This window comes from Culex quinquefasciatus, chromosome 2 (assembly GCF_015732765.1).
Source record: "Culex quinquefasciatus strain JHB chromosome 2, VPISU_Cqui_1.0_pri_paternal, whole genome shotgun sequence".
In the NCBI taxonomy this organism is placed as follows: domain Eukaryota; kingdom Metazoa; phylum Arthropoda; class Insecta; order Diptera; family Culicidae; genus Culex; species Culex quinquefasciatus.
In genome coordinates this window covers 25,818,722-25,940,826 of record NC_051862.1, presented here as the reverse complement: position 1 = coordinate 25,940,826, position 122,105 = coordinate 25,818,722, and the positions used below count along the sequence as shown (strand labels likewise).

General features: G+C 34.4%; 2 protein-coding genes across 5 annotated transcripts; one reads left to right on the top strand and one right to left on the bottom strand.

The window, feature by feature from the left end:
- Window positions 1–15,628: 15,628 nt before the first annotated feature.
- LOC6031710 lies at window positions 15,629–104,498 on the top strand. Of its 4 annotated transcripts, none has more exons than XM_038255151.1 (5): window positions 15,629–15,760; window positions 16,501–16,647; window positions 53,345–53,870; window positions 54,216–54,544; window positions 103,509–104,498. In XM_038255151.1, the coding sequence occupies exons 3-5, from the start codon at window positions 53,629–53,631 to the stop codon at window positions 104,144–104,146; spliced, it is 1,209 nt and encodes a 402-aa protein (XP_038111079.1). In that variant the 5' UTR covers window positions 15,629–15,760; window positions 16,501–16,647; window positions 53,345–53,628; the 3' UTR covers window positions 104,147–104,498. The 4 variants fall into 4 exon arrangements, with proteins under 4 accessions (XP_038111079.1, XP_038111078.1, XP_038111077.1 ...); XM_038255150.1 differs by having other exon boundaries at window positions 16,435–16,647; XM_038255149.1 differs by having other exon boundaries at window positions 16,428–16,647.
- Window positions 104,499–104,575: 77 nt separating this feature from the next.
- LOC6031712 (spindle assembly checkpoint component MAD1) lies at window positions 104,576–105,639 on the bottom strand. Its single transcript, XM_001842390.2, has 2 exons — window positions 105,565–105,639; window positions 104,576–105,509 (listed from the first exon to the last, which is right to left on the bottom strand). The coding sequence occupies exons 1-2, from the start codon at window positions 105,637–105,639 to the stop codon at window positions 104,598–104,600; spliced, it is 987 nt and encodes a 328-aa protein (XP_001842442.2). The 3' UTR covers window positions 104,576–104,597.
- Window positions 105,640–122,105: the final 16,466 nt, after the last annotated feature.

The following is a 122,105-nucleotide window of genomic DNA, read 5'->3' as shown; positions in this document are numbered from 1 at the left end:
TCTTTACTTTCATTCTTTTAACATCAAATTCGAGTTCTGCGACCCAAAATTTGAAAAAAAAAAATCAAACCATCCACATTAACGACCCCCGGGTCTTTTGTGGTCTCTATTGCAAGTTTCTGCTCGAACCTAGGAGTCCGAAGGCTTGAATGGGGAGAACACCCAAACCTCTTTTTACTCCAAGGAACCTTCCACCCCAGTGTTTGAACTGACGACATTTGGATTGCGAGTCCAACCGCCGCCAGCGATTCCACCGGAGTAGGCTTGGTTTGGTGTGTTGTTTGTACTTATGGCATGGAGACAACTCCTACACCTGGAATGACTTAACGGCCTAACAACCAAGGCCGGGACCGACATTTTACTTCCTCATCCGATGGAAGGTTGCAGCAGATGGGAATCGAACCCAGAATCATCCGCTTACAAAGCGGACAGCGTAACCATTCGGCCACGCACTGCCAAATTTGAATGCCTTTTAAATAACCACATGAGTTTTTATAACATTTCTAGATTACTTTTTCAAAACAATCAATGAGCCACGGGGTTTCCTATGTACATCAGGGTAGATTAATTAGCACGGTGCAGTGCAAAAAACTAAGGGGTCGTGCTTTATTTAAATCATAGCACCCACATTTTTTAGTGTCCACGATAAAACACAGCATGCGATTCGTTTGGGGTGCTTGACAATTTCTTAAGCACGTCACATTACAAGCACTTCACTGCACGTGTGCTTATTTCCTTCCGGCCAAAACTCCAAGTTTGTTTTAATTGAACCAACAAGCAAAGCGAATCGAACCTTTTTTTATCACTTCAACACTGCCCTTGGGTAACAACCAACGGTTATCATACACATAAATTTCTAAAAAGGGATTGGGAACTCAGGTTGACTTTTTTTTATTGGGAACAACCGCAACGGACGGACGGACGGATTGGTGGATGAAAAAACATTCTTTTCAAATCCAGCTTTACTTTACGATCTATGTAAATTCTCCATTTCACAATAACATTTTTTTCGCATAACACCACCAGCTCTGCTTCCTTCACGAACCATTTTCTGCGTTCTGGAACTAGAATCAAACCACAACCAATTGCCGAATTTCTTGACGCATTTGGGGTCTTCTCCAGGAAAAACTTGGCGGTGACCCTTTTGAACTTACACCGCTGCCCCAGGGAGAACCGCAAGGCGGGACTTGGCCACAATCTAATCCGGTGTGAAGATTTACATCTTGAAATGTGACGGGATCGGATCATTTTCCTCAGACGTAAATTTCCATTTTTGTTTTTTTTTCAAACGAGAAAACAGGTCAAATCAACACCGGTTGCTATAAGCACTCAAAATCAAGGGCACTGTTCTATCAAATATCGAGCAGTCCCATTCAGTGATAGATCCCTTTTCAAGCATTGCTCAGAATATGTAATTTTTTGTGTATAATTTCACATCACTGCCTTTCTCTGCCAGTCTCTCGCACAACTCTTTAGACACACCATTCCAGTACGCAAGCTGGCCTGCTTGATGGGTTGGGTGCCATAATTGACAAGGAAACAATAAATTTCAAACTACCACGTCGTCGACATCGTCATCTTGCCGTTTATTCTGATTCTGAATCTCATTGCTTGTTCGCATTATGGCCTATCTACAATCACTTAGCTTAGAACATCTAAGTAAAGTAGTTACTTAGGAAAGTCTGCAACTTACGTTCGTCATCCACAATCAACTTAAAAAACTTGCTGGGCTGATATACGTTGCTATGCAGTTGTTTGTTTACCTTTGATATGGAAACGTCAACTTACCGTAGATTTTGAAATTTTCCAAACCAAACGTCAGTTTCTAATTTGATTACTTTTCCATTGTAGAAACTCAGATTCATTTCCATTGATTCAAATTCCTAAGCTAAGTGAAATTTTCTAAGCTAAGTGATTGTAGATAGGCCATAACTGACAAGCACTTGCACTGCACGCGAATTTTTCGCGTGCAGTACAGTGTCAAAGAGCTCCCTAAATTTTTGGCTGTGCCTACTTGTCAACCCTGATGTACATAGGACCTTTTTGATTAAATTTTTAGAAATTTGGAGTATCATGTGCAGTATTTTTGAAATTTTGGGATCCTAATAATTTTTTGGAATTTAGATTTCTTGAGTTTTATTTAATGAAAATGTTTTGGAATTTAGCTTTTTAAAGATTTTAGATTTTATTTTAGAATAAATATTTTTCTTTATATTAAGATTTTTTTTCAGAATTTACATTTTTCAGAATATAGATTTTTTGTTTTAAATTTAGATTTCTTCAGAATAAAGATTTTATTTTTAGAAATTTGGAATTTCAATTGCAGTATTTTTGAAAGTTTAAATTTTTAGAATTTTTAGTATATTATAATTTTCGAGTTTTTAAATGAGCATGAGCATGAGCATGGTTGACTGCCAATGAGCTGCTACTCCGTTATTGACAGATCAGTTCAAGTTAAACAATGAATCAAAAATGATCAGTGGGAGCCAACCATCCGTTCACTGTTTAACCTCTGAAGATCTCTACTTTATTAGTCAATACCGGCGCCCTCCCAAGAAGCCTGCAGTTCAACGAAAGGGAGGAATGTTAGTCCGATAGTTAAAGTTGCAGACTCATCAAGCACATAGTTTTTCGCTACACAGAAAAAAATAATGTAAATTTGGAAGCTGTAATTTTGGAAGGTTGAATATTACCTCTTTTATGATGTAATTTTACCTCAATTTAGATTGAAAAAGTGACATTACATCAGAAAAGTGGTAAAATTACACATTTCCAGAGGTAAAATTACACCTTTTTTCTGACATAATAGATGTACCCCTTCCCAGATGTAATATTACCATGATTTTTTTTCTGTGTATATACTTGTTGATACCGCTTGAGACCGTTGAATCCACAGCATCTCCTTCAAGCATCACGTAATTATTTTTTTTTGGGTTAGTAGGATAAGGTATTGGCTTTTCGATGCCTCCCGAGCTACGACGCTATGGGGAGGACTTTCATAACAGACCCGTCGGCGAGCCTTCTGAGCAACGATGCTATGGGAAGGTCTTTCTGGTTAACACACAAAGTCACTCACACACAGTTATTTTGCTCCACTATTATCGTAACGATCCAAATTGTCAGTGCGTCTTTCGTTCATTATATAGAAATGGCTTTTTCACCGTAAAAAAATAAAACCTTATTCGAAAAATTTAAACACAATCCACCCGACGCCGTGCCTTCCGATCAACGATGATATAGGAAGGGCTTTGAAAATCACAAAAGAAATCACTTTTCACTCCGAATATTTTTTACGACCACGCGATCCCTTTGTCAGTTATGCACTGATGACGCTGCATTTTCAGAGGGCAATTTTCTCCTCGCAGCACACAATAAACGACAAAAATGCGAAACAAAAGGCACACACACAAAAAAATCACTTTTCACTCCGAATATTTTTTACGACCACGCGCTCCCTTTGGCAACTATGCACTCATTATAATTTTCGAGTTTTTAAATATTAATTTAGTTATTTTTAAATTTTTGAGCTGTTGAATTTTCGTAATTTAGATTGCTAGAGTTTTTTTTTAATGAAAAGGTTTTAGAATTTAGTTTTTCAAAATTCAGATTTTAATAAAAAATATGGAATTTTTTTTATAATTCATTTTTGACATAGGACTATGTCTCTACTTACTATATTGGGGGGCCAGTTCAGAAATTCGATCCAAAGCGTCACTTTTAAGCGTTAAAAAAGGGGACATTTTGAACGCTTATATCTTTTTTCCCTGTGAATCAATACAGACGGTTGGACCACCAATCGAAAGAGGAAGACTTCAGCTATTGTTTAACTACATAGATAGTTTGACTAAACATAGTTAAAGCACTTAAAACATGCAATCAAAATGAGTAATTTTTCAGTACAAATCGGACAGATAACCAATCAGAGCGAGCGTATGCATTCGAGACCGCGCCCCTTTTGTTCCGTTCTCCGGCTGTGCCGCTATTTAAGCAGAACATTTAGCAAAAGCAAGTCACATTGGAACGAGCACTCGAACTGTGCACGTCGGGCCGGCGCGGAGCAGCAGCAGCGGCCAATAGAAGAAGAGGACCAGCAACCAGAAGGAAGAACCACCGGCAGCAGAAGGAGGAAATTCGAGCGAAGCGGACCGCGTTGAAGTCACTATGATGCGGCGGTTCTCATGAAAAATGTCGAATTGGTGGTGGAAAAAACCTGGAGTGGCCTCGAAGTAGGTTCCCCCGGGGCCTGGGGGGACATTTACAGAACCATACTAGTTGTGGCAATATGGGTATCAAAATTCATGGTTTTTTATACTGAACATAATAATTAGGGTTAGTGAAATTTCACGATTTCGCGGACAGCGTGAAATCCGCGAAATTTGGCTTTTTCCGCGAAATCCCGTGAAATTTTATGTTTGTGGGGATTTGTAACGATATTTCTTAAAATAATTTATCAGACTCAAATAGGAATGAAAATAATGTTATGAATTACTGTAGGAATAAGCAAATGAATACCCTGGTTCGATTACTAATACAGGGTTAGTGATTTTTGACGATTTCGTTGACGGCGAGATTTTCGTGAAATTTATCAATTTCCTCAAATATTTTTTTTAAATAGCAACATTATAAATATATCATCCATAAAGACTGTTTAAGTAAATTTTATTAGTTTACAATTGAAAAGCATGATATGTACCATTTGAAGAATTGTTCAGTTTCTTTTAGAAACTTACTAAATTTAGTAATATCTTCGTTCGTTGCAATAAAAACTTAACTGCTATTTTATTTGAAACAAAAAAAATAAAATAAATAAAAATGAAGAGTATTTCTTTAAAACTGTTAAAAACATTTCAGATTCTTTCTGAGTCCTAACGATATTTGCTTATTTGGGTGGATGATTCCCGTGAAAGTAAAAAAATACTACTTTTTATGTTTTCTATTCTCATTTTCAATAATAATGTTGAATTTGTTACAGATTACATTATTTTTGCCTTTTGATTTTAAATTTAGTTTATGATAAGTGAGATGAAAACCTTAAAAAATATTTTTTATGTGCTAAACTGCCGTTTTACGCATAATTGTCCCATGTAATTTTTGGACGCTTCTGACTTTTTATCATTTTTAAGCTTAATTTTACGTATATTTTCAGAAAAACACATAAAATCTAATAATTTGTTCAGAAAATCATTGAAAACAACACCAAGTCTGTTTGTCCCATCGTTGAACTTCTACGCATAAGTGTCCCATCAAATATTTTCTATCACGAAATCATGAGTTTTAAGAAGCATTTCATCTTGTGTACCTATTTAGCTGTAAGAGGATTACAAATAAGGGTGATCAAATGTTAACCGGGGTGATTAGGGACATACAGGGCGAATAGGGACCCACGGGACAATTATGCGTAGAAAGACAGAAATCGATCGAAAATTTTCAATCGCGTTTTTCTCAGTTGCCCTTTTTTGAACATGGGAAAATTATGCGTAGAATGACAGTAAATGTCGCAGAAAATTCAAATTATTTTACTCTTTTTGGCTGGACAAGATTGTTAAATCTTGCTTTGATATGAAATTTAATAAAATGTAAAATGATAAATAAAACAGAAGCAAATGTGCGAAAACTTTTTAGCAGTGAAGCAGTTCTGTAAATGAGAATACGCATGCCCTACATTTTGTTTCAAAAAATATATAGAGCTCATCCATAAAACAGGTTGAAACTTTTTTGAAAATTTGGAGGATTTTTTTGTCACGTTCAAATTTAGTGTACACAGAAAAAAATATTTCTGTAAATTTACATTATTTATCATGTACCAAAAGGTATCATGATAAATTATGTATATTTCCATTAGATTCATTGGAAATTTACATTAGATTCATTGGAAATTTACATTAGTTTTGAAAATTTACATTAGTTTTGAAATTTACATTAGTTTTGGAATTTACATTATTTCAAATCAACTAATTCTGATTGGCCAATGGGAATGAGAAGCTCGACTTGGATTGCAGTAGGAAAAGGGTGTGGCCTATGTTCTATTTTAAAATTATTGAAGCGGGCAGCAAAAGGAAATTCTGATTCTAAAAAGTTGTTTCACAGGTAGGGGACGCTTTCTCGTCGACGGCCAAGTGGAATGACGCTGGACTGGAATCGAACAGACGACGGGTAGGATGTTCGGTGTTACTGCTGCTACCCGCTGCCGACTGAGCCATCTTCGCATTTTATAATCGAGCCGCTAAAGCATCAACTTGTTCAGGTCGAGGCACAGGCAGTGAGCCAGCGAAGTATGAGAGCGATAGAAAGAGAACCAAACATAACTATTTTTAGTTCGGGTAGTTTTGAAGTCAACGTTTGGCAGAAATACATTGGATATATGATTTACATTAAATAGGAATTTACAGGAAGCCGAACGCGGGTAGAAATTCATCAGATTTGAGTTTCCATGCTCAACGTTTCCATTAGATTCATGATTTACATTAGATTTAGATTTACATCGGAGTAATTTCCATTACTTTTTGCTCATTACATCATATTTCAACATTACATTGAGTGAGTTTACATAAGAAACAGCAAATACGTGCTGTGTAAATTTACATATTTTTTTCTGTGTAGATTTTTTAGTTTATCGAAGAATAACATATAATTACGCAAAAAAGTAGTTTTCGTGATTTAAACATAAAATTTTCAGAGTTATTTTAACTTTTTTCACGCTCCGCGAAATTTGCGTGAAATTCGGTGTTTTGAAATTGAGGTCCCCGTGAAATTTGCAATTTTCGAACGTGAAAAATCACTAAGCCTAATAATAATGGTCATTTCGACAGTAGTGTCCACAACCTGGAGTGGCCGGTGATCTCAAAGCAGGTTCCCCCGGGGCCAGGGGGAACTTTTACAGAACCATAAGAAGAAACGAAGTTGACTTTATAGCTGTCGGCCACCATTGCTAGTACCAACCACTAGTGTCTTCCTTTTATCTACAAGGACTTCGCCGCCCTGGGCTCCTAAGTGTATGAAAGTATGACATGGAGCGACGGCGCCGAATACCCATATTTACACAAAGAATTTTTAGAGCGCCCGCCGCGGGATTCGAACCAGCGACCTCAGGATTGTGAATCCAGTGCGCGGTCCGATTGATCCACACGGGCGGGACATAGTAGTGGCCACAACATGGAGTGGCCGGTGATCTCAAAGCAGGTTCCACCGGGGCCAGGGGGAACTTTTACAGAACCATAAGAGTTGTGGCAATATGGGTATCAAAATTCATGCTTTTTTATACTGAACATGAAAATGGCCCTTTCGACAGTAGTGTCCACAACCTGGAGTGGCCGGTGATCTCAAAGCAGGTTCCACCGGGGCCAGGGGGAACTTTTACAGAACCATAAGAGTTGTGGCAATATGGATATCAAAATTCATGGTTTTTGATACTGAACATGAAAATTGACATTTCGACCGTAGTGGCCACAACCTGGAGTTGCCGGTGCCCTCATGGAAGGTTCACCTTGGGAGAACATTTATGACAATTTTGCCGACAAATCTATGAAACAAAATAAAATAATCTTATTCCAGATTTCACTAGCAATCCAACAACACATTCAAATTGTTTGGTCCTATGTCTTTCGGTTATGTCTCTGACATACCATCTTGAACTTTTTTTCATAATTTAGATTTTTTCATTTTAGATTTTTCTAGAATTGGTATTTAATTTTAGTTGTTAGAATGTTAGAATCGGGATTCGTAATGTTGAATTGTAGTTTATGAAAGGTTAGAAAAGTTATGAATTTCAGATTTTTTGTCAAAAAGTCGGGAAGAGTCGGGAATCGCAAACTCGCTAATATTTTTCACAATGCTCAAATCAATTTCACCAAATTTGTTTTTGTTTTATCACATTGCTTAAATATTTGCAAATATTTGAAACCATCCATCTTGACTTTGGCAACAGATATCTTTTGTAGTATTTTTTTAAAATGGTAATTTAAATTCATTAAGTGATTTCGGTTTTTTTTCGTCTTTTTGAAATTCATAATCTAATCTTAGATTTTCAACTATCGGAAAAACTTAATCATAAAATTTAAATGCAATTTAATCACATCGTCTTCTGGTGTTAAATGAGAAACAATAGAAAAACCAGAGAGATGAGAAAAAAAAAAACAAAAAAAAAATTAAGCTTTAAAAATGAAAAAAAAGAGAAGAAATTTTGAATCATAAATACGTTCGAAGAAAAAATATTGGCATAAAATAAAAGTTTAAGCATGATTTTTTATGTGTGTGAATTTTTCATTGAAATAAAATTGAAAAAGATCAAAATACTGGCAACTTGATCATTCAAAATTTATTTTTAAAATAAAATTTTCAAATTCGCAAAATCTAATTTTTGCATAAATTCCCAGATATTTTTTTTAAATACTACTGTCCTCGTGTTTTAGTTGTTTCTTAAATAAAAACCAAAAATAGAATTAAAAAAGTATTTTATTTTTGAACTTTTTTATACCATTTTTCCTTTGAAAACGAGGTTCAAGAACAATTTTCTAAATGAATTATAAAATTTCATGTTTTGCAAAGTTATAATTTATTTTTGAAGTTTTTGACTCTTTAATTTTTTTTTAAGATTCACAATTATGTGCTTCCATGTTGATATATTCTATATTAAATCGATTTCAAAATGACTGTAACTGTTGACCCGTGAGTCCAAAAAATAAAAAAGCCAAAAACATTCCGAAAAATATTCCTGAAAAGTTAGATTTTCAAAATCACCCTAATCGTGAAGCATTCTTATTTTCAACCAAACCAAAAGTTGTTCTTCTCCATTTGCAACAACTCTTCTGAAGACACCAAACTTCACAATTTTTCGAAAAATCAATTTTCCAATTTTTTTTGCGATCTGGACCACACGCCTACATTGGATTTTCACGAACATTCAAAATATTCTCAATTGAGCCCGAACATGCAAAATATGATTTCTGCTTTCAGTTGATATGACTTGTATTTCCATTAAAATTTAGAAGTTTTTTGAATATAAAAATTTGTCCTTAATTTCTTGCTCTTTTGGGCCCTCAGAAACATATTTAGACAGGGTCGAATGAATTTTCTCTAAAGTTTGTAAGGAGAATTTTCGTGGCTCGCTCCGTTTACATATTGCATGCAATTTCTGTGTTGCATGCAAAAGCAATCTGCCCGAATGCTTCATACAAACTTAGGAGAAAAACTATTCGGACCCGCCTTAATATTTTTGATTTGTAGTGCACGAAACATCGCCATATAAAGCTAGTGGAGTGAGATTTTGAACTAAAGTCCCATATTTTGGGCACTCAAATAGGCAGTAATTTTTTGTTGGTTAGTGCAATTTAAATGTTGTGTTTTAAGAAATTATTTATTTTTTGAAATGTCCATGCATTTAATGTACAAATGAATTATATCTCCACTTTCAATTTTCAATATCACCGCCAAACCAGCAAGTCATTCTTCAGCGCCATCGAGTTTATCACTGTTTCCGCTCAATCACGGCAATTGCGGTTTCTTTGTAACCGAAACCAATCACGCCCAAAAACCGGATTAGGTCAATCCACGAGTCGTCGTCTTCGCCGTCGTCGGTGGCGTCAATAAAGAAAATCACTTTGAAGTTTTTACTTTTTATAAATCTTTGTTTGACCAAAGTGTGCTCCACAACAATAAAATACAGATGGTTACCGCCTAATATAAATGCAAAGTTTGATTTTTTTTGCGCTCTCGGCACGTTTCAGGGCGTCGCGACGCGTCAGTAGCCATGGCCGCAATTTTACCGATTCCGCCACCGGTTGGAGAGGTGACTTTGAGTGCATTTCAAAAGTTTTGTAAAAAAATCTAAACTCACCCCACCTCACAGTGCCCTTCTTAAAAATTCCGCAGTAAATGTTTGTCGAACCTTCTCCACAGCTGAAGGAAACAGTGAGCGAGCGAGACACCCGAATTTTGAAGACGCGTCGTCTGATTCCGTTTCGGGTATTGACGGCGGCACGTGCGTGCACTTGACTCACAAATAAGTCGAAAATAATGGATCTTAAATTTTAATAAGCTTTTTCATTGTTTTCGACAGCAGCGAGGGATCAGCCACAGCCAGCGTAACGGAATTCGGCGAGGTTGCGAGGTTGGACTGTTTCAAATGTGGTGCAATTAAATGATACAATCTCAATTGTTGAACTTTCAAGCTTATTAGAATGTTCAACTACGTACGTGTTATCGACTTCTTCAGAAACTTGTTATTTACTTCCAAAAACAGAACGTTCGTTTCCAATCGCTCCGAAAACCATTCTAAAAAAGACCGGTTTCAAGAATTTGATGTTTGATGAGTATCAAAAAGCCCTCTTCAAAATTGAGTGCACACGGCTGGAATTTCAAGGTCGGGTCGGCGCCCCCCCCACCAAGAGCTAGTTGATTCTACTGGAATTAGCATTTTAAATTACTAGTTGGTACAGGTACTTTTTCTACACGCGTTCACTGTCAGTTTTTTGTTGTTCAAGTCAGTCTAGTTAAGTTAATAGCGCGGGAAACCAGAAATGAAAACACAATCGCCAATTTATGAGCCTGCAAAGGTGGGAGGCTTTTTTTGAATAATTAGCGGAATTTTATTCGACTCATTGAGGCCATAACATTTCGAATTTTCACGTGTTTGAGGGCGAGAGACTTCGAGGCTGGAACAAGTGACGAACCTAGCTCTTGTTAAGGTTCATCTCATGCACCGTTTATCAAATTCTCTAAATTTTGGTAATAAACCAAAAAAGAAAGATGCACCCTTTTGACACAACGTCAAGTGTTATGTAAAAGTATCTTTATCTAGCTAAAACGAAATAAATTTGATTAGAGAGATAGGGGTAAAAGGTACCCCTGAAGCAAAAGACACACCAACAAAAACGATGAGGAAATAGCTATTATGGCCCCAACTCAACATCGACTGTGTCGGCGGTGTGAGGATGCAGTTCGATGGGCATCAGCCATCAGTCAACGGCAGCTGCCATCATCTTTTTCCGATGCGGGGACCCATAACAAGATGCAACCTTTTTTTCCGTGTGGAGAAATTTCTTTAAATAAAAACACCGCCAGGCGTCACGTGGGTCCACCTCGCGAGGGGTTTACTACTAGGCGTAAGTTGATTGTATCTTTCGAATTTTGTTTATTTTTATGATGGAGACAGAGCGCAGCGATTGAGAAATGGTTCGATATTAAGTCGGATCTTTGGAATACATTTTAGGTGCAGAGTTGCGATCGATCGATGGACAATTTTATGCTCGTGGGAGTTCCCGGAACTGGCGATGAAAAGTAAGCAATTTGTCGAAACTAATAAATCAATTCACTGGCCAAAAGAGCATAGACTTTTCAATTTTTAAAACGAAAACATGAGCATTTGGGACTGTCGACAAAGTGAATAATTGTATTAGTCTCATAATGTTTTATGTCATTATTCAGTATAGAATAAAACAAAATAAAAACGAGAAAATCTCTATTCATAGTAGGATGCAATAAACAACTCTTATATCTCGCTTACTTTTTCAAATGGTCCAATGTACATATGAAATCCATGGCGCATTGGTTGTTTTTTAAGTAATCTAGAAATACAACAAAACTTTTGAAAGAATGGAAAGCTACTTTCAACGATAGATTTTAAAAATCTTTTTTTAAATGAGAAAATTTCTCGAAGAAATTTTTCGTCTGTTGGACTTTTAAAAGTTTTGAGATTTTTGTTATTAAACACTCAAATTTCCACAAAATACAATATTTTATGAAAATAGCATAATTTTCATATGTTTCAATATGGGTATAAAAAAATGCAAAATCATGCGTGCATTTTCATCTTAATAGAAATTTTTATTAATATATTTTAAAAATAGAGATTTTCATTTAAAAAACACAAATTTCCATAACTTCAATTATGTAGATTTAAATTGTACACACACAAATTTTCAAAAATACTCAAATTTTCAAAATGTTTAAGATGGGTATAAAACAATGCGTTTTCACTGTTTTTGAGTTTTTGGAAAAAATATTATTATTTTTTACAAAATACAATTTTTATGAAAATCATACAAAAGTAACCTTAAAAGCATTAACAATGTTGCATCCTTGAAAAATAATTTAATAAAATTAAGTATTTTGTGAACATTTCAGTCTTTACAAATAAAGTCTAACAAAGTGAAAACCCAAACCAAGTGTTGCAACCTTTGATACGCATATTAAAAATCATGAAGATTGTAAATGTGTTTTCACATATATCCGGATCTCAATTAAATGTATGTAAACTATGTCCGGGTCCACCATCCGACCCATCATTGGTTATGTTATCAAAAGACCTTTCCAACGAGTCCAAAACATTGAAGATCTGGCAACCCTGTCTCGAGATATGGCCACTTAAGTGATATTTATGTACTTTTTGGAAGCCGGATCTCACTTAAATGTATGTAAACTATGTCCGGGTCCACCATCCGACCCATCGTTGGTTAGTTTATCAAAAGACCTTTCCAACTAGCCTAAAACATTGAAGATCTGGCAACCCTGTCTCGAGATATGGCCACTTAAGTGATATTGATGTACTTTTTGGAAGCCGGATCTCACTTAAATGTATGTAAACTATATCCGGATCCACCATCCGACCCATCGTTGGTTAGTTTATCAAAAGACCTTTCCAACTAGCCTAAAACATTGAAGATCTGGCAACCCTGTCTCGAGATATGGCCACTTAAGTGATATTGATGTACTTTTTGGAAGCCGGATCTCACTTAAATGTATGTAAACTATGTCCGGGTCCACCATCCGACCCATCGTTGGTTATGTTATCAAAAGACCTTTCCAACGAGTCCAAAACATTGAAGATCTGGAAACCCTGTCTCGAGATATGGCCACTTAAGTGATATGTATGTACTTTTTTGAAGCCGGATCTCACTTAAATGTATGTAAACGATGTCCGGAACCATCATCCGACTCATCGTTGGTTAGGTAATCAAGGGACCTTTCCAACGAGTCCACAACATCGAAGATCTGGCAACCCTGTCTCGAGTTATGACCACTTAAGTGATATTTATGTACTTTTTTGAAGCCGGATCTCACTTAAATGCATGTAAACGATGTCCGGATCAATCATCCGACGCATCATTGGTTAGGTAATCGAGAGACCTTTCCAACGAGTCCAAATAATTGAAGATCTGGCAACCATGTCTCGAGTTATGACCACTTAAGTGATATTTATGTACTTTTTTGAAGCCGGATCTCACTTAAATGTATGTAAACGATGTCCGGAACCATCATCCAACTCATCGTTGATTAGGTAATCAAGAGAGCTTTCCAACGAGTCCACAATATCGAAGATCTGGCATCCCTGTCTCGAGTTATGACCACTTAAGTGATATTTATGTACTTTTTTGAAGCCGGATCTCACTTAAATGTATGTAAACTATGTCCGGATCCATCATCCGACCCATCGTTGGTTAGGTAATCGAAAGAACTTTCCAACGAGTCCACATAATTGAAGATCTGGCAACCCTGTCTCGAGTTATGACAACTTAAGTTATATCTGTGTACTTATTTTTCTGGACCTAATAGCTGAAATATGTGTCCAAACCACTCATATTACATTTTTTTTAAATAAGTGCACATGTTTGCCCACTTAAAAAAAAAGTTTTTGAAAAGCTGAGAAAATCCTCTATTATTGCTTTTTTTAACTTTATTTATACGAACCTTAGTTTCTGAGATATTGCCATGCAAAGGTTTCAAAACAGGAAAATTGATGTTTTCTTAGTCTCACCCAATCAACCCACCATTTTCTAATGTCGATATCTCAGCAACTAATGGTCCGATTTTCAATGTAAAACTATGAAACATTCGTGAAATTTTCCGATCTTTTCGAAATAGTAGTTTATGCAACAAGTTGCAAAAAGAGGATTTTTTTGTTTCAGCACGAGTCGTACATTTATCCAACGAGGTTCACCGAGTTTGATAAATACGAAGAGTGCTGAAAAAATCAAGTTTTGCAACGAGTTCCATACAACATTTTTTGCAATTCCAAAAAACACACACTGAGTGAAATTTTAAGTCAAATTTTCATGTATTTTGTCAATAAATCATTTAAATCAAAAAAATGTTGAAAAGTGTAACTTTTCGAAATAAGTGCTGAAAAGTTCAACTTTTCAGCACCCATTTGAGTGCTGAAAAGTAGAACTTTTCAGCATTTATTTTGAAAAGTGTTGCTATTCGATTCTGTTATTTTTGGTACAGAAAAGTAGGCTATTTCGTCGTTCAAGAATGACAGGAAAAGTAAGTAGTTTCACGACGGAATTGCAAAATAGTAGTTTATGCAACAAGTTGCAAAAAGAGGATTTTTTTGTTTCAGCACGAGTCGTACATTTATCCAACGAGGTTCACCGAGTTTGATAAATACGAAGAGTGCTGAAAAAATCAAGTTTTGCAACGAGTTCCATACAACATTTTTTGCAATTCCAAAAAACACACACTGAGTGAAATTTTATGTCAAATTTTCATGTATTTTGTCAATAAATCGTTTAAATCAAAAAATGTTGAAAAGTGTTACTTTTCGAAACAAGTGCTGAAAAGTTCAACTTTTCAGCACCCATTTGAGTGCTGAAAAGTAGAACTTTTCAGCATTTATTTTGAAAAGTGTTGCTATTCGATTTTGTTATTTTTCGTACAGAAAAGTAGGCTATTTCGTCGTTCAAGAATGACAGGAAAAGTAAGTAGTTTCACGACGGAATTGCAAAAAAAATGTTTTCAAATTTGTTTAATCAAGACCAACATTTCAAAAGGACCAAACATTCAATTTTATGCAAATTTGATTTTACATAGAAAAATGAAGTTGAGAAATTTTTGCGTCCAATATTTCAATTTTTTTGAAAAAATCAGTATTGATTGAAAAATTCATAACTCGGTCAAAGATTTTTTGCACCGTGTATCATTTTTTCCAGTGTAGTCCGTATCCATACCTACAACTTTGCTCAAGACACCAAATCGATCATCATTTTTGCATGGACAGCTGCCAAATTTGTATGGAAAATTATATGGACACATTAATGATGCAAAATGGCGTGAATTCGAATTGAGATTAAAGCATCATTAAAATATATAATCTAAATTTTGTGGAAATTTTGATTGACTTCTGTTTTTCCAAAAAGTTTTTTTCTATTTTAAAAATCAATCCAATTCATGTGTATATGGTTACTTGTTAATGGATTGACGTAAAGATAAAAATGTACGACTGTTACATTTTACTGCGTCGAAAATTCGATGTTCCTCTAAAAATAGCTGCTCCAAAACAAAAATCACATTTCATGTTACAGCACTCCCCACATAACATTTAACCCGCCAATTCGCCCAACCATGCCGATACCCAGCTGTCAGGTTGACATTATTACCAAACAAAAAGAGAAAAAAGTAAAGAAAACACACCCCACGGGGTCGCAGCTCCATTATCACTGTTATCCGCTGCAATCGGCGCGCGACGCAAAACTTTTAATTTCCACGAATCTTTTTTCCACCTCAATTTCCTTTCCTCTCTCACCAACAACAACAAGTCTCTCTCGTCGGACCCTCGCGCGCCGTTTACAAACGAAGAGTGAAGTTCGTCGCTTGAGCTCGCTATCGCGCAAGTCTCTCCTCAGTTCGCGTTCAACCCTCGAACGGTGGAGGCGGATTTTTCTCTATGTGTGTGTTTTTTTTGTTGTGAGTCTGTTTAGATTTTTTGGAGCTGGTTCCCGAAGTTCCAGACGAGGTTCCTGCGGGCGGAATCTTCACTTCTAAAAACGTGGGTGATTTGCTGAAGCGTCAAGCGACGAACGCAACGATGTGTTGAAAAAAAGTTTTTGTGTGAAATTTTTTTTAGTGTGTTTGTGTGTGGGGTTGGGCTTGAGTGTGTTTGTGGTTGTGGAAAGCGGTTTTCCACCAGTTTTGTTGATGTTATTTTTTTTCCCTCTCGATATCATCTCTATTTACGGTGCTCATGTGCTTTTTTGTTGTTGTTATGTTTGGTTTTCCGTATCTCTTTGCTTCATTTTTTTCGTGGAAAGCTCGTGACTTGAAAAAACATTGTGTGTGAAGTTTGTTATTTCTTACATATTTTAAAGATTAAGAGCCTTTTGACTTTGTAAAAAAAAAAAACAAAAACGGCGAAATTTCAAGCAAAGCGAAATCGGCAGCTGAATTTATTGTCCAAAATCGGTGAAGCTTTTCTCCAATTTGGTGCGGTTCGTTTGATGAAAGTTTCGAACAACAAAGAGATGATACCAACTCTCGAATGAATGCAAATCTTTCGGCTTTCCTCTTAAAACGTGTGAGTGTGTGCAACTGTGTTTAGCCACAGTTTAGTCGAGAGAAGCAACAACAGAAAAAAGAGGAAGAAAATCGAAAGTTTAGGGCGCGCGCAAAAATCGTGAAGCGTGAAGACGAGCTTTTAAAAAAAAGCTGATTTCTAGGTTGCAGCGCTGAAAGCGTGTGAAAATTTGACCAACGTCGATTTCGTGGCACCTAATTTGGTTCGATTTCCAGCCAGCAAATTGACCACAACACACGGCCAGAACCGAGCGGATGTCAGCAGAAGCAGTAAAAAAGTGTATTTTGCAAATTGGGCATCGTGAAGAAACGTTGCGACGACGCCTGCGGAATTGAAAATTTCAAACTTTTTGGCGTGGAAAGGTGAGTAGAGGAGAATAATTTGGGTTTGGAAATTCTAGACCACGGCTTTTATATGTAGTAAGGAAATAACGGCCATTCATGCCATCACGCAAAAGAGTGCTGACTGATGGATGGATGGACGACGCAATTTCGATTCGGCCGAATTGGGACAGAATGGAAACGGTTTGTGAGCGGAATTTCGAATTTTGAGGGTAGTGATTTTATTGGCAAATTTGGAACGGTCCTTTGTGGCTGAAAATTTCATTTGAACTATTGTGATGGGCTGCAGATATAGTCACCATTTCATAAATGAGTCTTATTAGCAGACTGCTCAAATTTGATTGAAATACAGTTGAAAAGTTGATAGCTTTCAGGTCACTATCGAAAGAGCATTATAAGAACGAAATATTTTGTGGGAAACATGCAATCAAAACGCATTCTACTTTCTTAAATATTGCATGCTTTACAACGTTGTTGGACATTGAAAACTCTCTAAAAATGTTCCTGCAAATCAAATTTTACATGAAATTTTAAAAGAAGTATTGAGTTGAAATTATGAAAAATATCAAGCCTTTCATTTGAGAAAAGTTTATAAACTTATTCTAAACCCTTTTAAATATAAAGCTTGTTTCTATAATTTTGTAATTAATTAATTGTCAACAAGAATAAAAAAAATACAATAGCTTGATTTTCCAACATTTAAAATCGCATCAATAGTTTCCGAGTCACATTAAAAATTAGAGCTATTTAAGTGACAAAAATGTTCAAGATGGGTATAAAACGATGCGTTTTCACTATTTTTGAGTTTATGGAAAAAATATTATTATTTTTTACAAAATACCGTTTTTATGAAAATCATACAATAATAACTTAAAAAAGTCAAAAATATTAACTTAGCAATTAATTCATCAAAAACTAAGTATTTGTTGAACATTTCAGTGTTTACAAATAAAGTCTAACAAAGTGAAAATCCAAACAAAATTTTATAACGCTTGATACGCATATTAAAACTTATTTGTGTATTTTACAAAAAAAAAAACTCTAACAAATGTAAATGCAAACCAATTTGTATCGTTTAAAATTTAGAAAATTTGGGTATGACTATCAAACACGATATTTCATGAAAATTTTAGTATTTTGCAAAAAACACTAAAAAGTGAAAATGCTAACAAAATTTTGCATCGTTCAATACCCATATTGAATGTTATGAAAATTCGAGTACTTTTGTGAAAATTTTAGTATTCAAACATATTCAAACATATTTTGTATTGTTTGATTCTCTTCTTAAAAATTGTGAAAACTCTAAAAAGTAAAAAATGTTCAAAAAATCCTATCTTTAAAAACTCATATTAAAAATTATGAAACTTTTAGAATTGTCATAAAATACACTATTTTGTGAAATTTTGAGTATTTATAGAACAAATCTTATAAAGTTAAAAATGTATTTTGTATAGAAAATAAGTACATATTTTACAACTAAAACTCTAAAAAGTAAAAATTTAATCACAATTTTGCATGTTGGCAATTTGAATTTTTTCATGGAATATAGTATTTAAAAAAAATAGTATTTCTCACAAAAAAAACTCTGAAATGTGAAAATGCAATAGAAATTTCGCATCGTTTGGTACCCGTTAAACGTTATGAAAATAGTTTCCGTAGTTTCCGAGTCACATTAAAAATTAGAGCTATTTAAGTGACACTTTGAAAATCTAAATTTCACAGATTTCATACTAAAACACAAATAAAAAAAATTGAAAGATTGAAAAATAGGCAACAACTTTGTCTAAAAGTAAACTACATAACATTGGCTCTACGAAATCGGTATTTTTTTTAGAATTTTAATTTTTGTATTTATTAATTCGGCTGAAAATTTTGTGGTGCTTTTGGAATGCCCAAAGAAACCATTTGGCGTCATTAGTTTGTCCATATAATTTTCCATACAAATTTGTCAGCTGTCCATAGAAAAGTGATGTATGAAAATTTAAAAAAATCTGTATCTTTTGAAGGAATTTTTTGATCGGTAAAGTTGTAGGTATGAATAAGGACTATGATGCACGGTAAATTTTTTTTTGGTGATTTTTTATTTAGCTTTTGTCACTAAAACTTGATTGCAAAAAAAAAACTATTTTTGTTTTTTGATGTGTTCTAGGGGACATGAAATGTCAACTTTTCAGAAATATCCCGGTTGTGCAAAAAATCATTGACCGAGTTTTGAATTTTTGAATCAATTCTGATTTTTCAAAAAATCGAAATATTGGTCGCAAAATAATTTCAGCTTCATTTATCGATGTAAAATCAAATTTGCAATCAAAAAGTACCTCAGAGAAATTTTGATAAAGGGCACCGTTTTCAAGTTATAGCCATTTTTATGTAACTTTTTTGAAAAAAGTCGCAGTTTTTCATTTTTTAGATTAGTGCACATGTTTGCCAACTTTTGAAAAAAATATTTTTGAATAACTGAGAAAATTCTCAATATTTTGCTTTTTCGAACTTTGTTGATACGACTCATAGTTTCTGAGATATTTCCATGCAAGTGTTTAAAAACAGGAAAATTGATGTTTTCTAAGTCTCACCCAAACAACCTAACGTCGATATCTCAGCAACTAATGGTCTAATTTTCAATGTAAAAATATGAAACAGTTGTGAAGTTTTCCGATCTCTTCGAAAACAATATTTAAAAAAAAATAAATCAAGACTAACATTTCAAAAGGGCTAAACATTCAATATTGCGCCCTTTTAAAATGTTATTCTTGGTTTATAAAAAATTTAAAATATTTTTCTCGAAAAGATCGGAAAATTTCACGAATGTTTCATGTTTTAACATTGAAAATCGGACCTAGTTGCTGAGGTAACGACATTCGAAAATGATGGGTTGTTTGGGTGAGACTTAGAAAACATCAATTTTCCTGTTTTTTAATCTTTGCATGGCAATATTTCAAGAGTGGGCAAACATGGGCACTAAATTCTAAAAATAAATACCTACGACTTTTTCCGAAAAAGTTACCTAAAAATGGCTATAATTTGAAAACAGTGCACTTTATCAAAATTTCACTAAAGTACTTTTTGCAAATTCGATTTTACATCGAAAATTGAAGTTGAACAATTGGTGCGACCAGTATTTCGAGTTTTTGAAAAAATCGGTATTGATTCAAAAATTCATAACTCGGTCAATGATTTTTTGCCCATTTTGGAAATTTCAGAAAAGATGGCATTTGATGCCCCATAAAACATAAAATGAAAAAAATAAAAATAGTGTTTTTTTTTGCAAATCAAGTTTTAGTGACAAAAAGTTAAATTAAAAATCAACATTTTTTTACCGTGTATATTTTTTTCAGTGGTGTAGTCTTTTTCCATACATACAAATTTGCCGAAGACACCAAATCGATAAAAAAATTCATTTAAAAAAAGAATTTTGAATTTTCATACATCATTTTTTGTATGGACAGCTGCCAAATTTGTATGGAAAAGTATATGGACAAAATAATGATGCAAAATGGCTTCTTTGGGCATACCGAAGGCACCAAAAAAGTTTCAGTCGGATTAAAAAATACAAAAAATAAAATTGAAGAAAAAAGACCGATTTCGTAGAGAATTTCTCATAGTTTTCATGTTTGGTTGCTGGATGCTCTTGGAACCAGAACAGAGATATGAAAAAAACTAAAAAAAAAAAAAATTAATCAGCTTTTTCTTCTAACACTATCTATATTTAGATCTTACACTAGCTTAATATTTTATTACCAACTTTCTTCCGCATCTCATTATCACTAATTGCTCCAAATTGCAGTCGATTTATTTTAAAATCCGTCTTCTTCATTCCAATCATTCCGGCACCCATTCATCCCAGGAAGCTAGCCTAATTAGGTGCCTTTTCTCATGATTAACTAAAATGGTCAGCTTCCAAGCGTTTCCATTTCATCATCAATCTTAACGAGTTCACCGCGGTATCGGAACTTGACGCTGCTGGCACAGAAAGTCGATTATCAAACTGAAATACTAATCACGCTAATTATTCTTTCTTCTTTCCGATGCAGTTTCATTATTTTTTCTCAGCATGCTGTGATAATTTCCAAATCATGCATAATCGGCTCTTTTTCCTTTCTTTTTTTTTCCTTATCCGATTTGTTGCTCTTTGCATCTGGTTCGCGCCGCACCGGCTTTCTTCTCACAGATGCCATCTCATTCAGATGTGTTTTTTTTCTTTCTTTATTATCATTACCGCACCAGATACAATTTAATGGGGCAATCAGACAAAAAAACTTAACCCTTAAAGAGATCGATTTTTTTTCAAATTATTTTTAGGGAATTTAAATTTATCAATTTTAATCTTTGCTTTGACTAACAATTTTTCCTGGTGATTTAAGGGTTATCCACGGGACAAAAAAAAAAAACGCAAAATACCGGAGGATTGAAACAGCTTGAAATTTTATGACCACACACACGTCACTATCAGCTGGGTGTTGGAACCCGGCGGGCGCTACCGGCGAGATGGCCAACCAGAGGCTATGCAACATTTCCACAGACCAATCGGTTGAAGTCTCTCTCTCTGACGTAAATTCATTTCCTTCCTGTGTGCAGCAGCACAAAGATAGAGAGAGGAAAAACTGAGCCAGTTGGTTACCTCGGCGAGATGGCTTGTTATAACGGGGGTGGGTGGTTTAATTGGGTGAGGCCGTGATGCTGGTCAAGGTGGGTTGCAGTGTGATGTAACGAGTGATTGTGGAATTCCAGGATGTGTAGTGCCCGTCATGTTATTTTGTGTTGGATGAAATTATTGAAAAAATAATAGTTTATCATTAAACCCTAATACTCAAAATTTATATAAAATTTCCCGAAGCTTCTAAATTTGTTGGAATTGTGACTAAAAAATTACATTTTATACGCCTACATGGCAAACGTGAACTGTTTTAAAAGCCGTCTTATTATCAAAACACTTCCACAATACTTGCACAAAATTCCATAACTCTTGACCCAAGGGAGGATAGTTGATGGAGGCAATCATAGTTTGGTATTGATTCAGTAGGCCGAAACTCAAAAGGCAGATTCTTAAAAGGCCGATTTTTTTCTTTTGCTCAAAAGGCCGAATTTCTCAAAAGGCAGAATGATTATAAAATTTAGTTTTGTTTTTTTTTTCATATTTTCACTATTTTCATTGATTAATGACAGCTAGGAAGTTGAGCCTTTTTTATTTCAATAAAATTTTTGTTCCATAACTATGGAAGTTAAGAATGCGTTTTCGCTTATTAGGGCACCGTTTCCCTTATGATATTCGGCATCTTGGAATTTCAAGGAAAAATATTGTCAATTTTTTTAACTCAATACATACTAACATTTAAAAAAGCCTGATGTAAAATCTTAACTTAGTTTCAAATTTTAGTCTTGAATAAAAAATTTATCAGATTGCCCAAAAAAAATCTCCTATGTTTTATTTTCTGACATTGAAAATTGGAGCAATATTTCGTCGTTGTCATGCTATCTTGGCGCACGTGCATTTTGGATTAAATTAAGTTAAGAACCCCATTTTGTACCGCTCACAACACTTCACCTTTTGAACTTCGCAGATCCCTAAAATTCGATTTAAATCCTGAGATATTCAGTTAAAACCGAACAAAACTCTACACCCAAAACTGGCAGCGCTAGTCCGAGAGAATGATGGTCTCGAGTCGAGAGAATAGTAGTACCATTCACGGACGCAGAGAACACAGCTCGAGATGGGCGATAGAACTATTCTCTCGAGGTTCATTTGCAAAAAAAGTTCATCCGTCAAACAAAAAACCAAAAGTGTCGACAACGGGAATCGAACCAGAGACCTTTGACAAACCAATCCAATGACTTAGCTGCCTCGGCCACCACAGCTTGGTGACCAAGGAGAAGTCAGAAGTCGATGTATGACACTTGTTGGAGATTTATTGATTCAACTAACGAATGAACTCATTTGTTATGATGGTGTGAGTTGGTACCATTATTCTATCGATTTTGGCACTGAGCCCTCAATAAATTTTGAGAGAACGATTATCTCGGCTCTGAATTTTGGGTGTATGAATTGTTGTAACTTTATATATGCTATAAGTGCGACAACTGGGCAATGGGATTTTAGGTCAGAACGCGTTTGACTCACGTACATGCCCGACTACTGTGATCAATTTTAATTATAACTTGGGACTCCGGCAACCAAATACAAACAAATTTTGGGACAATGCACAGCATTGTCAACCAAGCAAAACGTGTTTGTTATTGTTAACATTGCGTGCTCTATTTTTTGCTTATTCAAGGTCAAACACTAAAGTGCGTTTTTTTCGGATTGTCAAAAGCGATGTGTGACAAGATAGCATGACAACGTTGATTTGCTGAGATATCGATTTTACCCCAGGGTAATTTCTCCGCCAACTCACACAGCAGTTGACCCGACCCCTCTTTGATTTGCGTGAAACTTTGTTCTAAGGGGTAACTTTTGTCCTTGATCACGAATCCGAGGTCCGTTTTTTATATCTCGTGACGGAGGGGCGGTACGACCCCTACCATTTTTGAACATGCGAAAAAAGAGGTGTTTTCAATAATTTGCAGCCTGAAACGGTGATGAGATAGAAATTTGGTGTCAAAGGGACTTTTATGTAAAATTAGACGCCCGATTTGATGGCGTACTCAGAATTAGCATAGCATAGCATAGCATTGGTGTCTACCCGTAGCTGCTACTTCGTTATTGACCAGGACCCCCAAACATTGCTCCGTGGACCACAGATGAAAAGTAGGAACCAATCATCACCCCTTCGCAATTTTCAAAGGTCCCTATCGTGCTGATCAATACCGACGCCGGCCACGACCAGTGGTAAGACACGGGGAAGTGGATGGGAATGTTGGCCGATACTTGAGTGATGGGACCGCCAAATCGACTGCGTCTCCGACAAAGTATCACATGAGTTTTGAGGGGTTAGTAAGATGGGTATGTGGTCAGGATTCACTGTGGTAGGTGATGCGACCATGAGCAATTTGTTTATCGGTTGAAATTTTAAAAATCTTAGGCAGCCGACTGCGGAAAGATACCTATCTAGGGATTTAAAAATAGTATTAATTCGACCGCGATTCTCCAGAAATTCTCCGTCGGCGTGCCTTCCGATCAACGGTGATGTACGAAGGGCTTCATTCATTAAAATTATTTTATATCATAAGCCTTAAAACATATCCGTCGACGTGCCTTCCGATCCTCGATGATATGGAAAGGACTTAATCCAGCAATACGACTTGCTTGTCTCAAAAAACAAAATCGGATCGTTTCTATCGAAAACTATATAAAGAGAACAAAAATAAAATTCATCGGCCAACGAACGCGCGAACAAAAAATAAATGAAAAAAAAAGAAGAAGAAGAAATCCAATCACCCCATGTACACAAATAGCGACACAAAAGAGACGGAAAATAGCACGAAAAAAAACAGGCCTGCGCGTCCACACAGGCACCGCACTACTGATGCCATTATTTAATTATAATGACCAATCACCCCATGCACTCGAACAGCAACACAAAAGAGACGGAAAATAACACGAAAAAACAGGGCTGAGCGTCCACACAGGCACCGCACTACTCCGATTTGATGGCGTACTCAGAATTCCGAAAAAACGTATTTTTCATCGAAAAAAACACTAAAAAAGTTTTAAAAATTCTCTCATTTTCCGTTACTCGACTGTAAAAAAATTTGGAACATGTCATTTTATGGGAAGTTTAATGTACTTTTCGAATCTAGATTGACCCAGAAGGGTTATTTTTTCATTTAGAACAAAATTTTTCATTTTAAAATTTCGTGTTTTTTCTAACTTTGCAGGATTATTTTTTAGAGTGTAACAATGTTCTACAAAATTGTAGAGCAGACAATTACAAAAATTTTGATATACAGGCATTAGGGGTTTGCTTATAAACATCACGAGTTATCGCGATTTTACGAAAAAAAGTTTTAAAAAAGTTGGTCGTCGTTGATCATGGCCGTTCATGGTCACCCGCGACAGACACGGACGACGAAACAAAGAGAAACGCAAAAAGTAACTTTTTCAAAACTTTTTTTTCGTAAAATCGCGATAACTTGTGATGTTTATAAGCAAACCCCTAATGCCTGTATATCAAAATTTTTGTAATTGTCTGCACTAAAATTTTGTAGAACATTGTTACACTCTAAAAAATAACCCTGCAAAGTAAGAAAAAACACGAAATTTTAAAATGAAAAATTTTGTTCTAAATGAAAAAATGACCCCAATGTAGATTCGAAAAGTACATTAAACTTCCCATAAAATGACATGTTCCAAAAAATTTTACAGTCGAGTAACGGAAAATGGGAGAATTTGTAAAACTTTTTTAGTGTTTTTTTCGATGAAAAATACGTTTTTTCGGAATTCTGAGTACGCCATCAAATCGGGCGTCTAATGTTACATAAAAGTCCCTTGGACACCAAATTTCTAGCTCATCACCGTTTCAGGCTGCAAATTATTGAAAACACCTCTTTTTTCGCAAGTTCAAAAATGGAAGAGGTCGTACCGCCCCTCCGTCACGAGATATCAAAAAACGGACCTCGGATTCGTGATCAGGGACAAAAGTTACCCCTTAGGACAAAGTTTCACGCACATCGAAGAGGGGTCGGGGAAACTTTTCCCGATTTCGTGTGAGTTGTTAGAGAATTACCCACATACAAAAAAGATAGTTTTGTGGACAATTTTCTATAATGGGGGAGGGAGGATCTGAAACTTCTAAAAAAGAGTCCACATTAGTTATGTTTTGCCCCTGGCTCTACATGTTTATTTAAAAAAAATCCGAGTTGAAAAATAGGCTTTCTCCAGTGCGGAAGACAAAAACCAAACAAAATCCCACGTTAGTCTTCCACCAAACTAGTCAAAGTGCAACTGCAGCGTTTATTTCCTGACAGCTCAGATGAATCTGTCAGTTCAATAAATCCGCCAGTTTTCGCATCCCGCGGGCTCAAATGGCAACGAACAACAACATCATCGACTTCCTTCCACGGAATTGGAAAGTTGCTACGAGTGCGCGCGCATCTTTTCCCAACCCAAGCAACATTTTCAAGAAGGATTAATTTTTATTTATTTTTTTCCCGAGCCGCACATGCGATTACAGGAAATTTGCCACTTAACCTTTCCGTGAGCTGCAGCAAATCTATTGGCGGTGCGTGCCGTGAGCTGGCTGTTTTTTTTTGCACTTGAAGTGAAGGTGAAAAGTAACTCTACCACTTTTCAAGCTCATGTGGTTCGGCGAGCATTGAACGATCAACATATGGGTTCCGTGAGGGTCGATGAAGGAGGCGCATTTCGTAACCGTAAGCGTCCTTTTGCAAATCGGGTTTTTTGGCGGGCTTGAGACGGATCTTTAGGCTAAGTCTCGTTTGCTTAGCTGGAAGAGATCCGGCTACACTAAAATCCCAATCGGGGTCCTTTTTATTTTAGATTTTTATAAAGGTGTCCACGTGGTTTATGGATGGTCCCAAAGGGGTGTATCTTGCTAACACTTATTTGATAATTACGATTTGTTAAGTTTGTTTTACTTCACAAATTCTCCTACGACTACCGAGCTTGTCCGCGCGCAGACAGTTGTTGCTCATAAACTTGAAATTTTCCTCGACCATTTCTCCGGCAAATTTGTGCTGTGTTCGTTCGTGTGCACCAGCCCACAATAACAACATCACAACTAGTCGTTCGACATAGTCAACTGACGGGTGCAGCAGCCTCGCAGATGTAATTTTCCTGTGTCGATTTACAACTTTTTCTCTCATCATTTTTTTTGCGCGATTTTTATTAGTTGGTAAGTTTTTTTTTCTTCTGCACACGACCAGCATGTTTCGTTTTATTACACCGAACTACCCAGGTCCGGTTTGGTGAGATAGTGGGTAACTTTTCTTGTTTTTTTTGTGTGAGGCAGCTGGAGGTCTGTTTTTGGGCCTCGCGTAACTTACTTTATCAGTTGCGCGTATCGGATCTCACGCGCGTAACGCAAACGCGCACGCGCAGCACCCAAATGGTTGTCAGATTAAGTTTCACCTCAATCATCAGTGCAGTGCAGTAGTGCGTGTGCGTGTGATAAACGAGGTGTGAGATAAACATGATAAACATGACAAACGCATGTAAGATATTTTATAATAGGCTATTGAGTGGAGATGTTTCTCGGGAAGTAAAGACGATACTAGTGAGTGAGCCTCTTAACATTCATCGTAAAGTAGCAGTTCTCTAGTTTTTCGCATTGCTTTCAGAATGTTTATTTTTATCCATTCATTCTTTATGCTCAAAAAAGATTAGAGTAAGGCAGTGTTGCGATCCTCACGCGCTCGTGAGCACTCATTTTTCGCTCATTCGTGAGGAGGAGCGCTGCGCGAGCTAGCTCACGTTTGCCCGCGCTCACGTTTGCTCCGATTTTTGCAGCTTGCGTTTGCCCCAAGCTCGCGCTCGTGCTCATTTTTCGATCACGGAGCGCTCACTTTGGAAGTATCGCGAAACGAATCGCGTTTTTTTCATTTTGCCTTCCTCACTGAGGTAAGGCTATAATCCTGCTCTAAAAATGAACTTCGTATAAAAACGTCGTAGACCCACCTTCATGTATACATATCGAATCAGAATCAAAAACTGAACAAATGTCTGTGTGTATGTGTGTGTGTATGTGTGTGTATGTGTGTATGTGTATGTGTGTGTGTATGTGTGTATGTATGTATGTATGTGACCAACAAACTAGCTCATGTTTCTCGGCACTGGCTGAACCGATTTGACCCGAACTTGTTGCATTCGACTTGGTTTAGAGTCCCATAGATCGAGTTTTATACAGATTGAAGTTTCGATAAGTAGTTCAAAACTTATGTATAAAAATGTGTTTTCACATATATCCGGATCTCACTAAAATGTATGTAAACTATGTCCGGATCCACCATCCGACCCATCGTTAGTTAGGTAATCAAAAGACCTTTCCATCGAGTCCAAAATATTGAATATCTGCCAACCCTGTCTCGAGAAATGGCCAATTAAGTGATATTGATGTACTTTTTAGAAGCCGGATCTCACTTAAATGTATGTAAACGATGTCCGGATCCATCATCCAATTCATCGTTGGTTAGGTAATCGAAAGACCTTTCCAACGAGTCCTCAACATTGAAGATCTGGCAACCCTGTCTCGAGTTATGATCAATTAAGTGATATTTATATACATTTTTGAAGCCGGATCTCAATTAAATGTATGTAAACGATGTCCGGATCGATCATCCAATTCATCGTTGGTTAGGTAATCGAAAGACCTTTCCAACGAGTCCTCAACATTGAAGATCTGGCAACCCTGTCTCGAGTTATGATCAATTAAGTGATATTTATATACATTTTTGAAGCCGGATCTCACTTAAATGTATGTAAACGATGTCCGGATCCATCATCCGACACATCGTTGGTTAGGTAATCGAGAGACCTTTCCAACGAGTCCAAAGATTGAAGATCTGGCAACCCTGTCTCGAGTTATGACCACTTAAGTGATGTTTATGTACTTTGTTGAAGCCGGATCTCAATTAAATGTATGTAAACGATGTTTAGATTCATCATCCGACACATAGTTGGTTAGGTAATCAAAAACCCTTTCCAACGAGTCCACAACATTGATGATTTGGCAACCCAGTCTCGAGTTATGACCACTTAAGTTATATCTGTGTACTTATTTTTCTGGATCTAAAAAAAATAGCTGGCAAACCACTTATATTAAAAATGAGGAAGGCATCAACCACATAGGTGGATTAAGTTAGTTTTTAAATATATATTAGGAGATTCGGAGATATCTCCGAATCTCCTAATATATATTTAAAAAAAATCAAAGAATATTAATAATATAATATTAAAAAGGTTTTTTTGGAACTAGAGGATAGGATGGTGAAAAATGTGTGGAAATTGGAAATTTTTAATCCATTTATGTAATTTTTGTAAAAATAATTGATCTCTGAAAATGAATGTTGTTGAACAAATTTGCACAAATATTTTTGGATGTGAAATAAAATTTGCAATTCAAAATTATTTTACACATTTTTTGATAAAATGCACCGTTTCCATTTTAAAACATTGAACATTGAAATTTTTCTAAAAATGTTCAGTTTTTGCAATTACAAAATGCTTCATTCAGAAAAAATACTTCTGCAAAATATGGTTCTATCACTATAAGTTGTACTCCCAATCTTTTTTTTAATTATTGACTTTTTTGGAAATGTTTCAAGGGATTAATAAAGGCATCTTTGGCGCTAGCGTTTTGGATGGTGCTAAATCTGGAATCAGAGACTAATTTTTAAAAAGAAAATTGTTAAATATCAATTTAAAGTAAAAAAAATCGTTTTTATATTTATTCTGAAAAGTCCTAATCACATAACAGCAAAAAAAAGTAGTAATGCAGCTGCGTGTTAAAGGCCTCGGTGTAAAATAATTTTTGCATTATTTTATTAAATTCTATGTAATATTACACCCTGAAATATGTAGCCTATCAGTATGGAAAACCTACTTGACCGAAATGTCAAGCTAATATATACACAGTAAAAAATAATGTAAATTTGGAAGCTGTAATTTTGGAAGGTTGAATATTACCTCTTTTATGATGTAATTTTACCTCAATTTAGACTGAAAAAGTGGCATTACACCAGAAAAGTGGTAAAATTACACATTTCCAGAGGTAAAATTGCTGTAATATTACCATGATTTTTTATCTGTGAACGTTTATCCTTTCCATTCTTCGTCGGTCTGATGGCCGAGCGGGCTAAGGCGCCAGTCCGTACTGTTGGTGCTAGGTTTGTATCCCGTCGGTTGCATCTTTTTTTTGTGTTTACAAAATTTGTACATCCGGTGTGTCTTTTTTGACGCAGGTGATGTGCAAGCTTTTGTATGCGATTTAACCATCGGATTTTTTGCTGTGTAGCCTTATACTTTGCCGAAGATATAGAATCGATTAGAAAATCCCTTATCAAAATATATATGTTCGAATATTTACTTTGACGTAGGGAATTCAAGGACAAAGTTTCATTCGAATATAATTTTAAAAGAAATTCAATTTACAAAAACTAAAAGAAATAATCAAGAGAAAAACGAGCGAAGAATTAAAAAAACTGAAAAATACTAAAGTGACTATCAGAAAAAAAACTCAATTTACCAAAATAAATGTACATAGAACAACAAAAAAATAAAGAAGAAAAAGACAAAAAGTGAACATAGTTTGAGGTAGAACAAAATGTGCTCAATAGAACTTCTGATTAAGGGGAAAACAAAAAATATTGAACAGTAGTGGGTTAACAAATGATTTCATAAGGTATCAGATTTCCTACTTTCATTTTTTGCATTCATCAATCAATAGGCTTCCTTATTGAAAATTCTCACCCAACAAATTTTCACCAAAATCAGCTACTGTTTTGTACTAATTACAATCAAAGACCAAAAATCTGAAACAATTTCGCCACCATACTGAAACTTACATTTCCCAACGATGACGATGACGATTTTTGGCTGATGAAAAGCTCTCATGCAGGCAAAATCAAAAGACGATTTAACGCTTACATGCATCCAACTGACTCTTAACGGTTTCTGGCCGCTCGAAAAAAGGGTAGCAAAAAAAAGTACCAAACCCATTGAAATCAAGCTCAAACAGATTTTTTATGTTTATATAAAATGAGAGTTGATGCTGGTTGGTGTGTGAGATCGTATTGCATAAACCGCGAAATTAATCACCAAAGGCTGTTTATTTTGAGTTTGTTTGTGTGCGAGTGCTCTTAACCATTTGTTATAAAATTCGTTGTTGTTGCTTACGGAGTTGGGGTTTAGCATTTTTACTTTTATTTTCCCACAACAGTATTGCCTGCCAGCTAAAGCGTGTTACCACGGCAAGAGCCATCAACGAAGAGCATCCAGCTCAAATAAATCAAACCGCTAAATGCAAGCAAAATCAGTTTGGGAAGCAAACAATAGGTGTGGCTGATGTTTTTGCAAAGTTTGCGTTTTTTTTTCTTCGCTTGTATTTGGGAGGTGGAAAACCACACAACAATGAATGTACTTTCTCTCCTCTCTCTATTTATTACCAATATGGCGTTTGTTTCGTTTGTATTTTCACTTGTTGTGAAAATCATTTGCGGAGAATTTTCGCGAACAAATCGTTTCTGTATCTTCTCCTCTTGTCGATGCACGTTTGTGTTGGGTTGAAACCTTCAAACGTGATTGTGATGCTCAACGGTGCGAAACGCGCTTTTCCTCTGGGTGGAAAACGCTACTGGAAAGTGAAACAGTATGCTACCAATACAAACTTTAAATAAAAACAAACACACTCATAGCAAAGTTGTCCAAAATGTTAAATGAAAAGGAAAATAATGGTTTGGGCGTGAGCATCATCGCATCATCATCGCCATGAGAAAGAGTGGAGAAATGAAAAACGGTGGCGATTGTTCACGGCACGGCAAAGCTACATCAGATTTGTACATGAGGCATATTATGTAAAAAGGTGAAATGGGTGTGATTTTGTTTGGATGCTTGATTGCGGACGACAAGCCATTGATTGCCGGCTTTATTTAAATTTCGATTTCGAGAGAAGAAAATCGTAAATTCTAAGTAAGTTTTTAATAAGACATAACATTGGCTTGGCAAGGTTATTTGAAAAATAACCTTACAAAATATTAATAAAAGATTCTAGCATAATACATTATTTGGATATGTTATGAAAAAAAAAATGACGCCGAAGCAAATGCCCTAATTTATCTATTAACGAAAATGTTATAAAAAATAATTTCTTGTATCTGTCTGGAATTCTTTTTTAGATACACAGTAAAAAAACATTGTAATATTACATTTGGGAATAAGTACATATGTAATGTCAGAAAAAAAGTGTAATTTAACCTCTAAAAATTTGTAAATTTATCTCTTCATAAGTGTTTTTCAAAATTTTCATTCTAAATTGGGGAAATATTACTTCATGAGAGAGGTAATAGAGCAATTCTGTACCAAAACCGGAAATGGATTTTATTTGTATTTTTTGATTTGGCTCAAACTTTGTGGGGGCCTTCCCTATGACCAAAGAAGCTATCTTCGGTAAAGTTGTAGGTATTGTTGAGTACTATTGAGAAAAAATAGGTACTCGAAAAAAAACGGATTTTTTTATCAACTTTTTTTTCACATAAACTCAATTTTCCAAAATACATATTTTTTGATTTTCGAGATTTTTGGATATGTTTTAGGAGACAAAAACCCGTAACTTTTGAGCCATAGAGAAAGATGGTTAAAAAATCTGCTTCCGAGTTATAATTTTTTGAAAAAAAAGTGATTTTTGGAAAAATTGAAATTTTATGCAAAAACAAATTTGACGTAATTTTTTAATGTAAAATTGAATTTCCAATCGAAAAGTACTATACATATTAGTAAAAATTTTCGATCTTTTCATTACGCCCATTTAAAATGCCAGTTTTGATTTAAAAATTTTCAAAATATTTTTTTCGGAAGGATCGGAAAATTTTACGAATGTTTCATATTTTAACATTGAAATTCGGACCATTAGTTGCGGAGATACCGACATTAGAAAATGGTTGGTTTTTTAGGTGAGACGTAGAAAACTTCAATTTTCATGTTTCTTTTTCTTTAAGCCGCTGTATTTCAGCAACCAGAGGTCCAATCTTCAATGTCTCTTAGAAAATTTCATAGAAAATTTTCTGAACTTAAAAAAAATAATTTAGAAATGGTTTCTCATGGTCACTATTTTTAAAAATAAAAAAACTGCAAATATTTCGCTGAAATCAAACTTTCGGTTACTATATCTTGAAAACAGAGCCCTTTATCAAAAAATCTGTGAAGCACTTTTCGATTGGAAATTCAATTTAACATTAAAAAATTACGTCAAATTTTTTTTGCATAAAATTTTGTTTTTTCCAAAAATCACTGTTTTTTCAAAAATTTATAACTCGGCGGCAGATTTTTTGACCATGTTTGTCTATGGCTCAAAAGTTGCGGGTTTTTGTCCCCTAAACAATATCAAAAAATCTCGAAAATTTTAAAAATACGTTTTTTGGGAAATTGAGTTTTTGTGAAAAAAAGTTGATAAAAAATCCGCTAATTTTTTTTCCGTGTACCTATTTTTTCTCAAAAGTCCTCAACAACCTACAACTTTGCTGAAGACACCAAATTGATCAGAAAATTCACGCAAAAATTACAGCTGGTTGAATATTTACGTACCATTTTTGTATGGACAGCAGCCAAAATGTATGGAGACTTGTATGCACGGAAAAAAAACAATTCTCGAAATCGTGAATGAAATTCACGAATGCAAGAACCACGTTGGAATATATGCACGTTTATAGTGCAAATGCACCATACTCATGAATAAATTCCTTCGTGGTTCTCACATTCGTGAACTTAATTCACGATTACGAGAATTGATTTTTTTTTTTGTGTGTGGGTGAACCAATGACACAAAATAGCTTCTTTGGTCATATGGAAGGTCCCCAAAAAGTTTGAGCCAAATAAAAAAATACAAATAAAATCCATTTCCGGTTTTGGTAGAGAATTGTTCAAGTTTGAAGATTAAACAAAATTGTGGAGCATACAAAATTGCAAAATACCTTCCAATATTAAACATTTTTTACTGTGCAGGTTCATGCGTTAAAAACTTGACCGTTCATGAAACGCGAGTTCAAGTGCAAATAACGAGCACTTTCATTCCGTTCACCTTCTTCAACGGTTTCGTGTTGTGTATGTAAACACCTCATCGGCACCGAGTAAAGTGGTAATCATAGCAGAGAGAAGAAAAAACAAAACACGCATCCGCGCGCCACCGCACCCTAATCAAAGCAAAACGGCGGCGGCGGCTAAAGGTGTAAACAAAACTCGTGCGCCCCTCTTCTATTTACGCGTAGCTCAGTTTAGACGTAGTCTTACGCAAGAAGATTCACCTCTGATGGTGCCAAGTGCTTTGACTTGGAACGTTCAACTGACAGATGAACTGTGTGAATTAAGGGGTTATGTCAGAGGGGTATTTTGTCATTTTGTTTTGAAGATTTGTTAGGTTAATAATGTTAATAAAACTTTCCAAAGGCATTTTTGAAACAATTGAGTTTCAAGAAACTTGAAGTCACGGAATATCCTCTGCGATGTTCACCTGTCTCACATCTATAGTCTATGATCGGGGGTTGATAGGTTTAAGGTCACCCTGCTGGTGCTTCTTGCAAGGGTACTTGGCAAAAAGATTAAAACACGACACAAGGTTGATTGACTGTGACCATAGCGGCTGTCAAAAGTAATAAAAAAGCGTTATTGAAGTTCCTTGGGCCGAAAATTGGCGGCCATCAACGATGCCGCGTGCCATCGCCGTTGAAGCCACATTGCCAGAGATGACCGTGGGAGCTACTTTTCATTAGGTTCTTCGACGTCAACGCGGATTAGTCTTGAACTTGTTGACCAACTCGTTGAGGGGAGGTTAGTTGCCGCCATGACCCCTTTGTCTTAGTTGACGTCTACTAACTAAGGTCCAACTGCAAGGTACCAAGCAACTGCAGTTCTAATCACGACCACCCTGGGAAGCCACGTGCTTGTCGATACGTGACCTTAGCCGCGTATTCGCACGCGATTGTGCGATCTCTTCTTCAAAGTCGGGCTCGGACGAAGAATTTTTATGTGGTTCGATGGATTTATGCTGCTGCGCGCGCTCATATAAAATTCTATCGCGATCGACGTGCGGCTGCGGCATCAATGCAATCGTAATGAGCAATTATTGTATAGCTCCGAGCAAGCTGGAACGGACTTTCGCGATTCTCGGCTGCTGCCTTAAGGTATACTTCTAATTAGCGATGGATGGTTTTCCAGTAGAAATTTAGGACGTAATAGAGAATTATGCCAAACTTGTCTGTGGGTGGAGGATTGATTCGGTAACTCGAATTTGTAGCTAGAAGAAGATTATTTATGAGCTCCAGTTATTAACTTGCAATCAAGTCACGTTGAATATGGATCATGCAACGTGATCATTAGCATTTATGATTGTAGTAACAATTGATATGGGTTTTGACTAATACTGTGGCATAGTGGGTTAAAATTGACTACAATCGTTACAATGAGTTGAAAGAAAAACTTGAATAACAAAATTACAATTGAATGCATTTATTAAGAGTGTTCTCGATTTGTCATAGATGCAATATCAAATTTTCATTCTAAATGTACTCTATCAATAAAAATAAGGTCTAAGTGTTATCAAAAATGAAGATATCTCTGCAAGTCAAGAAGGTAGGATTTTTTTATGGTGCTTATAACCGAAATGTGGTCATTCGTCGCACTCAGGAATGAGTTGACCAATCTTTAATGTTTCACAAACAAGTTAACACAATAAGTAAAAAACAGAAATGGGCAAATATGGGAAACACAAATTTGCTTATGTGACGAAAACTCGGTATCAAAATTTTGTAAAGTACTTTTCGATTATATTTCTTGAAAAATGTTTTTTATTTGATTTATGGTTTTTAATGTTAAAAAAAATCAAACAAAAGAAAACTGCCTAATATTTGTTTGAAAGTTATCTTGTTTACCTAATTGTTTTCTATGAATTTTGTATGACCTTATCTCACACCCCCAGATTTAATGTCACTCCTAATGGCATATAATATAATGACTAATGACGGTATTTCCAAAAACAAAATAGCAGTTTTCCTACAATTTTGATTTAAGGCTGTGTTGCTGAGTACATCCTTTTAGTTTTTAATTTTGTGAAAAATAATGTTTTCCCAGTGGCAAAATGGCAAAATTAAGTGGAATAATTGTAAATTCCTTTATTTAACGTCCTAGCCAAATGGCGTCTTCGGAAAAGTTGTTGTTTTGGCTATCTTTAGAAGTTATTGACATACAGGGTGACAACATTCCAGGGTGTCAACCAAAAACTAACTTTGTTGGATAACGTTGTAGGGCTTTGGTGACTTCGGCAAAGTTGTAGAGGGGAAAATTTCATGAAAGTTCCGGTAGGTGCCAAATTTTTAGCTCTTGATCTACTCAAGTTATACGCCATTTTCACAGAAATGGTAAAAAAGCACTTTTTTGGTAATAACTCAAAATGTTATCATTTAAGGGGTTACATACATGTAGAAAATCACATAATTTCATAATAGAGGAAAAATATTGATTCCACTAAAAAGATGATTTTCAATCACTCCTGATAGTTTCATGAAGATATTTCATGATTAAACTGAGTTAGAGACGATTTTAAGCTCAACATTTTGCCGTGCGCGTTTTCTGAGCGTTTTTCTCGAAACACCGAGTTGATTTACGGGTGCCACGATATCTTGAGTTGGGATGGACCAAATTGGCTGCAATTCGGGGTGATAACTCTCAAGACATATCCCGTGTGCATGACGAAGCCCGATTTTGAAATTTTGCTATTTAAAAAAATACAAAAATCAAAAACTGGCGATTTTTGATATGAAAAACACAAAAATATTTTTATCTTTTTGCCTTCCTCACTGAGGTAAGGCTATAATCCTGCTCTAAAAATGAACTTCGTATAAAAACGTCGTAGACCCACCTTCATGTATACATATCGACTCAGAATCAAAAACTGAACAAATGTCTGTGTGTATGTGTGTGTGTATGTGTGTGTGTATGTGTGTGTGTATGTGTGTGTGTATGTGTGTGTGTATGTATGTATGTGACCAACAAACTAGCTCATGTTTCTCAGCACTGGCTGAACCGATTTGACCCGAACCTGTTGCATTCGACTTGGTTTAGGGTCCCATAGATCGAGTTTTATACAGATTGAAGTTTCGATAAGTAGTTCAAAAGTTATGTATAAAAATGTGTTTTCACATATATCCGGATCTCACATAAATGTATGTAAACTATGTCCGGGTCCATCATCCGACCCATCGTTGGTTAGGTTATCAATAGACCTTTCCAACGAGTCTAAATTATTGAAGATCTGGCAACCCTGTCTCGAGATATGGCCACTTAAGTGATATTGATGTACTTTTTTGAAGCCGGATCTCTCTTAAATGTATGTAAACTATGTCCGGATCCACCATCCGACCCATCGTTGGATAGGTTATCAAAAGACCTTTCCAACGAGTCCAAAACATTGAAGATCTGGCAACCCTGTCTTGAGATATGGCCTTTTAAGTGATATTTATGTACTTTTTGGAAGCCGGATCTCACTTAAATGTATGTAAACTATGTCCGGATCCACTATCCGACCCATCGTTGGATAGGTTATCAAAAGACCTTTCCAACGAGCCCAAAACATTGAAGATCTGGCAACCCTGTCTCGAGATATGGCCATTTAAGTGGTATTTATGTACTTTTTGGAAGCCGGATCTCACTTAAATGTATGTAAACTATGTCCGGATCCACCATCCGACCCATCGTTGGATAGGTTATCAAAAGACCTTTCCAACGAGTCCAAAACATTGAAGATCTGGCAACCCTGTCTCGAGATATGGCCATTTAAGTGATATTTATGTACTTTTAGGAAGCCGGATCTCACTTAAATGTATGTAAACTATGTCCGGATCCACTATCCGACCCATCGTTGGATAGGTTATCAAAAGACCTTTCCAACGAGTCCAAAACATTGAAGATCTGGCAACCCTGTCTTGAGATATGGCCTTTTAAGTGATATTTATGTACTTTTTGGAAGCCGGACCTCACTTAAATGTATGTAAACTATGTCCGGATCCACTATCCGACCCATCGTTGGATAGGTTATCAAAAGACCTTTCCAACGAGCCCAAAACATTGAAGATCTGGCAACCCTGTCTCGAGATATGGCCATTTAAGTGGTATTTATGTACTTTTTGGAAGCCGGATCTCACTTAAATGTATGTAAACTATGTCCGGATCCACCATCCGACCCATTGTTGGATAGGTTATCAAAAGACCTTTCCAACGAGTCCAAAACATTGAAGATCTGGCAACCCTGTCTCGAGATATGGTCACTTAAGTGATATTTATGTACTTTTTTATTCCGGATCTAAAAAATAGATGAAATTTGTGTACAACCCCATCAAATCAGCCATTGTTGGTAATGAGTGAGGAAGGCTCCAACCACATAGGTGGATTAAGTTAGTTTTTTAAAATAAGTTTTTTGAAAATCGGCCTTCGTCATGCACACAGGACCGGTTTAACGAGTCTTCACCAACATTTTGAGCCGATTTGGTAAAGGGACTATCCATAAACCACGTGGACACTTTTTTGGGAATCTCAGCCCCCCTTCGTGGACAATTGCCCATACAAAAAAACTTTTTGTATGGAGCATGGACAATCGCTTACCCCCCCCCCCCTTTAAAGTGTCCACGTGGTTTATGGATGGTCCCAAAGGTAGTGTTGAGATATTGTGGCACCCGTTTTTTTAAAACTGCTAACTTCAAATAGCTATATCTCGGTAATGATAAAACCAAATGTTTTCAAAATTGTTTTGACAGTAGATGAAAGTGTATATGTTAATGCCCTGAAAACAGATTTTGAATAAAATTAAGAGTGTGCTCACACCAACCTCTGCCATTTTTGTCAATTTACATGTATGTAACCCCTTAAGCGGCCTACTATGTTCTGAAGAGTTGTTTATGATTATGATATAAAATTACGCAACTTTGATGAAGACAGCAAAAAGCCATTATTTAAGGAGTTATAACTGTTTTAATGTGATTTTGAGCCTATATTCAAGTTGCTATGTTTACAAAATGGCGCATTTCGGCACAAAACCGAACAATGCACCTCAAAGTACACACTTTCAATTACCTTTTTTGTAAATATCTCCGTGTCTATCGGTGTCTATTTTTTGAAATCTCATGTCTCATTTGTATTTGACGTTTTTTTTATCAATTTATATTTTTAACGCGGAATCTAACTGAAAACGTGTTACTAATCGGTAAATTGGAGGGGAAATTGATCAATTTTGATTGAAAAAAAATTTTTGATTTTAGAGCTTTAAAAGTGCCCGGATATCACTTTTCTCTGAAACTTAACACTACATTGCCACGTAAAAACCTGATTTTGAAAGGTTTGCTCAGATGATTTCTATAAATTTGGCCGTAAAAGGTGTAGATTACTAGATAAAATTTCGGTGTCTTCGACAAAGTTGCTTGGATTAGCAAGCCCAACAACTTTCTTGAAGACAAAAAAATATCCCAAAAATATTCCTGTTAGATTTTTTAAAATTACCCTAATTTTCAACCAAACCAAAATTTGCCCCTTTTCAGTTGCAAAAAACTGATCTGAAGGCACCAAAACTCCAACACTTCACCATTTTTCTGAAAATCCATTTTCACTTAATTTTGCGATCTGGACCACTGTGAAATGGCCACAGAACTAACTCCATATTTTCCCCCTAGTCTAGAGTTACCATGTGGATGAATTTTGTTCTAGTTTCAGATCTTTCAGATCTGGTAAATTTGAAAATATTTAAAGCTGTCGAAAAAAATAGTCAAAATTGCTCAAGCTTTGGAACATTATTGTCCATCAAGTAAATTCTCTAAATTTCATGACAAAAAACCAATACAAGCTAAAGTTAAAGTATTTTGTAATTTCAGGTAAGTCAGTCAATAACAAAAACAATGTTTATTTGGACGTTATATTATTTCAGTTATGCTACTCATTCCAGGAAACCAAAATAGAAACAAAAAGTCAGAGCATAATACATTACCCCTTTGACATGGGTTGTTACGTGCATCCTCGTTGTTGACCTGTTGATGATTTTGTTCGATTGTACACGATATTGACCTGCCACAGACCGAGAGACCGTGCAAAATCAAATGGGTTTCACGGTGCATTGGGAGTATTTATTATACGGTTGTACCCATACAATTCCCCACGTGATTATTATAATGGAAGGAAGAAAAGTGGTGGGTAGTGTCTGATCGCAAACATTTGCTGTAGAATTTAAATCAAATACATTGTTGATGGTTTCTGGTTGGTTACATAAATAGTTACTAATAATTGATGTAGATTTGTTTGGTTAAAAGTGAGTTTTACTGCAAAAGACTTGCTTCGATTCCAGCGACGAACCCCACTTGAACAGCGCTTTGCAGGAAAAAAAGCTAATATGCATAACATTGTTACAAAACAGCAAACAACACCTTCAAATGAATCATCTTTCGAAATTTCACAAAGCGCATCCGCTCCCTTCGACGGGAGGTCAACACCTTGGGCGTTCGACGCGTAGGTGAACCTCGAGACGCACCCTTTACAAAAACACGCCACCGCCTCAACCGTGTTCGTATCGGATGTCCCTCAATCGAGCACTTCTAATCAATTCCGACAGAGGAGGCACTGCCAGAAATGGCTGCACGGTGAGTCGGTCTTAGCGTCGCCTTAAAAATGTGCATCGCGCACCTTAATAAGCCAGTCTTGGAAACTCAGTTTATGCATCGACCATAAAAAAAAGAAACAAATATTGATTCATAAAGCGATTGTGTAACTTCTTTCGGATGCACAGCCGGCTTCCGAGGGGGCGTTTTGCCCCTAACTATTTGTTTGCCTTAAGCGTGATTAGTATGCAATGCAGGTGTGTACTTAGTTGGGCTTTGATGAAGGTGGTTGCTTCTTCGGTCAAAGTCAAGTGCTCAAGTCGCGTTTTTGGGCACACTTCAACTGCGCCATTGGCAGATAGGTATTGACGGGACGACCTACGTGACAGTCATGATCAGGGCTATTGAGGGTAATGAAGCCGAACAGCCGAATGATTAGCATATCTAGTGGACGGTGACTAATTGTTCAATGTCAATGTTTTCTAATGTTTGAGTTGTGCCCACTTACATGGTGGAATTGATTTACCGGTAAACTGGATAAAGGGGTTTCTAAAGGAAACGCATTGAAGTATATTACAAAATGTTAGACATTTTGAATATTGTTTGTGAAATATTAAATTTAAATTAAATTATTAATTGAAGATCGTAACTAAAGTTCCATACGGATTTCTGTACATTAGCAGGTTGAAACATTGTTGAGATTAAAAAAGGTGCAGGTGGTTATGTTCTACATGACCAATATGACAAAGAACTTTGTACAAAACTCTAAAAATCATGCTATTTTTATTTATATTTTTTAATTCTTTGCCTATTTATTTAATCCTGAATAATTAATTCTAATTAAATTTATTCAATCAATGGCACCGGTAGAATCTTCTCTCAGGGCCATGGCCACTCCGGGTGTGGCCAATCCTGTCAAAATGGCAATTTTAATCACCAGTATCAAAAACCATGAATTTTGATACCCATATTGCCCCAAGTCGAATGGTTCAAAAATGTCCCCCGGTAGAACCTTCCCTCAGGGCCATGGCCACTCTGAGTGTGGCCAATCCTGTCAAAATGGCCATTTTCATCACATTAAATCTGTCCTCATGCATTTTTTGCGATATAGGAGTATGACATTTTTGCCCGTAACCGACAATTATCGACATTACCGACGGCTTTTTGGTTGTATTTCACAAAAAAAAAACACTTAGCAGAACGAGGATTGAACCACCAACTTTTTGGTTATTGATCCGACACGCTACCACCGCGCCATGGACGCTAGATGAAAAGTGAGTGAAAGAGCACCAACATATGCTTCTCTTTGGAGTGTTGGACGGGGACGGGCCGTGGCATATGTTGGTGCTCTTTCACTCACTTTTCATCTAGCGTCCATGGCGCGGCCTTATATGTGTTGGTGAGAACTGCAGATCGCTGAAATTTTTACACGCGGGCAAAAATGATCTACGGGCTTGCTGCAAAAAATGTTATAAAATGTGACATTTTCTGCAGCAAATCCAATGTTGCAGATTTTGAGATATATTTTTCCTTTGGGTGCATATTGCCCCAAGTCGTACGGTTCGATAAATGTCCCCCCGGTAAAACCTTCCCTCAGGGCCATGGCCACTTCGGGTGTGGCCTATCCTGTCAAAATGGCCATTTTCATCACCAGTATCAAAAACCATGAATTTTGATACCCATATTGCCCCAAGTCGTATGGTTCGATAAATGTCCCCCGGTAGAACCTTCCCTCAGGGCCATGGCCATTTCGGGTGTGACCAATCCTGTCTAAATAGCCATTTTCATCACCAGTATCAAAAACCATGAATTTTGATACCCATATTGCCCCAAGTCGTATGGTTCAATAAATGTCCCCCGGTAGAACCTTCCCTCAGGGCCATGGCCACTCCGGGTGTGGCCAATATCCTACCAGTTTGGTCCCAACCCCGTTACCTTGAATCATTCTGGTTTCCGAGTGACCGTTCTAACAAAGTTCTTTAGAACAGAATTCCTCCCAAGATGGTGCACAACCTGTGTATTTCAATGTGTGTATGTGTGTGTGAGCAATAAAATTACCACCGTCGATCCGTCTCTGACGGATTTTCGGTCAAAACTATCAGAGGCTATCTGTTAGCTTATATAGCTCGCATGAAATGTGGCAACATGGTGCAAATTTTGCCTCGTCTCCTGCTTTCTTCCTTCCGCAGTACCAAGCATGCAACATTTTCGTAACGCGCTACATTTTTCGTTTTTCTGGATTGACACTGTCGTAGCTGACGTGGAAAGACGCCATTTTCTCAGGCTTTTCAAAACTTTTCAAACGCAGCGCGTGCTTAGTTCTCCAAAGTTCGCGAATAGACTGATTGTTCTCCAGAACTAAATTCTCACCGAAGCTTCTCAGACCGATGTCTTTGTAAATCAAATTCTCGTTTGTAGAGATTCTCTTTCTCTCATTTCGTTACGCTCATTGGTGTTGAGCCGAACCGGCAACGTTCGACTTTGGCTACGCTCACCATCTTCACCACACCATTGGTGGTGTAGTGTGTGTGTGAACGATATTTCTCTCTCGCATTATTTGAACTTTTCACAGATAAACAGACAAGCGCTAAATTAATTCATTTATTTAATCGATCGTAGTAACTATTTACGATACGAAACACAGTCAATCATGAAATATTATTATTAATATTTTCTACCAGGCTTATCTCCGACATTCACCCCCTCCTGTACTATTGTTGTTAAACATCATATAGGGGCTTGATTTCCGAACTCGTTCTTGATTTAAGTTTTCGCGGTAAAACAAAATCCATTATCCTCTCGATCACCACTAAATGCAAACCACATTTCTATACACTGCACTTTATTTCATCTGCTAAGAAAATATTTCATATCTCTCTCACCTGCTCGATTCTTGCTCTTTGAATTGTGCTGGTAATTCAAGCCCATCTTAACGTCAAATCAAATCAAATCAAATCAAATCAAATCAAATCAAATCAAATCAAATCAAATCAAATCAAATCAAATCAAATCAAATCAAATCAAATCAAATCAAATCAAATCAAATCAAATCAAATCAAATCAAATCAAATCAAATCAAATCAAATCAAATCAAATCAAATCAAATCAAATCAAATCAAATCAAATCAAATCAAATCAAATCAAATCAAATCAAATCAAATCAAATCAAATCAAATCAAATCAAATCAAATCAAATCAAATCAAATCAAATCAAATCAAATCAAATCAAATCAAATCAAATCAAATCAAATCAAATCAAATCAAATCAAATCAAATCAAATCAAATCAAATCAAATCAAATCAAATCAAATCAAATCAAATCAAATCAAATCAAATCAAATCAAATCAAATCAAATCAAATCAAATCAAATCAAATCAAATCAAATCAAATCAAATCAAATCAAATCAAATCAAATCAAATCAAATCAAATCAAATCAAATCAAATCAAATCAAATCAAATCAAATCAAATCAAATCAAATCAAATCAAATCAAATCAAATCAAATCAAATCAAATCAAATCAAATCAAATCAAATCAAATCAAATCAAATCAAATCAAATCAAATCAAATCAAATCAAATCAAATCAAATCAAATCAAATCAAATCAAATCAAATCAAATCAAATCAAATCAAATCAAATCAAATCAAATCAAATCAAATCAAATCAAATCAAATCAAATCAAATCAAATCAAATCAAATCAAATCAAATCAAATCAAATCAAATCAAATCAAATCAAATCAAATCAAATCAAATCAAATCAAATCAAATCAAATCAAATCAAATCAAATCAAATCAAATCAAATCAAATCAAATCAAATCAAATCAAATCAAATCAAATCAAATCAAATCAAATCAAATCAAATCAAATCAAATCAAATCAAATCAAATCAAATCAAATCAAATCAAATCAAATCAAATCAAATCAAATCAAATCAAATCAAATCAAATCAAATCAAATCAAATCAAATCAAATCAAATCAAATCAAATCAAATCAAATCAAATCAAATCAAATCAAATCAAATCAAATCAAATCAAATCAAATCAAATCAAATCAAATCAAATCAAATCAAATCAAATCAAATCAAATCAAATCAAATCAAATCAAATCAAATCAAATCAAATCAAATCAAATCAAATCAAATCAAATCAAATCAAATCAAATCAAATCAAATCAAATCAAATCAAATCAAATCAAATCAAATCAAATCAAATCAAATCAAATCAAATCAAATCAAATCAAATCAAATCAAATCAAATCAAATCAAATCAAATCAAATCAAATCAAATCAAATCAAATCAAATCAAATCAAATCAAATCAAATCAAATCAAATCAAATCAAATCAAATCAAATCAAATCAAATCAAATCAAATCAAATCAAATCAAATCAAATCAAATCAAATCAAATCAAATCAAATCAAATCAAATCAAATCAAATCAAATCAAATCAAATCAAATCAAATCAAATCAAATCAAATCAAATCAAATCAAATCAAATCAAATCAAATCAAATCAAATCAAATCAAATCAAATCAAATCAAATCAAATCAAATCAAATCAAATCAAATCAAATCAAATCAAATCAAATCAAATCAAATCAAATCAAATCAAATCAAATCAAATCAAATCAAATCAAATCAAATCAAATCAAATCAAATCAAATCAAATCAAATCAAATCAAATCAAATCAAATCAAATCAAATCAAATCAAATCAAATCAAATCAAATCAAATCAAATCAAATCAAATCAAATCAAATCAAATCAAATCAAATCAAATCAAATCAAATCAAATCAAATCAAATCAAATCAAATCAAATCAAATCAAATCAAATCAAATCAAATCAAATCAAATCAAATCAAATCAAATCAAATCAAATCAAATCAAATCAAATCAAATCAAATCAAATCAAATCAAATCAAATCAAATCAAATCAAATCAAATCAAATCAAATCAAATCAAATCAAATCAAATCAAATCAAATCAAATCAAATCAAATCAAATCAAATCAAATCAAATCAAATCAAATCAAATCAAATCAAATCAAATCAAATCAAATCAAATCAAATCAAATCAAATCAAATCAAATCAAATCAAATCAAATCAAATCAAATCAAATCAAATCAAATCAAATCAAATCAAATCAAATCAAATCAAATCAAATCAAATCAAATCAAATCAAATCAAATCAAATCAAATCAAATCAAATCAAATCAAATCAAATCAAATCAGCTCGGCACATTTCTTAACAATGAGCAACGCTTGACTCTCAAATTTCTAACCTACGCTCTTCTCCAAACTCGCAACTTATAAAACAGCGCAAAGCGGTTCTTTTGATTTTTAGTAAACGAGCAACGCTCATCTCATGGCTCGGCGCATTTGTTAGTCTCACTCACGTCTCACATACTTAAATCCTCGTGTCTATTCTCACAATTCTTTCCTTCGTCTCAAAAAATCCAGCTTATCTGACAACGAGCAACACTCGTCTAACGGTCCTGTTAATTTTGATCGTCACAAGACTCCCCATACTTCTTACCAACGAGCATCACTCGTCTCTCAAATTTCTCACTTACACTCATCCCCAAACTCCCAACTTATCAAGTGCGAAGTGCGAAGAGCTTGGCTGACGGTTCTTTACGTCTTTAGTTAACGTACAACGCTCATCTCACGACCTTGCGCATTTGCTACCAACAAGCAACACTCATCTCAAGGCTCTGCGCACTTGTTAGCAACGAGCAACGCTCGTCTGCAATCCTCGTGTCTAACGATCAACGCTATTCTCGCAGGTCTTAATTTGTGTAGCAAACGAGCAATTCTCGTCTCAGAAAATCCAACTTATCTGACAATGAGCAACACTCGTCTAACACATGTTTCGTTTCGTCACATGGCTCACCATACTTCTTACCTACGAGCAACGCTTGTCTGTTCTAACTTACGCTCTTCTTCAAACTCCAACTTATCGAAAAACGCGTAACGCTCGTCTACGATCCTTCACATTTAAAGTCAACGAACATCGCTCATCTCACTGCTCTACGGCATTGACAACGCTCGTCGCATGGTCATTCGTGTTCTTGCTAGCGCAATGTCTCATCTTTTCAGCTTATCGACCACGAACAATGCATATCTCCTAATCATCTATCTCAACGACCAACGAGAAACGTTTAATTCCAATGGATTTTTGAATCAGTGAACCACGAGTAACGCTCGTCTTATAAGTTTTCGTTCTCATGAATAACGAGCAGTACTCTTATTATAACCATCCAAACGCCTGGCCAACTAGGAACGCTTGTCCCATGATCCTGACCAACGAAGAGAATCCGTCTTAAAACATTCACAAAATTCGTTGACAACAAGCAACATATGGTCAATGAGCAACCAACGTCTTACAAACATTCATCCTCGTGACCTACATGTGTCCCACGGATCTTACCATTCATTGCCAACGAGAAACGTTCGTCTAACAGCATCCATCTTAGTGAGCAACAAGTTATGCTTGTCCAATATTGCATCCTCGTTGACAACGAGCAACGTTCAACCACCCTCTTGGCCAACGAGCAACACTCGTTCCACGACCTTCGCGTTATCAACCAACGAACTGCGGCCTCATCGTAAACATTTATCCTCATGGACAACGAGCAACGCTCGTCTCACAATCCTTGTGGCTAGTGAGCAACCATCACACAAGCATCCATCCTCTTGGCTTATGACTTATTTTTTTTTTTGTTGATCTACCTCTCAACTTCATATCTTTGTTTCCGTCTCTCTATGTCTCTATCTCACGCATATTTCTGTCACCGTATCTTCATGTCTCCTTCTCTCCATCTTCATCTCTTGAGTTTTTTTTGATAAGGTCCTATAAACAAATGTAAACATTGAGTGTATCCCGCTTACTCCGATGGACTTTGACATAAGGTGTGAAAGGGATACACTCAATGTTTACATTTGTTTATAGGACCTTATCAAAAAAAACTCAAGATCTCTTTGTTTCCGTCTCTCTAAGTCTATGTCGCTCAGAGGTGCATCGGCACGGCACGGGTGCTGCTCTTGTTCTTCTAAGACTTAAAAACACCGTGTTTTTAATCAAAGTACGCGCACGGGCACTGTGTCAGAACTTTGACTGTACGTGCAAATGTCAATTTTTTTCTGGTTTCAATTTTGTGTAGTGAAAAAATGTGGAAAATGAGGCTTAATTGAACCGTACAGTGGAAAATTCATCAGTTATCCGTGTGTGGAACATTTATAAAATATCCGAAATAGCTGCCAAGTGAGCTAAGTTAAGAAATTCGGATGTTTGAGGACCATTTTTATGGAAACCCGTTTTTTGCATAGTCTTTGGCCTTTTGAACCTGTGCTGTGGGATTTCCATATTAGGAAACAACCAATCGTGCGCTTTACTAGCAAATCTATCAATTTCATTGTTTTTTAAGGTGAGTTTTAATTTAATATTTTATTGTTTGTTGAAGATCTCAGATTGAGCTTCAGCGCTACACCAGTTCGTGAAAAGAACTGGCCTAGCTCAAAATATAAGTGAAGATCATTAAAAAAAAACATGTACAATTTTTCAAAGAGCCGCTAAGAGTTTGGCACGCGTTCTCGTAAGGTGGTAAAAACACCATGTTCTGTGCCTCCTAGATGTGCATATAAGAACGAGAAGTGCAAGTACAGTTCGTTCAAATGCATGTCTGATGTCGCTCTCTGTTTCCGTGTTTATTTGTCATTGTCTCTTTCTGTCTCCTTATTCTCTGTCATCGTCTCTGTCACCGTCTCTGTGTCACTTTGTATCGGTCTTTGGCTCTCTCTCTCTGCACCTTTCTCTTTCTCCGCTTCTCTAAACAAATACGCATCTTGCTTCTCATTTCAACAGTTCGTCTCATGCTTCTATAAGTGATTGTCAACTCAATCTATCTTCCACTTGTGGCCAACGAGAACAAATTCTCGTATTACTTCTCATCTCAACAGCTCGTCTCATGCTTTGTCTTTGTGGCACCAACACAGCATGTCCAACGTAATCTTTCACTTGTGGCCAACGAGAACAAATTCTCGTCTCACTTCACAGCTCGTCTCATGCTTCTATGTGTCTTTGTCACACCAACACATAGCATGTCCAACTTAATCTTTCACTTGTGGCCAACGAGAACAAATTCTCGTATCACTTCTCATCTCAACAGCTCGTCTCATGCTTCTATGTGTCTTTGTCGCACCAACACAGCATGTCCAACGTAATCTTTCACTTGTGGCCAACGAGAACAAATTCTCGTCTCACTTCACAGTTCGTCTCATGCTTCTATGTGTCTTTGTCACACCAACACATAGCATGTCCAACGCAATCTTTAACTTGTGGCCAACGAGAAAAAAATCTCGTCTCACGACTCATCACAACAAATTTCTAAATTTCTCCTCAGTCACACCAGAAATATTTAATTTCTTAGGCCACCAGTATTAAACTCACCACTTAGTTCGTACTCCTCCTTCTGCGCCATTGTCGTAGCTGACGTGGAAAGACGCCATTTTCTCAGGCTTTTCAAAACTTTTCAAACGCAGCGCGTGCTTAGTTCTCCAAAGTTCGCGAATAGACTGATTGTTCTCCAGAACTAAATTCTCACCGAAGCTTCTCAGACCGACGTCTTTGTAAATCACATTCTCGTTTGTAGAGATTCTCTTTCTCTCATTTCGTTACGCTCATTGGTGTTGAGCCGAACCGGCAACGTTCGACTTTGGCTACGCTCACCATCTTCACCACACCATTGGTGGTGTAGTGTGTGTGTGAACGATATTTCTCTCTCGCATTATTTGAACTTTTCACAGATAAACAGACAAGCGCTAAATTAATTCATTTATTTAGTCGTTCGTAGTAACTATTTACGATACGAAACACAGTCAATCATGAAATATTATTATTAATATTTTCTACCAGGCTTATCTCCGACAGACACCTCACCAGAATAGAGCCCTTAGGACAAAGTTCTTTGTCAAAATAAATATTTCCCTCAGAAATAAAAATTGTTATTTACCACATTAATTTAAAAAAAAATCATATATACATAATTCTTTGCGTTTTATGTAATACCAGTTAAAATACAAACATTTATTCTGCTTGGCTTCAAATTGAAGTATATTTACCAAAGATAAACACCTATTTAAACATCAAAACATTGAAATTTTCCTTTCAAATGTGCCGTTGCCTCTCCAAAAGCTCAGCGAACCAAAACGTAATTTCTCTCAACTATTGTCAATGACTCATAATCGTCCCCATTGTAACCACTCGGCTCCAATGAGGCGTGTCCAATCTAAAACGGTTTGCCAACCCGCCCCGACCAGCATCTCTCTCTATCACATTGAGACATCAAACAACAAATAATACATCCTCCGAGTCGATGTCACTTGAATGACACCCTCTTTGTGAAATACCGTACGAACGAACAACCGCGAGAAATTTTCACCGCCACCAGTCAGTGGAAACTTGGTGGAAACCAAAACTGGAGTCAGTCAGTCACTTCGCGGTGTATAACAGAGTGTATTGCATCGTTGTTGTGTTTGATGAATGAAGCAATAAAGCAGTCAAGTGGTTAATTATTTAATTTCTTCTTTTTTTTCTCGCTGTTGGCTTGTTTCATCGCTCTCTGTGTCGAGTACGATCAGTTGGCTTTTCTCTTTCTTTTTTTGTTAGTTTGTTGTTTGCTGAAAGTTCGAATGAGCCATGTTTAAATGTAAAGTGTCATTTTGTGTTGTTTGTTTAATAGTCAGGACCCGGTGCCTGCAATCCCCGTTACAGTTTATATGAAATTCCAATAAGAATGTAACGTTAAAAATTCTTGTTACGATTTATTCCCTTTTTTTGCTCCACTTAAATTGCACCACTTTGCTCCGATTACCTAGTATCACTGACTTAAATAAGTCACAATTTTACCAACAGAATAATATAAAACTACGCTTTTCTAGAGAGAACCAAACAATTGACAATTGAACCCAGAAGTGTGTTTTCATTCTCGAAAAGTTCAAAAGAAGTCTTTGAAACTTATTCTTGTAAGAATTGCTTTTCAATATTTGCTTTAGTTGCAAAACGATTATCATGCTTCAAATATTTTTGAGACTCTTTCCTCAATATTTTGGACATTAAGCACGATGTTTGAACTTTCCAAAACTCCCCAACATTCCCTATTTTGCGAACCCCGACCAGATGCTGTAACAAGAGAAGGCATCGGCGGTAAACACGATCGAAAGAAATTGTGATCCAATTAATTTAATTTCCCATCCACGAAACTACGAAACTACGAAACTACGATCTACTCTTTGTATCAACAAAGTCAGTGAGGGTTCGGGCCGAAGGCAAATATTGAAAAGCAATTCTTACAAGAATAAGTTTCAAAGACTTCTTTTGAACTTTTCGAGAATGAAAACACACTTCTGGGTTCAATTGTCAATTGTTTGGTTCTCTCTAGAAAAGCGTAGTTTTATATTATTCTGTTGGTAAAATTGTGACTTATTTAGGGTTCTGGTTTTCTTTTTTGCACAGTGAACAGTTTTCAAAATGTTATGAAAGGTTTATGAGTACGAGAAATTAAAAAAAATATTTTAGGTTTTTGTCCCTCTGCTTTAGTAAAGCTGGGCGTCAGGGAAAAACAAGGAAAAAAAATCAAGCTTGATTTTCGAAATTTCAAATTTCAAATCGTCTTAATTTGTTTGAAAATTCATAAACACAGTATATTCTGAACACATGTTTTTCAATCAGACATTTAATTTTAGTAATTTGTAAAAATTATTTGATGATTGTCAAAACAAAAAAAATAATTTTGAGAAAGTGTTTAACATTCTATAAAATCCTTTCAAAAAATAATGTAAGTAGGATTTACAGAAAACTTCAACATGAATTTCTTTTTTTAAATAAAATAATATAAAAAACTCACATTTTATTGCAACACAACAAAATTATTTTGAAAGAATATTAAAATGTTAAAGATATGTTTGCATTTACACTATTTGCACACACTCGAAATATTTTCAAATTTATTCTAACATGTTGAAATTGATATAAAACGCAATTAAAATTATATTAAAATTTTGAAGTTTCTTGAAACTATTTTTTTGTTCCCAGACTCATGTAATAGAAAAGCTATCAATTTATATGAAATAATATTCATTTACGAAACGATTGAATTAGGATTTTTTCTGAATTTTGAACGTTTGTGCTTTTTACTTTTTATGGTGCATGATTTTCCATGTATGGAAAATCATGCAAACATCAAAAAATTATAGCGTTTTGGAATTAGGATGATATCTGCTATCCATCGTACATATAAATACCTAAAAAATCACAAAAATAAGTATTTTTCCTGTATTTTGAAATTGCAATGTTTCTCGAAAAAATACCCAAAAAAATGTTATTTCAATATGGGTATTAAATGATCGGAATTTTTTCATACATTATGAGAGTAATACATTTTTTTAAATACTCAAAACTTTCACAAAACTACGTATTTTCGAAAAACAAACACAATGTTTCAGTTTTTTACAATATGGGTATCAACCGATCGGAACTTTTTCATACATTTCGAATGTTGCTTCAAGTTTCAGTTTTTTACAATCGAACAATCAAAACTACGTATTTTCGAAAAATACTAAAAATGTCAGTTTTTCACAATATGGGAATCGGATCTTTTCATACATTTCGAATGCAATACCATTTTTTTTAATACTCAAAATTTTCATAAAACTACGTGTTCTCAAAAAATACTTAAAATTTCAGTTTTTTACAAAATGGATATCAAACGCCCGTGTGGATCAATCGGATCGCGCTCTGGACTTTCAATCCAGAGGTTGCTGGTTCGAATCCCGCGGCGGGCGCTCTCAAAATTCTATGTGTAAATATGGGTATCCGGCGCTGTCGCTCCGTGCCGTACTCAAACACTTAGGAGCCCAGGGCGGCGAAGTCCTTGTAGTTAAAAGGAAGACACTAGTGGTTGGTACTAGCAATGGTGGCCGACAGCTATAAAGTCAACTTCGTTTCGGATATCAAACGATCGGGATTTTTTCATACATTTCAATAATTATAACACTTTTTTTTTAAATGCTCAAATGTTCACAAAACTACATATTTTTGAAAAAAAAATAATAATAAATTGTAGTATTTTCCCAAAATGTTGTTATTACATTCGAAATGTATAAAAATATTCCCATGTTGTGAAAAACTGACATTTTTTGTATTTTTTTTCGAAAATGCGTAGTTTTGTGAAAGTTATGAGTATTTTCGATAAAAATGGTGTTATACCTTTTGAATTATATGAAAAATTCCGGTCGTTTCAAACCCATATTGCAAAAACAGAAATTTTGAGTATTTTTTCGAAAATGCGTAGTTTTGTAAAAAATTGAGTATTTTCAAAAATGTGTGGTGTTACATTCGAAATGTATGAAAAAATCCCGATCGTTTGATACCCATATTGTAAAAAGAGAAATTTTGAGTATTTTTTTTCGAAAATGCGTAGTTTTGTAAAATGTTTGAGTATTTAAAAAAATTGTATTACATTCGAAATGCATAAAAAGAGGCGGTTATTTGATACCCATATTGCAATAACAAATATTTTGAGGTATTTTTTGAGAGAAAAACTGCACATTCAAAGTACAGGGGAAATACGTTTTTTGTACAAATTTTCATGTAATTATAAGTGCAATAGATAGCTGACATCATGACCGATTCCAAAACACAATAATTTTACAAAATTTGGATGATTTTTCATATGATTAAAGCCAATGTCTCCCATTTAGCTAAAATCTCATAAGCCTGTGCTTCAGTTATGCACGTCTCGGTTTTGCATCCCCCATATGCGGTGCTAAACCGAGGCATGACTGTATATTTTTTAAATCAAAATTATTGGAATATATGCACAAATTGCAATAAATTGTATAAGTTTTGGTATAAAAACATAAAATAATGTTCTTTGAAAAGTTTTATTCCTTTATAAAATTGAATAACTAGTATAATCATTCTTCACTTTTTTATATTTAGGTATATTTGATGCAAACACATTGTTTATTATGGTGGCAGTCTAATAAATTAATTGTATTCTATAATTTGTAGATTCATTGGCGATAGCCTGTTAGTTTTAACTGTGTGGATGAAAGATTGACTCCATCATTATTTCATGTTATTTAAACTTTATGTGTTATTTTGTAATATTATTTGGTTGTGGTTTCTTTGTTTTTATTTTGCAATGTCTTATTTTTATTGTCTGCATTTTTCTCCCAATTTGAGTATGCGTCCAAATTTGTTTGGATTTATATTCTAATTATTTTTCATGTAAAAATAACATTTTGTGAGCTATTTTTCTGCAATCAGTCCACACTATCTCCTATGTATAATAAATTGGTCAGCTCAACGGTGAATGTTACGACGAAAACCAACTGACCGATAACAATGAATAAAAACAAACAAACACAAAAACTGGCTTGACTTATCTAATTATTGTTTCTTTCTTGGCTTCTTCCCGTTTCAGCTGATCTAACCAACCCGACAACAAACTCGCACCAAAGACTCCAAAAGTTCACGGACTTTTGACCACGTTTTGGCCGTGCCAAAGTGCCAAAACCTGCAAAGCGGTTGAGTAAGCAGAAATATGTAAACATTCCATTGTCCGGCAAGACAAACGAGTTAGAGTCAACTGATATTTATTATCCGGACCGGTTAAGAAGCCAAAACAAGTGTGTGGAGAGACTTGTTGGACGCAAGCGACGAACCGGGCTTACGAACAAGGAAGTTGATCTTACAAAAAACGCAAACATGCCAGCTTACGCACCGTACGACAGTTTTGCGTCCTCGCGCAGAACCGCGGATTCGATCTACTACACGGCCAAGGAGTACGATTCGGCCGACGAGGCGGACCTGATGCGACACATGATGGTTCCAGCGCCGCACTCGCGTCGTCCCAGTGTCATCGATCCGATGGGGGGACCGGTCGATACGATCTTCAGCCGGCGTTACGTCGATCCGTGGGATTTGGAGAACTATGTCTACATCAGGAAGTGAGTATTTTTAATGCAATTAAGTAATCTTTGATCGGCATTCTCTCTGTTTTAAACTAGTTAGAACGATTCTCTTCTGAACTATGCTAATCTATGACGTAGACTTTAGTACCTGTTTTCCAAACGACCTTGACGTTCCTCACATTCTCCTAGCTTCGTTTTACGAGCAAGTACGTTAGAGATTCAATCTTGTCTAGTCGTCGTAGCTATTCAAATGAGAGCCTGACTTAACCTGTCGCCTCAAATAAGCCAACCTTACCCTAACGCATTCCTTCAAGCTCGTCTAGCTTCAATTAACCTTACATAACTAGAACAAATCACTAACTGCACCTCCTTCACTTTTAGGCAAGTGCTGGACCCAACCTCCGAATCCGAGGTGCCTCCGTCGCCCGCCGGTGTACCCATCCAGTCCAAGTTCTACTACGTGCCCGGTGATATGGAGAGTTGCCGCGAGTGCAGTGCGGAAATCATCAGTCCCGCGGCCAAGATGATGTGCGCCGACGACGACGAGCTGGTCGAGGAGGAGGACGACGGAATTGACGATGATCTGGAAGTGGACGAGCTGGACATGGTTGATGGACATGGAATGGATGGGTACTACACCGAGCGGTACGACACGGTGATGGAGGAGGACAGCATTGCAGGCGATGAGCTCGTCTACAGCTCATACACAGGTGAGTGGGGGTGAATAGGGGGAGAGAAAATATTAGTTTTAGTAAAGGTTTGTTTGAGATCTAGTTATTCTTTATCAATAACACTACTCGACAAAACAAAACTTGTGTCAAGGGATTGACGATATCTCATCCGTTCCTGAGAGAAAAGGCATCCCCGAATCCGATGCATTCGACAGAATTTGATTTTATGTCCACGCGGACTGATGCAAATCTGGTAAATTTTTTAACATAAAAAATCGAACAATTTAAAAAAAACCATGCGTCTCCTCCCAATTATATGAGCCATCTACAAGAATATGGAAGCGCCTGGTGCATAACCATTTCCTTTAAGCACAACGGAAACAACCAATACAAATGTATAAAAAAGTTGTCAAGTTCTCGGGGGGTCCACAGCTAGCATTTTTTGAACGATTATTAAAAATAAATATTAAAAGTTTAAAATTAATTTATTTAAAAAACATATTTTTTGATTTATTTGTTTACTAAAATTTTATGTATCTCAAAGGTCTATGGGTACTTCGGGATGTCCATGGTCATCCAAGGACTCCCTGGAGTTAAGATCTGAGTCTACCGCCGTAACAAGCAATAGGTCGTCTTATTTTGACCCCGGATCTTGTGCGTATAGCATCAGTGGATATGGTAGACTACTGTATGAATGTGTTGGGATGTTCATGGTCATCCAGGACTCCTGGTGTTAAGATCTACGAGTCTACCGCCGTAGCAAGCAAGAGGTCGTCTTATTTTGACCCCGGATCTTGTGTGTATAGCATCAGTGCATATGGTAGACTACTGTATGAATGTGTTGGGATGTTCATGGTCATCCAAGGACTCCCTGGAGTTAAGATCTACGAGTCTACCGCCGTAACAAGCAAGAGGTCGTCGGATTTTGACCCCGGATCATGTGCGTATATCATCAGTGGATATGGTAGACTACTATATGAATGTGTTTGGATGTTCATGGTCATCCAAGGACTCCCTGGAGTTAAGATCTACGAGTCTACCGCCGTAACAAGCAAAAGGTCGTGAGATTTTGACCCCGGATCATGTGCGTATAGCATCAGTGGATATGGTAGACTACTGTATGAATGTGTTGGGTTGTTCATGGTCATCCAAGGACTCCTGGAGTTAAGATCTACGAGTCTACCGCCGTAACAAGCAAGAGGTCGTCGGATTGACCCCGGATCATGTGCGTATAGCATCAGTGCATATGGTAGACTACTATATGAATGTGTTAGGATGTCCATGGTTATCCGAGGACTCCCTGGAGTTAAGATCTACGAGTCTACCGCCGTATCAAGCAAGAGGTCGTCTTATTTTGACCCCGGATCTTGTGCGTATATCGCTTCACTTAAGCCAAACGGCGACCTATTGTTTGTTACGGCGGTAGACTCGTAGACTCATGGGAGTCCTTGGATGACCATGAACATCCCAACACATTCATACAGTAGTCTACCATATGCACTGATGCTATACAAAGATCCGGGGTCAAAATAAGACGACCTTTGCTTGCTACGGCGGTAGACTCGTAGATCTTAACACCAGGGAGTCCTCGGATGACCATGGACATCCCAACATTCATACAGTAGTCTACCATATCCACTGATGCTATACGCACATGATCCGGGGTCAAATCCGACGACCTCTTGCTTGTTACGGTAGACTCGTAGATCTTAACTCCGGGATCCTGGATGACCATGGACATCAACACATTCATATAGTAGTCTACCATATGCACTGATGCTATACGCATAAGATCCGGGGTCAAAATCCGACGACCTCTTGCTTGTTACGGCGGTAGACTCGTAGATCTTAACTCAGGGAGTCCTTGGATGACCATGAACATCCCAACACATTCATATAGTAGTCTATATCCACTGATGCTATACGCACATGATCCGGGTCAAAATCCGACGACCTCTTGCTTGTTACGGCGGTAGACTCGTAGATCTTAACTCCAGGGAGTCCTCGGATGACCATGAACATCCCAACACATTCATACAGTAGTCTACCATATCCACTGATGCTATACGCATGATCCGGTCAAATCCGACGACCTCTTGCTTGTTACGGCGGTAGACTCGTAGATCTTAACTCCAGGAGTCCTTGGATGACCATGAACATCCCAACACATTCATATAGTAGTCTACCATATCCATTGATGCTATACGCACATGATCCGGGGTCAAAATCTCACGACCTTTTGCTTGTTACGGCGGTAGACTCGTAGATCTTAACTCCAGGAGTCCTTGGATGACCATGAACATCCCAACACATTCATATAGTAGTCTACCATATCCATTGATGCTATACGCACATGATCCGGGGTCAAAATCTCACGACCTTTTGCTTGTTACGGCGGTAGACTCGTAGATCTTAACTCCAGGAGTCCTTGGATGACCTTTAAGACCTTTAAGATACATAAAATTTTAGTAAACAAATAAATCAAAAAATATGTTTTTTAAATAAATTAATTTTAAACTTTTAATATTTATTTTTTATAATCGTACAAAAAATGCTAGCTGTGGACCCCCCGAGAACTTGACAACTTTTATACATTTGTATTGGTTGTTTCCGTTGTGCTTAAAGAAATGGCTATGCACCAGGCGCTTCCATATTCTTGTAGATGGCTCATATAATTGGGAGGAGACGCATGGTTTTTTAATGTTCGATTTTTATGTTAAAATTTACCAGATTTGCATCAGTCCGCGTGGACATAAAATCAAATTCTGTCGAATGCATCGGATTCAGGGATGCCTTTCTCTCAGGAACGGATGAGATATCGTCAATCCCTTGACACAAGTTTTGTTTTGTCGAGTAGTGAATTCGTAAAGGTACAACGCTCAGCTGTTTATAGTTTGTTTCTTTTTTGGATTATTTTCTTAAAAACCTTGTTATTAGAAATACAACAAATAAGTAAATAAATTAGATAAATTTATTTACTTTTCGATTCTCTTATTTTTGGTAGTGAAAAGTAGGCCGTTTCGTCGTTCGGGAATGACAGGAAATGTAAGTAGTTTTACGACGGAATTGCAAAAAGTACTTCCGTCTTGAAACTACGTACTTTAGCGCGGTTTAGTTACCCTCCAACTTCCTACCCTCCAGATATTTTAAACGGATCTTTACCCTCCACCCTCCAAGTTTCCAAGCAACTTTTTCAAAACGGCGTATGTTTTATTTGATTTAATAAACATACAACTTTTGAAAAAATACTCAACCATAGATTATATTTGAGAGCTCTCCGAAGAATTTGCTCGATCAATTGTAGAAAATCTCTTGCAACAACACCACCACCAACCGCCCTGTTCCGCTATCGATGGTTAAGTTATGTTTCAAGCAGCACCACTACCCACACTAGTAATGTTACATCAGCGATGTATAAATTAAAGTTTTTAATCAATGGGCTTTTGGGAGCGATTTAGATTAATAATTTGCATAATTTACCGTTTTTAATTTCAAACAAACAATTAATTAACAGATTAATCACATTTCGCTTTTCAACTAATGAATCATTCCTTTCTAAGATTTTATTCATTTCAATCATTTTGAGCATTTCAATAGTTTGAAGCATGTTAAGTTGATTTTAAATATTACGAGTAATTTTTATATTTAAGGTATTTCAGGTATACAAGTGTATCAAGTTTTGAAGGTTTTAAAGATTTCACGTAATTCAAGTTTTTGCAGTTTTCATGGATTTTAAGTATTATAAGTATTTCCAGCATTTCTAGTATTATAAGTACCGCAAACAGGGGTGAGATTGGTTCATACAAAATGCAGAAACTTGTATAACCAATCTCACCCTCACGGTGCATAAAGTAGTTCAAGGGTTTAAAGAATTTCAAGTATTAATTTTTTCGAGGCATTTCAAATAAATCAAGTTTTCAAGTATTTCTTGAACACAATCATTTCAACATTTGTAACTATTTCATGGATTTCAAGTATTTCAAATTGATTTTTAATATTTGTAGTATTTCAAGTGTTTCAAGTGTTTCAAAAAGTTGATTTTCAAACCTAAATTTTTGTTTCAAAAATCATAAAGTTAGTGGAAATACGGATTTTTCGCCGGTAAATCTGTTGGTGGCCAGTGATAGTCATAGCGGTGAAAGATATTCGTGGATGACGAACAGGAAATTGGGATTGCGGAAAATAAAGGCAGATTAACAGCAGCGGGTGAACACCACTAAGTTGCCATCGATTTCAACGTCCTGAGGTTCCAGTCCCGATGCTCAAGATTATCTTCCAGGATGGGTACAACTCACCAACTCCAGCATTCCTGAAGACTAAACTGAAAAACAGGAAGTTTTTGGCTGTTTTGGTGGTGTACCAGTTTTGTTTCTGGTTGTTCAGCAAATCAAGGCCAGAATTCCCTGAAGATTCAAATGACATGTCAAGATCGACGATGCCGGAGTCGGAGCTTCTCAATTTGGTGAGATCTTTCCTATATAAATATCAAAATTGACTTTCACTAACTCTAACATCCATTCATTTCAATAAAGACAACTACGCCATTTTACTATATACGCGGTAGGGTGTTCCCTTGGTCGTTCGCTGTGAGTTGTGGATTGCCTGCTTCTCTAATGAAGGTTCGACTGAGGGGGCATGCTTTATTTATTTCTCGTCGCTCCATACCCTCAGTGACGTGATGGGAGCAAGGGCGTCTATAGAAGTGTCCCTACACCGCTACAAATTTCCGGTGCTTGGGGAGGGAAGAGGGCAACCATTTTGTTTTTGTAGCACTAAAATTCGTGCAAAAAAAACTTATGCACGTGGGTGTACAGATTACGGAGTAAAAGATGATCGAATTGTTCACCTAGCGCTCACATGTGTTTCAGGACCAAGTTGCCTGCGGGTATGGGGATCATACATACATACATTAGGGTGGTCCAAATCCGGACTTTTTTGGGGCTACCCCCTGATATCAAAGATTGACCAATCACTAGGCTAAATTCCAAATTTGAGCTCATTCTGACCACGGGAACCCCTCCCTCCAATCGCTTAAAGTTTGTATGGGAAAAATCGTTAAAATGTATGGAGAAAGCAACTGTTTTTTTACCTGTGGAAGGCGCCATAATCATCCGATTCTTACCATTTCTCAAATGTAGAACCTTCATTAAATTTAGAACAACTTTCCCAAAGACACCATATTTTTAGGATTTTTTCCCGCGAAGTTATTAGCGCCCAAAGCTGACCATTTTTGCGCGGCCAGCTGTAAGGGGCTACCTAACAACGATGTTTATTTCCAATTCGTACACGCACGTGCTCTCTCTCAGATTCAAATTCTCTCACGAGCTTGCTCGCCTGCCTGCCTGCCTGCCTGTTTGCCTACAAGCGCGCGCTGTTTCTCTGCTTGGACTTTTGTCGTCGTCGTCGTTTTCGTTTGCCTCCGCTGTGCCGCGTTCCTGCATGTTTATTATAATTTTCAACTAAAATAGCAGGTTTGACTCGAGATATATTTACCATATAAATTCTTATATTATGTCAAAATAAAAAAACACTGAAAAAAATAATTTAAAGAAAATGCAGCTTAACAAATGTCAGGTGAACAGGGTTTGTTTGTTTCTTCAAGCATTACAAGCAGTTGTTCGTAAATGCTAAATAAACATAATAATAATTCAATTATTTAAAAATATCTTCAGGTAATACGAATTTGGTTACATTAGGTAGTTTGTTTTAACAAAAAAAAATTACTTTATTGCAAATCAATTCAAATTCAGGCAATTTTACAATTATTGCTGCAAATTTTTATTTATACTCTCTAAAATGATTATTTTTTGTGCTGTCTGGACATTTCTTTCTGTGGTCCTCTACCACCTGCAACAAATATTGTAACTTTTCTTCTTTTTTGTCAGATTACCTGTAATTTTTTTGAAGAAAGTTCAATTACAATATTTAAAAAAAACTACTCAATAACAGATGACGATTCATGAATGAACTAATTCATCGACATTTTTATTCTCTCTCACACGCTCTGATAATATGTTACCTATTGTTAATCACATATAACATTTAATTTTATATCTCGAATCAAACCTGCTAACGTCATGATTCTAAATCCGGACACTTAGTAGCATATCATTTTTGTTATAGCTGGCAAAAAATTATGTAATAAGTTGGAAATGTAGAAATATCATCAGGATGTAGTATGAACAGTCAGTTTCAAGAAAATGCATGCAAAATATGTCTTTTCTAACAATTTTTCATCAAAATTTTAAAATTAAAATGACTTGTTGTGCTTCGAATCCCGGACACTGATAAAAGCTGATTCGAAATCCGGATACTTTTGCTTCGAATTCCGGACACTCAATTTTCTTATGAATCGCACAAATTTGGACTGAAATGTTAGTGAATGGCATTCTTTAGGTCTCAAATAAGCTGTGAACATCAAAACAATCGATAGTTCATTTACAAATTTGCTAGAATTTAAGGAAATCGAAACCATAAATTTCTGCTTTGCCTTCCCGGTGCTTCGAACGCCTATGAAATGTTTCGCATTTTTGGTAAACATATAATTTTATTGTATTTAATTGTTTTGGCATTAACTACTGCGTTCAAACAAACTTTAAATGAAAGTTGATGCTGGAATTCATCAAATAACACAATTTTGACATTCATAATGCGAACTTATATCTAAATAATTGATAAAACAAGATGAAGTGTCCGGGTTTCGAAGCGTCCGGGAATTCGAATCATGACGTTATTTTAGATGAAAATTATAATAAACATGCAACGGAGCGGAGCGGACGGCAAACGAAAAACGACGACGACGACAAAAGTCAAGCAGAGAAACAGCGCGCGCTTGTAGGCAAACAGGCAGGCAGGCAGGCAGGCAGGCGAGCAAGCTCGTGAGAGAATTTGAATCTGAGAGAGAGCACGTGCGTGTACGAATTGGAAATAAACATCGTTGTTAGGTAGCCCCTTACAGCTGGCCGCGCAAAAATGGTCAGCTTTGGGCGCTAATAACTTCGCGGGAAAAAATCCTAAAAATATGGTGTCTTTGGGAAAGTTGTTCTAAATTTAATGAAGGTTCTACATTTGAGAAATGGTAAGAATCGGATGATTATGGCGCCTTCCACAGGTAAAAAAGTAAAACAGTTGCTTTTCTCCATACATTTTAACGATTTTTCCCATACAAACTTTAAGCGATTGGAGGGAGGGGTTCCCGTGGTCAGAATGAGCTCAAATTTGGAATTTAGCCTAGTGATGGGTCAATCTTTGATATCAGGGGGTAGCCCCAAAAAAGTCCGGATTTGGACCACCCTAACATACATACATACATATTTCAAGTGTTTCAAGCAGTTGAAGTAAATATTTCAAGTATCTTTTTCATTTATTTTAATTTCATAAAGAATTTAAAATATTTCCTGTACTTCAAGTATTTTGTGTTTTTCAAACATTTCAAGTAATACAAATAAGTGTAGCGACCCTCAGTTAATCAGAATATAAATTTAGATTTTTAGTTCGACCAACAGGGAAGAATTTGTCAGAAGTACATTGGTCTTTACAATCAGACGAAGTGCAACATCTTCAGATGCACTCATTAACACATGTTGACACGAGTCAAGTGTTATATTTCTAGGAGCACGTAGGTTAAGATATAAATAAACACAGTAGGAGGATGGAAGGAAAAGCACAAAGCGAAAACAGAAGGGTCATGAACTCTGCCAGGATCCCTGCTGATAATTTTCGAGCAGAAAGATTTCAAGATCAACGCGGTGTAGTCAAAACGCACGTGGCTGAGCTACTCCCGTAGAGATGAATATTGCGCATGCGTCTTGACTAAAAACGCTTCAGAGTATAAAAGCCTAAGTTAGATTTAGAATCAGGGGAGTTGAAATTAGGAAAGAGTTAAGAGTGGGAGTTGAGAGTTGCAGTTGGGAGTTGGAGTTGATTATTCGGTGTAAGTGCTACGATGCACAGATTCAACCAAAATGCCACGGGGCATAGTGAAAAATGTTAAAATAAGATTAAGAAAAATCTAAGAATACATATTTTGGAGTTAAAGTGAAAATGGTGTCGTTCTGTGCTAAAGGAATAAAAATGAAAGAAATCCCACTGATATTAGAGACTAAGCTTACACAAGCTTACACATAAGTCATGTATTTCAAGTAATTCAGTTAATGTTAATATTTTAATTTTTCTATAATTTCAATTCATTTTTTTTAGATTTAATCGTCTCTTACTAAGTTTAATCATGAAATATCTTTATAAACGTTTCAGGAGTGATTGAAAATCATTTTTTTTAGAGGATTTATTAAATTTTCAGTAATATGATTTTTTTTTTGGTTTTATACATGTATGTAACCCTCGATGTACACATCCAAATTTAAAATATTTCTAGTATTTCAAGTATTTCACGTAATTCTATTATATTAAGTTTTGAAAGTTATTCATTTTCAAGTGATTCCAGTTTTAAAAATATTTGGAGTGTATCAAATATTTTAATCATCTTAACACTTTTTAATTTTCAAGCCCTTAATTATGTTCTTGTTTTTATTTAAATTTTTTTAAGAATTTCAATAATTTAAGATTTTTAAGGTATTTCAAGTACCAAGTACATGAATTACTTTAATTATTTGAGCAAAAATTTGACAAAAATACCAGTTTTTTATGTGTTTCTGCATAAATAAAATAACTGATTTAAATTAATTTCCTTTTTTGAATAAAATTTTAAAAACCGTATGTTATTTTTATAAAAGCATCATATTTTAAGGAGTTTATGTAAACCGAAAAGTGATAATAATGATTGAAACTCATCTGAATATACAAAAGAAATCTTGGAACAATAGAAATTTGTCGATGTTTTCGATTCTTCAAACACTTTAATAACATAAAACAGTTAACAGTTTAAAATTTAAAAAATGTTCTTATTAAGTGAAATCATTCTAAAACCCGAATAAAATGGTACTTGAAATACATAAACTATTTATTGTACTTTCAATATTTACAATATTTTCAAAGATTACTTGAACAGTTGAAATATTTTTGTAGCTTGGAATACATGATAAAATATTTAAACAGGAAGTATTTAACGTGTCAACAATTCTTAAAATACTTCAACAACATTTAAAACATTCGAAATCACTAACATATTTTTAAAACACTGAAACACGTAAAAAATTCAAGCTTCATAAGATCAAAATACTCGACAAACCTAAAATGCTCAATATAATAACAAAAAAAAACAAAGCAGAAAGACTTTAAATAATAGAAACTTGAAAATTTAATATACTTGGAATATTTGAAATAATTGAAAAACATGAAAAATAAAAGTAATCGAAAAATGTTAAATCATTTCGAAATACTTAAAGTCCTTGAAAATAATTAAATGCTTGAATGACTTAAACAACTTGAATTAATTACATGAATCACATGAATTACTTAAAGTAATAGAAATACTTCAAGGTCTTGAAAAAACAAAATACTCGAATTAATTCAAAAAACAAAATACTCGAATTAATTGAATAACTTGAAATACATTTAATATTGGAAAAACTTGAAATTCCTGAAATACACGAAAACACGAAGTTTTTCAATTACAAGAAATTTGAAGTATTTGAATTACTAGAAATGTTTGATACTTGTTTTACTTCTATAGTTTTTAAAGGTCCAATTACCAAAATTTTGCTGTGTTTTTGAATACTACTAACTAAATGCGGTTCCAGAAACACAAAAAAAAACAAAAATGTGTTTTCTGGACTTGAAGAAACCCCAGACTTGAAGTACTTGAAATTCTTCATATACTTGAAACACTCGAAATACTCGAAATACTCGAAATACTTAAAATACTACAAGTTTTTGAAATATCTAAGATCAATCTAAAATACTATTGATTCTTGAAACACTTTAGGTTCTCGCAATACTTTAAATCCTTGAAATCCTACTTCGAAAACTTGGAAAAATTTAAAAACTTTAAGTACTTATGAGACTTAAAACCCAATACTCCAAAACTTGAAATGCTTGATGTACCGTCATCAGGGGTGACATTAGGTCAAACAAAAATTTCGAAATTTGTATGATGCAATCTCACCCCAGACCCAATGTCACCCCTGATGACGGTACTTATAACACTCTTGAAATATTTGAAATCGATTTGAAATATTTGAAGAATTTGAAAACATGAAGTATTTGAAATACTTAAAACATATTTATTTACTTCTATTGTTTCTTTAAAGGTCTAATTTTGCTACCTCTGACTCAATGCGGTTTCAGATACACCAAAAGACAAAATTTTGTTCATTTGACTGTAAAAAACTCCAAATATGAAGTACTTGATATCCTTCAAGTTCATGAAATCCTTGAAATTCTTCAAATACATGAAAATTGCTTAAAACACTCAAAATACATAAAAGACCGAATTCTTAAAATATTTAAAATCAATTTAGAAAACTTCAAATCATAGAAATTGAAATACATGAAATACTTGAAATACTTCAAAACTCGAAATTTATGAAATACATGAAATCCTTGAAATATCTGAAAACATGAAGTATATACAAGTATATACAAGAATTATTTAGTTTTTTTGAAGGTCCATACCAATATTTTGCCTGTGTTTTTGAATACCGCTAACTCATTGCAGTTTCAGAAACACAAAAAAAAACAACAACAACAACAAACTAAATTTTGCTTACTGGACTTGAAAAAAACCCCAGACCCCTTCAAGTACTTAAAACCCTTCAGATACTTGAAACTTGCTTAACACTCCAAATACTACGAAATATTAAATTACTACAAATTCTTGAAATATCTAAGATCTATCTGAAATACTATACATTCTTGAAATACATTCAGTTCTCGCAATACTTTAAATCCTTAAAATTATACAAACACTTGATATACTTGAATACCTACTTCAAAAACTTGGAAAAAATGAAATACTTCAATTACTTATAATGAAACCTTGAAATACTTGAAATTCTTGAAATGTTTGATGTACTTATAAAAATCTAAATTCTTAAAATATTTAAAATCAATTTGAAATATTTGAAGGAATTTAAAATAATTGAAAAAAATATATTATAAGTAATTAAATAACTTGAATTGCATGAAATACTAAGATACTAGTATACGAAGTATTTAATAAACATGAATTAATAGAAACATTTGATAATTTTATTTACTTCTATTGTTTTATAAAGGTCCAATTTTGATTGTTTGGCTTTAGAGTGTTTTTAACACAATGCGGTTTCAGAAACACAAAAAAAAATTAAATTTTGTTCATTGGACTTAAAAAAACTTCAAACATGAATCTTGTTTGAAACACTCAAAATACATAAAAAAAACTACAAATTCTCGAAATATTTAAGATCAATCTGAAATACTTTAAATTCTAGAAATTCTTGAAATACTTAAAATAGGTACTTAAATACATGAAATACTTTGAAAACTTGAAATACTTGCACTACTAAAAATCCACAAAATACTTTACATACTTGAAGCTCTAGAAAGACATGATGTTATTATTACACTTTAAATCCTTGAAATAATTAAAATCAATTTGAAATAATTGAAACAATTTAAAAAATAGAGTATTTGAATTATTCAAAAAAAAACTAAAAATAATTGGATAAACAATATTTGAATAACTTGGAATACATGATATACATACAATATTTGAAATACTTGAAGCACTTTAAATCCTTGAAAACTTTAAAAAACTTGATACACTCGTATACCTGAAATACCGTAAACTGGGGTGACTTTGATAGCCCGGGGTGACATTGATAGAAATTTGATCTGGCCACTAATTTTTATACATCCAATGGAACAGTAACATTTTTGCATATATGTTCGATAATAATTTATCCTTTAATGTTTACATACTCAAAATTTTCAAAAATGTTGAGATATTAATTTGACGGTCATTTGAAAAACCTTTCAAAGTCACCCCGGGCTATCAAAGTCACCCCAGTTTACGGTACCTTATATATAAAAAATACTCGTAATATTTAAAATCAACTTAACATACTTCAAACTATTGAAATGCTTAAAATGATTGAAATGAATAAAAATCTTAGAAAGGAATGATTCATTAGTTGAAAAGCGAAATGTGATTAATCTGTTAATTAATTGTTTGTCTGAAAGTAAAAACGGTAAATTATTTTTTTTTTTTCATAAAATTATTTTTATTAGGTCCTTTTCGGTACTGGGACCTGGTTAGGACCGAGTCGGCTTTTGTAATTACATTTGACTTAATAATTACAGAGGATCTTGTGTGTAAATGTTAGTGGGAGGGGAGCCGATTACCCGCGGCCTACTCGGGGTTAGTAGGGAAGGGATTGATGTTAAGGACAAGGCGTGGGAAGGGAAGGGGATTGTGTAGGGGTCTTGGTTGGCTCTGCTGGCCTTTGCGTTTTGTCCTCAGCCGCAACTCGGTGTCCAGCTGCTGGGGCGATCTTGCTTTGCTTCCGGTGCAACCAGAAACGACGGCTTTGTGCGAAGGCGAGTTATACTAACTAGAGGAAAACTAACTGAAAGGAAACTAACTGGAAGAAAACTAAATAGATATTTTGGAATCTGAGAGGAACTGATAGATAGGATAGAGAACATCAAGGTCTAATTGAGATAGCGCGTCTCGCATCGGGATTTCTGGTGGTCTTCCTCGGGCCCTGAGGAACGGTAAATTATGCAAATTATTAATCTAAATCGCTCCCAAAAGCCCATTGATTACAAACATTAATTTATCCATCGCTGATGTAATATTACTAGTGTGAGTAGTGGTGCTGCTTGAAACATAACTTAGCCATCGATAGCGGAACAGGGCGGTTGGTGGTGGTGTTGTTGCAAGAGATTTCTCTTCAATTGATCGAGTATATTCTTTGGAGAGCTCTCAAATAAATTTTTTGGCCAGGAGTAATTTTTCAAAAAGTTGTATGTTTATTAAATCATATAAAACATATGCCGTTTTGAAAAAGTTGCTTGGAAACTTGGAGGGTGGAGGGTAAAGATCCGTTTAAAATATCTGGAGGGTAGGAAGTTGGAGGGTAACTAAACCGCGCTACGTACTTTTCCTTTCATTCTCTAACGACGAAAGAGCATAACAGAATCGAATGGTAACACTTTTCAAAATAAATGCTGAAAAGTTCAACTTTTCTGCACTTGTTTCGAAAGCACATGAACATTTGACTTATAATTCCAATCAAAGGGTGTTTTTCGAAATTGATTTTTTCAGCACTCGTCGTATTTATAAATGTACTCGTGCTAAAAAAATCTTCTTTTTGCAACATGTTGCATAAACTACTATCTCGCGTTTCCATCTTGAAATCACTTACCTTTTTCCGGTCATTTTAGAGCTACGAAACGGCCTACTTTTATCTATCAAAAATTAACAGAATGGAAAAATAATACCTTTCAATACTAGTTTAGAAAAGTAACACTTTTCAATATATTTTGTTTTGAACGGTGAATTTACTTAACACATGGATGTTTGACATAAAATTCCACTCAAAAAACGTTTTTCGGAATTGCAAGAAATGTTCTAAGCAGCTTGTTGGAAAACATTTATCCAACGAGGTTTACGAAATCTTCTTTTGGCAACTTGTTGCATAATAGTAGTTTATGCAACAAGTTACAAAGAGGTTTTTTCAGCACGAGTCATAAATTTATCCAACGAGGTTCACCGAGTTGGATAAATACGAAGAGTGCTGAAAAAATCAAGTTTTGTAACGATGGAACTCCGTTTTTTGCAAGTAAAACTTTTAGAACTTTTCAGCAATTGTTTTAAAAAGGTTTACTACTCATTCTGTTATTTTTGGTACAGAAAAGTAGGCTGTTTCGTTCAAGAATGACAGGAAAAGTAAATAGTTTCACGACGGAATTGCAAAATGGTAGTTTATGCAACAAGTTGCAAAAAGAGGATTTTTTCAGCACGAGTCGTTCATTTATCCAACGAGGTTCACCGAGTTAGATAAATACGAAGAGTGCTGAAAAAATCAAGTTTTGCAACGAGTTCCATACAATTTTTTTTGCAATTCCAAAAAACACATTGAGTGAAATTTTATGTCAAATTTTCATGTATTTTGTCAATAAATCGTTTAAATCAAAAAAATGTTGAAAAGTGTTACTTTTCGAAACAAGTGCTGAAAAGTTCAACTTTGCAGCACCCATTTGAGTGCTGAAAAGTAGAACTTTTCAGCATTTATTTCGAAAAGTGTTGCTATTCGATTCTGCTATTTTTGGTACAGAAAAGTAGGCTATTTCGTCGTTCAAGAATGACAGGAAAAGTAAATAGTTTCACGACGGAATTGCAAAAACTATTATTTCAGCATCTAATGGATTGCCGAATAGTTATCAATACTTTTTTAGAGTTTAAAGTTTAAAGCTTATCTTATTTTCAACTCATTGCCAAACTTGATTCTCTCTATACTCGTCATTATTGTCCAACTTGATAAAACTCGTTGGATAAATGTCGAAACGTGTTCAATAAATCTTCTATTTTGCATTTCCGTTGAATATAACCTTCCTTTTTTTGTCCTTCTAGAGTTACTTTAACGGCCGTCTTTTCCTCATCAACCACAAGAGTGCTTGAATATTCATTATTGCACTGTTTTGACTGCTGTAATATTCATAACAGCACTCCTATGATATTTATTTCATTAAATATTTATATTGCAATAGTATTTGACATTTATATGACGGCAAATAACTTTCAAGTAATCAAAGTATACGTTATCAAAAAATTTGACTAGACACATCAACGCTATAAAAAACCTTCTAGAATTAAAAAAAAGAATTTTAAAAACGTAATGAAGCATGTCGCAAAACTTGATTTTTCAGCACTCATCGTATTCATTGAATTCGAAAGAGCCTCTTTAAATAAATGTACGGCTCGTACCCCATCATTTTGTAGAAACTACTATACTACTATACTACTTTAAAATACATACGAAAAAATCAACAACTTTGCTTCAAAGTGTAGGCCTCCAATTTGAGATTTTATTTTAATTCTTCGTGCAATCTGATAAACTTACACGCAGAAAAATAAGGCATATTTGAACCAACACAATATTTTGTTGATTAGAAAATCTGGAAGTTTTTTTTATAAAAGGCCCAATACACCAAATTTTCAGTTTCAGCGGCTTCAAAAACACTAAACCCTCTACAATCCAACGCCGCCTTTAGACGGGCTTCGATTTTAAAAAATCGCCAAAAATTAATTTGTCAACCAATTTTTGATCTTGAAAATGCATTGGAAAGAAGAACTCTTAAAATTTTGGAAAATTTATGGGTTGCAAGTTTTACTTGTTTATGTGACTTTGCCAACGATTTTAAAAATGTATTTTTTTTAGGGGTCAACTTTGGCAGTGTTTTTTTACTAACATTTCCTATATTTTAAGTAAAATGAAGTATGCAGTAGATTTTGTATTGTCCCAGACTATGCCCCTACGCATTTTTTTACAACTTAAATGATAATGTTGCCATTTTATAGCAGAAAATGTGCAAAACAAATAAAAAATTGAAAAAGTGACTGTAACAACATGAATAAATTAGATAGGCAAAATATAATGATAGAAGGTGGTAGAATAGGCAAAGTACTACCAAAAACAAACATAAACTAAACAAGATAAATGCGAATAAAAATATTAAAAATAAAGCAAGAAATATATAAAAAAAGGAAAGTAAAGTTTTTCCTAGAACAAAAGTTGCTCAAAATGATTTCCTGAACACGGGAAAAATAAAAAAATTTCGAAAAATAAATTTGGGCAGTAGAGGGTTAAAAAGCAAAAACTAAAATTTAGTTTATTGAAAATTTTCAAAAAAAAAAAAAACTCCAGAAATCATTATTTTTGTTGAATCAACGCTAAACGTCAAAGCAACTTTTTCAAAACAACAAATGATTTTTGTGGAATTGAGAAAATCAAGGTTTGTTTCCACGCCAATGTTTGAACTATTGGCCTACAGTAACTCTATTTGTTTCTTTTTCTTAACTACGAGCACTTTTGTCTTTCAGTTTTAAACTTCTATTTAGAGAAAATTACTCAAAAATTGATTATTTTATTAACTTTTCAACTGTTTATTAAATCTTGACATTGGAAGTATTTGTACAGATGTTTAGCAAGAAATAAAGAGATTCTAAAGCTATTTTTGATTATAATTATTATAATTAATTTAATTTTAAGCGTAAGTTCAATTATTTTACGATTAGTGAGTCATTATTATTGTTGAGTTTGAGAACAAATTGCACAAGCTTTTTTTTCATCAAATGCTTCTTATATTTGTATTTTTAAACATTTGAAAAAATAAGAGATGGGGCAGAAAAAAATTGAATGAATTTTGTTTGAGCTTAACTTTCCGGCATGTATTTTTATGAAAAGTAAAATTGTTCTTCGTAGTTTTTCACGAGTAACTTTATTTTTTAAAATACATTTTAAAAATGATTTTGTTATGGTTTTTTTTAAATACCAAATAATTGCTAGAATATTAAAATAACTTCAGCAAGATTCCCGAAAGGTTACCCCCTTAAGCAGGTTGCATAGCCATTAGTAAATCATTAAAGTTCATTTCCGTAGAATTAGTTTATCTAAATAAACTTGAATTCAAATGCTTAACTTTTTTTATATTATTTTTGTGGTTATTAAGGGATCGTTCATTTATTACATAACGCAGATGGGGAGGGATCGGAGGCCGTGTTACTCTCCATACATCTATCTACATATCTGGGGTTTTTAAAAGGTCCTATAAACCAAATTTTCATTTTTGCTTTTTGGGTGTTTTGAATACCTCTGACTCAAGGCGGCACCCAAAAGCAAAAATTTAAAATTTGGTTTTAGGACCTTTTCAAAAAACTCCAGGTATATAAAAACGTCGACGGTTTTGTTCGAACGCGAATCAATTCAACACGGAACGTTGGATCGATGTGCTCTTTGTTGCGTTGGTTCGTATAAGTCCAAGGAAGGTTTTCAAGCCAAAAAATTACAACTTTGGCCACTCTGGACCGATTCCGGAAAACCTGCAGATTCTATGGGAAAAGTTACGTAAAATCAAATTAAGATCATAGGAGGCTGAAGAAGCAAAAAAGTTAAAAACGTCAACAAACGAAAAAAAGGCAGAGCGAAGTTTGTCGGGTAATGGCCTATCTACAATCACTTAGCTTAGAAAATTTCACTTAGCTTAGGAATTTGAATCAATGGAAATGAATCTGAGTTTCTACAATGGAAAAGTAATCAAATTAGAAACTGACGTTTGGTTTGGAAAATTTCAAAATCTACGGTAAGTTGACGTTTCCATATCAAAGGTAAACAAACAACTGCATAGCAACGTATATCAGCCCAGCAAGTTTTCTAAGTTGATTGTGGATGACGAACGTAAGTTGCAGACTTTCCTAAGTAACTACTTTACTTAGATGTTCTAAGCTAAGTGATTGTAGATAGGCCATAAGGCTTGTTTTTTATATTTGTATAGAATTTTTTTTTACGTGGGGGGGGGGGAGGAGGAGGAGGTGGTCTTAAATCCGATCCATTATGATCACATTAAGACTCCAGTAGTTTCTCTTCTGATTACATGGACTTTCAAAATTCTGCGCATGCTCATTTTGAGGGGAAGCATCAACTTTGAATTTTATCAAAAATACGTGCACTTTGAATTAAAAAAAATTAAAGCTGCCGAATGATTTTTCTCCAAAAAAATTTCAGAACCAGTAGAACATAAATTTAAAAAAAATATTCTCAGCCTATTTTTCCATTGTCGTAGCTTCATTACGAGATAATTAAAAATAATCACGTTTTGAATAAAGGTCAACTCATATTATAGACATATCCGTTGATATGTAGCGTTTAAATAAACTACTTTGAAATTCGTTCTTATCGTAATCTGTAACATCTTTACATGCTAACTATGCAATTAATGCCACCGTGATATTACTACAATTTCCTCCTGAAGCCATCAGTATTTAACATCACCAACTCAGCACCAATTACCATCAAATACTAGACCAATGACCAATCTTTCCTCACAGCAGCCAACTTCCGTCCTTCATATTCTGTACCACCGCGGTGTGTACACCTGACATGCATTTTCTAAACGCACCAATTATGCCCCCTCACAGAGTCCGGCACGGGTTCAATTAACTTCTTTCTAAGCTACCGTAGTACCGCAACCGGTTCACTTGACGAGATCAACAAATTAGTTATTCGTTCCGCAGCCGGAACAGTTCTTTGGCAAAAAACACGCACCAAGTTTCTAGATCTTGCCGCGGAGACTGCGTTGATGTTGCTGATTAACATACTTGGCGCAAGATGGCTTTCAGTGCAGGGGGTAATTGACCCAACTTGGAACGGTTATTTGCTGATTGCATGAGAACTTTAAATCTGCAAACTTCAGGTTTTTGTCCCGGCTAATCTCCGTGTAGTTTTTGCTGCGCGTCCACCCCAGATATTGGCGAAGTAGGTCACAGAGTTACAATCCATTGCTGACCGCAGCAGCAATAATAACTTGCAAGAGGGGTTGTACTATTTTTTGCGCGTTCCCTTTCTGGTACTAGGGGAAAGGGTGCCTATTTTGAGTTTATTTTAGACCTCTTTCAAGCTTGGGTCGAAACCAGGTACAATGGGTCCAAAATAGGTCCACATCCCCTAACTACCTAGTCTCGGCAACTTCAACTCTTCACCGCCTGGCACCAGGGTGAGATGATCCCGCTCGATGACCTATAAACGAGTCGCGTGTGGAATCCACGTTGAACGCACGTACGAACTACAACTCAAGCCTTCATTGAGTCAAGTTGAAGAAAGAGTTGTGTTTTTCCTTGTATCGCTCGGTCTATGACACCAACCATCATCGTGGAGCCTACCCGGTAATTCAAGCCCGTAAAGTGCTAACCGGCGTAATTGGGGATAATTGTGCGGTGTACCCGAGAGAGAGAGAGAGTGAGAGAGCGAGCTATAAAAGAAGAGATGATCTTCAAAGGGGGCAAATTCCACCGTCAAGGTGAATGAAATTGTTCGCGGTTGTAAATTCTGGGGTATGTGCAAGAGGATAATTACCGAGTTTGGAACGATTGTACAAAAAATGTGTGAAATATGTGCCAATTTGGAAACAAACGAAAAAAATAGGTCAAGGAAACGCGTAATTACATACTTTACGGCGATTGGCCGCGCTTATCGCCTACATGTATGCAATCAAGAGAGTTTTTAATCACTTCCCTTTTAATCAAAGCGCTTTCCAACTCACTTTCCTTCCCTTTAATCAGCCCTGCTGGAAATTAATCACAAGCTAATTTCCTCATCAACCAGAAACCGGTAGAGTGCTGTGCTAATTTAAAACAAATCACCACTCTTGGTCACAAAGCTGCTGCTGCCGCTGAATAAACTTTCGATTAAAGTTAACCGCCACGAGCAGACGGACAGGGTGGTTTGTGCTATAGATCCAGTTTACACCCACTGGCTTTTGAGACGAAACGACGAAAAAGTGTTACTGTAAACAGTTATCTGGTAATATTTTCTGGTTGACGGACGACCGGTCTCATCTGTTTTTATTTTGTTTTTCACTTTGGTTGAATGTGAAAAGCTTTAAAAACGAAAAAGGCCTCGAGCCGAAAACGACTTGGTTGAGCGATAATTTTGGTATGCAAATTATGCACAGTGAGGACGTTATTTTGTGAACCCAAAAAATCAAAATTTCTCCAAAAGTTTTGAGTTTCAAGCTTTAATAAAAAAATAAACTAGTTTATAATGTTCTATTTTTTGTTTTTTTTTGTACCAATTCAAATACCTTGTCTTCGTGAACTGAACTGTTGCTCAGTAGTTTATGACAGCACGTGCCGTGTACTAAAACGAAAAAAAAAATAAACAGTTGGGGAAAATTATGTGAAAAGGAAGTAATCAACGCGAACGTGTCAGGTTTGCGCGGCGATGAACTGTGTGATTATCTTCTCGACTAACACGAGCTACTAGCTGGAACGATGTTGATGTCAGGTCGCGAGACACAGTTATGTAAACTATTTATGCGCTGAAAACAAAACATGTTGCGTTAGTAATTAGTGTGTACATTGTTTGTGTTTATTATAAATATGTCAGGCCAGATCACGCCAATTGTATTTTTTTAACTTTTGAAAAGCTTTCACAAAAATATATATATATCAGTTTGTTAAGGGACCAACCACGTGGAAACTTTAGGGAGGGGGTTTAATGAATTGCACGAAAAATAAATGTTTTTGTAAACAATATGGTCATAAAAATGTTTTAAATTTAATTTGAGGCACCAAATCTAATTTGTAATCTAAAACGACTTTTTATTAAGTGCATTGTTTTCAATTTAAAAACTCTATAAGGTTGAAATGTTTAAAATAAAAATATCATAAAATTGGTATCGAACCAGTAGTTTCAGTTGAAAAACGTGAGCTTATTTATAAGGAAAAACTGAGAAAAAAATATTTTTTTTTACAAAATTAGAGCTTTGAAAGTAAGGACCTCAAAAACCAGTAGTACAATCAAAGTTGAAAAAAAGTTTAGTAAGGTGCCACCCATAAACCACGTGGACACTTTATATGGAGGAGGGGTAAGCGATTGTTCACGCTCTATAAAATTTTTTTTTTTTAATGGACAGTTGCCTACGAGGAGGAGGGAGGGGCTTGAGGTTTTCTAAAAAAGTGTCTACGTGATTTATGGTTACTCCCTAGAGCGTCCAATTTCCCGTCCCGGGAAAAAATTTCCCGGAAAAAATATTTCCCGTTTCCCGGGAAATTAGTAAATAATATACAGTATGTAAAAAAGTATTTACCCCTTGAGCACTATGCACATTTTGTGATGAAACATGTAAACAATTTAAAGTTTGACAGGAACCTAGTACTACGTTTTGTTCAGAAACTCATGCCAAACATTTTGCTACAAACAGCTCATAAAAAGATGATTTCTATAAAAAGTTATATAACAAATACTATTACGAAAATAAAAAAGGTGCAAAAAAAGTTTGTACACCTTACGAAAAATTATCATAAATAATGTTATTTGTTGACAAATCACCATAAATCCAGTCTCTCAACTCCAAATAGGCATCCTTGACTGATTAAAAAAATAATTTGGATTGAATATAAAGTTTACTAACTACTTAGTATAAAAGTTTATATAACTCTGGAAATTCTATATAAAACTTATCTAAACTTAATTTTGCAAACTTTTAATTCAACTAAATGTCAATATACTACCATAGAATTGCTAAATAAACATTTTGGAGTGGGTATAACACCGTTTTGGGGGTATTTGTATCGATAGAATAGATTTTTCGTTGGAATTTCGTACCAAGCCGGAATTACGTCGTCGGAAAATCCGCCGGCATCCGAACCGGTCCACAATTCTTAAGTCAACCTATGTGGCATCGGAAAGGGCATAAAATTTCCGATCTTTTGATACCCATACATCTAGGTTTTCTATAAAACCCACGATTTAAAATGCCTAGGTAAAAACGTTGTTACGGTCTTGTTTGAGCAATCTGCCAAAAATGTATGGAATTTCGTAATTTTTGTTCTCGTGGATCAAACTTACTTTTTGCCCAGGTATTTAAAAACGTAGGTTTTATAGAAAACCTAGATGTATGGGTATCAAAAGATCGGAAATTTTATGCCCTTTCCGATGCCACATAGGTTGACTTAAGAATTGTGGACCGGTTCGGATGCCGGCGGATTTTCCGACGACGTAATTCCGGCTTGGTACGAAATTCCAACGAAAAATCTATTCTATCGATACAAATACCCCCAAAACGGTGTTATACCCACTCCAAAATGTTTATTTAGCAATTCTATGGTAGTATATTGACATTTAGTTGAATTAAAAGTTTGCAAAATTAAGTTTAGATAAGTTTTATATAGAATTTCCAGAGTTATATAAACTTTTATACTAAGTAGTTAGTAAACTTTATATTCAATTCAAATTATTTTTTTAATCAGTCAAGGATGCCTATTTGAAGTTGGGAGACTGGATTTATGGTGATTTGTCAACAAATAACATTATTTATGTTAATTTTTCGAAAGGTGTACAAACTTTTTTGCACCTTTTAGTTTCGTAATAGTATTTGTTATATAACTTTTTATAGAAATCATCTTTTCATGAGTTTTTGTAGCAAAATGTCTGGCATGAGTTTCTGAACAAAACGTAGTACTAGGTTTCTGTCAACATTAAATTGTTTAGATGTTTCATCACAATATGTGCATAGTGCCCAAGGGGTAAATCTTTTTTACATACTGTATACAACTGGTTTTTAAGGTCCTAACTTTCAAAGCTCTAATTGTGTGAAAAAATATGTTTTGTCAGTTTTTTAAAGAAATAAGATTTCTTGGCAGCTGAAATTGTGTTTTCAAGAATTTTTATATTTTTTAACATTTTTGGCAATTTGTTTCCTGAAAGTTGCTGTGAATAAAAAATGGTTTATTGTTTCAAAACGCGTTAAGACACTCGATTGCAAATCTGGGTTTTCGTCTAAAATTGACTATAAACATTTCTTTGTTAAATCATTTTTAAAACGATCATATCTTCAGTACCAGATATTGCACCATCTCAATCTTAAAAACATTAAACTCTTTCGAAATATTAAGAAAAGATGTTTGAAACTAAAAAAATATTGCTGAAAAATTATTTTTGAGTTGAAATGTTAAATTAAAAAGGTAAGATATGAGCAGTTCTCTACGGAATCGGTCTTTTTTCTTTAATTTTAATTTTTGTATTTTTTAATCCGGCTGAAACTTTTTTGGTGCCTTCGGTATGCCCAAAGAAGCCATTTTGCATCATTAGTTTGTCCATATAATTTTCCATACAAATTTGGCAGCTGTTCATACAAAAATGATATGTGAAAATTAAAAAATCTGTATCTTTTGAAGGAATTTTTTGATCGAGTTGGTGTCTTCGGCAAAGTTGTAGGTATGGATATGGACTACACTGAAAAAAAATGCTACACGGTAAAAAAAATTTGGTGATTTTTTATTTAACTTTTTGTCACTAAAACTTGATTTGCAAAAAACACTATTTTTATTTTTTTTATTTTTTGATATGTTTTAGAGGACATAAAATGCCAACTTTTCAGAAATTTCCAGAATGGGCAAAAAATCTTTGACCGAGTTATGATTTTTTGAATCAATACTGATTTTTTCAAAAAATCGAAATATCGGTCGCAAAAATTTTTCAACTTCATTTTTCGATGTAAAATCGAATTTGCAATCAAAAAGTACTTTAGTGAATTTTTGTTAAAGTGCACCGTTTTCAAGTTATAGCCATTTTTAGGTCACTTTTTTGAAAATTGTCGCAGTTTTTCATTTTTTATAATTAGTGCCCATGTTTGCCCACCTTTGAAAAAAATATTTTTGAAAAGCTGAGAAAATTCTCTATATTTTGCTTTATTGAACTTTGTTGATGCGACCCATAGTTGCTGAGATATTGCTATGCAAAGCCTAAAAACAGGAAAATTGATGTTTTCTAAGTCTCACCCAAACAACCCAACATTTTCTAATGTCGATATCTCAGCAACTATAGGTCCGATTTACAATGTTAAAACATATAACATTCGTGAAATTTTCCGATCTTTTCGAAAAAAATATTTTCAAAAATTTCAAATCAAGACTAACATTTAAAATGGGCGTAATATTGAATGTTTGGCCCGTTTAAAATGTTAGTCTTGATTTTAATTTTTTTTAAATATTTTTTTCGAAAAGATCGGAAAATTTCACGAATGTTTCATGTTTTAACATTGTAAATCGGACCTAAAGTTGCTGAGATATCGACATTAGAAAATGGTGGGTTGTTTGGGTGAGACTTAGAAATCATCAATTTTCCTGTTTTTAAACCTTTGCATAGCAATATCTCAACAACTATGGGTCGCATCAACAAAGTTCAATAAAGCAAAATATAGAGAATTTTCTCAGTTTTTCAAAAATATTTTTTAAAGGTGGGCAAACATGGGCACTAATTTAAAAAAATGAAAAACTGCGACTATTTTCAAAAAAGTTACCTAAAAATGGCTATAACTTGAAAACGGTGCACTTTATCAAAAATTCACTAGAGTACTTTTTGATTGCAAATTCGATTTTACATCGAAAAATGAAGTTGAAAAATTTTTGTGACCGATATTTCGATTTTTTGAAAAAATCAGTATTGATTCAAAAAATCATAACTCGGTCAAAGATTTTTTGCCCCTTCTGGAAATTTCTGAAAAGTTGGCATTTTATGTCCTCTAAAACATATCAAAAAATAAAAAAAATAAAAATAGTGTTTTTTTGCAAATCAAGTTTTAGTGACAAAAAGTTAAATAAAAAATCACCAAATTTTTTTTACCGTGTATCATTTTTTTTCAGTGTAGTCCATATCCATACCTACAACTTTGTCGAAGACACCAACTCGATCAAAAAATTCCTTCAAAAGATACAGATTTTTGAATTTTCACATATCATTTTTGTATGGACAGCTGCAAAATTTGTATGGAAAATTATATGGACAAACTAATGATGCAAATTGGCTTCTTTGGGCATACCGAAGGCACCAAAAAAGTTTCAGCCGGATTAAAAAATACAAAAAAAATTGAATGACCGAATACTCAGAGAATTGCTCATATGTCAAAAAAATTCAACATTTGATTAGTCATGCGAAAATAACGTTGAGAGATACATAATTAACAATCCTAAAACAGGGAGTGCTTTTTACACCGTACTAAGCAATTTTACATAAAATTTTAGTTTTTTAAACTCGGCCTGAATTTCCAAAAAAATATGTTTTTGGTTTCATGGGAAAAATGATCTACATTAGAAAAAAATGATTTTTGAGTTATATCATCAGGCCTGAAAGGGTTAAAGCAGAAAAGTCTGTATATATTTCCTTTTTTGGAAACTTTTTTTTAAAGATACCCCTTAGATTCGTTTACAGAATTCGGTAAAGTTTACCGAATTTTCAACTGCTGAACAGATCGGTAAAATTACGAATTCGCTAAAAAATTACCGAAATTCTGTAATGAAGTTCATTATTGTTCATCGTACAACTGACATTCGGTTATATTATGTTCAATTTGACAGTTGGTTTAAACTTTACCGATTTGTCAACTACTGAATTCGGTTAAAAAATCTAAGTATAAAATTCAAGCATCTTATTCGGCATGATAGATCGAGTGATAATAGTTCACAATCGGTTTCACATGTTTGAAAAAAATGTCTGAAAAAGTCATATTTTACAGCAATCAATTTGTTATTATATGATATTTTGCAAAAATATAGGATAAAGAGAAAGCGGTACTATGATTTAAATTAAAAAAAAAAATTATTTGTAGCGTCCAGAATAATACATTCTTTTCAAGAAAAAACTGATTAGCAAACTGTTTGAAGAGAAAATTAATTATACAGACTCGAAGTAAAAATTTACTTCGGATAATCAAAACTTCGGAAAAAACTTTTTTTTTTCTCTGTATTATTTTTGATTATCAAGCTTAAGTATGACCCCTACACGGGTCCCCCACAGACCGTTATTATAAATAAAAAATTTCCACCCAAACCAATGATTGGACATGGTTCCTGGGACCATTCTGCACCTCTGGGCCGAGTTTCAAAATATTTGCCGGCAGAAATTTCGAATACGGTCAGTTTTAGTGTTTCGAGTAGAAATTAAGGGGAAATCACATGTAAAATGCGTAGGAAAAGATCAAAGTTTCAATGTTTTAATTCCAAAACATTACTGGTCATGATTTTAAATTGTATTAACATGTAGCAGAATGATATAAAAACGATTTACAGCACTGACTTGGCCGGATTAAGCCTAAGTTAAGTGACTTAAGTATATTATTTACAAGTTTACACCTTAATATTAAAAAAACTCCTACATCAAGGAATTTAAAGTCAAGGTTAACTAGATAGCACAAAAATAACTTAAAATGGGGTGACTTTGAGCCAAGGGGTGACATTGTGCCTAATTTTACGATTTTATAATAGCCAGATAGCTTAACACCAAGCTCGATAAGCTTGAATTGCAAAGTATAATCGTTGCAAATATTGTTCTTAGATTATGTCCTCTGACATAAAAAGTTCAATAAGTACATAAACACTAAAAAAATAGATAAAATAGATAAAGCTTTAGTTTCATAAGCCTTACCGTTTGACCCTGACAAGAGTTTTAGGACACAAGTCACATTGAAAACTTACATCGCCTGTACATACTTGACTATATCGGGTTCGGTGTTAGAGTGTTAAACGTGGTTGCCTCTCACCCCAGTTTGATTGGTAATGTTGTAGAGCGAACAATTTGATTTGATTTGATATTTAACTGTACTATTTTCATGTTTTCATAAGATATGCCAAGCTTGTTAAAAGATCGATTGTGTTTTCACATTGGGCAGAAGTAGGATTTGTTTTGATGAATACATTATTAGTGAACGTTCTTGATGATCAATAATATGTTTTATTGAATCCTAACTATGAGTGTATCTACATTATTTTATTCAATTATGAGAAGTTATTTTTTTATTATGAAAAGTTATTTTATTTTTTTTATTTTATGACGATAACTGCAATGTTGAAAAATAATTGGTTGGTTTGAAATATTAATCCTGTCGGAAGTTGTGCCATTAAACTTTTGCTAAGTATAGTCATTACTCAGGACCACAAAAATATATGAGCTAAATGATAGCTGGAGTACTCTCCGGATTTCATTCGTAAGTTTGAAATTTGTAAACGATTTAAAACAAAAAAGAACAATTTTATTCTAGTTGCTATGTCACAAACTTGCCACGTCACAAAATTTGTTTCCCTAATATTTTGATTGATTTATTTAATTTCAGAAGGAATTGATTCAGAACTGAAAAACGTGAGCATAATTTTCAAATTTGGAGGATTCCAGGAGATTTTAAATTTATTTAATTAATTAAATTTTGAATCAACAGGCTTTATTCAAACAGAATAAGCAGATTTGCGTAGCAATATCATCAAATTGCTTTGTGGGAACATAAATAGACCAAATTAATCCGTCAACAAGTAAATAAATTAACACAAAATTCAAGCTTGTCAAAGCAATCTTTATGCGTTTATTGGTACAATGTCACCCCATGGCACAAAGTCACCCCATTTTAAGTTATTTTAGTGCTATCTAGTTTTCCTTGACTTTAAATTTCTTGATGTAGGTATAAACTTGTAAATAATATACTTAAGTCACTTAACTTCGGCTTAATCCGGCTAAGTCAGTGCTGTAAATCGTTTTTATATCATTCTGCTACAAGTTAATACAATTTAAAACCATGATCAGTAATGTTTTGGAGTTAAAATATTGAATCTTTGATCTTTTCCTACGCATTTTACATGTGATTTCCCCCTTAATTTCTACTCGAAACACTAAAACTGACCGTATTCGAAATTTCTGCCGGCAAATATTTTGAAACTCGGCCCAGAGGTGCAGAATGGTCCCAGGAACCATGTCCAATCATTGGTTTGGGTGGAAATTTTTTATTTATAATAACGGTCTGTGGGGGACCCGTGCCCTAAACTACGCTAAAGTGATTTACATGTTTTAATCCAAGATGGCGGACAATATGGTGGTGACGAAATATTGAAAAAATGCATTTTTTTTAATAAGCAATCAACTATTCAAATTTGACTAAAATGGGCTCGCTCGAATTTGATGTTTAAAACAAGAAAAAAAATGTTTTTGTTCGTGATTCGATTATCCGAAGTCTCATACAAACCTTCGGATAATTGAATTTCGGATAATCGAAGCTGTAGTTTAAAAAAAACATTTTAAACAACGAAAAATCTTAAAAGAGTGTCAAATTTAATAAAACGGGTATTACTGGTATTTTATTTTTGACTTCAAAACATTGGTTTGATGCAATTTCAGTCTACTTTTAGTAGATTTAAAACCATTTTTGTTTTTTGTATTTACTTGGATCAGTGAACATAAAACACCTTTACTGGCATTTTCACGACTTCACCACCTATTAAATCTCACCTGTTTAATATCGCTTTAGTAGCTACGATTACGCAACTGCCTCCTTTTGTGTTGATCGCAACCATTTCCCTCTTAAGTGTTGGCACCCAAAGCACCGACCGTCTTCGGTGTGAAGAACAATTGAAACGCGTTGAAAACGAAAGTGTACTTGAAAAATCTCGCCACCGCCACCGTCAGATGGCGCCCTTCTCACGATGAGTTTGTTGTTGTAGTTGAGATTCGCGTGGATGTAACTCGCGTGCTCTCATTTTTTGGATCGCCCAGCAGCACCTGAGCGCAGTTTAAGAGGTCTCTTGGGGTCCCCACAGCAGCATAAGCCAGCTGCTGTAACTAGTTTTTTCCTCTTGAATTATTTTTCTCTCTCACTCTCTTTTGTTGGTCGGTGGTTTAGTTTTTTCCTGATGGGTACCTGTTTGCCCACAAAATAGAGAGAAAATAAGCCAAACTAACCAGTGCAGTTACACTCAGGAGTTGGATTATTCTAAAATTAATTGGAATAGTTCAATAGAAACAGCATTTTTTTTTTCAAACTAGCATTTTATCTTTGAAAGCTGTGTACTAAAGCCAACAGTTATTGAAATTAGGATTCACGCCGACTCAATTTTTAGGTTAGAAATTTGACAGCTTGGCTGCACTGTTTACATTTTTTGCACGTGTGTCTCAGCAAAAATGTGTGTGCGTGTGCGCTCGTGACGTCACACTGTAAAACCTAATTTCAAAATGATAGAACTCTGGAAGTAAATTTTAAATGTTTTTTTTTTTCATTTCAAAAATAATTTGTTCTCAATCATATATAAATTTACCGGAAAATTTAAAGTTTTGCTGAAAAGTGATGACAAATTTCTATTGTTATCCGAGCATTCGTTGGTGAAGGTTGTCTGAATCAACATGACTCGTCGCGTCCCGGCGCAAAACGCCGGCAATATTGCCCTACCTGCGGCTCAAGCAGGCAAAAAAGTGGGAATTTCCAAAAGGAAGGTTGAGGCCTCAACTGATGGCCAAAAACCGGGAATTTCCAAAAGGAAGGTGCTTTTGGAAGTGACATCGAACAGCAAAAAGACGAAAAAGAGCGACGGTACTGTACCGATGGATGAGGAGGAGGAGAACTCTTCATCGCACGAGGAGCAGCTTTTGAAGAACAACAAGTTTGCTGGACTGCCTGACGAGGACCAGGTAGCGGAAGCAAAGGAGAATGAAGTGAAACAGCGAAAGGAGAAACTGCCTCCTTTTTATGTGCGGCAATCAGCAGCAACGATCGACTTTCGAGCGGGGCTGGTTGAACTCATCAAGTCTGGGAAAGTCCAAGGCAACATTCGTCTGTGTCAGGACGGATTTAAGGTGCTGGTGCAATCCAGGCAGCACTATCAACTGGTCAAGGATTACTTGACCGAAAACGAGGCGGAGTACTTTACCCATGATGTCGTCATGGATAAGCCGTACAAAATCGTCGTCAGAGGTCTGTACGACATGCCAGTGGAGGAATTAGCTGCCGAGCTAAAAGTTTTGAAACTGGATGTGTTGGCCGTGCACAAAATGAGCCGACGCAACAAAGACATCAAGTACCGTGACCAGCTCTACCTGCTGCATTTGGCTAAGGGATCGACGACGCTTCCTGAGCTGAAGGCAATCCGAGCGGTTTTCAACATTATCGTGTCGTGGGAGCGATACCGACCAGTGCATCGTGACGTCACACAATGCTTCAACTGCCTGGGTTTCGGGCACGGAGGTAAGAACTGCCACCTGAAGCGTCGTTGCGCCAAATGTGGTACCGATGCGCACATCACATCCCAGTGCATCCAAGATTCGCTGGTGAAGTGCCTCAACTGCAACGGTGAGCACTCGTCAACCGACCGAAAGTGCCCCAAGAGAGCTGAGTTCGTGAAAATTCGGCAGCAAGCATCGACGAAGAATCAGCCTCAGCGTCGTAGAACTCCTCCAGCCCTGGTGGAGCAAAATTTTCCACCTCTTCAACCGCGACGCCAGGTCCCGAACTTGGCACCGTTGCCGTTGGATCCCAGGAAGAGAGCTGAGATGAATCATCCACGGCCGGGTTCCAGCCAGGAGCCGAGACCGCCACCACCGGGCTTCAGCCAGGAGCCAAGACCAACCCAAGAACCAGCAGTTGAGGAAAATGGTAATGATCTTTACACCTCAACCGAACTCCTCAATATTTTCAAACAGATGTCCGCTGCACTGCGTGGATGCAAAACCAAGACCCAGCAGATTGAAGTGCTGACCTCGTTCGTCATCCAGTATGGATCGTAGGTCCCTCAAGCTGCTGAATTGGAACGCTTGCTCCATTAGGAGGAAGAATTTAGAGCTGGTGGATTTTCTTCGCGAGAAGGAGATCGACGTAGCTGCCATCACGGAAACTCATCTGAAGCCCGGTGAAAAAGTTTATCTGCAAAACTACAAGATCGCGACGCAGCTCGATAGGACCACCTCTGGAGGAGGAGGTGTGCTTGTCGCTGTTCATCGTGATCTCAAGCCACGCCGGCTGCCACACTTCAAGCTGGACATCATCGAGGCCGTTGGGGTGGAAATTCCCACTTCGGTTGGCCCAGTACTCTTCATTGCTGCATACTGCCCACGTCAGGTGAATTCCAGAGATGGTTCAGCAGCAAAACTGAAGAGCGATATCCAGAAGCTGACACGGCGGAGCGCAAAGTACATCATCGCTGGTGACCTCAACGCGAAGCATGAAGTTTGGGGCAACAGCAGGAGGAATCGGAACGGAGTGATTCTGCACAACGATCTGCAAAACGGATACTACAACGTTGTGAGTCCGGATCGTCCAACGAGGGTGGCTCGGTCTGGGAATCACTCAATCATCGACTTCTTCATTACCAATATGGCTGAGAACGTGGCTCATCCTGAGGTGTTTGAAGAGTTGAGTTCTGATCACTATCCGGTGGTTGTGGAGGTTGGAGCTTCCGTTACTCCGCAGCGGCAACCAACCCGGAAAGATTACCACAACGTTGACTGGCAGCAGTTTCAGCAAGTGGTCGACAGCAACATCGACTATGATCAACACCCGGAAACTTCTGCCGATATTGATCGTTCGCTGGAGGTGATCCAGCAGGCTATCAACCAAGCAGAGGCTGCCAACGTTCGGGAGGTTCCTGTTAATTTTAAGGTAACTGATATTGACGTAGATACTAAACACTTGATTAGACTTAGGAATGTTTATAGGAGACAATATCAACGGACTGGGGACTATGACAAAAGATTTCAGTTAACAATTTGAACAAAATCATACAAGACCGACTTGACAATATCAGAAATCAAGAATTTTCAAAACATGTAAGCCAGCTTGGGAATTATTCAAAACCATTTTGGAAACTTTCAAAAGTTCTTAAAAACAAACCAAAGCCTATTCCTCCTCTTATTGTTGAGGATTCTCCTTTGATTACATCCGAGGAAAAGGCAAATGCACTTGGGCTTCATTTTGTTAGTTCACATAATCTTGGCGCTTCCATGACCAGCCGTAAAGAAACATCAGTTGCCAATAGTATTTCAACAATCAATGACTCTACCTTTGAATTTCCTGCAGATTCCCATGTTTCTGGTGAGGAAGTCAAAGTTGCAGTTAAACAAATGAAAAATATGAAAGCTCCTGGCTTTGATAACATTTTAATCTAGTGTTGAAAAAACAGAGTGATCAGTTCTTTCAACATCTAGCCAATATTTTCAATAAATGTTTGCAACTTGGTTACTTCCCCACCAATTGGAAACTGGGCAAAGTCATACCAATTTTGAAGCCTCAAAAGATCCAACATCGCCAACAAGTTATCGTCCCATTAGTCTTTTGAGTAGTCTGTCCAAACTCTTTGAGAAGGTCATCTATTCAAGGCTTTTGGATTTTACCAACGATAATAATATAATTTTGAATGAGCAGTTTGGCTTCCGAAAGGGACATAATACTGCTCATCAGCTTACGAGAGTAACTAAAATCATCAAGCAGAACAAGCTTGAGTCTAAATCAACTGCTATGGCTTTGTTGGATGTTGAGAAGGCTTTTGACAATGTTTGGCATGATGGTTTGATACATAAACTGTATTTATACGGTTTTCCAATGTATCTTATCAAAATTATCCAGCACTATCTTTCGGAGAGATCGTTCAGGGTTTTTCTGAATGGGATTGCTTCTGGATTATTCAACATTGATGCTGGGGTTCCCCAAGGAAGTATTCTTGGCCCACTTCTGTACAATATTTTTACATCTGATTTGCCTACTCTTCCTGGTAATGGTGTGTTGTCACTTTTTGCTGATGACACTGCCGTTATTTATAAGGGTAAAATAACCAGATATTTAGTTGGCCGTCTTCAGAAGGGTCTTGACGTTCTTTCCGAATACTTTGGCGACTGGAAAATTCGCATAAATGCAGCCAAAACTCAAACCATCATTTTTCCACTTTCCAAATCGGCCAGATTTGTCCCAAAGGATGATGTTTTGATTAAAATGAATGATGTTTCGATACCCTGGTCAAAGGAAGTTGTCTATTTAGGTCTCATACTTGACTCGAAACTATTGTTTCGGCAGCATGTAGATAAAATATTGAACAAGTGCAGCATTCTCATCAGGTGTTTGTATCCTTTAATTAACAGAAAATCAAAGCTATCTTTGAAAAATAAGCTAGCAGTTTACAAACAAATAATTTACCCCGTTATTGAGTATGCAGTACCTGTTTGGGAGTGTTGCGCTAGAACTCATAAATTGAAGCTCCAGCGTGTCCAAAACAAGGTACTCAAAATGGTTTTGAATGTTCCTGGCTGGACAAGATCAAGTGAGGTTCATGAATTAGCAGAAGTAAAAATGTTGGATCAGAAGATTCAAGAAAAATGTTTGAAATTCAGGGAAAAATGTGCTATATCTGAATACCCCTTGATTCAAGGATTGGTTTAGTTTATGGTAAGATTAAGTTAGTTTTAGGTTAGGTTATGTTTTCTTAATTTTTTTCCTCATTGTACCTAGTGTTACAAAAATGATAAATCATATACTTTTAAAGTTAAGAAAATGAACAGTGTTTAAATCACGAAAAGCAAACTAAAGCTGAAGAGCCACAGCTGACCACTTATTATGTAAACCAAATGTAATTATTATAAGAAAGATTCAATAAAGTATATTTAATTCAAAAAAAAAAAAAAAATTTGATGACAAATTTCTCAATTTAAAATTAAATTTATTCTGTTCAATAAATTTCTTCATCACCTGAGTGTACTCCACACCCTTTCCGTCCCATCGCCACTGCACGTTCAAAAGAGAACGAAATTCCTTCACCTGAGCGCGGAGGATGCCCAACCGTCCCAAGCTTACCAGTCTTGCAGCTGAACCTAGAGACACATTTTTCCGAGCTGCTGCTTCAAGAGATCACTTTCCGCAGTGGCTGGTGCATCGGTTAAGGCCTAGCCTCGTCGCTGGTGGTAGTCTGCCGTTGATCTCGCGAGCGCGCGGTTCAGCCTATTAGACGCCGCATAGTTTGACTTCTTGGCACTTGTTCGCGAGATTCGGATCTACGGAGAAAACAATAGAATTGGACTGTGTTCTAGTAGACCCTTTGACGACCTGCTGCAGGTCGTTCAAAGGTGGTGGAAAGCTCGTGAAGAAGTTGTGGGAACAGCGGTGACTCCGCCACTCTGAAGCCTATTAGTGATTTGTAGTTCAAATGTACGATAATAATACAAATTTAGTGCAGTTTGGCTGTCGAGGTTCGGAACAGCCTATTGTTTTGTTGAAGTTACAACCAATTAGTGCCAGAGTGACTTGTGGAGCTATACTGCCGTTGCTGTCAGGTCATTGCCATTGAAGACCTGTGTACACGTGAGCTGCTGTAGTACGACCGTTTCGACCGTTTACCAGAGCAAGAAAACGAAAAACTTCCCAGAATTGTTAACCTATCGCCGTCCATCACCTGCAGAGTGAAGGAGTTCAACGGGCGGTTGAACGGTGGCAGGTCGAGAGGCGGTTACGTCGACGTTGCTACGGATCTCGTCACCTTCAACTGCACGAGAAAACTCAAGAAGCTTGAAGGGCGACCAAGTCGAGAGTTCGAGCAATGTTGGAAAGGAGACCATCGCATTTTGTGTTCGGTTCGAGATGTGAGTATCGAAAGATTTCGCGGATGAGCGAGGTTGCGCATTTTTTGGACCGCCCCGAATGATGAGACCACAATGCGTTCACTGAACAAAGCACTGTCAACGGAAAAAAGTGAGCTGAAAATGGAAACTTTCTAGACTTTTCATCTCACGTTTGGTGATTGCAAGGACTCACAATGACGAGGTCACCGCCTAAATGTAGAAAGCAATCAGAGGGAAGGTGTTTTAATCGAAAACTGCGCTTTAACATGACCATCTGAAGATCGGAATTACAAAGCATAAACAATTTGAAATAGAACAGTTGTTAAAATGTGTATACATAATGGGTTGAAAAATTACTTTCGTTCACTGATATTCAATAGAGAAAAATGCGTTCTAAATAAGTTCTAGTTGAAAAGGCTTCTATTTCTATTGTCCCCTGATATTCGAAAGATTTCTGAAGAAAGGAGAGGGGAAGAAATATATCGATGTTTTTAAGCGAAGATGGCGTTCGAATGGTGAACGCCCGAAATGTCAAAATCACGCAGTGGTACCAACATTACGGAAAATGTGTGCCATGGCATGACAGCCTCATTTTTTTTCTCTAATGTTGGTGCTACTTCGAACGCCATCTTCACTTAAAAACCTGGATATATACGATGGCCATAGGCTAATACATGTAAATATTTATAATATAGTTTAGTTTTTGTCCCTCACCTTATCGAGGATGTATAGAAACTCCAAATTTCTCAGCTCAGTTTTGAAAAATTTAATAACAAATTATCACGTAACTCTGCATAAATTAGTTATGCCAGGTTAAATACGAAATTTGTTTCCTAAAGGTTCAGTTTTTCACCGATTTGTGCTTCCATAACTAAAAATTTGTAAAAAAAAAGTTCAAGATGGTATGTCAGAGACATAACCGAAAGACATAGGACCAAACAATTTGAATGTGTTTTTGGATTGCTAGTGAAATCTGAAATAAGATTATTTTATTTTGTTTCATAGATTTGTCGGCAAAATTGTAATAAATGTTCTCCCAAGGTGAACCTTCCATGAGGGCACCGGCAACTCCAGGTTGTGGCCACTACGGTCGAAATGTCAATTTTCATGTTCAGTATCAAAAACCATGAATTTTGATACCCATATTGCCACAACTCGTATGGTTCTGTTAAAGACCCTCCGGGCCCCGGGGAAACCTTCTTTGAGGGCACCGGCCACTCCAGGTTGTGGCCACTACTGTCGAAATGGCCATTATTATGTTCAGTATCAAAAACCATGAATTTTGATACCCATATTGCCAAAACTCGTATGTTTCTGTAAATGTCCCCCCAGGCCCCGTGGGAACCTTCTTTGAGGGCACCGGCCACTCCAGGTTGTGGCCACTACTGTCGAAATGGCCATTATTATGTTCAGTATCAAAAACCATGAATTTTGATACCCATATTGCCACAACTCGTATGTTTCTGTAAATGTTCCCCAGACCCCGGGGAACCTTCTTTGAGGGCACCGGCCACTCCAGGTTGTGGCCACTACTGTCGAAATGGCCATTATTATGTTCAGTATCAAAAACCATGAATTTTGATACCCATATTGCCACAACTCGTATGTTTCTGTAAATGTCCCCCCAGGCCCCGGGGGAACCTTTTGAGGGCACCGGCCACTCCAGGTTGTGGCCACTACTGTCGAAATGGCCATTATTATGTTCAGTATCAAAAACCATGAATTTTGATACCCATATTGCCACAACTCGTATGGTTCTGTAAATGTCCCCCCAGGCCCCGGGGAACCTTCTTTGAGGGCACCGGCCACTCCAGGTTGTGGCCACTACTGTCGAAATGGCCATTATTATGTTCAGTATCAAAAACCATGAATTTTGATACCCATATTGCCACAACTCGTATGTTTCTGTAAATGTCCCCCCAGGCCCCGGGGGAACCTTCTTTGAGGGCACCGGCCACTCCAGGTCGTGGCCACTACTGTCGAAATGGCCATTATTATGTTCAGTATCAAAAACCATGAATTTTGATACTCATATTGCCACAACTCGTATGTTTCTGTAAATGTCCCCCCAGGCCCCGGGGGAACCTTCTTTGAGGGCACCGGCCACTCCAGGTTGTGGCCACTACTGTCGAAATGGCCATTATTATGTTCAGTATAAAAAACCATGAATTTTGATACCCATATTGCCACAACTCGTTTGTTTCTGTAAATGTCCCCCCACTCCCCGAGGGAACTTTCTTTGAGGGCACCGGCCACTCCAGGTAGTGGCCACTACTGTCGAAATGGCCATTATTATGTTCAGTATCAAAAACCATGAATTTTGATACCCATATTGCCACAACTCGTATGTTTCTGTAAATGTCCCCCCAGGCCCCGGGGGAACCTTCTTTGAGGGCACCGGCCACTTCAGGTTGTGGCCACTACTGTCGAAATGGCCATTATTATGTTCAGTATCAAAAACCATGAATTTTGATACCCATACTGCCACAACTCGTATGTTTCTGTAATTGTCCCCCCAGGCCCCGGGGGAACCTTCTTTGAGGGCACCGGCCACTCCAGGTTGTGGCCACTACTGTCGAAATGGCCATTATTATGTTCAGTATCAAAAACCATGAATTTTGATACTCATATTGCCACAACTCGTATGTTTCTGTAAATGTCCCCCCAGGCCCCGGGGGAACCTTCTTTGAGGGCACCGGCCACTCCAGGTCGTGGCCACTACTGTCGAAATGGCCATTATTATGTTCAATATCAAAAACCATGAATTTTGATACTCATATTGCCACAACACGTATGTTTCTGTAAATGTCCCCCCAGGCCCCGGGGGAACCTTCTTTGAGGGCACCGGCCACTCCAGGTTGTGGCCACTACTGTCGAAATGGCCATTATTATGTTCAGTATCAAAAACCATGAATTTTGATACCCATATTGCCACAACTCGTATGTTTCTGTAAATGTCCCCCCAGGCCCCGGGGGAACCTTCTTTGAGGGCACCGGCCACTCAAGGTTGTGGCCACTACTGTCGAAATGGCCATTATTATGTTCAGTATAAAAACCATGAATTTTGATACCCATATTGCCACAACTCGTATGTTTCTGTAAATGTCCCCCAGGCCCCGGGAACCTTCTTTGAGGGCACCGGCCACTCCAGGTTGTGGCCACTACTGTCGAAATGGCCATTATTATGTTCAGTATCAAAAACCATGAATTTTGATACTCATATTGCCACAACTCGTATGTTTCTGTAAATGTCCCCCCAGGCCCCGGGGAACCTTCTTTGAGGGCACCGGCCACTCCAGGTTGTGGCCACTACTGTCGAAATGGCCATTATTATGTTCAGTATCAAAAACCATGAATTTTGATACTCATATTGCCACAACTCGTATGTTTCTGTAAATGTCCCCCCGCCCCCTCCGTCCCGAGGGAACCTGCTTCGAGGGCACCGGCCACTCCAGGTTTTTTCCACCACTGTCGAATTGGCCATTTTTCATGAGAACCGCCGCATCATAGCGACTTCCACGCCGTCCGCTTCGCTCGAATTTCCTCCTTCTGCTACCGGTGGTTCTTCCTTCTGGTTGCTGGTCCTCTTCTTCTATTGGCCGCTGCTGCTGCTGCTCCGCGCCGGTCCGACGTGCACAGTTCGAGTGCTCGTTCCAATGTGACTTGCTTTTGCGAAATTTTCTGCTTAAATAGCGGCACAGCCGGAGAACGGCACAAAAGGGGCGCGGCCTCGAATGCATACGCTCGCTCTGATTGGTCATCTGTCCGATTTGTACTGAAAAATTACTCATTTTGATTGCATGTTTTAAGTGCTTTAACTATGTTTAGTCAGACTATCTATGTAGTTAAACAATAGCTGAAGTCTTCCTCTTTCGATTGGTGGTCCAACCGTCTGGATTGATTCACAGGGAAAAAGATATAAGCGTTCAAAATGTCCCTTTTTTAACGCTTAAATGTGACGCTTTGGATCGAATTTCTGAACTGGCCCCCCAATATAGTAAGTAGAGACATAGTCCTATGTCAAAAACTGGAATGACTATTCAGAAAAAAATAGGTACTCGGATAAAAATCACCGTAATCAGGAGAGTATCTAGACTACAGTCTGAATAGTGACAGCAGTTTTTAGAGCACTTAAAGCTTTTAAATTTGGAAATGGATGGATGGAAACGGAAATCAACCAGAAAAATCAAAATATTGTGCTCGAACATGGTTAAAAATTTTGTCAAAATTCGCCCCATGTGTCCCGATTGACCCCAGTTTACGGTATATCCCAAAATCAGTATTTTCATATTTTTGAAATATTTTGATATGTTGATCTTAGAGGACAAAAAACCGCAACTTTTGAGACAGTATGGGTCTCGTGGCGCAGGGGTTGCGGCTTCGGCTGCCGATCCCGATGATGCTATGAGACGCGGGTTCGATTCCCGCCTTATCCACTGAGCTTCTATCGGATGGTGAAGTAAAACGTCGGTCCCGGTTTCTCCTGTCCCGTCAGAGGCGCTGGAGCAGAAATCCCACGTTAGAGGAAGGCCATGCCCCGGGGGGCGTAGTGCCAATAGTTTCGTTTTCGGGTTTAAAAAAATAAGAAGCTGCTTTTTTCTGGTGTCGTCTAGTAGGGGAAAGTGGGGCAAGAGGAACAATCGCCCGTACGATCGTTATTCTTACAATATCCAATATTTCCAATATGAGGAGTTGTTACTAGCAATGCAATTAGTTAATTCTACTACCACATAACCGCAAAAACGAGGTAAACGCCACGGGACACAAGATTGAATGGTATTTTTTTTTTCAAATCATTTGTTTTCTTATAACAATTGAAAAGCCCAAAATAAGACTTAGGGTTCGTTTTTAAGCTCATTTTATCAAAATGCCATTTTTCCTAGATCAGTAGGGGACCATCCATAAACCACGTGGACACTTTTTTGGGAATCTGTTACCCCCCCCCCTCCTCGTGGACAATTGTCCATACAAAAAAAATCTTTTTTGTATGGATCGTGGACAATCGCCATCCCCCGCCCCCTAAAGTGTCCACGTGGTTTATGGTTGGTCCCTAGTGTCCCTACCAAAGATTTTCAGCTTTTATAAAGTATGATTTAACTTTTGGTTATTTTTGTTGAGAGTTTAAAAAAAATCTTGTTCAGGTGGGGCAAGTATACCATATGGATTTTAAGTATGGAAAAAATGCGAATTGCTGCAACAACACTGGGAAATAAATACATCAAAATACTTAAAAACTGATAAAAAATCGTTGAAAAAAATTGTCCATGCAAAATATACTGATATTATGAATTTTTTCTATTTATCATTTATGTAATTTTATTTTTTCGTAAAAACGATCATGTTTTTAGTTAAAATATTATTATTTTATCAAAAATTGAAGAAACGTTTAAAATACATTCTAATCTGTTGTGTCTAAGTGATAACAGTTCATTTGTTAGCAAATTAACATGTTGTTTCATGCATTTTTCCTCTTGCCTCAACGGGTTGGTCGTCTTGCCCCACTAGTTGAGTAGAACGTACGGAAAATCAATCTAGAAAGTTGTGCGAAATTGACTAAAACTCATTGCAGAAAACAAAGAAAAAAAAATGTTTAGATAGAGTTACACACATTTTTCTAAAAAGTGCTCCAAAAACTTTCAAGAGATCTTTTTCTTTGTTTTGATAAGTATAGAAAACACTCAAAAATTATTCGAAAAAATATTGATTACACATGAATTGTTTGATAAACTTATCAACTCCAAAACCCTTACGTATTTGACGTTAAATTTATCGTCATACTATTTTTACAGTCAATTGTTTAAAAAAAGTGCGTTTAGGGAGACTTGATCCCTGCATTTTTACAGTCACTGGAATCAGCTTCAAGATTAAATAATTGGGCTGGGTTTTCGTACATAGTTTTCTTTAGTATAGTTGTACATAACTTACTGAATTTTTCAAAAGTTTTGTAAACAAAAATTACCAGCTTTTGTAAACATGCTCAATTTTGGTCTAAAAAAGAAAATTTCAAGTTTTTAAATGTTTTGCATGCTAAACTTGTTATATTTTGAACACAAACGTACAGGTTTAATGTAAAATTGCTGCAACTCATAGAAAGTTAATAGTTTGGATGAATAAAAAACATTTTCCTTAAGATTTCTTCAAAATGTTGAAAGGGGGATCAAATTACCCCCAACATTTCGAAAATGCCGGTTTAAAATATTTTTTTAAAACGCTTGGCATGATTCGAAGAGTTTATCTGATGAAATACCCTTATCAGCCAAACATAGTTGAATGTTTAAGCTTTCAATTCATGCAAAAAGATCATGGTTTTGTGAGAAATTGACAGAGTTATGTGCGATACAAAAAAGGGGATCAAGTCTCCCCACTCTCCCCTATAAAAACATATTCTATCAAAGTCTTAGTCAAGATCTGAAATAAGATGATTATCAAAAAATCCGAATGATTGATTTTCGTTTCGAATGATTGAATAGGTTTCAACGAGCATTTACTTAGCTTGTTACTCTTGCCCCACCTTCCCCTATCCTTGGAAACGAACTTGATTTTAAACAAATATGAATCGATTTTTTAACTTTTATTTTTAAAGGGTTTAAATGAATCAAAATTAACATTTTTTATGCATGTTTCTGTTGTGAAATTGACTCGAGAACATGATAAAATTATTACCAGAAAATGGGATTTAAGGGGCCCCTTGAGCAAAAATTCACTAAAAGAAAAAGTGTCTATTTTATGTGTTAAACTGCCTTTCCCAAAGCGTTATCAGTCCCAAATGGTAGTCCCAGATGTTTCCTACAAGCTCCAGGTCGAATCGAGTTGATATCTGGATGGAATACTTTTGCCTTCCTCACTGAGGTAAGGCTATAATCCTGCTCTAAAAATGAACTTTGAATAAAAACGTCGTAGACCCACCTTCATGTATACATATCGACTCAGAATCGAAAACTGAACAAATGTCTGTGTGTATGTGTGTGTGTATGTGTGTGTATGTATGTATGCGACCAACAAACTAGCTCATGTTTCTCGGCACTGGCTGAACCGATTTGACCCGAACCTATTGCATTCGACTTCAAAACATTAGAGATCTGGCAACCCTGTCTCGAGATATGGCCACTTAAGTGACATTTGTGTACTTTTTGGATGCCGGATCTCACTTAAATGTATGTAAACTATGGCCGAATCCACCATCCAACCCATCGTTGGTTAGTTTATCAAAAACCTTTCCAACGAGCCTAAAACATTGGAGATCTGGAAACCCTGTCTCAAGATATGTACACTTAAGTGATATTGATGTACTTTTTGTAAGCCGGATCTCACTTAAATGTATGTAAACTATGTCCGGGTCCACAATCCGACCCATCGTTGGTTAGGTTATCAAAAGACCTTTCCAACGAGTTCAAAACATTTGAGATCTGGCAACCCTGTCTCGAGATATGCCCACTTAAGTGATATTGATGTACTTTTTGGAAGTCGGATCTCACTTAAATGTATGTAAACTATGTCCGGATCGACCATCCGACCCATCGTTGGTTAGGTTATGAAAAGACCTTTCCAACGAGTTCAGAACATTGGAAATCTGGCAACCCTGTCTTGAGATATGTGCACTTAAGTGATATTGATTTACTTTTTTACTCCGGATCTAAAAAAGAGATGAAATTTTTGTACAATGCCACCATATCAGCCATTGTTGGTAATAAGTGAGGAAGGCTCCAACCACATAGGTGGATTAAGTTAGTTTTTTATTTAATTTAGAAAATTGTGATATTTTTTCCACTAAAAAAACTCCCTTTAAATTTAACCAACTGTGATGTTCCACCCCGTTTTTTTGCATTTTTAAGCCCTTTCAGATGCAAATTTCCTACGGGACTTTGAAGATTGGACCTCTGGTTTCTGAAATACAACGAATAGAAGAAAAAAACAAGAAAATTGAAGAAATCATCCAAACATGCCCTCATTTTCTAATGCCAATATCTCTGCAACTAATGGTCCAATTTTCAATGGTAAAAAATGAAACATTTGTGAAATTTTATGATTTAAAAAAAAATATACGAAAGTTTTGGATTAAAAGTACATTTCAAATGGGCGAAATATTGAATGTTTGGCCATTGGTTATTTTTTTTTGTTATTCCCTAAATCAAAACTTTAAGCAAATCATTTATAAAATCCAACAGTCTTAAGGGTCTCGATTGTGGAGAAACCCAAAACCATAGAACTTATGGCCTGAAATGATCGAAAAACTGTACTAATTTGTAACATTTTCAATAACCTCAAATGAGGTTTGCCATCATCATAATAACTTGCACTTTCATTTCGAAACCATCGAACACAATATTGAACTAAATCGCGTGACACAGATCAAATTCCAAAGTTCCAAAGTCATCTTATACATCCGGCAAAAAATTAAGTCACTAACTCACCATCACCTGCCACCTAATGGTTCTAATTAGTCATGGGGGAGCTCGCGTATAAACCCCACTTTAAGAATCATACAAGTCGATCGTTAATAAACACCATCATTCGTCATCACGACATGCAGTCAAGCACACAGCAAAAATCCGATGGTAAAATCGCATGAAAAAGCATGCACATCACCATCGTCAAAATAAACACTTAATATTACACACTGCATGTACAATTTTTGCAAACACAAAAAAAAAGTTGCAACCGACGGGATTCAAACCCAGCACCAACAGTAAGGACTGGCGCCTTAGCCCACTCGGCCATCAGACCGATGAAGAAAGGAAAGGATAAACACATATATGCTTTTGACATTTTGGTCAAGTTGGTTTCCCATACTGATGGGCTCCATATTTCAGAGTGTAAAATCACATTAAATTGCATAAAGTAATGCAATATTTATTTTACACCCAGGCCTTTACACGCAGCTGGATTACTACTTTTTAGCTGTGGCACTCACCACCGAGAGAAGAAATATTTCCACGCGAAGGACATCTTCTTCATTAATGTGGAAAAAGAAATCCAAAAAAGATCACCATTCTTTGGCCGTTCATTGATGTGTGCAGAGATTCTGAACGATGACTGCAAAAAGGCCTGCTGAATGACTCGTGTAGATATGTGGCATTTCGAGCAATAGGCGAAACGTGATTCAATTCGTCATCTTCGTTTGTTGAGTTTTGATTTTAAAGATCTTAAATTTTTTTTTTCATTTTAAAAATTGAAAAAGGAATGTATTTTAATCAAGCTCCTGTAAACAATTCGAAATATAATCAGAGTTGATTTATTTAATTACGAAATCAAAAGTATAAAAATTTAAATGATCAGTTACCCACGTACCAAATTCAACCAAGGTCGACCACAACAAGGTTTAACAAACTCCAAATGAAGTTACACCAAGTTCAGGTACCGGTGGCTTGCCGAACAACATGTTTGACATGCCACCTCGTCAACTTTCATCGTTGTTGTAAACAAGGGGGTCTGCCTCCTCTATAATTGATGAGTACGCGACCATCAGTTGAGCACCTGACCAATAATGACCACCCTAAATTGCGGAATGTTCTGGACTAACATTTGAAAAATTGTTAAATTTGTGTTTATTCTTTTAACTTTTTACAAAAATTTCTGTTTTTTGAGCACGATTAAATCTGAGTAGGCTATTTTCAAACCTTGATGCAGATATTTTGCAAAACGCTTAAGGTACCACTCTGAAAAACCAACTGAGGGAAGAAATTGTCGCTCGCAGTGGGACCTTAACGAGCGTCATTTTGGGGTGGGCAACTCGTTTATTTTCGTCAGAGAGAGAGGCTCGAATTGGGTCCAAAACAACAATCGGCACGTAACAAAACAATATTAACAAGTCAAGTGATTCAATTACAAACCACCATAGATCGTCATCGCCGTCGATGCGACTTTAAAGTGGCTAATTGAGGGGCGGTTTGGGTTGGGTTTGGATAGTAGTTGGCTAGTTGGGTAACTTAACAAGTTGGCAGACTTTTGGGCTGGCAAAGACATTTCGCCCGTTATGGCTGTAGCAAATTGAGACCAACAACCGGAACGTGGACCGATCGAGCACGCTGTGGGACCAATTATTGGACGGTTTTAATCGGATTGGAGAAGGTATTTGGCAAGGTACTGTGGTGTCTGGGCTTTCTGGAACAAACAAGTGTGCGGTTGCAAATTTAATTTGTTAAGTGCTGTACTTTCAATTTCTAAATAATTGTATTTCATTGCACAAAAAATGCATGTCTTATTATCTATTCACAATTTTAAAAAGGAAGGTTGAAAATTATTTCTTTTTTGATGTAGGTTTACAACACACACAATTTAAATGTTATTTTTGCAATTCCGTCGTGAAACTACTTACTTTTCCTGTCATTCTTGAACGACGAAATAGCCTACTTTTCTGTACCAAAAATAACAGAATCGAACAGAAACTGAAATGAGTGCTGAAAAGTTGTACTTTTCAGCATTTGTTTCGAAAAGTAACACTTTTCAACATGTTTTTGATTCAAACGATTTATTGACAAAATACATGAAAATTTGACATAAAATTTCACTCAATGGGTGTTTTTCGGAATTGCAAAAAAATGTTGTATGGAACTCGTTGCAAAACTTGATTTTTTCAGCACTCTTCGTATTTTCCAACTTGGTGAACCTCGTTGGATAAATGTACGACTCGTGCTGAAAAAATCCTCTTTTTGCAACTTGTTGCATAAACTACTATTTTGAAAATTGCAAAACATAAACATCTTCATCGAGCATTGAGACAATATAGAATGGTACAAAATTGTAAAAAAAACATTTGTTTTTAATTTAAAATATTTTTCAGTACATGAAAAGAACTGTTTTTATTAAGTTTCATTTTTTTCTATAAACATATTTTGAATGGCCTAAATGAAAATTTCTTGAATTTATTTAAAAAAAACGGGTGGGTTACATTTGATAGAAAAGGTTTACATAAAAAGGTTTACGGGAGTCGAACATGGAAAAATATTGACATTGTCTTCATAAATTGAATTAAAAATTTTAAATATTGACTACAAAAAGGACCCCGTGGCGCGGTGGTTAGCGGCTTCGGCTGCCGATCCCTCATGTGTGCTAAGGGGCTTGGGTTCGATTCCCGCCCATCTCCTCTGGGTGTTCTGTGTTTGTCCCGTTTAGTTAGTAAATTCAGTCTGAAAAGACGGTGTGATGTCTATTAAAAAAATACTATTTCCCAATTCAAGTTAAAATCGTTTTTCTAATCTTTGAGCAATCTGACAAAATGAAAAAGAATATAATCTTAACATTGGGCATAATCGTTGTATTTAAAATTGGGGTTTCAATAGCTTTGTTGTGATTGGATATTTATTAATAACTTTTGATTTAAATTAATTTAGACAAAAATATTTTTAATAAAATCAATGCATGCCAGAACAATCTAAGTTTTTGCAAATCTTGCGTATGTAAATTATACTTCGCTGTTCCGCTTATTCATGTTTTATTACTATTACAGCCCATGTTCACATAAATTTCTGATGTGCATTTTCATCACTTAAGTTATTGATGCAATTTGGTTCAAAATCGTGTGCTTTTTCAGAAAAAACCAAAAAGATCCATTTATTTGTTATAGAAATCAGGAATTACAGTTTTTCGTAAAAACCTAGCATGTAGCCTTATGTGTGAGACAAACTTGCCTTGCGGTTTTCTCAGCATGCTGTTTTTTACATATGGGACATTTATGCGAACATGGGCAGTATACTGACATGTTTGACAAATGGGTCACTAAAAATGGGCATTAAAAAAGTATTCAAAGACCGCAGTTCTTGGAAAGTGGTTCAACTTTTCAAAAAGGTTCATGAATTCTTAAGTATTTTACAAATATTTTTCAGTAGTATGCTGTAAATGCTGACCAGTCCTGTTTTTAGATATTTTTTTCATATTTTTTTGTTTGTTGATAGGCTAAAGAAATGCGGATTAAAATCGAACGGAATGTTAGAACCGGTTTTATAGTATTTTAAGAGTAAGTAAACTATAATCAAAGTGTCATGTTTTCTCAATTAGCATGAGTTCGAATCGGATAACGGACTTCAAATATCGGATTCTTCAAATAATTTTACACTTCCAACTGTTAAAATTGGTTTCTAAGATAAAAATTATAGGCATTTTCAGTAGAACAATTTTCTTAGTCAATTTTGATAATTTATAAATCATGCTACAAAATAGGGTTTTGGTTGCAACAAAAATGTCTACCGTTATTTGGGGCGAATCGACAGACAGAGCAATTCTCTACCAAAACCGGAAATGGATTTTATTTGTATTTTTTGATTTGGCTCAAACTTTGTGGGGGCCTTCCCTATGACCAAAGAAGCCATTTTGCATCATTATTTTGTCCATATAAATTTCCATACAAATTTGGCAGCTGTTCATACAAAAATGGTATGTAAATATTCGAAAATCTGTAACTTTTGAAGGAATTTTTTGATCAATTTGGTGTCTTCGGCAAAGTTGTAGGTATTGTTAAGGACTATTTAGAAAAAATAGGTACACGGAAAAAAATTTCCCGATTTTTTATTAACTTTTTTCACAAAACTCAAATTCCCAAAATGATTTTCGAGATTTTTGATATGTTTTAGGGGACAAAATCCGCAACTTTTGAGCTATAGAGAACATGGTCAAAATCTGCCGCCGAGTTATGATTTTTGAAAAACTGGTGATTTTTGTAAAAATCGAAATTTCATACATAAAATTTTTCGACCTCATTTTTATGCAAAATTGAATTTGCAATCGAAAATTACTTTACAGATTTTTGATAAAGGCCCCGTTTTCAAGATATACCGAAAGTTTGATTTCAGCGAAATATTTGCAGTTTTCGTTTTTAAAATAGTTACCATGAGTGACCATTTCTAAAAATATTTTTTTTGAAAAGTTCAGAAAATTTGCTATAAAATTGTCTAAGAGACATTGAAGATTGGACCTCTGGTTGCTGAGATACAGCGGCTTAAAGAAAAAGAAACACGAAAATTGAAGTTTCCTAAGTCTCACCCAATCAGCCCACCATTTTCTAATGACGATATCTCAGCAATTAATGGTCCGATTTTCAATGTTAATACATGAAACATTCGTGAAATTTTCCGATCTTTTCAAAAAAAAATATTTTGAAAAAAATTAAATCAAGACTAACATTTTAAAAGGGCCAAACATTGAATATTACGCCCATTTAAAATGCTAGTATTGATTTAAAATTTTTCAAAATATTTTTTTTGAAAAGATCGGAAAATTTCACGAATGTTTCATGTATTAACATTGAAAATCGGACCATTAATTGCTGAGATATCGTCATTAGAAAATGGTGGGCTGATTGGGTGAGACTTAGGAAACTTCAATTTTCGTGTTTCTTTTTCTTTAAGACGCTGTATCTCAGCAACCAGAGGTCCAATCTTCAATGTCTCTTAGACAATTTTATAGAAAATTTTCTGAACTTTTAAAAAAAAATATTTTTAGAAATGGTCACTCATGGTCACTATTTTTAAAAATCGAAAAACTGCAAATATTTCGCTAAAATCAAACTTTCGGTGGATATATCTTGAAAACGGAGCCCTTTATCAAAAAATCTGTAAAGTAATTTTCGATTGCAAATTCAATCTTGCATAAAAAAATGAGGTCAAAAAAATTTTATGTATGAAATTTCGATTTTTTCCAAAAATCACCAGTTTTTCAAAAAATCATAACTCGGCGGCAGATTTTTTGACCATGTTTCTCTATAGCTCGAAAGTTGCGGATTTTTGTCCCCTAAAACATATCAAAAAATCTCGAAAATCAAAAAATACGTATTTTGGGAATTTGAGTTTTTGTGAAAAAAAAGTTAATAAAAAAATCGGAAATTTTTTTTTTCCGTGTACCTATTTTTTTCTAAATAGTCCTTAACAATACCTACAACTTTGCCGAAGACACCAAATTGATCAAAAAATTCCTTCAAAAGTTACAGATTTTCGAATATTTACATACCATTTTTGTATGAACAGCTGCCAAATTTGTATGGAAATTTATATGGACAAACTAATGATGCAAAATGGCTTCTTTGGTCATAGGGAAGGCCCCCACAAAGTTTGAGCCAAATCAAAAAATACAAAAAATAAAAATGGTCGAAATCGGCCGGTTTTGTAGAGAATTGCTCAGACAGCAGTTTTAGCCATTTTCAGCCTAATATTTTGATATTTATGAGTGATTCGGTTAAACCAAATTCAGAGCAACAAAATGTGTTTTTCCAAATTTGAAGCTTTTAAGTGCTCTCCCTATTCTGACAGTAGTCCCGATTCACCAGTTGACGGTATCTTAGTACATGTTTTAAAAGGATTCACCAGTTGACGGTATCTTAGTACATGTTTTAAAAGTATAAATCTTTAGACATATGTCACCATTTGAATAATATTTATAAATTGAAAGCCTATCAATGTAACCCCGGTTTACGGTAAAAATGAAAATACGAAATGATGCAAAATTATAAGTTATCGTGATATAACTAGATGGAGTTGCATAATTTTATTAATAATTATTTGCCATTATAAGCAAATATTAATTGTAAAAAAAATGCAAATATGTAAATACGTTATTTATGATATTGCATTGAATTCTTTAATTCGTATAAAAATACATAGCCGAATCATAGCCATGAAACTTCATATCTGTGAACTATCCCCTATCAAAAACACTTGCGCCATTCATGAAAAAACATCAAAAAGGCACCTGTAGTACGTGCCATCACCCGCAAATATCATTCTCAAGCGCCTCGCGAAAAAGTTGTTTCACGCGCCAAGGTTCTCGCGCGCGCGCAAAAGAACAAAACTATCACTCGGGCAAGGTATTCGAAAGGCTTGATCCACTGTCCAGAGTGACAGTGCACGCCGGGTCGAACGCACGGCATGGCTGAGCCTTGTGCCTTGTGGGCTCAGGTCATTACCGAAATTAAGCTTTGCGCAGTGCCCGCGATTCAAGCGAAAGGTTTCTCTCTTTTTTAATGATCGTTTTTGATTTGAAATGCTAATTTTGAACTTTTTCTTTGTTTGCAGATTTGGAAACGTCTTCGGCGGATCATCCCAGCTCGTGCGACAGTCCCATGTCCGCGCTGCGGTTGCACACTCCGGGCTTCGGCAAGACGGCCACCAGTCGGCGTCCCATTGTCCTTCCCAAGCCGCTTCCCCAGCTGGAGTTCCCGGGTCCTCCGTCGTACGAACCGTACTACGAGCCCAGCTGCTGTCCCTACATGCCCCTTCCCCTTCCTCCCGTTCCCCCACACCACCATTCCCACCACCATCCCGGCCTGTTGGACGTTCCGTCGCCCGGAAGTGGCGGCAGCGGCAACTACTACTCGCTGGCCCCGCCGGATTGCTTCGAGTGTGCCCGCCAGCAGGAGCAGGTGATCGAACACGTGCCGCTGTACGCCACCGGAGGCCGCCAAAGTCAGTCCGGACACAGCCCGATGCGGCGACGTTCGCGCAGCGCCAGCGTAGTCAGTATGAGCCTGGCCAGACGGCCGAGCCTGGTGTCGGTGCCGCCGTCGGTCGATCCGGCCACGGCGGTCTCGATCGCGGCCACCAACGCTAACGTATGTTACACACCGCAACATTTCAGCCTTAGCAAGAAGGGCCTGCTCCAGATCGACTACTCGTGCAACTGGGACAACCTGGACCAGTCGTTGCGTCATTGAACGGAACAAAGCTCAATCCCAATCTGCTTCCAATTCTCTTCTGTGTAATTTTAACTTTTTCTTAAAGCTGCAAATGCACACAAACCAAACGCACAACCCACGCGCGCGCAAAAACAACGCACAACATGCTCAATTTATTTAGGCTAAATAAAACTGAGATAAGTGCTTACACGAAACTTTAATTATATATTTTCTCCCTTCTTTAGTAGGTAAGTAAACGCAACATGAGGAAGATTGTATTTATGACTAAGCAAAGGACACATGTTAAATATTTTGTATTAACTAACGAAGAAAGTTACGCTGTAAATATGGACGATGCATGGATAAGTTTAATAAAGTTAATAAAAGGTGATCCGAAATTCTTTGAAAATATGTAGAACTAAAAGAAAACAAAAATAAATTTTCCAATATTATTCCATTTTCTCCTGATATTCAACAAATTAAGCATCAATCAACACCCCTCCGCCGTCTGATTAAACAGCTTCCTCCTCTTCCGCGGCTTGGTAACGTGCCCACCCGATCCAGGATGCTGTGGACTTCCCCCCAGCAACTGGGTCCGGCTAGTCATCGACCGACCACTGGACGAGCTGACCTCGACCACATCCGCCGCCGAATTCCGCTGAATGGCATCAACAGCACTCTCCTCCACGTTAATCCCCCCCGATCTGCGGCTGGACACAACCGGAACCGTTTCCACCACCTCGCCGTACCGTTGGCTGGAGGAGGCCCCAATCGGGGCCATCTTTTGTCCTCGTCCCAGCAGGAAGTCCGTCGATCGGTTCTGCATCTGCTCCAGCTGATCCTGAAGATGCGCTTCGCGCTGCTTGAGGGCAGCATTTTCCTCCCGCAGTTTTGCCTTCTGGTCGGTCAGAGTTTGAAGTAGCTGCTCGTATTTGGCCTCCAGCTCCGCGCGACGCTCCTCGTGTTGTTCCTTGGCGCAGTCCAGTTGCGATTGCAGCTTGTCGTATCGAATTGAGGCGGCCGATGCGGCCAGTTCTTTGTCGATCAAAAGCTCGGAGATTTGCTTGGCCAAACGGGCCGTTTCACGATCAATCTGTTCCTTCAGAACGAGTCTCTCGCGTTCCAGCGCTGCCTCGTGATTAGCTTGGGAGGAAGCAAGCTGTTGCTTCAGAGACTCATTCTCCTGTGTTAGGTTCTGGATGGTGCGTTCGTAGTCAGAAATGTCCTTGCGATCGCCGATGACCTTTATGATGTTGTTCAAGCTTTTGGAGAATCGATTCCAGTCGGAGTTGGCGCCCCGGTTATTGGTCTCAACTTGTTGCTTCATCGATTCCAACTGAGATTTGGAAATTTTGAGCTCCAGTTGAACAGCTTTGAGGTCCGTTTTGGTGCTGATAAGATTCTGAAATATTTTTTTTTGATCAAATTTAGACCTAACTATTGTTTTTGAAACATACCTGAACGAGATTCTGCGCCTCTTTCAGAGTATTTTGCAAATCTGGATCAAGCTGGAGATCCTTTGGAGAAGACATCTTGCAGGGCAAAATTGCACCAAAATCTCGCTTTTTCAAATTTTAAGCAACTTCCTTTTGCGCATCAACAAACATCACCACGTGTGTGAAGCCGCACGGTGAAGCTGTGAAGGATTTGAATTTTAGTACACACCGGTTACGTGGCGTTCACGCAAAACGGACATTAGGTATAAATTCCTAATTTTTAGTATTTTTTGAACTTATGTTCTAGCTTGTCAAATTATACCTAAAAATTAGTATTTTTTTCTTCCTAAAATTTAGTATTTTTTTTAGAACACTGAAGTACTTCTTTAAAATTCCTAAATTTTAGTAATTTTTTAGTTCAAGAATTGTGTTTCGCGTTTGGAAATGTCAATGTCAAAATAATTTCGCGGTTGTGAGTTCGCGTTCCGTGGTGCTGCTGTTAATTTCGGAATTGTGGCAAGTGGCAAGATAAGTTTTGTACCGTGAACCGGCCGGGAGTTGATTTTGCGTGCCAAGGTAAACGGAACCCGGAGATTCTAAATTATAGTAAGTGTGGCTCGTGTGCTTGAGGAAGAGGAGGAGGAGGACGGAACTTTCAACTCCCGGCAAACTCCCGGCGCGATTAAAAGGCCGCCTCTTCCCTCGTGCTCTGGAGGACGGATGTTTGCAGAAGTGCTCGAAAGGGGATGTAAGTATAAACGGACCCAACCGGAGGGGTTGTGCGACCCTGCGGGAAAGATGCTGGAGGCGAATGAAAAATTGTATCCAGTTGGAGTTTTTGTGATTTGGTTGGGCGTTGCGGGAGTTCGCCTGTGCGTGTGTGTGTGTGTGCGTGCTCGTGTGTGTATGAGAGACTGAGAGTGGGAGATTGAGGGTAGAGGGAGAGAAAGAGAGAGTGAAGAGAGAAAGTGGGATAGAGAGGGGGAGAGAGGGAGAAAGAAAGTGGGAAAGGGAGAGACAGGGGGAGAGGGAGAGAGAAAGTGGGAAAGGTAGAGAGAAGGTGTAAGAGAGAGAGAGAGAGAGAAAGAGAGAGAGAAGAGAGAAGAGAGAGAAAGTGGGAGAGGGAGAGAGAAAGTGGGAGATGAAGAGGAAGAAAGCAGGAGAGAGAGAGGGAGAGAGAAAAGAGAGAGGGGGGAGAAGAGAGAGAGATAGGGGGGAGAAGAGAGAGAGAGAGATAGGGGAAGAGAAGAGAGAGAGAGAGATAGGGGAAGAGAAGAGAGAGAGAGATAGGGGGAGAGAAGAGAGAGATAGGGAGAGAGAGTTCAAATATTAAAATATTAAAAAATTAAAATATTAAAATATTAAAATATTAAAATATTAAAATATTAAAATATTAAATTATTAAAATATTAAAATATTAAAATATTAAAATATTAAAATATTAAAATATTAAAATATTAAAATATTAAAATATTAAAATATTAAAATATTAAAATATTAAAATATTAAAATATTAAAATATTAAAATATTAAAATATTAAAATATTAAAATATTAAAATATTCAAATATTCAAATATTCAAATATTAAAATATTAAAATATTACAATATTACAATTTTAAAATAATAAAATATTAAATAATAAAATATAAAAATATTAAAATATTAAAATATTAAAATATTAAAATATTAAAATATTAAAATATTCAAATATTCAAATATTCAAATATTCAAATATTCAAATATTCAAATATTCAAATATTAAAATATTAAAATATTAAAATATTAAAATATTCAAATATTCAAATATTCAAATATTAAAATATTAAAATATTAAAATATTAAAATATTAAAATATTAAAATATTAAAATTTTAAAATATTAAAATATTAAAATATTAAAATATTAAAATATTAAAATATTAAAATATTAAAATATTAAAATATTAAAATATTAAAATATTAAAATATTAAAATATTAAAATATTAAAATATTAAAACATTAAAATATTAAAATATTAAAATATTAAAATATTAAAATATTAAAATATTAAAATATTGAAATATTAAAATATTAAAATATTAAAATATTAAAATATTAAAATATTAAAATATTAAAATATTAAAATATTAAAATATTAAAATATTAAAATATTAAAACATTAAAATATTAAAATATTAAAATATTAAAATATTAAAATATTAAAATATTAAAATATTAAAATATTAAAATATTAAAATATTAAAATATTAAAATATTAAAATATTAAAATATTAAAATATTAAAATATTAAAATATTAAAATATTAAAATATTAAAATATTAAAATATTAAAATATTAAAATATTAAAATATTAAAATATAAAAATATTAAAATATTAAAATATTAAAATATTAAAATATAAAAATATTAAAATATTAATATATTAAAATATTAAAATATTAAAATATTAAAATATTAAAATATTAAAATATTAAAATATTAAAATATTAAAATATTAAAATATTAAAATATTAAAATATTAAAATATTAAAATATTAAAATATTAAAATATTAAAATATTAAAATATTAAAATATTAAAATATTAAAATATTAAAATATTAAAATATTAAAATATTAAAATATTAAAATATTAAAATATAAAATATAAAATATTAAAATATTAAAATATTAAAATATTAAAATATTAAAATATTAAAATATTAAAATATTAAAATATTAAAATATTAAAATATTAAAATATTAAAATATTAAAATATTAAAATATTAAAATATTAAAATATTAAAATATTAAAATATTAAAATATTAAAATATTAAAATATTAAAATATTAAAATATTAAAATATTAAAATATTAAAATATTAAAATATTAAAATATTAAAATATTAAAATATTAAAATATTAAAATATTAAAATATTAAAATATTAAAATATTAAAATATTAAAATATTAAAATATTAAAATATTAAAATATTAAAATATTAAAATATTAAAATATTAAAATATTAAAATATTAAAATATTAAAATATTAAAATATTAAAATATTAAAATATTAAAATATTAAAATATTAAAATATTAAAATATTAAAATATTAAAATATTAAAATATTAAAATATTAAAATATTAAAATATTAAAATATTAAAATATTAAAATATTAAAATATTAAAATATTAAAATATTAAAATATTAAAATATTAAAATATTAAAATATTAAAATATTAAAATATTAAAATATTAAAATATTAAAATATTAAAATATTTAAATATTAAAATATTAAAATATTAAAATATTAAAATATTAAAATATTAAAATATTAAAATATTAAAATATTAAAATATTAAAATATTAAAATATTAAAATATTAAAATATTAAAATATTAAAATATTAAAATATTAAAATATTAAAATATTAAAATATTAAAATATTAAAATATTAAAATATTAAAATATTAAAATATTAAAATATTAAAATATTAAAATATTAAAATATTAAAATATTAAAATATTAAAATATTAAAATATTAAAATATTAAAATATTAAAATATTAAAATATTAAAATATTAAAATATTAAAATATTAAAATATTAAAATATTAAAATATTAAAATATTAAAATATTAAAATATTAAAATATTAAAATATTAAAATATTAAAATATTAAAATATTAAAATATTAAAATATTAAAATATTAAAATATTAAAATATTAAAATATTAAAATATTAAAATATTAAAATATTAAAATATTAAAATATTAAAATATTAAAATATTAAAATATTAAAATATTAAAATATTAAAATATTAAAATATTAAAATATTAAAATATTAAAATATTAAAATATTAAAATATTAAAATATTAAAATATTAAAATATTAAAATATTAAAATATTAAAATATTAAAATATTAAAATATTAAAATATTAAAATATTAAAATATTAAAATATTAAAATATTAAAATATTAAAATATTAAAATATTAAAATATTAAAATATTAAAATATTAAAATATTAAAATATTAAAATATTAAAATATTAAAATATTAAAATATTAAAATATTAAAATATTAAAATATTAAAATATTAAAATATTAAAATATTAAAATATTAAAATATTAAAATATTAAAATATTAAAATATTAAAATATTAAAATATTAAAATATTAAAATATTAAAATATTAAAATATTAAAATATTAAAATATTAAAATATTAAAATATTAAAATATTAAAATATTAAAATATTAAAATATTAAAATATTAAAATATTAAAATATTAAAATATTAAAATATTAAAATATTAAAATATTAAAATATTAAAATATTAAAATATTAAAATATTAAAATATTAAAATATTAAAACATAAAAATATTAAAATATTAAAATATTAAAAATTTTAAATATTTAACTATTGAAATATTAAAATACTGAAATATTTAACTATTAAAAAATTAAAGCATAAAAACCAAAATATTTATAAAAAGATAAATTTAATATTAAAAATATAGATGCATTGAAAAAATAAAATATATTTTAAATTTTCATATTCATTTTTAAGGTAAGAACATTTATGAAATAGTTGTGTTTGATATAAATAAAAATATTAATATCATATAAACCATTGTTTTCTTCTGCCTGCATATCTCTTGGATAATACCTAATTTGATCTTTGATTATTCTTAAGTATAAGTAATTTTCGATCCCTCACGTTTATAGAAAATACCTCAAATTTAGGTATTTATGCCTAGAAATAAGGAATAAATGGTCCGCCATCTTTGATTATACCTGATTATCAGTAATTTTGGCTCCCTCATTTTTCCAGAAAATACCTCAAATTTAGATTGTTATACCTAAAAAATTGGAATAATCATGGTCCGCCATCTTTGATTATTCCTGAATATCAGTAATTTTGGATCCCTCATTTTTTCTGAAAATACCTCAAATTTAGGTATTTATTCCTAAAAATTAGGAATAATAATGGTCCGCCATCTTGGATTATACCTGAATATCAATAATTTTGGATCTCTCACTTTTCCAGAAAATATTGAGATATTTATGTATTTATACCTAGAAATAAGGAATAATCATGGTCCGCCATCTTGGATTACACCTGAATGTCAGTAATTTTGGATCCCTCACTTTTCCAGAAAATACCTCAAACTTAGGTATTTATACCTAGCAATAAGGACTAACCATGGTCCGCCATCTTGGATTATACCTGAATATCAATAATTTTGGATCTCTCACTTTTCCAGAAAATACCTCAAATTAAGGTATTTATACCTAGAAATAAGGAATAATCATGGTCCGCCATCTTGGATTATACCTAAATATCAGTAATTTTGGATCCCTCACTTTTCCAGAAAATACCTCAAATTTAGGTATTTATACCTAGAAATAAGGAATAATCATGGTCCGCCATCTTGGATTATACCTAAATATAAGTAATTTTGGATCCCTCACTTTTCCAGAAAATACCTCAAATTTAGGTATTTATACCTAGAAATAAGGAATAATCATGGTCCGCCATCTTGGATTATACCTTAATATCAGTAATTTTGGATCCCTCACTTTTCCAGAAAATACCTCAAATTTAGGTATTTATACCTAGAAATAAGGAATAATCATGGTCCGCCATCTTGGATTATACCTAAATATCAGTAATTTTGGATCCCTCACTTTTCCAGAAAATACCTCAAATTTAGGTATTTATTCCTAAAAATTAGGAATAATAATGGTCCGCCATCTTGGATTATACCTGAATATCAGTAATTTTGGATCCCTCACTTTTCCAGAAAATACCTCAAATTTAGGTATTTATACCTAGAAATAAGGAATAACCATGGTCCGCCATCTTGGATTATACCTAAATATAAGTAATTTTGGTCCCCTCACTTTTCCAGAAAATACCTAAAATTAAGGTATTTTGGTTCTACAATTATACCTAAAATATAGGAATTCTCGTACTAAAACGCTATTAGTAATTTTATTACTAATAGCCGATTAGTAATAAAATAACTTATTGCAGTCAGGTTCGATTATACCTAAAAATTAGGAATTTATACCTAATGTCCGTTTTGCGTGTTGACAGCACTCAACAGACGTACACACTATGGGCCATCTCCATACAAACAGGCGGCCAAATTATTTTTTTGCTTTTTAAATATTTTTTCATAAAAATTTGGGTAATTGTATGGTATTGAAATGATATACGTCCAGTTTTATGACTTTTCATGTCTTTCAATAGTTGATTGTTTATAATAAATAGTCTTTTCATACATTTGCAAATGCAACAGAATTGCGTATATATTGTATTGCAAGTTTATATTATTAAATTATGGATAAGCTAATACATCCCCACTTTAAGGACACAACCCCTCCCTCCTATTTCTTTCACCCCCTCCCCCTCCCCTCCATAAAATTTTGTTAAGCGTAATAAATTCATTTTAAGTCAAATATTTATTATTTACTGCTGTGTGTTTCTTTTTGTGAGTCCATGTCATATAACTTGAGACCCCCCCCCCCTTCCTCCACCCTTATGGGCAAAATTGCGAAAATTTTAATTGTTAAAATCAAATAACAGAAAAATTAATTTTATTCAAAATTACTAACTAATCCTAATGTTCTTGTTCATGAAAATTCATTTGATGTCAGAAACTCTTCAGGATATGTTAAGGTAGGTACTTTTTATGATGTTTTGTACTAACCAACATAGAACTTAGATGTGGATCAGGATCAGATCAGGCAACAGAAAATTCCAATAAAGTCATTTCGAACTTCTTGAAACCAGGTATTGATTTTTGAAGCGACGATGCCCACGAAGTAGGTAGCAAAGCAAGTGAAATAAACGGGCGCATATATAGATTGCATCAAATTTTGATAAAACGTAAATGTTCAAAATGGCATATCTCCGAAAACGCAAAAAATCGCAGGCTGGAAATTTCAGCAATGTTAGATTATGATTCAATCTTTCAAGTGATCTTAGTTTCATGTTTAGCATCGGTTAGCAAAAAAGTACTCGATTAACAAACACAAGAAAATAAGTTTTGTCAAAAAAATGCTTCAGTTATTCGATGAAAACTTCAGTTTTTGGTTTGGAAACAACATTTTATCTATTAATAGTTTCAAAGCTTATCTCATTACCTTTCCAACGATGTATAATTGTCCTAATAAAATATTTGAAATGGCTGATTTATGTTAAAATTAAACAATCAGCCTTTTTACGACAAACGCTAGTTTTTAACTCAATTTTTGACTTTCAGCTTGCGTATCTCCGTAATAAACAAACTTAGAGCTTTGAAAATTTGGATTTTTCTTAGTTAGAATGTTTACATTCGAGAAAAAAATACCAAAAAATATTTGGAGAAGGTAACTTTTTTGAAACTTGGCCACCCAATGTACCATAGTGGTACAGTGGGAGAATAACGTCCGGTGTTTTGATACTGGACAGAAAACGAATTGTTAAGAATATTTGTTACAAAATAAAAATAGTAAAATTATTATTTTCAAGAGTTTTTAAATTTTGATTTTGACATTCTTTGAGTTATTTGAAAGATACCTTTTATCCGTTCAGTTTTTGTATTCTTTCAAGCAGTAAAATGTTTTGTAAATTCAATTTTTAACAAATATGTAAAGTACGCACTTGGTAAGGAATTTTAAATGGGCAGCAGTTGTAGCGAAGGTAAGCCAGAGGAGGGAACCTTTCGGAGCCGCGTACTGGCACATAATTTAAACAATTTTGTCATTATTTCAAACATGACCAGTTCTTTGAAACAAATCGGTTAAAAAATTCTGTGAATTTTTAGCATTCATTTACAACATGACCAGTTCTTTGAAAATAAATCAATTTTCGAAAAAGTACAATCAATAGGTTTCAGCAGTTCATAAAAATTGGATTTATACCAAATAATATGAATGCTTTTAACATTGATTTCAACATGACCTGTTCTTGAAAAAAAACTTTCTTCAAAAAAAAGGGATTTTCAACTTTTTCAAAACTTTTTTTTCGTAAAATCGCGATAACTCGTGATGGATACAATCAAACACCTAATGCAACCACGCTTGCCCCTACACCATTGATCCCGGCAACCTAATGATTATATATTATTATTTTTTGTAATTTTTGCTTTACAACTTTGTAGAACATTGTTACACTTAAAAAAAAACCCTGCAAAGTTAGAAAAAACCGAAATTTTAAAATGAAAAATTTTGTTCCAAATGAAAAAATGACCCTTCAGGATGAATGTCGATTCGCAAAGTACATTAAATTTCCCTTAAAATGGCATGTTCCATTTTTTTTACACTTAAGTAACGGAAATTGGCAGAGCTTTTAAAACTGTTTCAGTGTTTTTTCGACGAAAAACACATTTTTTCGGAATTCCAAGCACGCCATCGAATCGGGCGTCCAATTTACATAAAAGTCCTGTTGGACACCACATTTCTATCTCATCACCGTTTCAGGCTACAAATTATTGATTAACACCTCTGCATGATCAAAAATGAAAGGGATCGTACCACCCCTCCGTTACGAGCTATCAAAAAATGGACCTCGGATTCGTGATCAGGGACAAAATTTACCCCTTAGGACAAAGTTTCACACAAATCGAAGAGGGGTTGGAGCAACTTTGTGAGTTGGCGGAGAATCACTCATTGATTTTCAAAGAAATAATCTATTTGAGTAAAACCAAGAATTATGTATTCGTTATAACATGACCAATTAATTGAAAATAAATTGGTTTTCGAAAAAAAAAATATTATTGAATAAGTTTTTGCATTCTTAAAAAAATTAGCAGTATTATCTGTACTAAAATCCCAGACCGCAGGTCGCTAGTTCTAAATTTGGAAATAAAGTACAAAGAATTAGAAATGGTTTTTATGCGTTTTTTACCATTGTACATTTACATTTTAATCTTCGGGATGTCGCGTGTTTTCGCCTTTCTTACAAGTGCCCTTACAAACTGTGTACAAAGTACACGTACGCGACTGCCGGTGGGTTAATAGGGATTTAGGATCCTGTTTTAACTTTACATAAGCCAAGGGGCTGGAAACTCTAATATGTATTACTTAAGAATACTGAGTATACTAACGATATTCCAGTATACTTATTAGTATACTAACCGAAAAGCAATAAACTGTCAGTATATTAAGATACTCTCAGTATATTGGTAAGTATACTGGCGATATGTGAAGGAAATAATAAGTATACTAACATATATTTTGATATACTGGTTAACATAATACACTCAAACCCCGATGGTTTGACACCAACTGTTGTCAAACGAACGGGGTCACTTTTAGTTTGACACCCCTTTTACACGGAGTTCACACACACTACTGAACGTTTGTTTTGATAGTGTGCATGAGCGCCGTGTAAAAAGTGACAGTTCGTCACTTTTTAGTTTGACTTTGACCAACCAACGGGGTACAAACTAAAAAGTGTCAAACGAAAAAGTGACCAACCACCGGGGTTGAGTGTAATTATAGCTCTAAGAGCTTGACATAAGCTTCATTCGTGATTCTTTTACAAATTCTTGCAAAATTCATTTTGATGCGATTTAATGTTTTAAATTAAGTTATTCGCAAGTCAAAAAAGAATTTTAAACTAAAATATTTTTTAAATTATTTTATACAAGAGAAAATCTTCAACCCAGAGTGCATCGGTTCGAGTCCTGGCTGTCCGTAGTTTTAGTACACTTTTGAAAGCCAGCGGACACAACACAAACAAAAACAAAACACGCGACTACATCAGCTGTGTACGCCGACAGATGGCTTGATGCGCAAAACGCTTCTGCGCATACGCAAGCCTGTTTGCTGGATTATGTTTTTGAAAGAATTTAAATTGTGAATGAATGAAGAGTTTCGTAATGATTTTGTTTGAACTTTTTCTTCGTTGGTAAAAATTTGTATAAATTTATTCATTAACTCATTTTAATTGTGTAGTCTCGTTTTACCACTGTGTAGGTGCGCAAAAGCACGCGCACGCACGCAAGCCCAAGCGAGAGGCCACTATCGCGCCACCCTGCTCCCACACACAAGCGCGTCAGCGTTCTGCTGTCAAAATTCGCGAAATCCGCCAGTCTGTCAGTGGAAGTCGGTTCGTTTCGTCGTCGTTTTTGTTTGCTCCTCGTTCGATTTGGAAAAAAGTTGCAAAATCAGTCAAAAAGTGGCTCCATTCAGAGGGCACAGTTGAGTCGATTATTCCGGAATCCACCGGAGAACCCCTCTCCGCTAGAGGTGACCGTTTGCACAAACCGCGCTGTAAATCCGTCGTCGGTCGCGGTCGTTCCGGGGTTGTTCCACTTTCCCACACCAAGAAGTGTCCTTCGCAAAAGTGCGGGGGTGTCCTCGAGACACGGGCTCCCATCGTCGTCTGCGCAGAGTGCGTTAATCCGTTCCGACTGCGATCCGAGCGCAGCCAAGGTGGCTTATCCGGGGCTTAACCCGCTCTAATCGGAGTTGCCCTGTGGCAAAAAATATTTAAAATATTCAAATATTCAAATATTCAAATATTAAAATATTAAAATATTAAAATATTAAAATATTAAAATATTAAAATATTAAAATTTTAAAATATTAAAATATTAAAATATTAAAATATTAAAATATTAAAATATTAAAATATTAAAATATTAAAATATTAAAATATTAAAATATTAAAATATTAAAATATTAAAATATTAAAACATTAAAATATTCAAATATTAAAATATTAAAATATTAAAATATTAAAATATTAAAATATTAAAATATTGAAATATTAAAATATTAAAATATTAAAATATTAAAATATTAAAATATTAAAATATTAAAATATTAAAATATTAAAATATTAAAATATTAAAATATTAAAATATTAAAATATTAAAATATTAAAATATTAAAATATTAAAATATTAAAATAATAAAATATTAAAATATTAAAATATAAAAATATTAAAATATTAAAATATTAAAATATTAAAATATTAAAATATTAAAATATTAAAATATTAAAATATTAAAATATTAAAATATTAAAATATTAAAATATTAAAATATTAAAATATTAAAATATTAAAATATTAAAATATTAAAATATTAAAATATTAAAATATTAAAATATTAAAATATTAAAATATTAAAATATTAAAATATTAAAATATTAAAATATTAAAATATTAAAATATTAAAATATTAAAATATTAAAATATTAAAATATTAAAATATTAAAATATTAAAATATTAAAATATTAAAATATTAAAATATTAAAATATTAAAATATTAAAATATTAAAATATTAAAATATTAAAATATTAAAATATTAAAACATTAAAATATTAAAATATTAAAATATTAAAATATTAAAATATTAAAATATTAAAATATTAAAATATTAAAATATTAAAATATTAAAATATTAAAATATTAAAATATTAAAATATTAAAATATTAAAATATTAAAATATTTAAATATTAAAATATTTAAATATTAAAATATTAAAATATTAAAATATTAAAATATTAAAATATTAAAATATTAAAATATTAAAATATTAAAATATTAAAATATTAAAATATTAAAATATTAAAATATTAAAATATTAAAATATTAAAATATTAAAATATTAAAATATTAAAATATTAAAATATTAAAATATTAAAATATTAAAATATTAAAATATTAAAATATTAAAATATTAAAATATTAAAATATTAAAATATTAAAATATTAAAATATTAAAATATTAAAATATTAAAATATTAAAATATTAAAATATTAAAATATTAAAATATTAAAATATTAAAATATTAAAATATTAAAATATTAAAATATTAAAATATTAAAATATTAAAATATTAAAATATTAAAATATTAAAATATTAAAATATTAAAATATTAAAATATTAAAATATTAAAATATTAAAATATTAAAATATTAAAATATTAAAATATTAAAATATTAAAATATTAAAATATTAAAATATTAAAATATTAAAATATTAAAATATTAAAATATTAAAATATTAAAATATTAAAATATTAAAATATTAAAATATTAAAATATTAAAATATTAAAATATTAAAATATTAAAATATTAAAATATTTAAATATTAAAATATTAAAATATTAAAATATTAAAATATTAAAATATTAAAATATTAAAATATTAAAATATTAAAATGTTAAAATATTAAAATATTAAAATATTAAAATATTAAAATATTAAAATATTAAAATATTAAAATATTAAAATATTAAAATATTAAAATATTAAAATATTAAAATATTAAAATATTAAAATATTAAAATATTAAAATATAAAATATTAAAATATTAAAATATTAAAATATTAAAATATTAAAATATTAAAATATTAAAATATTAAAATATTAAAATATTAAAATATTAAAATATTAAAATATTAAAATATTAAAATATTAAAATATTAAAATATTAAAATATTAAAATATTAAAATATTAAAATATTAAAATATTAAAATATTAAAATATTAAAATATTAAAACATAAAAATATTAAAATATTAAAATATTAAAAATTTTAAATATTTAACTATTGAAATATTAAAATACTGAAATATTTAACTATTAAAAAATTAAAGCATAAAAAAACCAAAATATTTATAAAAAAGATAAATTTAATATTAAAAATATAGATGCATTGAAAAAATAAAATATATTTTAAATTTTCATATTCATTTTTAAGGTAAGAACATTTATGAAATAGTTGTGTTTGATATAAATAAAAATATTAATATCATATAAACCATTGTTTTCTTCTGCCTGCATATCTCTTGGATAATACCTAATTTGATCTTTGATTATTCTTAAGTATAAGTAATTTTCGATCCCTCACGTTTATAGAAAATACCTCAAATTTAGGTATTTATGCCTAGAAATAAGGAATAAATGGTCCGCCATCTTTGATTATACCTGATTATCAGTAATTTTGGCTCCCTCATTTTTCCAGAAAATACCTCAAATTTAGATTGTTATACCTAAAAAATTGGAATAATCATGGTCCGCCATCTTTGATTATTCCTGAATATCAGTAATTTTGGATCCCTCATTTTTTCTGAAAATACCTCAAATTTAGGTATTTATTCCTAAAAATTAGGAATAATAATGGTCCGCCATCTTGGATTATACCTGAATATCAATAATTTTGGATCTCTCACTTTTCCAGAAAATATTGAGATATTTATGTATTTATACCTAGAAATAAGGAATAATCATGGTCCGCCATCTTGGATTACACCTGAATGTCAGTAATTTTGGATCCCTCACTTTTCCAGAAAATACCTCAAACTTAGGTATTTATACCTAGCAATAAGGACTAACCATGGTCCGCCATCTTGGATTATACCTGAATATCAATAATTTTGGATCTCTCACTTTTCCAGAAAATACCTCAAATTAAGGTATTTATACCTAGAAATAAGGAATAATCATGGTCCGCCATCTTGGATTATACCTAAATATCAGTAATTTTGGATCCCTCACTTTTCCAGAAAATACCTCAAATTTAGGTATTTATACCTAGAAATAAGGAATAATCATGGTCCGCCATCTTGGATTATACCTAAATATAAGTAATTTTGGATCCCTCACTTTTCCAGAAAATACCTCAAATTTAGGTATTTATACCTAGAAATAAGGAATAATCATGGTCCGCCATCTTGGATTATACCTTAATATCAGTAATTTTGGATCCCTCACTTTTCCAGAAAATACCTCAAATTTAGGTATTTATACCTAGAAATAAGGAATAATCATGGTCCGCCATCTTGGATTATACCTAAATATCAGTAATTTTGGATCCCTCACTTTTCCAGAAAATACCTCAAATTTAGGTATTTATTCCTAAAAATTAGGAATAATAATGGTCCGCCATCTTGGATTATACCTGAATATCAGTAATTTTGGATCCCTCACTTTTCCAGAAAATACCTCAAATTTAGGTATTTATACCTAGAAATAAGGAATAACCATGGTCCGCCATCTTGGATTATACCTAAATATAAGTAATTTTGGTCCCCTCACTTTTCCAGAAAATACCTAAAATTAAGGTATTTTGGTTCTACAATTATACCTAAAATATAGGAATTCTCGTACTAAAACGCTATTAGTAATTTTATTACTAATAGCCGATTAGTAATAAAATAACTTATTGCAGTCAGGTTCGATTATACCTAAAAATTAGGAATTTATACCTAATGTCCGTTTTGCGTGTTGACAGCACTCAACAGACGTACACACTATGGGCCATCTCCATACAAACAGGCGGCCAAATTATTTTTTTGCTTTTTAAATATTTTTCATAAAAATTTGGGTAATTGTATGGTATTGAAATGATATACGTCCAGTTTTATGACTTTTCATGTCTTTCAATAGTTGATTGTTTATAATAAATAGTCTTTTCATACATTTGCAAATGCAACAGAATTGCGTATATATTGTATTGCAAGTTTATATTATTAAATTATGGATAAGCTAATACATCCCCACTTTAAGGACACAACCCCTCCCTCCTATTTCTTTCACCCCTCCCCTCCCTCCATAAAATTTTGTTAAGCGTAATAAATTCATTTTAAGTCAAATATTTATTATTTACTGCTGTGTGTTTCTTTTGTGAGTCCATGTCATATAACTTGAGACCCCCTTCCTCCACCCTTATGGGCAAAATTGCGAAAATTTTAATTGTTAAAATCAAATAACAGAAAAATTAATTTTATTCAAAATTACTAACTAATCCTAATGTTCTTGTTCATGAAAATTCATTTGATGTCAGAAACTCTTCAGGATATGTTAAGGTAGGTACTTTTATGATGTTTTGTACTAACCAACATAGAACTTAGATGTGGATCAGGATCAGATCAGGCAACAGAAAATTCCAATAAAGTCATTTCGAACTTCTTGAAACCAGGTATTGATTTTTGAAGCGACGATGCCCACGAAGTAGGTAGCAAAGCAAGTGAAATAAACGGGCGCATATATAGATTGCATCAAATTTTGATAAAACGTAAATGTTCAAAATGGCATATCTCCGAAAACGCAAAAATCGCAGGCTGGAAATTTCAGCAATGTTAGATTATGATTCAATCTTTCAAGTGATCTTAGTTTCATGTTTAGCATCGGTTAGCAAAAAGTACTCGATTAACAAACACAAGAAAATAAGTTTTGTCAAAAAATGCTTCAGTTATTCGATGAAAACTTCAGTTTTTGGTTTGGAAACAACATTTTATCTATTAATAGTTTCAAAGCTTATCTCATTACCTTTCCAACGATGTATAATTGTCCTAATAAAATATTTGAAATGGCTGATTTATGTTAAAATTAAACAATCAGCCTTTTTACGACAAACGCTAGTTTTTTAACTCAATTTTTTGACTTTCAGCTTGCGTATCTCCGTAATAAACAAACTTAGAGCTTTGAAAATTTGGATTTTTCTTAGTTAGAATGTTTACATTCGAGAAAAAAATACCAAAAAATATTTGGAGAAGGTAACTTTTTTGAAACTTGGCCACCCAATGTACCATAGTGGTACAGTGGGAGAATAACGTCCGGTGTTTTGATACTGGACAGAAAACGAATTGTTAAGAATATTTGTTACAAAATAAAAATAGTAAAATTATTATTTTCAAGAGTTTTTAAATTTTGATTTTGACATTCTTTGAGTTATTTGAAAGATACCTTTTATCCGTTCAGTTTTTGTATTCTTTCAAGCAGTAAAATGTTTTGTAAATTCAATTTTTAACAAATATGTAAAGTACGCACTTGGTAAGGAATTTTAAATGGGCAGCAGTTGTAGCGAAGGTAAGCCAGAGGAGGGGAACCTTTCGGAGCCGCGTACTGGCACATAATTTAAACAATTTTTGTCATTATTTCAAACATGACCAGTTCTTTGGAAACAAATCGGTTAAAAAAATTCTGTGAATTTTTAGCATTCATTTACAACATGACCAGTTCTTTGAAAATAAATCAATTTTCGAAAAAAGTACAATCAATAGGTTTCAGCAGTTCATAAAAAATTGGATTTATACCAAATAATATGAATGCTTTTAACATTGATTTCAACATGACCTGTTCTTGAAAAAAAACTTTCTTCAAAAAAAAGGGATTTTCAACTTTTTCAAAACTTTTTTTTCGTAAAATCGCGATAACTCGTGATGGATACAATCAAACACCTAATGCAACCACGCTTGCCCCTACACCATTGATCCCGGCAACCTAATGATTATATATTATTATTTTTTTGTAATTTTTTGCTTTACAACTTTGTAGAACATTGTTACACTTAAAAAAAAACCCTGCAAAGTTAGAAAAAACCGAAATTTTAAAATGAAAAATTTTGTTCCAAATGAAAAAATGACCCTTCAGGATGAATGTCGATTCGCAAAGTACATTAAATTTCCCTTAAAATGGCATGTTCCATTTTTTTTACACTTAAGTAACGGAAATTGGCAGAGCTTTTAAAACTGTTTCAGTGTTTTTTCGACGAAAAACACATTTTTTCGGAATTCCAAGCACGCCATCGAATCGGGCGTCCAATTTACATAA

What these genes read in the sequence shown, in the direction of transcription:
- LOC6031710 (XM_038255153.1), top strand. Translation starts at nt 53,629, where the DNA reads ATGCCAGCTTACGCACCGTACGACAGTTTTGCGTCCTCGCGCAGAACC. An exon ending in AACTATGTCTACATCAGGAA is followed by an intron (nt 53,871 to 54,215) that starts GTGAGTATTTTT and finishes CTTCACTTTTAG; the next exon opens with GCAAGTGCTGGACCCAACCT. An exon ending in CGTCTACAGCTCATACACAG is followed by an intron (nt 54,545 to 103,508) that starts GTGAGTGGGGGT and finishes CTTTGTTTGCAG; the next exon opens with ATTTGGAAACGTCTTCGGCG.
- LOC6031712 (XM_001842390.2), bottom strand. Translation starts at nt 105,639, where the DNA reads ATGTCTTCTCCAAAGGATCTCCAGCTTGATCCAGATTTGCAAAATACT. An exon ending in AGGCGCAGAATCTCGTTCAG is followed by an intron (nt 105,510 to 105,564) that starts GTATGTTTCAAA and finishes AAAATATTTCAG; the next exon opens with AATCTTATCAGCACCAAAAC.